Raw genomic sequence first — 118,644 nt, 5'->3', positions numbered from 1 at the left:
AATATGTGTGTCCGACTTTCGCGTTTTTTATTTCACAGCCTGTCTTCTTTTGCTGTCCTTGTACCCGTCATTCCAGTTTGACGGCTACAAAACCCGTGGTGGCGATTGTGTTTTTGGATCAGTGGTCGAAGACTCCTAATATTCTACACGTAGAATTAAAAAAAAAAAAAAAAAAAAAAAAAAAGTATTTTACTTGCCAAAAATGTAAAAAAATATAGTTGTAAAAAAAGTATTTGTCCTTGTTTTCCCCCTCCCCTTTTCCCAAAGAGAGGTGCTTGGACCTGGTTGATCGCGTTGACAGGGAAAGACTAAACCGAGGAACTCGGTCTCTCAGCACTTTATCAGTCGTTGTATTTGACCAGGAGGGGCAGTGGTCTGTTGGTCTTCCTTTGTCTGCTTTGGGCGTTAGTGCCGATCTCGGTTTCCGTGAAGGAACGAAAGAACCTGTAGCGCTGCTTTTCTGGCAAGTGCGAACCGGCACTTAGTGCCTCATCAGCTGTCACTCGTGTAGGCTCAGTGGAGAGGTTCTTGCCATTCAGCTTGTGCCGCCTAAAATGGTGGTACTGGTGTCGTGAACCGCTGAGATGTCGTGGGCTCTGCCACTCGAATCTAATCCATTTACACTTTTAGAAATGGTTCGCATAGTTTAGGGTGTGCAGCTCTACTTGTCTTCGCCTGCTGTCTTACAATATTTTGCTAAAGAGGTGTCCTACCAACATGAACATTCAAGGATTAGGTTAATAATTTATTAAGAAGTTGCAATCTTTGACATCACGATTTATTTGAAACTGAAAGTTCCTTCTGGTCGTTCAAAGACTCTTATTACTTGGATAAATGCAAATGTGTTTCAACTACGCCGCCAAGGCAATACAATTGTCTACAGAACCTGCGCTGTCTCCGAGGGTGTGTTAGTGCCGGTGAACGCGTATCCTGCCTGTGCAGAATGAAATCCTTCACCGTTCTGAACCTCCGTCCTCTTTCTCCTGGGTGTCGCGGTGGTGGGGATGGGAAGTGTTGAGCCATGTGTCCAGGGAGGGAGGAAGGAAGGAACGGGGCGACCCCCTTCCACTCCAGCAGGCAGTAGGCGCTTCGTGGTTCCTCGGCGGTCACAGGTTGAGGTTCAGCTGAGAAGTTCTGACTAGGAAACGTGTGTTGGCTGAACTGCCAGTAACGGTGAGGGCGGATCCTTTCTGTGTACGATGAGACCCGCTAATTCTACACGACGCCGCCGGCAAAACAAGGTTGACGCTCGGTGTCGATGTTTCCTTCCGATGGCTTTTTCCCAAAGCCATAGAATTTATTTGACAGCTGAAGAGAGCCCCGTTGCTTAATGCTGTTTAGTGCTGGACTCCCAAAGGAAACGCGCATGAGGCTCCATGACTGGAGAAGTTACAGCTTGTTCCCCCGACGTGTGCCGTCCCGTCTTTTGGGGACAAGCTGTTGCCAAACGGCAGCACTAGTGGGACGGATTAATTTAGTCCAGACATTATTTCTCTGAGTTCTTTGTGCATCTACTTCTCATGTTTTCTTCCATCCCAGGTGAGGGGAACAGGCTCGTCCTATCTGACATGACATTTCTCGCCATTAGCACTTGGTTATTGCCGTGCGGTAGAAGGAACACAGTGGCGGGCCGCTTTGTGGTCGGGATGTGGGCAAGGATCAGGGAGGAGGTGTCGGGGAGAGCCGGCAGCGCAGGAGCTCCCCGCCGGGCGGGCAGCGATGTCTCGGCAGCGCTCGGTGCCTGCAGTGCCGGGAGGAGGCTGCGGGCGCCGCTGTTGACCGAGGAGGAGCGAGAGGAAGGCCGGAGCGCTGCAGGCAGCCCCGCCCGCTGCGGCCCGGCTCGCTCGCTCGCTCGCTGGCTGGCTCGGCGGCCGGGCGGTCTGCGAGCGTCCCCGCGGTGCGGAGCCGTGCTGCAGCGAGGCGGAGGGGCCGGCGGCAGCGGCCGGGGCCGGCGACAGCGAGCGGGAGCCGAAGCCGGCGCCGAAGCCAGAGTGGGAAGAAGGAGCCGAAACCGGAGCCGTGAACGGGAGCCGGAGCCAGAGCCAGAGCCAGAAGCGCATCGGCGGGCGGCGGCGGGTCGGTGGCGGCGGTGGTGCGGGACCGGCGGGGCCGCGGCGGAGATGTGCGCGGCGGGGAGGCGCCGGGGCCGGCGGGAGCGAGCCCTGCTGTGGTGCGTGCTGGTGGCGGCGTGGGAGGCGGCGTGGGGGCAGCTGCGCTACTCGGTTCCCGAGGAGATGCCCAAGGGCTCGTTCGTGGGCGACGTGGCCAAGGACCTGGGGCTGGAGCTGCCGGCGCTCCGCGACCGCGGCCTCCGCGTTGTCTCCGCAGGGAGGACGCAGTATTTCTCCCTGCACGGGAAGACGGGACATTTGGTGACGGCGGAGAGGATCGACAGAGAGCAGCTGTGCGAGAATGTGCAGCGCTGCGTGCTGCGGTGTGAGGTGATAGTGGAGGGGCAAATGCAGGTTTACGGAATCGAAGTGGAGATCACGGACATTAATGACAACGCTCCCAGCTTCAAGGAAACTGAACTGGAGGAGACAATAAGTGAGACGACATCGCCGGGGTCGCGGTTTCCCCTGGCCGAGGCTCACGACCCGGACTCGGGAGCGAATTCCCTGCAGCGCTACGAGCTGAGCGGCGACGAGCACTTCTCGCTGGCCGTGCAGGCGGGCCCCGGCGGGGACCAGCGTCCCGAGCTGGTGCTGGCGAAGGCGCTGGACCGCGAGGAGGCGGCGTTTCACGAGCTGGTGCTGAGGGCGAGCGACGGCGGCGACCCGGCGCGGACGGGCACGGCGCGCATCCGCGTGGCGGTGCTGGACGCCAACGACAACGCGCCCGTGTTCGGCCAGGCGGAGTACACGGTGCGTGTGCCGGAGGACGTGCCCGTGGGCTCCACCCTCCTCACCGTCACGGCCACCGACGCCGACGAGGGGATGAACGCGCACGTGAAATACTCCCTGAAGAAAATCACAGAGAAAGCTTCGAAGTTATTCAGTCTGGACGCCGAGACAGGAGCGATCACGCTGGTGCGGAGCCTGGACTTCGAGGAAGCGGCTCTCTACGAACTGGAGGTGCAGGCTCGGGACGATGGGCGACTTTTCGACACAGCGAAAGTGGCGATGACGGTGACAGACGTGAACGACAACGTGCCCGAGATTTCGGTGCGGTCGGCGCTGACCGAGATCTCCGAGGACGCCCCGTCGGGGACGGTGGTGGCCCTGCTGCACGTGCAGGACCGCGACTCGGGGGCGAACGGCGAGGTGCGGTGCAGCATCGCAGAGCGGCTGCCGTTCCGTCTGGAGAGGTCGTTCGAGGACTACTACCGCGTGGTGACGTCGAGGGAGCTGGACCGGGAAGAGGTGGCGGAGTACAACGTGACGGTGCGGGCGGCCGACGGCGGGTCGCCGGCGCTGCGGAGCAGCGCGGTGCTGGCGCTGCGGGTGCTGGACGTGAACGACAACGCGCCGGTGTTCGCGGAGGCGCGCTACAGCGCCCGGCTGCCCGAGAACAACGCGGCGGGCGCGCTGGTGCTGACGGTGCGGGCGGCGGACGCGGACTGGGGGCAGAACGCGCGCGTGCGGTACCGGCTGTCGGAGGGGCGGGTGCGGGGCGCGCCGCTGTCGTCCTACGTGTCGGTGCAGGCGGAGACGGGCGCGCTGTACGCGCTGCGCTCCTTCGACTACGAGGAGGTGCGCGAGGTGGGGCTGTGGGTGCGGGCGGAGGACGGCGGCGCGCCGGCGCTGAGCAGCAACGTGTCGGTGCGGCTCGTGATCGTGGACGAGAACGACAACGCGCCGCAGGTGCTGTACCCGCCGCCGGCGCCGGGACCGGGCGCGGGGGCGGGCGCGGGTGCGGGCGCGGGCTGGGCGGGCGTGGAGCTGGCGCCGCGCTCGGCGGAGCCCGGGGCGCTGGTGGCCAAGGTGGTGGCGGTGGACGCGGACGCGGGGCAGAACGCGTGGCTGTCGTACGAGCTGGCCAAGGCGACGGAGCCGGGGCTGTTCCGCGTGGGGCTGCACAGCGGCGAGGTGCGCACGGCGCGCTTCCCGCTGGCCCGCGACGCGGCGCGGCAGAGCCTGGTGGTGGTGGTGAAGGACCACGGGCGGCCGGCGCTGTCGGCCACGGCCACGCTGACGGTGGTGCTGGCCGAGAGCGTGGCCGAGCTGCTGTCGGAGCTGGGCAGCGCGGCGGCGGCGCCGGGCGAGCCGGCCGGCAGCCTGACGCGGTGGCTGGTGGTGGCCGTGGCGGCCGTGTCCTGCCTCTTCCTCGCCTTCCTGCTGCTGCTGCTGGCGCTGCGCCTGCGGCGCTGGCGCCGCTCGCAGCTGCTGGCGGCGGGCAGCGGCGCCTTGCGCGGCGTGCCGGCCTCGCACTTCGTGGGCATCGACGGCGTCCGCGCCTTCCTGCGCTCCTACTCGCACGAGGTGTCGCTCACCGCCGACTCGCGCAAGAGCCAGCTCCGCTTGTCGGGCGGCAGCTGCTGCGACACCCTCCCGGCCCGGCCGCCGCCCGACGAGCCCGCGCCGCTGCTCGGCGAGGACCCCGCCGCTGCCCCGGTGAGTTCCTGTGCCCGCACTTCGCGGCTCCGCGACGCTTCGCTCTGCTGCTGCTGCTCGGGCCTGGCCGCGCCGCGTCCCGGCCGCTGCCGAGGGGGGTTTCGCTCCCAGGCAGGCAGCGCTTCCCGCGGCAACGCGCCGGCTGCTGCTGCCTCTGGCTGGCGGGAGGGGAGCGTGGGACCGGGGCTCAGCGCTACAGCTGCTGCCGGCGGCGGCACAAGGGCCGACTCTGCGGTCCCGCCAGGTCAGGTGCTTCCCCACAGCCCGTGCGCTGGAGCGGGGGGAGATGCTCTTCCGACGGAACCCTCGTGCCCCCACATGTAACTTGGCTGCTCAGCGTTTCTGCTCTTCTCAGCCTCGCTGCTTCTCCATGACGAGCAACGAAATGTCTTTGCGCTTTCACCTTTGTGCAGCGGGCGGAGGAATGGGCTGGGCAACAACTGGTCCCTTGACGATGTCTGTCTGCCTGTTAGGAAGCTGAAAGAGAATAGGGAAAGTTGTGACTCTTTGAGAAAGTCTCTGGGTGCCTGCTGAAGATGGGCTTTGCTGATTGCCCGTCTTTCAAGGCTTATTTACTTGAAACGGAGCTGTATGTGCCTTGGCTTGAACATACAGGCTATGGCCAGAGCCGTAGGAGAGAGTCAAGGGGCAGTGGGAGATGTAAGGAGGGGGATAGTGCCCCTGTGCAGATGTTCCTGATCCTGTGGGCCACTTCTTTTATAGTTTTAGGCCCTTGACGTTTCCTCCTAAAACACCAGTGAGCCCAGGAATGTGTCTTCCTTCTTGTACAGAGATGTCAAGATATCTATGTGGAGTGCGTGGTGTGATGGTGGTGAATGTTGAAAAGTTTTGGGCAACTGTCCCTGTGATGTGATGTGTTTGCAAATTATCTGGTCAAAGAACACCATGCAAGTTGTGATGGGTTGGAGAGGAGAGTGCTGGGAGCTGTGTGTGAGGGGCTGTTGAAGGATCGAAGACAGATGGTTTAGTCTATTCCCTGTTCAGTGCCCAGCTCCAGTGGCATGCAATGAGAATTTCTTCTTGTCAAAGAACTTTGTCCTGAGCCCTTTTATTCCATCTGCATTGGGTGTCCTGGGAAGTCTCTGCTTTGTGTTTGCAATTCTTTGTTGTCAATTCGTAACTAACACCTTCATTATGTACTTATCAGCCTTGTGATCTTGGGGGGTTTGAGGAGAGTCTCGGGGCTGCTGAGTGTGAGGAGGAAGTGGTGGAGACAAGGCATGGGTTTTGGTAATTCCCAGGTTTGTTGCTGGAAAACATAAAGTGAGTCTGAAAGTGTCATATTTTTGGATATCACACTACTGAGTCTCCAAGTGGCTAAGACGTGGGTTCAGCCATTTTCTTTCCTGTTGTATGATATTTTTTGTGAATGACAGGTATTGAGCACAGACGTACACTTTACGTTAAGGTCTGGGAATCACGTATTTTCCAAGTTGCCCATGTGCTGAAGAAGGATGATGGTGTCTTTGAGTGACACTTTGATGAGTGAATCTTTATTGGAGCTGCGTATTGCTTATGCACTGGAGAACATTTGCCATTTCTTTGACTTAGTGTGATGAGCAGAGAAATCTCTTTGCATGTGTCCATGTTGTGATTGTTATTCTTGTGTAAGGAGAACTGTGTGTGCAACGACTCCTTCAGTGGTGTCTGTCTGCAAAGGCAGCTTTCCTGTTGTGTGATGTTTGGGCAGGGTGAGAAATTTGTGTGTGTCCAGAGACAGGGCAGTTGAAAAAGTTTACTGTGGTACAATATAAGATGTCTAAAAGATGTAAAGATGGTGTAAAAGTTCCATTTGTCCTAGTTCTTAGATGAAGCCCACAGTTGTCCTTCTCTGCATTTTTCCCTTTTCCAGTTGTCTGAAGAAAATACATTGAGCACTGCTGGCGCTGGTCTTTGGTGTGAGCTCCTGTGTGAGTGTCCTGTGGGCTTTTTACTAACTTGATACCTTTCCTGTGTGCCTACTAGAGCCGAGATCATCTGAAATGTCCAGCTCTGATTCCTTCACTTCTGCAGGTTTCCCATTCTTGCCTTATTGGTTGTCCAGGTCTAAAGCTGGGCTTCATTGTGCCTGGTCATGCCCCAAAAACATTAAAAGATCTCTTATAACTGTTGGGCTGGGGGAGCAGTTTCCACCCCTCCTGGAAGGTGTTCAGCTGCCAAGGCAAAGACTTTGACAGAGCTCAGTTTCCCTCAGGTGTCACTGAATGAAATGCTCTGTTGCCTGTGGCCGCCATATGGCCACGAGTTGGATATTGTGCGTGGTGCAAGCAAAGGCTGTGACTGCAGAGTGAGGAGGGTGAGGGGCTGGCTTTGGACTAGGAAAACAGGTGGGCCAATGTGGTTTTGGGTGGGCCCTGGTTTGGTTTCATGGCTGGTGCCAAGGCCTGTGCCACTGATCTTGTGATCCTGGTTTCCCTGTCCTGAAAGGCAATTCCAGTCCTCCGGTCATAAAGTGTTTGTACAGTAACTGTGCCTGTAGAACGATGATGTGTGTGTAGAAAGGTTTATAATTCCTGTGTGAAAGCTCCTTGTAAGTTTGCAATGTAGTGTTTCTTCATAGTTTTACTTAGACTTTCTTTCAGGCCTTTGTTTGCTGGAAGGTCATGGTACATTTTCCCCATTTCTGGAGAGTTCTTTATGCTTTTGAAAACATCAGTGTTGTTTTTGCAACAAATACATACTTCAAGCCCCTAAGACAGAATTTTGTTCATGAGAAAAAGGAAGCAGAAGCTGAAAGAGAATGTGTTGTAATTTCTCAGGAGATGTAGCTTGAGAAGGAGGCCCATGAGAAGGTGTTTACTCTTACGACTTCATATCTGTGGGAGATGAGCAGGGCACAGATTAGAAATATTGCCGAGAGCTGACGAGTATTTCTTAAACTGAACCCTCCTGCTGTGTAGTCCAGAGTAAGGCTTTAGGGCAGCACTTGCAGCTTGAGATCTCAGGGACTTCCAAGTGCTCTCCAGGATGAATTCCCACGCCTGCAGTGAAGACTGAGACATCTTCCCGGTGAGTTCCTCTGAATCCACTTTCTCTTTGAATGCTTACTTGCCTTGCTGGTCTGATCTGTGGGGTTTTTTTTCTTTACCTGGTCTCCTCTGTATGTGCGTTTATCTGTAACAATCAGCACAGCTTTGTTCAGCCATGTGTGGTGTGTTAGTGCCTCTTGCTGATGCTCGAGCGGGTGTGCAAGGCAGGAGATGTGGGGGAATGTTTGTGTTCTGTTCTTGTCGGTGGGGAATAGAGGTAAACATGACCTTAGCAGGAGTCGCATCTCTGTGGAACAGTGCGTGTGATAAAAGAGGGGAAAAGATTCCCCTAAGCCATTAGTTTGATGACTCATTCTTTAGCTGTTGGATGACTGCTCCTCTTCCATTTTGGGCATTTATCATTGATGTGGTTTAGAATCCTCGTCATCCTCCTGAGAGTGGTGATGAGAACTCAAATGTACCTCTGTTCTTGGTGCGATCGTGGTGCATTGTCCTCTCATGATCTGTTTTTGCCAATTCTGAGAAGGTCAGAAGCAAACCTGCCAGTTGTGTAGGGTTGGAGAGAAGACAGGGGAGCTCTGGGTGTGAGGCTGCAGAAGAAGAGACGGTCATTTCCGTACCTGTCGTAGTTAACACGAGCGTGTGCCTCATGGAGTACCTAATGGTGTATCATTTCTGTGCTTTGAACCTCACAGAGAAACGCACCTTCCCTTGCTCATACACGTCCATGGCCAGATCTTGGTGCACGTTCTAGATATTGTGTCTTGCCAAGTTGCCTTTTGATTACATGTTCTTGCAAATTATGAGGGTCAAAGCACACCATGCAATGGTGTCAAGGTCCACTCATTGGACTTGTGATGGTTCGTTTAGTACGATCTCAAAAGTGCAAAATTAAGGCGACCAACACCAAATGGGATTGCATCAATCAAACAGTGAAACTTTATTGTGTTGCCCGTGAAGTGGCACATGATAGTTAGAGAGGGGTGAAAGAAAGGGGAAAAGTGAAGTTTAGAAAGAATAGAAGGGGAGGTTATAGCTACCAGTGCTGATCTCAAGACGTCCTAACAGTCCTCTGTCCTGTCAGTGCTCCGTCGTCAGTCATTGTGATTCTTGGTGTGGAAGCTTCAAATATTCATTCCCAAGAAGTCATCTTTTATGCTTAGTAACACATCTTGCTCCTCCTCTGTCTCAGGGATCTCCAACCTTCTCATAATTCAATTATGATATCTCTGCCTTTCTCGAGTGAGGCTCTCACGCATGCACGGGGACAGTGTCCAAGGCGTGGTCAGTGTTAGAGGCAGGTAGCCTTCAACCAGGAGGTGTGTTTTGGGATTATAATGAAGCAAAATTTGTCTAAAGTACATGGTACATGGCCAGTAGTTGGATATTGTCCGTGGTGTGACTAAAGGCCGCGAACGCAGAGCGAGGAGGGGCAAAGGCTGGCGTCACACCAGGAACAAGGTAGGTCTGTGTGTTTTTGGTTGAGCAAAAGTTTGATTTCATGCCTGGGGCCAAGGCCAAGGCCTGAGCCATGTGTGCTGTGATCCCGGTTCCCTATCCTGAAAGGCGATGGTCGTCCTCTGATAATAAAGCATTTGTACAATAACTCTGCAATTAGAAGGATGATGCATGGGGAGAATGGCTGATAATTCCTGTGGGAAACCACTTTTATCCGAATTATATCTCCCTGTTATGTTGCGACATAGTGCTTCTTCATAGTTGCAATTAGACTTTCTTTCAGGCTGGAAGGTCGTGGTTTTGTTTCCCTATTTCTGGATAGTTAATTTTTTGAAAATCTGAGTGACATTTTCCAGAAAAACAAAAGAGGGGAGGAGACTCCTCCTAAGGAGGTAGTTCAATGACTCAGTCTGTGTTGGATTACTGGTGGTCTTTTAATTTGGCCATTTGTAATTTACCTGTTCTTGAATACTTAGGATTCTTCTGAGTATGGTGGTGGGCTGAGAGAAATGTATCTCCTTTCCTGGTATGATCATGACGCATTACCCTCTCGTGATGGTTTTGCTAATTAGGATGTTCAGAAGCAAACCTGCAAGTTGTGTGGGGTTGGAGAAAAATGAGAACCATGATGTATGGGTAGAATGGCTTCTCTTTCCGTTGTGAAACCTTTATCCATCCATATCTCCCTGTAACACTTTGGTGGAGAGTTTCACCAATGCAGTAATTACATTTTCCCATCCTTTGACCTTCCTTCAGCCTTCTTGGAGGTCGTGGTTCATGTTTTCCGCTTGAGGATTGTTCTTTTGCATTTGAAACTGTGAGTGTAGTTTTGCAGCCAAGACTGACTTCCCTGGAGAACCACATGAAGACAGAATGTTATGTGTGAGGAAAATGAAAGAGAAGATAAAAGGGAGTCTCTCCTAAGTCCTTCTAGTCAGATACAGGTCTTTGATCAGTCATTTCCACTTACGGCTTCATATTCATAGGAGATGAACAGGACACACAGTAGAGAAAATCATGAGAACTGTCAAATGTCCTGAAGTGCAGCCCCGCTACTACATAGTCCAAAGGAAGACTTTAGGGGCTCACTTGCAGTTTCAGGCCTCGGTGACTTCCAGGTGCTCTGGGAGATGAATTTTCAAGGCAGAGATGTCACCTGTACATTTACCAATATTTACCTCAGTGAGGCAATCAGAGCTTTAGGTTTTGTTTATTAATGTCGTGGTTTGAACCCAGAGGGCAACTGAGCCACACGCAGCCAATGGTTCACTCCTCTCCCCTCAGGAATGATAAGGAGAAATAAAGACTAAAGGCTCTGGAATGGAGATAAGTGCAGGGAAGGATGAGTCACCCATTATGGTCACAGGCAAAAGAGAGACTCATTAAGGGAAGAAAAAGAACATCAATTTAATTCAAACACCACCACCACTTAACAATCGACCACATCTTACAATGAACCACAATTAAGCACATGTTAAAAACACCTTCCCCAACCCTTCCCTTTTCCTGGGCTCATGTTCGCTCTCAATTTCTCCACCTTCTCCACACCAGCAACACAGGGGAGCAGAGAATGGGGGCTGTGGTCAGTTTGTCACCCGTTGTTTCTGATGCTCCTTCCTCTTCAAGGGGCAAGACTCCTCACACACGTCCCCTCCTCCAGCGTGGGGTCCCTCCCACATGTGACAATCCTCCCAGAGATGAACTGCACCAGGATGGGCTTCCCTCAGAGTCCCGGCCTTCCTCGGGTGCAGCCACCTGCTGCGGCGTGGGGTCCTCCACAGGCTGCAGGTGGCACCTGCTCCACGGGTGACCTCCATGGGTGCAGGGGACAGCCTGCCCTCTCCCCACGGGCTGCAGGGGAGTCTCTGCTCTGGCGCACCTCCCCCTCGCTCTCCTCCTCCTCCCTTCTTCCACTGACCTTGGTGTTTGCATGGGTTTCTCCCTCACAGCTGCTACTCCCAGCTCCAACTCCTCCCGGTTTCCCCTTCTTAAATATGTTATCACAGAGGTGCAACCACTGTTGCTAATTGGCTCGGCCTTGGCCAGAGGTGGGTCAGCTTGGAGCCAGGGGAGCTTTGAGAATCTTCTCACAGACACCACTGATGTAGCTCCTTCCCCAGCTACCAAAACCCCCCTCCCACGCACACAAACCCAAGACAATTAATCCTCAGAAATGACTGAGAGATTTGAGCTTCTGCTTTACAGAAGAAACTTGTGGAGAACACTTGCACACCTCCCTACCCATTGCTTACTCCAAGTGGGTAACAAGCATTAATTGAGATTAAGAAGCATTATTGCCGTTATGTGCTGAGGTATGTGTTTTGGCTTCTTTGGTTTAAATAGGGAGTTTTGTTGTTCTCATAAAGGGAGGTCTGAAGCTTAGTAAAGTCATTCAGTACAGGCAGAAGAGGCCCAATAGCCCTTCTGAATCACTGCAGCTCGCCCAGCTTACATCTGGATGCCTCAGTGACTTTACTGGTGCTCTGGGGATTAATTCCATGACATACATGCATGACATCTATGGGCAGAACGATGAAACCATTTGCAGGTTTGGCATGACAGGAGAGAGTGCCTTTGGAAAAGGAGAAAGAGCAGCACTTGGATCTTCCAGTATTTCCTTCTGCCTCTCTCTTGTCCTTGCGACTGGGCACAGGCCTTACCAAAACTGGCGTGCCTTTACCTCACTGGAAGTGAAACCCTTCTGCATTCTGCTATGACTCTACTCAGTGTTTAGTGTGTGAATTCCCTTTTTCTCCTGGGTGCTGGAGAAACAATATCCTAGCTATGGGGCATACGCACACCCTGTTCAGTCTCTGAGCAGTCGCCCTTTCAAACTGTGTCTTCATTTCTCTGACTGTGCATGAGGGAACCTCGTTATTGCCTCTGGCACACATATTTCCTTCTTAGCTCCCATGCCAGCTCAGGCCACAAGCTGTAAAATCCCTGATGGAGTGCACTGCTGCTTTAACAACCCACGGCAGGTACAAGCCCCTTTTCAGTACAACACAGGAATCAAGAAGGGGGGGGCTCTGCGCTTCCTGCTTGTAACAGGAGAGAGGTGCCGAGACCGGGAGATTTTTGTAGGCCCAGGGTGACAGGACTGCACTGACGTTTGCTTCATCCTGTTTCTGATTATTTATTGGTTATCAATAACTGACCTCAGAGCTGTTGCCAGGGCCTGTGCCGTTTCTGTTACGATGCGAGCTTTGCTGTCCATAACGCAATGGTAACGCTCTGGTAATCAAGTATGTGACCATCAGCGCGTACGTGGAGCAAGGCTGCGTGGGAACGAGCCGTCACAAGTGGCGGGTGCCCCCTCCTTTCCCCTGTGTCCCAGAGCCCCCGGGAGCGCGGGCATCAGCCGGCTGCGGTGGCGTCGCGGCGCCTCCGGGTGCCGCTGTTGGCCGCCGCGGAGCGGCGCTGGAGCCGGAGCCGGAGCCGCCGCCGACACCGGAGCCGCCGCCGCGTCCTGCCCCCGCCGGCTGCTCGCTCGCCCGGCGCCGGCCAGAGCAGCAGCGGCGCGGGCAGCAGAGGCGAGAGGCGGCGCGGCGCGGGGAGCAGCGGCGTCCGAGCCGGCGCCGAGCTCGCTGCCCTCCGGCGGCCCCTGCGCTCGGTGCGGAGAGCGGCTGGAAGGGCGGCAGGGCAGCGGCAGGAGGGAGGAGCGCGGCGAGCGCTGCCGACGATGGCGGGCAGGCAGCGGCAGAGCCGGCGGCGAGCAGCCGGGCGAGTGCTGCTGCCCGCTCTGCTGCTGGGCTTGTGCTGCCGGGCGGCGGCGGAGCGGATCCGCTACGCCATCCCCGAGGAGCTGGGCAGAGGCTCGCTGGTGGGGCCGCTGGCGCGGGACCTGGGGCTGAGCCCGGCGGAGCTGCCGGCACGCAAGCTGCGGGTGGCGACTGCCGCTGAAAGGCAGCTGAAATACTTCTCGGTGAGCGCGGGGAGCGGGGAGCTGTACGTGAGCGAGAGGCTGGACCGGGAGGAGATGTGCGGCGAGGCGGCGTCCTGCTCCGTCAGCTTCGAGGCGCTCGTGCAGAACCCGCTCAACGTTTTCCACGTCGAGGTGGCCATCCAGGACGTCAACGACAACTCCCCGCGTTTTCTTAAGGAAAACATCTACTTTGAAATCATTGAATCTACCCCTCCCGGCGCCCGGTTTTACTTAGGCATGGCCGAGGACCCAGACGTGGGCAGCAACGCGCTGCAGGGCTACGAGCTGGAGGCCAACGGGTACTTCGCGGTGGAGGTGAAGGAGAGCCCGGACGGCAGCAAGTTCGCGGAGCTGGTGCTGCGCCGAGCGCTGGACCGGGAGAGCGAGCAGAACTTGCGGCTGGTGCTGACGGCGGTGGACGGCGGCGACCCGCCGCGGAGCGGCACCGCCCAGCTCTGCATCAACGTGACGGACGCCAACGACAACGCGCCCGTGTTCGCGCAGGACCGGTACCGCGCCAGCCTGCGCGAGAACGCGCCGCCGGGCTCGACGGTGCTGCACGTGTCCGCCTCCGACGCCGACGCCGGCACCAACGCCCGCATCACCTACGGCTTCGGGAAAACGCCGGCCAAGGTGCTTCAGAAGTTCGTGGTGGACGCGGAGAGCGGGACGGTCACGCTGCAGGAGGCGCTGGACTTCGAGGAGACGCGCGCGTTCAGCCTGGCCGTGGAGGCGAAGGACGGGGGGGGTCTGGTGGCCCACTGCAAGGTGGATGTGGAGGTGCTGGACGTGAACGACAACGCGCCCGAGATCACGGTGTTGTCGGTGTCGAGCCCGGTGGCCGAGGACGCGCCGGTGGGCACGGTGGTGGCCCTCCTGAACGTGATCGACCGGGACGCCGGGGAGAACGGTCAGGTGTCGTGCGAGCTGTCGGGCGAGGCGCCGCTGTCGCTGGTGGCGTCGTCGTCGGGCGGCTCGTACAAGGTGGTGACGGCGAGCGCGCTGGACCGGGAGCAGGCGGCCGAGCACCGGGTGACAGTGGTGGCCCGCGACCGGGGCATCCCGGCGCTGTCCGGGCGCGCGGCGCTGGTGCTGGAGGTGTCGGACGTGAACGACAACGCGCCGGTGTTCGAGGAGGCCGCCTACAGCGCCTACGTGGCGGAGAACAACGCGGCGGGCGCGCCGGTGCTGCGCGTGCGCGCGCGGGACGCGGACGCGGGCGCCAACGGGCGCGTGAGCTACTGGCTGGCGGGCGGCAGCGCGGGCGCGGCGCCGTACGTGTCGGTGGAGGCGCGGAGCGGCGCGGTGTACGCGCAGCGCTCCTTCGACTACGAGCAGTGCCGCGAGTTCGCGGTGGCGGTGCGGGCGCAGGACGGCGGGGCGCCGGCGCGGAGCTCGACGGCGACGGTGCGCGTCTTCGTGCTGGACCGCAACGACAACGCGCCGCGGGTGCTGTGGCCGGCGGCGGGCGCGGGCGCGGCGGGGCCGGCGCCGTTCGAGGTGGTGCCGCGGTCGGCCGAGGCCGGGTACCTGGTGGCCAAGGTGGTGGCGGTGGACGCGGACGCGGGGCGCAACGCGTGGCTGTCGTACGAGCTGGTGCAGGCGCCGGAGCCGGCGCTGTTCCGCGTGGGGCTGCACAGCGGCGAGGTGCGGACGGCGCGGGCCGTGTCGGAGCGGGACGCGGCCAAGCAGCGGCTGGTGGCCGTGGTGAAGGACCACGGGCAGCCGGCGCTGTCGGCCACGGCCACGCTGCACGTGGTGCTGGCCGAGAGCTTGCAGGAGGCGCTGCCGGAGCTGAGCGAGCGGGCGGCGGGCGCCGACTCGCCGGCGGAGCTGCAGTTCTACCTGGTGCTGGCGCTGGCGCTCCTCTCCGCCCTGTTCCTGCTGAGCGTGGCGCTGGCCGTGCTGGCGCGGCTGCGCCGGGCCGGGCCGCCCGCCGTCCTGCGCTGCCTGGGCGCGCAGCGCTTCTCCGTGGCCGGCGCCGCCTTCCCGGCCGACTTCTGCGAGGGCACCTTGCCCTACTCCTACAACCTGTGCGTGGCGCCGGGCCGCGCCGTGGCCGAGGCCGCTTGGCTGCCGCCGCCGCCGCCGCTGCCCAGCCTGGCCGCGGAGGAGCTTCTCGGCGGGGAGCCCTGCGGGAAGCGGAGCCCGAGCAGCAGCGCCGGCGCGGGAGAGCCGCCCGCGGAGCCCGACGCACCGCAGGTCTGTGAGCCCGCGCGCTCTCGCTCTTCTCCTTCAGCCGGGCGGAGCCGTCGTGCCTCTCGCCCGGGCTTTTCCGCGGCTGCTGGGCACGGGGAGCGCTCCTCCGGCTGCCCGGGAGGGAAGGAACGAGCGGGGGATCGCCCTTGCTCTGCGAGCAGCCAGGCAGCCGCGGCACTCCCTGCTCTGCCGGCGGCCCCACCCTCAGCCTCACGTCGGGGGTTTTCTCGCCGACCCTCCTTTGAGTAAAGTGAGGATCGTGCGTGACGAAAGATGTGGTGGGCGATTCCTGGTGGAGACTCTTCCTTCCTCGTCGCTCTTTCCCAAACAGATGCACCTGAACCTGGTTGATAGCTGCATGTAAAACCGCTGGTTTCCCATGAATGTTTTCTCCATTAATTCAGAACTCCCAGATTGTTCCCCAGGGAATGTTGCCCTCATCTGCCGTGAGCCCTCCCAGCACTTGGAGGAAGGCTGCTGCAGAAATGGCAGCCTTAACGGGGCGGATACATTTTATCCAGGCATGAATTTTCTGAGTTCTTTGTGCTACTGGTCGTTCCCTTTCTTTTTTTTTACCGTTCCCTATCCCTCTTTCATACACAAGTTACGGTTTGTTCCTCCGTGATGATCGAGGAGAGTGTACCCCATCTTTTGGGGAAACGCTTCTGCAGTGATGGTAGCCCAGATGGGATTGGCTTAACTATTTCAGGCATTGTTCCTCTGTGCAGTTATTTCCCTTTTTTTCTACCCTGGGTGTTACTTCCCCCTTTTTCAACGTTCCTGACCTGGTTTCCATACACAGGTGAAGGTGTAGAATGGGATCTCAAAAGAAAAAAATTAATCGCCTTTTGTATTTCAGAGCCTGTTCTCTTTTCCTCTCCCCTTCTCCCAAAGAGAGGTGCTTGGACCTTGCTGATTGTGTTAACAGGGAAATGCTAAACCGAGGAATTCGGTCTCTCAGCCACTTTATCAATCATTGTGTGTCTGCCTGTTTGAGCAGGAGAGGCTATACACACCCTGAGAACATATCTAAAACAACCTAAAAGGAGATCAATTAGGCACTCGAATCTAGTCCATTTACGCTTTTAGAAATGGTCCGCATAGTTTAGGGTGTGCAGCTCTATTGGTCCTCGCCTGCTGTCCAAGAGTACTTTGTTGAAGAGGTGTCCTACCAACATGAACACTCAAGGGTTAGATTAATGATTTATTAACAAGTTGCAATCTTACACCGCTATTTATGAGAAAATGAAAGTTCTTTCCGCTCGTTCAAGGTATCACATTTCTTGGATAAATGCTAATGTGTATAAACTATACAAACCCTAAATTCACGTGGCGTATTAAAAAGGGAAATCGCTCACTGAAGTCCTTCAACATTTCTTTCTCAGTATTGGCTGCATGCTTAGGCGATCCAGCATTGTAATGATGTAGCCGTTAGCTCCGTGACTTCCCTAAAGCATCGCACTGCTCTCATTCCGTACTGTCCGTCCATACTGTCGAGGACAGACGAATACCATGAAATTAGACGGACAAGAAAAAAATGGAGCAAAGGAAAGCTGTCGTATGGCTGCAATCGATCCCTGTTTTGCTCCTGTGGGCCACCGAATGGGCCGAGGAGCCAAGGCAGCGGTGCCGCTGTTGTTCTTGCCGTGCTCGCCAAGCCATTTTCCCGGCAGCTGGCGGAGGCCGAGCAGATGATTCGGGCCGGGGTCAGTGCAGGTGCCTCCCGCCTCCTGGGGAGCTGTAGTGCAGCCCGGGGTGGGGGCAGAGAATGAGTTGCGAGCAGTAGCGGCGCCTCCTCCTGTGCTGTGCTCCCAGGAAGGTCTTCTAGGGAGAAAGCCCTGAGGCCGTGGCAGGGCCGGAGCAAGCCCAGCTCCTCCGGAGCGGTAGGGGCCGAGGGGGCTTAGATTCTGCGTTGATGGACCCCACCTTCTTCAGCCTTGACGTGTCTCGGCTCGGGCGGCGGCGGTGGGGGAGTTCGTGGGGAGCGTGTTCCGAGGGAGCTGAAGGATTGAAAGCCAAGTTCCTGCCGCTTGGGTTAGGGAGCCCGATACCTCTGGTTCTCCGGGGGGGTGGGTGGGGGTGTGTGTGTGTGTGTCCGAATATCGCGTTTTGCATTTCAGAGCCTGTTTTCTTTTGTTGTCCTTGTACCCGTCATTCCAGCATGCCGGCTACAAAAATCCGTGGTGGGGACTGTGCTTTTGGGCAAATAGTCGAACACTCGTAATATTCTACACGTAAAGATTAAAAAAAAAAAAAAAAATTATCATACCTGCCATATATGGCCATGAGCACGTGTTCTTTCCCGTGCGGTCGGAGTAAGAGGCATCGTTAAAGGACAGAACAGCTCAGAGAAAAGCCCGTGCAGGAAATCCCGGGTGTCGCCAGATACATTTTTCTCCCGTGCGGTAGAAGGAACACAGTGGCGGGCCGCGTGTTGGTCCTTTGTGGTCGGGATGTGGGCGAGGATTACGGAGGAGGTGTCGGGGAGAGCCGGCAGCGCAGGAGCTCCCCGCCGGGCGGGCAGCGATGTCTCGGTGGCGCCGGTGCCGTCCCCGCGAGCTGTCGGTGGGAAGGGCCGGGCGGGCAGCGATGTCTCGGCAGCGCTCGGTGCCTGCAGTGCCGGGAGGAGGCTGCGGGCGCCGCTGTTGACCGAGGAGGAGCGAGAGGAAGGCCGGAGCGCTGCAGGCAGCCCCGCCCGCTGCGGCCCGGCTCGCTCGCTCGCTCGCTGGCTGGCTCGGCGGCCGGGCGGTCTGCGAGCGTCCCCGCGGTGCGGAGCCGTGCTGCAGCGAGGCGGAGGGGCCGGCGGCAGCGGCCGGGGCCGGCGACAGCGAGCGGCAGCCGGAGCCGGAGCCGAAGCCAGAGTGGGAAGAAGGAGCCGAAACCGGAACCGTGAACGTGAGCCGGAGCCAGAGCCAGAAGCGCATCGGCGGGCGGCGGCGGGTCGGTGGCGGCGGTGGTGCGGGACCGGCGGGGCCGCGGCGGAGATGTGCGCGGCGGGGAGGCGCCGGGGCCGGCGGGAGCGAGCCCTGCTGTGGTGCGTGCTGGTGGCGGCGTGGGAGGCGGCGTGGGGGCAGCTGCGCTACTCGGTTCCCGAGGAGATGCCCAAGGGCTCGTTCGTGGGCGACGTGGCCAAGGACCTGGGGCTGGAGCTGCCGGCGCTCCGCGACCGCGGCCTCCGCGTTGTCTCCGCAGCGAGGACGCAGTATTTCTCCCTGCACGGGAAGACGGGACATTTGGTGACGGCGGAGAGGATCGACAGAGAGCAGCTGTGCCGGCTGGTGGAGAAATGCGTGCTGCGATGTGAGGTGATAGTGGAGGGGCAAATGCAGGTTTACGGCATCGAAGTGGAGATCACGGACATTAACGACAACGCACCCGGCTTTCAAGAGGCAGAAACGGAACTGAGAATGAGCGAGACGACATCGCCGGGGTCGCGGTTTCCCCTGCGGGACGCGCACGACCCGGACTCGGGAGCGAATTCCCTGCAGCGCTACGAGCTGAGCGGCGACGAGCACTTCTCGCTGGCCGTGCAGGCGGGCCCCGGCGGGGACCAGCGTCCCGAGCTGGTGCTGGCGAAGGCGCTGGACCGCGAGGAGGCGGCGTTTCACGAGCTGGTGCTGAGGGCGAGCGACGGCGGCGACCCGGCGCGGACGGGCACGGCGCGCATCCGCGTGGCGGTGCTGGACGCCAACGACAACGCGCCCGTGTTCGGCCAGGCGGAGTACACGGTGCGTGTGCCGGAGGACGTGCCCGTGGGCTCCACCCTCCTCACCGTCACGGCCACCGACGCCGACGAGGGGATGAACGGGCACGTGAAATACTCCCTGAAGAAAGCGACGGAATTTGCATCGAAGATTTTCTATCTGGACGCCGAGACGGGAGCGATCACGCTGGTGCAGAACCTGGACTTCGAGGAAGGCGGCTCCTACGAACTGGAGGTGGAGGCACATGATGGTGGAGGCCTTTTCGACACAGCGAAAGTGGCGATCACGGTGACAGACGTGAACGACAACGCGCCCGAGATTTCGGTGCGGTCGGCGTTGAGCGAGATCTCCGAGGACGCCCCGTCGGGGACGGTGGTGGCCCTGCTGCACGTGCAGGACCGCGACTCGGGGGCGAACGGCGAGGTGCGGTGCAGCATCGCAGAGCGGCTGCCGTTCCGTCTGGAGAGGTCGTTCGAGGACTACTACCGCGTGGTGACGTCGAGGGAGCTGGACCGGGAGGAGGTGGCGGAGTACAACGTGACGGTGCGGGCGGCCGACGGCGGGTCGCCGGCGCTGCGGAGCAGCGCGGTGCTGGCGCTGCGGGTGCTGGACGTGAACGACAACGCGCCGGTGTTCGCGGAGGCGCGCTACAGCGCCCGGCTGCCCGAGAACAACGCGGCGGGCGCGCTGGTGCTGACGGTGCGGGCGGCGGACGCGGACTGGGGGCAGAACGCGCGCGTGCGGTACCGGCTGTCGGAGGGGCGGGTGCGGGGCGCGCCGCTGTCGTCCTACGTGTCGGTGCAGGCGGAGACGGGCGCGCTGTACGCGCTGCGCTCCTTCGACTACGAGGAGGTGCGCGAGGTGGGGCTGTGGGTGCGGGCGGAGGACGGCGGCGCGCCGGCGCTGAGCAGCAACGTGTCGGTGCGGCTCGTGATCGTGGACGAGAACGACAACGCGCCGCAGGTGCTGTACCCGCCGCCGGCGCCGGGACCGGGCGCGGGGGCGGGCGCGGGTGCGGGCGCGGGCTGGGCGGGCGTGGAGCTGGCGCCGCGCTCGGCGGAGCCCGGGGCGCTGGTGGCCAAGGTGGTGGCGGTGGACGCGGACGCGGGGCAGAACGCGTGGCTGTCGTACGAGCTGGCCAAGGCGACGGAGCCGGGGCTGTTCCGCGTGGGGCTGCACAGCGGCGAGGTGCGCACGGCGCGCTTCCCGCTGGCCCGCGACGCGGCGCGGCAGAGCCTGGTGGTGGTGGTGAAGGACCACGGGCGGCCGGCGCTGTCGGCCACGGCCACGCTGACGGTGGTGCTGGCCGAGAGCGTGGCCGAGCTGCTGTCGGAGCTGGGCAGCGCGGCGGCGGCGCCGGGCGAGCCGGCCGGCAGCCTGACGCGGTGGCTGGTGGTGGCCGTGGCGGCCGTGTCCTGCCTCTTCCTCGCCTTCCTGCTGCTGCTGCTGGCGCTGCGCCTGCGGCGCTGGCGCCGCTCGCAGCTGCTGGCGGCGGGCAGCGGCGCCTTGCGCGGCGTGCCGGCCTCGCACTTCGTGGGCATCGACGGCGTCCGCGCCTTCCTGCGCTCCTACTCGCACGAGGTGTCGCTCACCGCCGACTCGCGCAAGAGCCAGCTCCGCTTGTCGGGCGGCAGCTGCTGCGACACCCTCCCGGCCCGGCCGCCGCCCGACGAGCCCGCGCCGCTGCTCGGCGAGGACCCCGCCGCTGCCCCGGTGAGTTCCTGTGCCCGCACTTCGCGGCTCCGCGACGCTTCGCTCTGCTGCTGCTGCTCGGGCCTGGCCGCGCCGCGTCCCGGCCGCTGCCGAGGGGGGTTTCGCTCCCAGGCAGGCAGCGCTTCCCGCGGCAACGCGCCGGCTGCTGCTGCCTCTGGCTGGCGGGAGGGGAGCGTGGGACCGGGGCTCAGCGCTACAGCTGCTGCCGGCGGCGGCACAAGGGCCGACTCTGCGGTCCCGCCAGGTCAGGTGCTTCCCCACAGCCCGTGCGCTGGAGCGGGGGGAGATGCTCTTCCGACGGAACCCTCGTGCCCCCACATGTAACTTGGCTGCTCAGCGTTTCTGCTCTTCTCAGCCTCGCTGCTTCTCCATGACGAGCAACGAAATGTCTTTGCGCTTTCACCTTTGTGCAGCGGGCGGAGGAATGGGCTGGGCAACAACTGGTCCCTTGACGATGTCTGTCTGCCTGTTAGGAAGCTGAAAGAGAATAGGGAAAGTTGTGACTCTTTGAGAAAGTCTCTGGGTGCCTGCTGAAGATGGGCTTTGCTGATTGCCCGTCTTTCAAGGCTTATTTACTTGAAACGGAGCTGTATGTGCCTTGGCTTGAACATACAGGCTATGGCCAGAGCCGTAGGAGAGAGTCAAGGGGCAGTGGGAGATGTAAGGAGGGGGATAGTGCCCCTGTGCAGATGTTCCTGATCCTGTGGGCCACTTCTTTTATAGTTTTAGGCCCTTGACGTTTCCTCCTAAAACACCAGTGAGCCCAGGAATGTGTCTTCCTTCTTGTACAGAGATGTCAAGATATCTATGTGGAGTGCGTGGTGTGATGGTGGTGAATGTTGAAAAGTTTTGGGCAACTGTCCCTGTGATGTGATGTGTTTGCAAATTATCTGGTCAAAGAACACCATGCAAGTTGTGATGGGTTGGAGAGGAGAGTGCTGGGAGCTGTGTGTGAGGGGCTGTTGAAGGATCGAAGACAGATGGTTTAGTCTATTCCCTGTTCAGTGCCCAGCTCCAGTGGCATGCAATGAGAATTTCTTCTTGTCAAAGAACTTTGTCCTGAGCCCTTTTATTCCATCTGCATTGGGTGTCCTGGGAAGTCTCTGCTTTGTGTTTGCAATTCTTTGTTGTCAATTCGTAACTAACACCTTCATTATGTACTTATCAGCCTTGTGATCTTGGGGGGTTTGAGGAGAGTCTCGGGGCTGCTGAGTGTGAGGAGGAAGTGGTGGAGACAAGGCATGGGTTTTGGTAATTCCCAGGTTTGTTGCTGGAAAACATAAAGTGAGTCTGAAAGTGTCATATTTTTGGATATCACACTACTGAGTCTCCAAGTGGCTAAGACGTGGGTTCAGCCATTTTCTTTCCTGTTGTATGATATTTTTTGTGAATGACAGGTATTGAGCACAGACGTACACTTTACGTTAAGGTCTGGGAATCACGTATTTTCCAAGTTGCCCATGTGCTGAAGAAGGATGATGGTGTCTTTGAGTGACACTTTGATGAGTGAATCTTTATTGGAGCTGCGTATTGCTTATGCACTGGAGAACATTTGCCATTTCTTTGACTTAGTGTGATGAGCAGAGAAATCTCTTTGCATGTGTCCATGTTGTGATTGTTATTCTTGTGTAAGGAGAACTGTGTGTGCAACGACTCCTTCAGTGGTGTCTGTCTGCAAAGGCAGCTTTCCTGTTGTGTGATGTTTGGGCAGGGTGAGAAATTTGTGTGTGTCCAGAGACAGGGCAGTTGAAAAAGTTTACTGTGGTACAATATAAGATGTCTAAAAGATGTAAAGATGGTGTAAAAGTTCCATTTGTCCTAGTTCTTAGATGAAGCCCACAGTTGTCCTTCTCTGCATTTTTCCCTTTTCCAGTTGTCTGAAGAAGATACATTGAGCACTGCTGGCTCTCGTCTTTGGTGTGAGCTCCTGTGTGAGTGTCCTGTGGGCTTTTTACCTACTAGATACCTTTCCTGTGTACCTACTAGAGCTGACATCTTCTGAAATGTCCAGCTCTGATTCCTTCACTTCTGCAGGTTTCCCATTCTTGCCATGTTTGTTGTCCAGGTCTAAAGCTGGGCCTCATTGTGCCTCGTCATGCCCCAAAAACATTAAAAGATCTCTTATAACTGTTGGGCTGGGGGAGCAGTTTCCACCCCTCCTGGAAGGTGTTCAGCTGCCAAGGCAAAGACTTTGACAGAGCTCAGTTTCCCTCAGGTGTCACTGAATGAAATGCTCTGTTGCCTGTGGCCGCCATATGGCCACGAGTTGGATATTGTGCGTGGTGCAAGCAAAGGCTGTGACTGCAGAGTGAGGAGGGTGAGGGGCTGGCTTTGGACTAGGAAAACAGGTGGGTCAATGTGGTTTTGGGTGGGCCCTGGTTTGGTTTCATGGCTGGTGCCAAGGCCTGTGCCACTGATGTTGTGATCCTGGTTTCCCTGTCCTGAAAGGCAATTCCAGTCCTCCGGTCATAAAGTGTTTGTGCAGTAACTGTGCCTGTAGAACGATGATGTGTGTGTAGAAAGGTTTATAATTCCTGTGTGAAAGCTCCTTGTAAGTTTGCAATGTAGTGTTTCTTCATGGTTGTACTTAGACTTTCTTTCAGGCCTTTGTTTCCTGGAAGGTCATGGTACATTTTCCCCATTTCTGGAGAGTTCTTTATGCTTTTGAAAACGTGAGTGTGGTTTTTGCAGCAAATACTTACTTCAGCCAGCTAAGACAGAATTTTATTTGTGAGGAAAAGGAAGCAGAAGCTGAAAGAGAATGTGTTGTAATTTCTCAGGAGATGTAGCTTGAGAAGGAGGCCCATGAGAAGGTGTTTCCACTTACGGCTTCATATCTGTGGGAGATGAGCAGACCACAACAGATTAGAAATATTGCCAAGAGCTGACGAGTATTTCTTAAACTGAACCCCCCTGCTGTGTAGTCCAGAGTAAGGCTTTAGGGCAGCACTTGCAGCTTGAGATCTCAGGGACTTCCAAGTTCTCTCCAGGATGAATTCCCACGCCTGCAGTGAAGACTGAGACATCTTACCGGTGAGTTCCTCTGAATCCACTTTCTCTTTGAATGCTTACTTGCCTTGCTGGTCTGATTTGTGGGTTTGTTTTCCTTTACCTGGTCTCCTCTGTATGTACGTTTATCTGTAACAATCAGCACAGCTTTGTTCAGCCATGTGTGGTGTGTTAGTGCCTCTTGCTGATGCTCGAGCGGGTGTGCAAGGCAGGAGATGTGGGGGAATGTTTGTGTTCTGTTCTTGTCGGTGGGGAATAGAGGTGAACATGACCTTAGCAGGAGTCGCATCTCTGTGGAACAGTGTGTGTGATAAAAGGGGTGGAGGAGGTTCCCCTTAAGTCATTAATTTGATGACTGTTTAGCTGTTGGATGACTGCTTCTCTTTCATTTTGGGCATTTATCATTCATGTGGTTTAGAATTCTTTTTTTTCTCCTGAGAGTGGTGGTGAGGACTCCGATGTACCTCAGTTCTTGGTGCAATCGTGGTGCATTCTCCTCTCATGATCTGTTTTTGCCAATTCTGAGAATTAAGGCGACCAACACCAAAGGGGATTGCATCAATCAAACAGTGAAACTTTATTGTGTTGCTCATGAAGTGGCATGTGATAGTTAGAGATGGGTGAAAGAAAGGGGAAAAGTAAAGTTAGGTTTACAAAGATGAGAAGGGGAGGTTATAGCTACCAATGCTGATCTCAAGACGTCCTAACAGTCCAGTGTCCAGCCAGTGCTCTGTCGTCAGTCGTTGTGATTCTTGGTGTGGAAGCTTCAAATTTTCATTACCAAGAAGTCATCTTTTATGCTTAGTAACAACGGCCGAGGACGCGCCGGTGGGCACGGTGGTGGCCCTCCTGAACGTGATCGACTGGGACGCCGGGGAGAACGGTCAGGTGTCGTGCGAGCTGTCGGGCGAGGCGCCGCTGTCGCTGGTGGCGTCGTCGTCGGGCGGCTCGTACAAGGTGGTGACGGCGAGCGCGCTGGACCAGGAGCAGGCAGCCGACACAGTTGTGTAGGGTTGGAGAGAAGACAGGGGAGCTCTGGGTGTGAGGCTGCAGAAGAAGAGATGGTCCTTTCCGTACCTGTCATAGTTAACACGAGCGTGTGCCACATGGAGTATCTAATGGTGTATCATTTCTGTGCTTTGAACATCACAGAGAAACGCACCTTCCCTTGCTCATACACGTCCATCGCCAGATCTTGGTGCATGTTCTAGATATTGTGTCCTGGCAAGTGTTCCTTTGATTACATGTTCTTGCAAATTATGAGGGTCAAAGAACACCGTGCAATGGTGTCATGGTCCACTCGTTGGACTCGTGATGGTTCGTTTAGTACGATCTCAAATGTGCAAACTTAAGGCGACCAATACCAAAGGGGATTGCATCAATCAAACAGTGAAACTTTATTGTATTGCTCGTGAAGTGGCGTGTGATAGTTAGAGATGGGTGAAAGAAAGGGGAAAAGTAAAGTTAGGTTTACAAAGAAGAGAAGGGGAGGTTATAGCTACCAATGCTGATCTCAAGACGTCCTAACAGTCCAGTGTCCAGCCAGTGCTCTGTCGTCAGTCGTTGTGATTCTTGGTGTGGAAGCTTCAAATTTTCATTACCAAGAAGTCATCTTTTATGCTTAGTAACACACCTTGCTCCTCCTCTGACTCAGGGATCTCCGCCCTTCTCAGAATTCAGTTATTGTATCTCTGCCTTTCTCGAGCGAGGCTCCCACGCATGCACGGGGACAGTGTCCGAGGCGTGGTCAGTGTTAGAGGCAGGTAGCCTTCAACCAGGAGGTGTGTTTTGGGATTATAATGAAGCAACGTTTGTCTAAATTACATGGTACATGGCCAGTAGTTGGATATTGTCCGTGGTGCGACTAAAGGCCACAAACGCAGAGCAAGGAGGGGTAGAGTCTGGCGTCACACCAGGAACAAGGTAGGTCTGTGTGTTTTTGGTTGAGCAAAAGTTTGATTTCATGATGCCTGGGGCCAAGGCCAAGGCCTGAGCCATGTGTGCTGTGATCCCGGTTCCCTATCCTGAAAGGTGATGGTCATCCTCTGATAATAAAGCATTTGTACAATAACTCTGCAGTTAGAAGGATGATGCATGGGGAGAATGGCTGATAATTCCTGTGGGAAACCGCTTTTATCCGAATTATATCTCCCTGTTATGTTGCGACATAGTGCTTCTTCATAGTTGCAATTAGACTTTCTTTCAGGCTGGAAGGTCGTGGTTTTGTTTCCCCATTTCTGGATAGTTAATTTTTTGAAAATCTGAGTGACATTTTCCAGAAAAACAAAAGAGGGGAGGAGACTCCTCCTAAGGAGGTAGTTCAATGACTCAGTCTGTGTTGGATTACTGGTGGTCTTTTAATTTGGCCATTTGTAATTTACCTGTTCTTGAATACTTAGGATTCTCCTGAGTATGGTGGTGGGCTGAGAGAAATGTATCTCCTTTCCTGGTATGATCATGACGCATTACCCTCTCGTGATGGTTTTGCTAATTAGGATGTTCAGAAGCAAACCTGCAAGTTGTGTAGGGTTGGAGAGAAATGAGAACGATGATGTATGTGTAGAATGGCTTCTCTTTCCGTTGTGAAACCTTTATCCATCCATATCTCCCTGTAACACTTTGGTGGAGAGTTTCACCAATGCAGTAATTACATTTTCCCATCCTTTGACCTTCCTTCAGGCTTCTTGGAGGTCGTGGTTCATGTTTTCCTCTTGAGGGTTGTTCTTTTGCATTTGAAACTGTGAGTGTAGTTTTGCAGCCAAGACTGACTTCCCTGGAGAACCACATGAAGACAGAATGTTATGTGTGAGGAAAATGAAAGAGAAGATAAAAGGGAGTCTCTCCTAAGTCCTTCTAGTCAGATACAGGTCTTTGATCAGTCATTTCCACTTACGGCTTCACATTCATAGGAGACGAACAGGACACAGAGTAGAAAAATTCATGAGAACTGTCAAATGTCCTGAAGTGCAGCCCCGCTACTACATAGTCCAAAGGAAGACTTTAGGGGCTCACTTGCAGTTTCAGGCCTCGGTGACTTCCAGGTGCTCTGGGAGATGAATTTTCAAGGCAGAGATGTCACCTGTACATTTACCAATATTTACCTCAGTGAGGCAACCAGAGCTTTAGGTTTTGTTTATTAATGTCGTGGTTTGAACCCAGAGGGCAACTGAGCCACATGCAGCCAATGGTTCACTCCTCTCCCCTCAGGAATGATAAGGAGAAATAAAGACTAAAATCTCTGGAATGGAGATAAGGGCAGGGAAGGATGAGTCACCCATTATCGTCACAGGCAAAAGAGAGACTCATTAAGGGAAGAAAAAGAACATCAATTTAATTCAAACACCACCACCACTTAACAGTCAACCACATCTTACAATTAACCACAATTAACCACATCTTAAAAACACCTTCCCCAACCCTTCTCTCTTCCTGGGCTCATGTTCGCTCTCGATTTCTCCACCTCCTCCACCCCAGCAGCACAGGGGAGCAGGGGATGGGGGTTGTGGTCAGTTTGTCACCTGTTGTTTCTGATGCTCCTTCCTCTTCAAGGGGCAGGACTCCTCACACACTTCCCCTGCTCCAGCGTGGGGTCCCTCTTATGGGAGACAGTCATCCATGAACTTCCTCTTACCTGAGTCCTTCCCATGTGCTGCAGCTGTTCACAATCTGCTCCAGTGTGGGTCCCTCCCACATGTGACAATCCTCCCAGAGATGAACTGCACCAGCGTGGGCTTTCCTCAGGGTCCCGGCCTTCCTCGGGTGCAGCCACCTGCTGCGGCATGGGGTCCTCCACAGGCTGCAGGTGGTACCTGCTCCACGGGTGACCTCCATGTGTGCAGGGGACAGCCTGCCCTCTCCCCACGGGCTGCAGGGGAGTCTCTGCTCTGGCGCACCTCCCCCTCGCTCTCCTCCTCCTCCCTTCTTCCACTGACCTTGGTGTTTGCATGGGTTTCTCCCTCACAGCTGCTACTCCCAGCTCCAACTCCTCCCGGTTTCCCCTTCTTAAATATGTTATCACAGAGGTGCAACCACTGTTGCTAATTGGCTCGGCCTTGGCCAGAGGTGGGTCAGCTTGGAGCCAGGGGAGCTTTGAGAATCTTCTCACAGACACCACTGATGTAGCTCCTTCCCCAGCTACCAAAACCCCCCTCCCACGCACACAAACCCAAGACAATTAATCCTCAGAAATGACTGAGAGATTTGAGCTTCTGCTTTACAGAACAAACTTGTGGAGAACACTTGCACACCTCCCTACCCATTGCTTACTCCAAGTGGGTAACAAGCATTAATTGAGATTAAGGAGCATTATTGCCATTATGTGCCGAGGTATGTGTTTTGGCTTCTTTGGTTTAAATAGGGAGTTTTGTTGTTCTCATAAAGGGAGGTCTGAAGCTTAGTAAAGTCATTCAGTACAGGCAGAAGAGGCCCAATAGCCCTTCTGAATCACTGCAGCTCGTCCAGCTTACATCTGGATGTCTCAGTGACTTTACTGGTGCTCTGGGGATGAATTCCATGGCATATGTGCATGATATCTATGGGCAGAACGATGAGACATCAGCAAAAGCTGAAACCATTTGTTGGTTTGGCATGACAGGAGAGAGTGGCTTTGGAAAAGGAGAAAGAGCAGCACTTGGATCTTCCAGTATTTCCTTCTGCCTCTCTCTTGTCCTTGCGACTGGGCACAGGCCTTACCAAAACTGGAGTGCCTTAACCTCACTCGAAGTGAAACCCTTCTGCATTCTGCTATGACTCTACTCAGTGTTTAGTGTGTGAATTGCCTTTTTCTCCTGGGTGCTGGAGAAACAATATCCTAGCTATGGGGCATACGCACACTCTGTTCAGTCTCTGAGCAGTCGTCCTTTCAGTTTGTGCCTTCATTTCTCTGACTGTGCATGAGGAAACCTCGTTATTGCCTCTGGCACACATATTTCCTTCTTAGCTTCCATGCCAGCTCAGGCCACAAGCTGTAAAATCCCTGATGGAGTGCACTGCTGCTTTAACAACCCACGGCAGGTACAAGCCCCTTTTCAGTACAACACAGGAATCAAGAAGGGGGGGGGCTCTGCGCTTCCTGCTTGTAACAGGAGAGAGGTGCCGAGACCGGGAGATTTTTGTAGGCCCAGGGTGACAGGACTGCACTGACGTTTGCTTCATCCTGTTTCTGATTATTTATTGGTTATCAATAACTGACCTCAGAGCTGTTGCCAGGGCCTGTGCCGTTTCTGTTACGATCCGAGCTTTGCTGTCCATAACGCAATGGTAACGCTCTGGTAATCAAATATGTGACCATCAGCGCGTACGTGGAGCAAGGCTGCGTGGGAACGAGCCGTCACAAGTGGCGGGTGCCCCCTCCTTTCCCCTGTGTCCCAGAGCCCCCGGGAGCGCGGGCATCAGCCGGCTGCGGTGGCGTCGCGGCGCCTCCGGGTGCCGCTGTTGGCCGCCGCGGAGCGGCGCTGGAGCCGGAGCCGCCGCCGCCGCCGCCGGAGCCGCCGCCGCGTCCTGCCCCCGCCGGCTGCTCGCTCGCCCGGCGCCGGCCAGAGCGGCAGCGGCGCGGGCAGCAGAGGCGAGAGGCGGCGCGGCGCGGGTAGCAGCGGCGTCCGAGCCGGCGCCGAGCTCGCTGCCCTCCGGCGGCCCCTGCGCTCGGTGCGGAGAGCGGCTGGAAGGGCGGCAGGGCAGCGGCAGGAGGGAGGAGCGCGGCGAGCGCTGCCGACGATGGCGGGCAGGCAGCGGCAGAGCCGGCGGCGAGCAGCCGGGCGAGTGCTGCTGCCCGCTCTGCTGCTGGGCTTGTGCTGCCGGGCGGCGGCGGAGCGGATCCGCTACGCCATCCCCGAGGAGCTGGGCAGAGGCTCGCTGGTGGGGCCGCTGGCGCGGGACCTGGGGCTGAGCCCGGCGGAGCTGCCGGCACGCAAGCTGCGGGTGGCGACTGCCGCTGAAAGGCAGCTGAAATACTTCTCGGTGAGCGCGGGGAGCGGGGAGCTGTACGTGAGCGAGAGGCTGGACCGGGAGGAGATGTGCGGCGAGGCGGCGTCCTGCTCCGTCAGCTTCGAGGCGCTCGTGCAGAACCCGCTCAACGTTTTCCACGTCGAGGTGGCCATCCAGGACGTCAACGACAACTCCCCGGTCTTCAGCAAGGCTGCTCTGGACCTCGAGATCGGTGAATGGATCCCTCCCGGGGCGCGTTTCCCGCTCGAGATGGCCGAGGACGCGGACGTGGGCAGCAACTCGCTGCTGACTTACCAGCTCACCAGCCACCCGTCCTTCACCCTGGCCATGATAGAGGGCCCAGATGGAAGCAAGCAGCCGGAATTGGTGCTGGAGAGCGCGCTGGACCGGGAGAAGCAGAGCTCCTTCCAGCTGGTGCTGACGGCGGTGGACGGCGGCGACCCGCCGCGGAGCGGCACCGCCCAGCTCTGCATCAACGTCACCGACGCCAACGACAACGCGCCCGTGTTCGCGCAGGACCGGTACCGCGCCAGCCTGCGCGAGGACGCGCCGCCGGGCTCGACGGTGCTGCACGTGTCCGCCTCCGACGCCGACGCCGGCACCAACGCCCGCATCACCTACGGCTTCGGGAAAACGCCGGCCAAGGTGCTTCAGAAGTTCGTGGTGGACGCGGAGAGCGGGACGGTCACGCTGCAGGAGGCGCTGGACTTCGAGGAGACGCGAGGCTACACGCTGCTGGTGGAGGCGAAGGACGGGGGCGGCCTGGTGGCCCACTGCAAGGTGGAGGTGGAGGTGCTGGACGTGAACGACAACGCGCCCGAGATCACGGTGTTGTCGGTGTCGAGCCCGGTGGCTGAGGACGCGCCGGTGGGCACGGTGGTGGCCCTCCTGAACGTGATCGACCGGGACGCCGGGGAGAACGGTCAGGTGTCGTGCGAGCTGTCGGGCGAGGCGCCGCTGTCGCTGGTGGCGTCGTCGTCGGGCGGCTCGTACAAGGTGGTGACGGCGAGCGCGCTGGACCGGGAGCAGGCGGCCGAGCACCGGGTGACGGTGGTGGCCCGCGACCGGGGCATCCCGGCGCTGTCCGGGCGCGCGGCGCTGGTGCTGGAGGTGTCGGACGTGAACGACAACGCGCCGGTGTTCGAGGAGGCCGCCTACAGCGCCTACGTGGCGGAGAACAACGCGGCGGGCGCGCCAGTGCTGCGCGTGCGCGCGCGGGACGCGGACGCGGGCGCCAACGGGCGCGTGAGCTACTGGCTGGCGGGCGGCAGCGCGGGCGCGGCGCCGTACGTGTCGGTGGAGGCGCGGAGCGGCGCGGTGTACGCGCAGCGCTCCTTCGACTACGAGCAGTGCCGCGAGTTCGCGGTGGCGGTGCGGGCGCAGGACGGCGGGGCGCCGGCGCGGAGCTCGACGGCGACGGTGCGCGTCTTCGTGCTGGACCGCAACGACAACGCGCCGCGGGTGCTGTGGCCGGCGGCGGGCGCGGGCGCGGCGGGGCCGGCGCCGTTCGAGGTGGTGCCGCGGTCGGCCGAGGCCGGGTACCTGGTGGCCAAGGTGGTGGCGGTGGACGCGGACGCGGGGCGCAACGCGTGGCTGTCGTACGAGCTGGTGCAGGCGCCGGAGCCGGCGCTGTTCCGCGTGGGGCTGCACAGCGGCGAGGTGCGGACGGCGCGGGCCGTGTCGGAGCGGGACGCGGCCAAGCAGCGGCTGGTGGCCGTGGTGAAGGACCACGGGCAGCCGGCGCTGTCGGCCACGGCCACGCTGCACGTGGTGCTGGCCGAGAGCTTGCAGGAGGCGCTGCCGGAGCTGAGCGAGCGGGCGGCGGGCGCCGACTCGCCGGCGGAGCTGCAGTTCTACCTGGTGCTGGCGCTGGCGCTCCTCTCCGCCCTGTTCCTGCTGAGCGTGGCGCTGGCCGTGCTGGCGCGGCTGCGCCGGGCCGGGCCGCCCGCCGTCCTGCGCTGCCTGGGCGCGCAGCGCTTCTCCGTGGCCGGCGCCGCCTTCCCGGCCGACTTCTGCGAGGGCACCTTGCCCTACTCCTACAACCTGTGCGTGGCGCCGGGCCGCGCCGTGGCCGAGGCCGCTTGGCTGCCGCCGCCGCCGCCGCTGCCCAGCCTGGCCGCGGAGGAGCTTCTCGGCGGGGAGCCCTGCGGGAAGCGGAGCCCGAGCAGCAGCGCCGGCGCGGGAGAGCCGCCCGCGGAGCCCGACGCACCGCAGGTCTGTGAGCCCGCGCGCTCTCGCTCTTCTCCTTCAGCCGGGCGGAGCCGTCGTGCCTCTCGCCCGGGCTTTTCCGCGGCTGCTGGGCACGGGGAGCGCTCCTCCGGCTGCCCGGGAGGGAAGGAACGAGCGGGGGATCCCCCTTGCTCTGCGAGCAGCCAGGCAGCCGCGGCACTCCCTGCTCTGCCGAAGGCCGCACGCTCAGCTTCACCCCAGGGATTTTCTCGCCGACCCTCCTTCGAGTAAACTGACGATCGTGCGTGACGAAAGATGTGGTGGGCGCTTCTTGGTGGGGAATTTTCCTTCCTTGGCGTTCTTTTCCCCAAACCGGTTTATAGCTGCAGGCAAACCCGTGGGTTAATCCATTTCCCCAAGAAAACGGGCGTATTTTCTCCATTAATGCAGATGTTACAGATTGTTCCTCCGCAGTGAATGTTGCCCTCATATGCCGTGTGTTCTCCCGTCTTCTGGAGGAAGGTTGCAGCAGAAGTGTCAGCATTAAGTGGAGAAATAAATTTTATCCAGGCATGAGTTTTCGCAATTGTTTATACAGTTCTTTCCCATGCTAACTGTGAATGCGGGTCCTTACCGTGTAGAAGGAGATCCACTGATTCTACGTGGCGCAGTCGGGATGATGGGATTGACTCTTGGTGTTGGCGGTTTTTTCTTCCTGAAACATGCGTGTTTTCTCCATGGAAGAAGTTATGGTTTGTTTCTCCGTGATGAAGGAGGAGAGTGTCCCTCGTCTTTTGGGGGAATTCTTTTGCAGTAATAGTAGCCCAGGTGGGATGGCTTAATTATTCCAGGCATTGTTTCTCTGTGCAGTTATTTCACTTTATTTTTTTGCTTCCTGGGTCATAATTTCCCCCTTTTCACCATTCCTGATCTGTCTTTCATACAGTGAAGGTGTAGAATGGGATCTCAACAGAAAAAAGAAATCGCTTTTTGTATTTCAGAGCCTGTTCTCTTTTCCTCTCCCCTTCTCCCAAGGGAAAAGTCCGAATATGTGTGTCCGACTTTCGCGTTTTGTATTTCAGAGCCTGTCTTCTTTTGCTGTCCTTGTACCTGTCATTCCAGTTTGACGGCTACAAAACCCGTGGTGGCGATTGTGCTTTTGGATCAGTGGTCGAAGACTCCTAATATTCTACACGTAGAATTAAAAAAAAAAAAAAAAAAAAAAAAAAAAGGTATTTTACTTGCCAAAAATGTAAAAAAATATAGTTGTAAAAAAAGTATTTGTCCTTGTTTTCCCCCTCCCCTTTTCCCAAAGAGAGGTGCTTGGACCTGGTTGATCGCGTTGACAGGGAAAGACTAAACCGAGGAACTCGGTCTCTCAGCACTTTATCAGTCGTTGTATTTGACCAGGAGGGGCAGTGGTCTGTTGGTCTTCCTTTGTCTGCTTTGGGCGTTAGTGCCGATCTCGGTTTCCGTGAAGGAACGAAAGAACCTGTAGCGCTGCTTTTCTGGCAAGTGCGAACCGGCACTTAGTGCCTCATCAGCTGTCACTCGTGTAGGCTCAGTGGAGAGGTTCTTGCCATTCAGCTTGTGCCGCCTAAAATGGTGGTACTGGTGTCGTGAACCGCTGAGATGTCGTGGGCTCTGCCACTCGAATCTAATCCATTTACACTTTTAGAAATGGTTCGCATAGTTTAAGGTGTGCAACTCTACTTGTCTTCGCCTGCTGTCCTACAGTATTTTGCTGAAGAGGTGTCCTACCAACATGAACATTCGGGGAGTAGATTAATAATTTATTAAGAAGTTGCCATCTTTTACACCACGATTTATGAGAAAATGAATGTTTCTTCTGGTCGTTCAAAGACTCTTATTACTTGGATAAATGCAAATGTGTTTCAACTACGCCGCCAAGGCAATACAATTGTCTACAGAACCTGCGCTGTCTCCGAGGGTGTGTTAGTGCCGGTGAACGCGTATCCTGCCTGTGCAGAATGAAATCCTTCACGGTTCTGAACCTCCGTCCTCTTTCTCCTGGGTGTCGCGGTGGTGGGGATGGGAAGTGTTGAGCCATGTGTCCAGGGAGGGAGGAAGGAAGGAACGGGGCGACCCCCTTCCACTCCAGCAGGCAGTAGGCGCTTCGTGGTTCCTCGGCGGTCACAGGTTGAGGTTCAGCTGAGAAGTTCTGACTAGGAAACGTGTGTTGGCTGAACTGCCAGTAACGGTGAGGGCGGATCCTTTCTGTGTACGATGAGACCCGCTAATTCTACACGACGCCGCCGGCAAAACAAGGTTGACGCTCGGTGTCGATGTTTCCTTCCGATGGCTTTTTCCCAAAGCCATGGACTTTGTTTGACAGCTGAAGAGAGCCCCGTTGCTTAATGCTGTTTAGTGCTGGACTCCCAAAGGAAACGCGCATGAGGCTCCATGACTGGAGAAGTTACAGCTTGTTCCCCCGACGTGTGCCGTCCCGTCTTTTGGGGACAGGCTGCTGCCAAACGGCAGCACTAGTGGGACGGATTAATTTAGTCCAGACACTATATCTCCGAGTTTTTTGTAAATTTACTTCCCATGTTTTCTTCCATCCCAGGTGATGTTTTTAAAGTTCCAGATCTGTCTTTTCAACAGAGGATAAGGTGTAGAATGGGATATCAAAAAAACCAACAAACCGACAAAAAACCCCATACATGTTTTGTATTTCACAGCCTATTTCCCTTTTTCCAGAGAGCTGTACTCAGTCCCGGTTGCTAGCATTTAGCTCTAAAGGTTTGTTTTTTGCCTGAATTTCCTGTTTGTAATGGAGCCCCGAACAGCGAGTGCATGTGCAGCGCTGCCGGCTGCTGAGTTACTCTAGAACGGAGCGTTAAGTCCTACGTGTAAGCCCAGCCTAGAGTGTAAGGGTAGAGGCAAACATCGGGAAGTGCTGTTGGGAGAAGGGGGAGGAGTGGCGGCGGATTCAGAGCAGCCCCCGATGTGCAGGTGAGAAGTACCAAAGAGAAGAGCGAACAGTGAAGTGTCCCCGCACTGCGGGAGAGCGGGACGGACCATTGCGACTGGTGGTGAGATGCGGCGCAGGTCCCCTCCTCCATGACACTGCTTTCCTCAGCAGAAGGGGCGAGGACAAAGTCCTTGGAGGTCGACCGCTGCACAAAGCTGTGCAATTCGCGGTGGAGACTGTGCTTTCGGACCGAGGGGAACAGGGTCGTCGCTGTCCCCACGTCATATTTGACTTGGCATAATATCGCCAGATACATTTTTCTCCCGTGCGGTAGAAGGAACACAGTGGCGGGCCGCGTGTTCTTGCTTTGTGGTCGGGATGTGGGCGAGGATCACGGAGGAGGTGTCGGGGAGAGCCGGCAGCGCAGGAGCTCCCCGCCGGGCGGGCAGCGATGTCTCGGCAGCGCTCGGTGCCTGCAGTGCCGGGAGGAGGCTGCGGGCGCCGCTGTTGACCGAGGAGGAGCGAGAGGAAGGCCGGAGCGCTGCAGGCAGCCCCGCCCGCTGCGGCCCGGCTCGCTCGCTCGCTCGCTGGCTGGCTCGGCGGCCGGGCGGTCTGCGAGCGTCCCCGCGGTGCGGAGCCGTGCTGCAGCGAGGCGGAGGGGCTGGCGGCAGCGGCCGGGGCCGGCGACAGCGAGCGAGAGCGACAGCGGCAGCTGGAGCCGAAGCCAGAGTGGGAAGAAGGAGCCGAAAGCCAGAGCCGTGAACGGGAGCCGGAGCCGGAGCCAGAGCCAGAAGCGCATCGGCGGGCGGCGGCGGGTCGGTGGCGGCGGTGGTGCGGGGCCGGCGGGGCCGCGGCGGAGATGTGCGCGGCGGGGAGGCGCCGGGGCCGGCGGGAGCGAGCCCTGCTGTGGTGCGTGCTGGTGGCGGCGTGGGAGGCGGCGTGGGGGCAGCTGAGCTACTCGGTTCCCGAGGAGATGCCCAAGGGCTCGTTCGTGGGCGACGTGGCCAAGGACCTGGGGCTGGAGCTACCGGCGCTCCGCGACCGCGGCCTCCGCGTTGTCTCCGCAGCGAGGACGCAGTATTTCTCCCTGCACGGGAAGACGGGACATTTGGTGACGGCGGAGAGGATCGACAGAGAGCAGCTGTGCGAGAGTGTGCAGCGATGTGTGCTGCGGTGTGAGGTGATAGTGGAGGGGCAAATGCAGGTTTACGGCATCGAAGTGGAGATCACGGACATTAACGACAACGCGCCCAGCTTCCAAGAGGCAGAAACGGAACTGAGAATGAGTGAAACGACATCGCCGGGGTCGCGGTTTCCCCTGGCCGAGGCTCACGACCCGGACTCGGGAGCGAATTCCCTGCAGCGCTACGAGCTGAGCGGCGACGAGCACTTCTCGCTGGCCGTGCAGGCGGGCCCCGGCGGGGACCAGCGTCCCGAGCTGGTGCTGGCGAAGGCGCTGGACCGCGAGGAGGCGGCGTTTCACGAGCTGGTGCTGAGGGCGAGCGACGGCGGCGACCCGGCGCGGACGGGCACGGCGCGCATCCGCGTGGCGGTGCTGGACGCCAACGACAACGCGCCCGTGTTCGGCCAGGCGGAGTACACGGTGCGTGTGCCGGAGGACGTGCCCGTGGGCTCCACCCTCCTCACCGTCACGGCCACCGACGCCGACGAGGGGATGAACGGGCACGTGAAATATTCGATGAAGAAAACGAAGGGCCTGGCATCGAAGCCATTCCATCTGGACGCCGAGACGGGAGTGATCACGCTGGTGCGGAGCCTGGACTTCGAGGAAGGCGGCTCCTACGAACTGGAGGTGCAGGCACATGATGGTGGAGGCCTTTTCGACACTGCGAAAGTGGCGATGACGGTGACAGACGTGAACGACAACGTGCCCGAGATTTCGGTGCGGTCGGCGCTGACCGAGATCTCCGAGGACGCCCCGTCGGGGACGGTGGTGGCCCTGCTGCACGTGCAGGACCGCGACTCGGGGGCGAACGGCGAGGTGCGGTGCAGCATCGCGGAGCGGCTGCCGTTCCGTCTGGAGAGGTCGTTCGAGGACTACTACCGCGTGGTGACGTCGAGGGAGCTGGACCGGGAGGAGGTGGCGGAGTACAACGTGACGGTGCGGGCGGCCGACGGCGGGTCGCCGGCGCTGCGGAGCAGCGCGGTGCTGGCGCTGCGGGTGCTGGACGTGAACGACAACGCGCCGGTGTTCGCGGAGGCGCGCTACAGCGCCCGGCTGCCCGAGAACAACGCGGCGGGCGCGCTGGTGCTGACGGTGCGGGCGGCGGACGCGGACTGGGGGCAGAACGCGCGCGTGCGGTACCGGCTGTCGGAGGGGCGGGTGCGGGGCGCGCCGCTGTCGTCCTACGTGTCGGTGCAGGCGGAGACGGGCGCGCTGTACGCGCTGCGCTCCTTCGACTACGAGGAGGTGCGCGAGGTGGGGCTGTGGGTGCGGGCGGAGGACGGCGGCGCGCCGGCGCTGAGCAGCAACGTGTCGGTGCGGCTCGTGATCGTGGACGAGAACGACAACGCGCCGCAGGTGCTGTACCCGCCGCCGGCGCCGGGACCGGGCGCGGGGGCGGGCGCGGGTGCGGGCGCGGGCTGGGCGGGCGTGGAGCTGGCGCCGCGCTCGGCGGAGCCCGGGGCGCTGGTGGCCAAGGTGGTGGCGGTGGACGCGGACGCGGGGCAGAACGCGTGGCTGTCGTACGAGCTGGCCAAGGCGACGGAGCCGGGGCTGTTCCGCGTGGGGCTGCACAGCGGCGAGGTGCGCACGGCGCGCTTCCCGCTGGCCCGCGACGCGGCGCGGCAGAGCCTGGTGGTGGTGGTGAAGGACCACGGGCGGCCGGCGCTGTCGGCCACGGCCACGCTGACGGTGGTGCTGGCCGAGAGCGTGGCCGAGCTGCTGTCGGAGCTGGGCAGCGCGGCGGCGGCGCCGGGCGAGCCGGCCGGCAGCCTGACGCGGTGGCTGGTGGTGGCCGTGGCGGCCGTGTCCTGCCTCTTCCTCGCCTTCCTGCTGCTGCTGCTGGCGCTGCGCCTGCGGCGCTGGCGCCGCTCGCAGCTGCTGGCGGCGGGCAGCGGCGCCTTGCGCGGCGTGCCGGCCTCGCACTTCGTGGGCATCGACGGCGTCCGCGCCTTCCTGCGCTCCTACTCGCACGAGGTGTCGCTCACCGCCGACTCGCGCAAGAGCCAGCTCCGCTTGTCGGGCGGCAGCTGCTGCGACACCCTCCCGGCCCGGCCGCCGCCCGACGAGCCCGCGCCGCTGCTCGGCGAGGACCCCGCCGCTGCCCCGGTGAGTTCCTGTGCCCGCACTTCGCGGCTCCGCGACGCTTCGCTCTGCTGCTGCTGCTCGGGCCTGGCCGCGCCGCGTCCCGGCCGCTGCCGAGGGGGGTTTCGCTCCCAGGCAGGCAGCGCTTCCCGCGGCAACGCGCCGGCTGCTGCTGCCTCTGGCTGGCGGGAGGGGAGCGTGGGACCGGGGCTCAGCGCTACAGCTGCTGCCGGCGGCGGCACAAGGGCGTCGCTCTCGGCTGGAGTTTCGTCTCAACGGGGCTTTGTGCTCTTATCGCTCGCCAGGTCCTTTCTCGTTTTGTGCCCTGACACGTGTAATACCCGTTTTCCTGTCGCTATTGGTAGGTGTTGCGGTAATAGCAAATGGAAGTTTGCGTTATTACCAGGGCAGATGTCTTCCCGACAGCACATACTCTTGACTAGGCTGAGATTGTTTCCAAACGGATCGTTAATGGTCCCGTGTATACGTGTTGGGGTCGGTTAATACTTTTCACGCGGGCTTATCCGTTGTTTGGTACCATCACATGCTCGTGTGTAGTGGCACTTCATCTTACATTGTTTATTAGTTACTGTCGTTGAAATCGGGGTGAGGAACAGAGTACTATGTATTCTTTTATTCCTATAGAGAGTTTATTCCTCTTTTTCTGTGCTCCTTACCAGCCCCTGATCAGTTTTACTTGTAGGATTTGAGTGTTACAAATCCTCAGTTATTTTATCGTGAACGGTGTGTTAACTGAGGTGTTGTTCTCAAGTGCATCTTTGGTTCACTTAATTATCGCTCTTCTCTTGCTGCACATCGTTTTCATTTAACATGGTTTGGAATGACTGGAAGCCATTGTTTGAAGTTAAGAGCCGCCTGTGCCTGCTTTGGGACTGGTCTTGTGCTTGTCTCGTACGTGAAAGCTTCTCACACAGTGTGTTCCTCAGCCAGTGGTGAGAGCAGTGTCCATTTTGTGCACCAGAATACAGTGTGTGTTTTCCACATTGGAGGTACCCCTTCCTCAACGGGAAGACCATTCCCAGGCATTCCTGTGAATTCCTTGTTGCTTGCGGGAATTTCCTTGGTTGGGTCAGTAGTGAGCTCCATGCTCCGGATGGAGGACGAGGGTGAAAGAGGAGTGAAATTACTTGTTGGTAAGTATTAAATTCTAAAATACATGTGTGTACCTGAGCACTAGTTGGTCACCTTGGTGGTGAGCCACCGCTGTGCTCTTCAAAGATGTAGCAGAGTTAAGGAACTGGGTGTTCCCAGACTGAATACTGTGCTTATAGACTCTTCTTAGGCCTTCAAACTGTAGGTGAAGTGTTAGAAAGTATTGCTGCGGTTTCTGCTGGGGTGTGTTACGGACGGCATGGCACCTCAAGAAATGTCAAGATACTCTTGCTGTGAAGCATGACTCACTTGTGCTTTTTATGTCACCTTGCAGCTTGTTTCATATTGTTAGCCTTCATGTAGCAGCGCTTGATCTTTCGATGCTAGGTGTTTAAAATTGATGCAAACGGGGTGTGTGTGGAGCCGAGTAGCACACATTTTTAATAGTGCTACTGGTTGGAAAGGTTGTTTCCTCCTTCTGTGCTCCTTACCAGCCGGGGAGCACAGCTGGAATCTTTCTACAGCTGGAATGATTTTGTGAGAATGACCTCGTTGTCCACGAGAAGCTTGTTCATGCAGCAACCTTGTGGCCTTTCTGCCAAATGAGGGTTAATCTCCGAGGGATCGTTACTGTCCCCTCGGCACTTGTAATCTGCTTTGCTGGTTGTCATCGTGTCTTTTACAGAGAGGTGTAGTTAGAGGTAGCGGTGTAGTCGAGGGTGTAGCAACAGTTTGTCCTCTTGTGCCTAATGCCGATATAACGTTCATCTCTTGCTCGGCAGCATTACTCATAGGATTGGGCTATTAGACATACACAGGTATTTTCATCGTGAATGTCTTCTTAGTTGAAGGTTTTTCTAAAACTCTATTGTTCATTGCTTTATTTATCACTATTGTCTTCCAACACAGAGTTTTCACTTAACGTTGATTATTTGACATGCATGTGAGCAGTACCTTAGTAATGCAATGCAACAAGGTCGAGGAAGGGCGAGATTCTGTGTAAATAGCTGCTCAGTATGGGTAGGTGACCCTCTTGTACGTGTCTCTCTACCTGAAGCAGTGTGGCTACTCCTTTGTGAGAATGGTCTTGTTGGCGAGGAAGAGCCTGTTCTCACAGCAATGTTGTGGCCGAGCGATCGTTTGCTAGTAACTGCTACGGTGGAAGAAGCTTGTGAAGGAGAAACGGAGTCCTGTAGTCCATGTCTTTGTGTATATTGAGGGAGTGGCAAGAGTGGCATAACCGGGAGCTGAGTTATCACCAGGACCCTGTGAAGGAGCACAGTAGTCATCCATGGAGTCACCTCTTCTTTGGAGCAATAGGAGTGATAGGAAAATCTGCTGTACCCGTAGTTTCCAAACTCGTGGTCTGTGTGTGATGTGCCTTGGCTAGAACATACAGGCTATGGCAAGAGCTGTTTGAGGGAGGGAGGGAGAGAGTCGAGGGGCAGTGGGAGACAAATGTATCTTCCTTCTTTATATGGAGATGTAAGGATGTGTTGTCCATAGTGTGATGGTGGTGCATGTTAAAGAGAAATGGTCTGGACAAATTATGGGGTCAAAGAACACCATGCAAGTTGTGAAGAGCTGGAGATGAGAGTGCTGGGAGCTGTGTGTGAGGGGCTGTTGAAGGAGACAGGAGAGATGGTTTGCTTCTTTCCCTGTTCAGTGCCCACCTGCAGTGTCATACAATGTGAATCTCTCCTTGGCAGAGAAGTTTGTCCTGAGCAATATTATTCCAGCTGTCTTGCGAGACTTGGGAGGACTCTCCTCTGTGTTTGCAGGTTGTTGTCAATTCTTAACTAAGAACTTAATTACATACTTATAAAAAACGACATAATGAGAGCTTTGGGAAGAGTAAACTGTGTGCATAGTACGTACTAAACACCTTAATTAGGCACCATCATCAAGAATTGTATGTTGTGATCCTTTCCTTTCTGCATGTTTCTTCCCTCCATCATTGTGATGAGCTGAAGACGGGCTGTTGTCCCTGATAGTGTGTGGAAGATCACAGCTGTTACATTTCTCTGACTGTCCCGAACGTGCCTTTCATGTTTGCAGCAGAGAAGAGAAAGACTTTCCAATCTGTGTTTCCTTAAAATGTTACATGAAGAAATGCTCTTGTTTGTCACGTACACACGGGGAGAAATCAAATACTATCCATGGTAAGGAGCAGTTGTCTGTGTGACTTTCTTTAGGTGGAGTGTGTTTGAGGTTATGACAATCAGTGACAGCCTCGTGAGATTGGAGGTTTTGAGGAGAGTCTCGGGGCTGCTGAGTGTGAGGAGGAAGTGGTGGAGACAAGGCATGGGTTTTGGTAATTCCCAGGTTTGTTGCTGGAAAACATAAAGTGAGTCTGAAGGTGTCTTATTTTTGGATATCACACTACTCAGTCTCCAAGTGGCCAAGCTGTGGGTTCATCCATTTTCTTTCCTGCTTTATGACATTTCCTGTGAGTGGCAGGTATTGAGCACAGACGTACACTTTATGTTAAGGTCTGGGAATCATGTATCTTCCAAGTTGCCCATGTGCTGAAGAAGGATGATGGTGTCTTTGAGCTGATACTTTGATGAGTGAGTCTTTATTGGAGTTGCATATTGCTTATGCACTGGAGAATATTTGCCATTTCTTTGAGTTAGTGAGATGAGCAGAGAAATCGCTTTGCATCCATCTGTGTTATGATTGTTATTCTTGTGTAAGGAGAACTGTGTGTGCAACGACTCCTTCAGTGGTGTCTGTCTGCAAAGGCAGCTTTCCTGTTGTGTGATGTTTGGGCAGGGTGAGAAATTTGTGTGTGTCCAGAGACAGGGCATTTGAAAAAATTTGCTGTGGTATAATGTGAGATGTCTGAAAGATGTAAAGACGGTGTAAAAGTTCCATTCGTCCGAGACATTACATGAAGCCCACAGTTGTGGTTCCATGTGTTTACCATTTTTGATTGTCTGAAGAAATTACATTGAGAAACGGTGGCTCTGGTCTTTGGTGTGAGCTCCTGTGTGAGTGTCCTGTGGGCTTTTTACCTACTAGATACCTTTCCTGTGTGCCTATTAGAGCTGACATCTTCTGAAATGTCCAGCTCTGATTCCTTCACTTCTGTAGGTTTCCCATTCTTGCCTTGTTGGTTGTCCAGGTCTAAAGCTGGGCCTCGTTGTGCCTCGTCATGCCCCAAAAACATTAAAAGATCTCTTATAACTGTTGGGCTGGGGGAGCCGTTTCCACCCCTCCTGGAAGGTGTTCAGCTGCCAAGACAAAGACTTTGACAGAGCTCAGTTTCCCTCAGGTGTCACTGAATGAAATGCTCTGTTGCCTGTGGCCGCCATATGGCCACGAGTTGGATATTGTGCGTGGTGCAAGCAAAGGCTGTGACTGCAGAGTGAGGAGGGTGAGGGGCTGGCTTTGGACTAGGAAAACAGGTGGGTCAATGTGGTTTTGGGTGGGCCATGGTTTGGTTTCATGGCTGGTGCCAAGGCCTGTGCCACTGATGTTGTGATCCTGGTTTCCCTGTCCTGAAAGGCAATGCCAGTCCTCCGGTCATAAAGCGTTTGTGCAGTAACTGCGCCTGTAGAACGATGGTGTGTGTGTACAATGGTTTTTAATTGAATTGCGTATGAAAGCTCTTTTAGCCGTCTGTATCTCCCTGTAAAGTTACAATTGAGAGTTTCTTCATAGTCGTACTTAGAATTTTTCAGAACTTTGTTTCCTTAAAGGATATTTCATTTTCCACATTTCTGAATAGTTCTTTACACTGTTGAAAATGTGGGTGTTGTTTTTGCAGCAAATACTTACTCCAACCACCTAAGACAGAATTTTATTTGTGAGGAAAAGGAAGCAGAAGCTGAAAGAGAATGTGTTGTAATTTCTCAGAAGACGTACCTTGAGAAGGAGGCCCATGAGAAGGTGTTTCCACTTACGGCTTCATATCTGTGGGAGATGAGCAGGGCACAGATTAGAAATATTGCCGAGAGCTGACGAGTATTTCTTAAACTGAACCCCCCTGCTGTGTAGTCCAGAGTAAGACTTTAGGGCAGCACTTGCAGCTTGAGATCTCAGGGACTTCCAAGTGCTCTCCAGGATGAATTCCCACGCCTGCAGTGAAGACTGAGACATCTTCCCGGTGAGTTCCTCTGAATCCACTTTCTCTTTGAATGCTTACTTGCCTTGCTGGTCTGATTTGTGGGTTTGTTTTTCTTTACCTGGTCTCCTATGTTTGTCTGTAACAATCAGCACAGCTTTGTTCAGCCATGTGTGGTGTGTTAGTGCCTCTTGCTGATGCTCGAGTGGGTGTGCAAGGCAGGAGATGTGGGGGAATGTTTGTGTTCTGTTCTTGTCGGTGGGGAATAGAGGTAAACATGACCTTAGCAGGAGTCGCATCTCTGTGGAACAGTGTGTGTGATAAAAGAGGGGAGGAGGTTCCCCCTAAGCCATTAGTTTGATGACTCATTCTTTAGCTGTTGGATGACTACTCCTCTTCCATTTTGGGCATTTATCATTCATGTGGTTTAGAATTCTTGTCATGCTCCTGAGAGTGGTGGTGAGGACTCAGATGTACCTCAGTTCTTGGTGCAATCGTGGTGCCTTCTCCTCTCATGATCTGTTTTTGCCAATTCTGAGAAGGTCAGAAACAAATCTGCCAGTTGTGTAGGGTTGGAGAGAAGAGAGGGGAGCTCTGGGTGTGAGGCTGCAGAGGAAGAGACGGTCATTTCCATACCTGTCATATTTAACACGAGCGTGTGCCTCATGGAGTATCTAATGGTGTATCATTTCTGTGCTTTGAACCTCACAGAGAAATGTATCTTCCCTTGCTCATACACATCCATGGCCAGATCTTGATGCATGTTCTAGATATTGTGTCCTGGCAAATGGCCTTTTGATTACATGTTCTTGCAAATTATGAGGGTCAAAGCACACCATGCAATGGTGTCACAGTCCACTCGTTGGACTCGTGATGGTTCGTTTAGTACGATCTCAAAAGTGGAAAATTAAGGCGACCAACACCAAAGGGCATTGCATCAATCAATGAGTGAAACTTTATTGTGTTGCCCGTGACGCAGCACATGACAGTTAGAGAGGGGTGAAAGAAAGGGGAAAATAGAGTTAAGTTTAGAAAGAAGAAAATGGGAGGTTGTAGCTACCAGTGCTGATCTCAAGACGTCCTAACAGTCCAGTGTCCAGCCAGTGCTCTGTCATCAGTCATTGTGATTCTTGGTGTGGAAGCTTCAAATTTTCATTGCCAAGAAGTCATCTTTTATGCTTAGTAACACACCTTGCTCCTCCTCTGCCTCAGGGATCTTCACCTTTCTAAGAATTCAATTATGATACCTCTGCCTCCCACGCATGCACGGGGAGGAGTGTCCGATGCGTGGTCAGTGTTAGAGGCAGGTAGCCTTCAACCAGGAGGTGTGTTTTGGGATTATAATGAAGCAAAGTTTTTCTAAAGCGTATGATTTCTTCATAACAGTTGCGATCAATCTTTTCTGACAGTAGCTATGCAGTTATCTCTAACGGCTCCGGCTAGGCCCTGGTACCGAAGAACAGCACCGCACTCTTGGTAACACACAGTTCTGTATTCAGGAGCCTTTGCACCACATTCCACTCTTGGGATGGGCAACTGTGTTTCAAACAGGCCGTTGTTGGGTACATCACTGTCCATGTCCCTGATGACAATGTTGAGACAAGGCTGATCTGACCAACTTGTTGGAAATGGTGTCAAAGGCCTTACTAAAGTCAAGGTAGACAATGTCCACAGCCTTTCCATCATCCAATAAGCAGGTCACCCTGTCGTAGAAGGAGATCGGGTTTGTCAAGCAGGACCTGCCTTTTGTAAACCCATGCTGACTGGGCCTGATCATCTGGTTGTCCTGCATGTGTTGTGTGATGGTACTCAGGATGAGCTGCTCCATCAGCTTCCTGGGCACCAAAGTCAAGCTGGCAGGCCTGTAATTTCCCAGATCATCCTTCTGACCCTTTTCATATATGGGCATTACATTGACCGATTTCCAATGTGTGGGGCCCTCCCCAGTCAGACAGGACTGCTGGTAAATGCTGGAAAGCGGCTTGGTGATCACCCCAGCCAGCTCCTTCAGCACCCACGGGTGTATCCCATCTGATCCCATTGACTTGTGTATGTCTGTGTGATGCAGTAAATATACTCTGGTTCCCTAAGATGACGCTGAAGGAAATGCTCTTTCACCGGTGGCTGATGCCTGGCCAAGAGCTGGGTATGGCCCATTGTGCGACTAAAGGCTGTGAATGCAGAGCGAGGAGGGTGAGGGGCTGGCTTTGAACTAAGGTGGGTCAGAGTGGTTTTGGCTGGACAAGGCTTTGACCTCAGAGCTGTTGCCAAGTCCTGTGCCGTTTCTGTTACGATGCGAGCTTTGCTGTCCATAACGCAATGGTAACGCTCTGGTAATCAAATATGTGACCATCAGCGCGTACGTGGAGCAAGGCTGCGTGGGAACGAGCCGTCACAAGTGGCGGGTGCCCCCTCCTTTCCCCTGTGTCCCAGAGCCCCCGGGAGCGCGGGCATCAGCCGGCTGCGGTGGCGTCGCGGCGCCTCCGGGTGCCGCTGTTGGCCGCCGCGGAGCGGCGCTGGAGCCGGAGCCGCCGCCGCCGCCGCCGGAGCCGCCGCCGCGTCCTGCCCCCGCCGGCTGCTCGCTCGCCCGGCGCCGGCCAGAGCGGCAGCGGCGCGGGCAGCAGAGGCGAGAGGCGGCGCGGCGCGGGGAGCAGCGGCGTCCGAGCCGGCGCCGAGCTCGCTGCCCTCCGGCGGCCCCTGCGCTCGGTGCGGAGAGCGGCTGGAAGGGCGGCAGGGCAGCGGCAGGAGGGAGGAGCGCGGCGAGCGCTGCCGACGATGGCGGGCAGGCAGCGGCAGAGCCGGCGGCGAGCAGCCGGGCGAGTGCTGCTGCCCGCTCTGCTGCTGGGCTTGTGCTGCCGGGCGGCGGCGGAGCGGATCCGCTACGCCATCCCCGAGGAGCTGGGCAGAGGCTCGCTGGTGGGGCCGCTGGCGCGGGACCTGGGGCTGAGCCCGGCGGAGCTGCCGGCACGCAAGCTGCGGGTGGCGACTGCCGCTGAAAGGCAGCTGAAATACTTCTCGGTGAGCGCGGAGAGCGGGGAGCTGTACGTGAGCGAGAGGCTGGACCGGGAGGAGATGTGCGGCGAGGCGGCGTCCTGCTCCGTCAGCTTCGAGGCGCTCGTGCAGAACCCGCTCAACGTTTTCCACGTCGAGGTGGCCATCCAGGACGTCAACGACAACTCCCCGCGCTTCCTGCGAGACAATTTCCAGCTGGAGATCAACGAATTCACTTCTCCCGGCGCCCGGTTTTCCCTGGGGGTGGCCGAGGACGCGGACGTGGGCAGCAACGCGCTGCAGGGATACGAGCTGGAGGCCAACGGGTACTTCGCGGTGGAGGTGAAGGAGAGCCCGGACGGCAGCAAGTTCGCGGTGCTGGTGCTGCGCCGAGCGCTGGACCGGGAGAGCGAGCAGAGCCTGCGGCTGGTGCTAACTGCAGTGGACGGCGGCGACCCGCCGCGGAGCGGCACCGCCCAGCTCTGCATCAACGTCACCGACGCCAACGACAACGCGCCCGTGTTCGCGCAGGACCGGTACCGCGCCAGCCTGCGCGAGGACGCGCCGCCGGGCTCGACGGTGCTGCACGTGTCTGCCTCCGACGCCGACGCCGGCACCAACGCCCGCATCACCTACGGCTTCGGGGAAACGCCGGCCAAGGTGCTTCAGAAGTTCGCGGTGGACGCGGAGAGCGGGACGGTCACGCTGCAGGAGGCGCTGGACTTCGAGGACACGCGAGGCTACACGCTGCTGGTGGAGGCGAAGGACGGCGGCGGCCTGGTGGCCCACTGCGAGGTGGAGGTGGAGGTGCTGGACGTGAACGACAACGCGCCCGAGATCACTGTGTTGTCGGTGTCGAGCCCGGTGGCCGAGGACGCGCCGGTGGGCACGGTGGTGGCCCTCCTGAACGTGATCGACCGGGACTCCGGGGAGAACGGTCAGGTGTCGTGCGAGCTGTCGGGCGAGGCGCCGCTGTCGCTGGTGGCGTCGTCGTCGGGCGGCTCGTACAAGGTGGTGACGGCGAGCGCGCTGGACCGGGAGCAGGCGGCCGAGCACCGGGTGACGGTGGTGGCCCGCGACCGGGGCATCCCGGCGCTGTCCGGGCGCGCGGCGCTGGTGCTGGAGGTGTCGGACGTGAACGACAACGCGCCGGTGTTCGAGGAGGCCGCCTACAGCGCCTACGTGGCGGAGAACAACGCGGCGGGCGCGCCGGTGCTGCGCGTGCGCGCGCGGGACGCGGACGCGGGCGCCAACGGGCGCGTGAGCTACTGGCTGGCGGGCGGCAGCGCGGGCGCGGCGCCGTACGTGTCGGTGGAGGCGCGGAGCGGCGCGGTGTACGCGCAGCGCTCCTTCGACTACGAGCAGTGCCGCGAGTTCGCGGTGGCGGTGCGGGCGCAGGACGGCGGGGCGCCGGCGCGGAGCTCGACGGCGACGGTGCGCGTCTTCGTGCTGGACCGCAACGACAACGCGCCGCGGGTGCTGTGGCCGGCGGCGGGCGCGGGCGCGGCGGGGCCGGCGCCGTTCGAGGTGGTGCCGCGGTCGGCCGAGGCCGGGTACCTGGTGGCCAAGGTGGTGGCGGTGGACGCGGACGCGGGGCGCAACGCGTGGCTGTCGTACGAGCTGGTGCAGGCGCCGGAGCCGGCGCTGTTCCGCGTGGGGCTGCACAGCGGCGAGGTGCGGACGGCGCGGGCCGTGTCGGAGCGGGACGCGGCCAAGCAGCGGCTGGTGGCCGTGGTGAAGGACCACGGGCAGCCGGCGCTGTCGGCCACGGCCACGCTGCACGTGGTGCTGGCCGAGAGCTTGCAGGAGGCGCTGCCGGAGCTGAGCGAGCGGGCGGCGGGCGCCGACTCGCCGGCGGAGCTGCAGTTCTACCTGGTGCTGGCGCTGGCGCTCCTCTCCGCCCTGTTCCTGCTGAGCGTGGCGCTGGCCGTGCTGGCGCGGCTGCGCCGGGCCGGGCCGCCCGCCGTCCTGCGCTGCCTGGGCGCGCAGCGCTTCTCCGTGGCCGGCGCCGCCTTCCCGGCCGACTTCTGCGAGGGCACCTTGCCCTACTCCTACAACCTGTGCGTGGCGCCGGGCCGCGCCGTGGCCGAGGCCGCTTGGCTGCCGCCGCCGCCGCCGCTGCCCAGCCTGGCCGCGGAGGAGCTTCTCGGCGGGGAGCCCTGCGGGAAGCGGAGCCCGAGCAGCAGCGCCGGCGCGGGAGAGCCGCCCGCGGAGCCCGACGCACCGCAGGTCTGTGAGCCCGCGCGCTCTCGCTCTTCTCCTTCAGCCGGGCGGAGCCGTCGTGCCTCTCGCCCGGGCTTTTCCGCGGCTGCTGGGCACGGGGAGCGCTCCTCCGGCTGCCCGGGAGGGAAGGAACGAGCGGGGGATCGCCCTTGCTCTGCGAGCAGCCAGGCAGCCGCGGCACTCCCTGCTCTGTCGAAGGCCGCACCCTCAGCCTCACCCGAGAATTTCTGATACCAACCCTCCTTTGAGTTCGTATCGGTGATCGCTGTAAATTGAGGATTGTGGGTGAGAGAGATGGGAAAATGTGGTGGGCGCTTCTTGGTGGAACCTCTTCCTTCCTCGTCGCTCGTTGGTTTCCCATGAATGTTTTCTCCATGAACTCAGAACTCCCAGATTGTTCCCCAGTGAATGTTGCCCTCGTCTGCCGTGGGCCCTCCCAGCACTTGGAGGAAGGCTGCTGCAGAAATGGCAGCCTTAACGGGGCGGATAAATTTTATCCAGGCATGCATTTTTTGAGTTCTTTGTGCTACTGGTAGCTCCCTCTCCTTTTACCGCTCCCGATCTGTCTTTCATGCAAACGTGTAGAATGCATCTCAAAAGAAAAAAAAAAATCCGTGTTGAATTTCTGACCCTGCCCTCTTTTTCTGTCTCATTTTTCCGGGACGTGGTACAAGGCGTGACAGGAAAATACTAAAGCGAGGAATTCTGTCTCTCTGCCACTTAATCAGTCGTTGTTGCATTTGCCTCTTTGAGCAGGAGAGGCTATACCCAGAACGTATCTAAAACGAGAAGGAAATTCTTAAGATGAGATCAATTAGGCACTCGAATCTAGTCCATTTTCACTTTTAGAAATGGTTCGCATAGTTTAGGGTGTGCAGCTCTACTTGTCTTCGCCTGCTGTCTTACAATATTTTGCTGAAGAGATGTCCTACCAACATGAACATTCAAGGATTAGATTAATAATTTATTAAGAAGTTGCCATCTTTTACACCACGATTTATGAGAAAATGAATGTTTCTTCTGGTCGTTCAAAGTCTCTTATTACTTGGATAAATCCAAATGTGTTTCAACTACGCCGCCAAGGCAACACAATTGTCTACAGAACCTGCGCTGTCTCCGAGGGTGTGTTAGTGCCGGTGAACGCGTATCCTGCCTGTGCAGAATGAAATCCTTCACCGTTCTGAACCTCCGTCCTCTTTCTCCTGGGTGTCGCGGTGGTGGGGATGGGAAGTGTTGAGCCATGTGTCCAGGGAGGGAGGAAGGAAGGAACGGGGCGACCCCCTTCCACTCCAGCAGGCAGTAGGCGCTTCGTGGTTCCTCGGCGGTCACAGGTTGAGGTTCAGCTGAGAAGTTCTGACTAGGAAACGTGTGTTGGCTGAACTGCCAGTAACGGTGAGGGCGGATCCTTTCTGTGTACGATGAGACCCGCTAATTCTACACGACGCCGCCGGTAAAACAAGGTTGACGCTCGGTGTCGATGTTTCCTTCCGATGGCTTTTTCCCAAAGCCATGGACTTTGTTTGACAGCTGAAGAGAGCCCCGTTGCTTAATGCTGTTTAGTGCTGGACTCCCAAAGGAAACGCGCATGAGGCTCCATGACTGGAGAAGTTACAGCTTGTTCCCCCGACGTGTGCCGTCCCGTCTTTTGGGGACAGGCTGCTGCCAAACGGCAGCACTAGTGGGACGGATTAATTTAGTCCAGGCACTATTTCTCTGACTTCCTTGTGCATCTACTTCTCATGTTTTTTTCCATCCCAGATGATATTTTAAAAGTTCCAGATCTTTCTTCTCTACAGAGGTTAAGCGTTCTCAAAAAAAACCCCAACAAAACAAAAAAAGAATCAGTTTTGTATTTCAGAGACTGTCTTATTTCCTGTTCCCTTTTTCCAAATATTTTTGCTTTGTCCTGGTTGCTAGCATTTAGCTCTAAGGGTTTGTTTTTTGCCTGAATTTCCTGTTTGTAATGGAGCCCCGAACAGCGAGTGCATGTGCAGCGCTGCCGGCTGCTGAGTTACTCTAGAACGGAGCGTTAAGTCCTACGTGTAAGCCCAGCCTAGAGTGTAAGGGTAGAGGCAAACATCGGGAAGTGCTGTTGGGAGAAGGGGGAGGAGTGGCGGCGGATTCAGAGCAGCCCCCGATGTGCAGGTGAGAAGTACCAAAGAGAAGAGCGAACAGTGAAGTGTCCCCGCACTGCGGGAGAGCGGGACGGACCATTGCGACTGGTGGTGAGATGCGGCGCAGGTCCCCTCCTCCATGACACTGCTTTCCTCAGCAGAAGGGGCGAGGACAAAGTCCTTGGAGGTCGAGTGCTGCACAAAGCTGTGCAATTGGCGGTGGAGACTGTGCTTTCGGACCGAGGGGAACAGGGTCGTCCTATCTGACATGACATTTCTCGCCATTAGCACTTGGTTATTGCCGTGCGGTAGAAGGAACACAGTGGCGGGCCGCGTGTTGTTCCTTCGTGGTCGGGATGTGGGCGAGGATCACGGAGGAGGTGTCGGGGAGAGCCGGCAGCGCAGGAGCTCCCCGCCGGGCGGGCAGCGATGTCTCGGTGGCGCCGGTGCCGTCCCCGCGAGCTGTCGGTGGGAAGGGCCGGGCGGGCAGCGATGTCTCGGCAGCGCTCGGTGCCTGCAGTGCCGGGAGGAGGCTGCGGGCGCCGCTGTTGACCGAGGAGGAGCGAGAGGAAGGCCGGAGCGCTGCAGGCAGCCCCGCCCGCTGCGGCCCGGCTCGCTCGCTCGCTCGCTGGCTGGCTCGGCGGCCGGGCGGTCTGCGAGCGTCCCCGCGGTGCGGAGCCGTGCTGCAGCGAGGCGGAGGGGCCGGCGGCAGCGGCCGGGGCCGGCGACAGCGAGCGGCAGCCGGAGCCGGAGCTGGAGTCAGAGCCGCAGTGGGAAGAACGTCACGGGGCCACAGCCGGAGCCGTGAACAGGAGCCGGAGCCGGAGCAAGAGCCAGAACGCATCGGCGGGCGGTGGCGAGTCGGTGGCGGCGGTGGTGCGGGACCGGCGGGGCCGCGGCCGAGATGTGCGCGGCGGGGAGGCGCCGGGGCCGGCGGGAGCGAGCCCTGCTGTGGTGCGTGCTGGTGGCGGCGTGGGAGGCGGCGTGGGGGCAGCTGCGCTACTCGGTTCCCGAGGAGATGCCCAAGGGCTCGTTCGTGGGCGACGTGGCCAAGGACCTGGGGCTGGAGCTGCCGGCGCTCCGCGACCGCGGCCTCCGCCTCTTGGACAGAGGTAGGACGCAGTATTTCTCCCTGCACGGGAAGACGGGACATTTGGTGACGGCGGAGAGGATCGACAGAGAGCAGCTGTGCCGGCTGGTGGAGAAATGCTTGCTGCGGTGTGAGGTGATAGTGGAGGGGGAAATGCAGATTTACGGAATCGAAGTGGAGATCACGGACATTAACGACAACGCGCCCAGCTTCAAGGAAACTGAACTGGAGGAGGCAATAAGCGAGACGACATCGCCGGGGTCGCGGTTTCCTCTTGCCGAGGCTCACGACCCGGACTCGGGAGCGAATTCCCTGCAGCGCTACGAGCTGAGCGGCGACGAGCACTTCTCGCTGGCCGTGCAGGCGGGCCCCGGCGGGGACCAGCGTCCCGAGCTGGTGCTGGCGAAGGCGCTGGACCGCGAGGAGGCGGCGTTTCACGAGCTGGTGCTGAGGGCGAGCGACGGCGGCGACCCGGCGCGGACGGGCACGGCGCGCATCCGCGTGGCGGTGCTGGACGCCAACGACAACGCGCCCGTGTTCGGCCAGGCGGAGTACACGGTGCGTGTGCCGGAGGACGTGCCCGTGGGCTCCACCCTCCTCACCGTCACGGCCACCGACGCCGACGAGGGGATGAACGGGCACGTGAAATACTCGCTAAAGAAAGCGACTGACATCGCATCGGATAGATTTCATCTGGAAGCTGCGTCGGGAGCGATCACGCTATTGCGGAGCCTGGACTTCGAAGAAGCGGCTCTCTACGAACTGGAGGTGCACGCTCGTGACGGCGGGGGACTTTTCGACACAGCGAAAGTGGCGATCACGGTGACAGACGTGAACGACAACGTGCCCGAACTGACAGTGTCGTCGGCGTTGAGCGAGATCTCCGAGGACGCCCCGTCGGGGACGGTGGTGGCCCTGCTGCACGTGCAGGACCGCGACTCGGGGGCGAACGGCGAGGTGCGGTGCAGCATCGCGGAGCGGCTGCCGTTCCGTCTGGAGAGGTCGTTCGAGGACTACTACCGCGTGGTGACGTCGAGGGAGCTGGACCGGGAGGAGGTGGCGGAGTACAACGTGACGGTGCGGGCGGCCGACGGCGGGTCGCCGGCGCTGCGGAGCAGCGCGGTGCTGGCGCTGCGGGTGCTGGACGTGAACGACAACGCGCCGGTGTTCGCGGAGGCGCGCTACAGCGCCCGGCTGCCCGAGAACAACGCGGCGGGCGCGCTGGTGCTGACGGTGCGGGCGGCGGACGCGGACTGGGGGCAGAACGCGCGCGTGCGGTACCGGCTGTCGGAGGGGCGGGTGCGGGGCGCGCCGCTGTCGTCCTACGTGTCGGTGCAGGCGGAGACGGGCGCGCTGTACGCGCTGCGCTCCTTCGACTACGAGGAGGTGCGCGAGGTGGGGCTGTGGGTGCGGGCGGAGGACGGCGGCGCGCCGGCGCTGAGCAGCAACGTGTCGGTGCGGCTCGTGATCGTGGACGAGAACGACAACGCGCCGCAGGTGCTGTACCCGCCGCCGGCGCCGGGACCGGGCGCGGGGGCGGGCGCGGGTGCGGGCGCGGGCTGGGCGGGCGTGGAGCTGGCGCCGCGCTCGGCGGAGCCCGGGGCGCTGGTGGCCAAGGTGGTGGCGGTGGACGCGGACGCGGGGCAGAACGCGTGGCTGTCGTACGAGCTGGCCAAGGCGACGGAGCCGGGGCTGTTCCGCGTGGGGCTGCACAGCGGCGAGGTGCGCACGGCGCGCTTCCCGCTGGCCCGCGACGCGGCGCGGCAGAGCCTGGTGGTGGTGGTGAAGGACCACGGGCGGCCGGCGCTGTCGGCCACGGCCACGCTGACGGTGGTGCTGGCCGAGAGCGTGGCCGAGCTGCTGTCGGAGCTGGGCAGCGCGGCGGCGGCGCCGGGCGAGCCGGCCGGCAGCCTGACGCGGTGGCTGGTGGTGGCCGTGGCGGCCGTGTCCTGCCTCTTCCTCGCCTTCCTGCTGCTGCTGCTGGCGCTGCGCCTGCGGCGCTGGCGCCGCTCGCAGCTGCTGGCGGCGGGCAGCGGCGCCTTGCGCGGCGTGCCGGCCTCGCACTTCGTGGGCATCGACGGCGTCCGCGCCTTCCTGCGCTCCTACTCGCACGAGGTGTCGCTCACCGCCGACTCGCGCAAGAGCCAGCTCCGCTTGTCGGGCGGCAGCTGCTGCGACACCCTCCCGGCCCGGCCGCCGCCCGACGAGCCCGCGCCGCTGCTCGGCGAGGACCCCGCCGCTGCCCCGGTGAGTTCCTGTGCCCGCACTTCGCGGCTCCGCGACGCTTCGCTCTGCTGCTGCTGCTCGGGCCTGGCCGCGCCGCGTCCCGGCCGCTGCCGAGGGGGGTTTCGCTCCCAGGCAGGCAGCGCTTCCCGCGGCAACGCGCCGGCTGCTGCTGCCTCTGGCTGGCGGGAGGGGAGCGTGGGACCGGGGCTCAGCGCTACAGCTGCTGCCGGCGGCGGCACAAGGGCCGACTCTGCGGTCCCGCCAGGTCAGGTGCTTCCCCACAGCCCGTGCGCTGGAGCGGGGGGAGATGCTCTTCCGACGGAACCCTCGTGCCCCCACATGTAACTTGGCTGCTCAGCGTTTCTGCTCTTCTCAGCCTCGCTGCTTCTCCATGACGAGCAACGAAATGTCTTTGCGCTTTCACCTTTGTGCAGCGGGCGGAGGAATGGGCTGGGCAACAACTGGTCCCTTGACGATGTCTGTCTGCCTGTTAGGAAGCTGAAAGAGAATAGGGAAAGTTGTGACTCTTTGAGAAAGTCTCTGGGTGCCTGCTGAAGATGGGCTTTGCTGATTGCCCGTCTTTCAAGGCTTATTTACTTGAAATGGAGCTGTATGTGCCTTGGCTTGAACATACAGGCTATGGCCAGAGCCGTAGGAGAGAGTCAAGGGGCAGTGGGAGATGTAAGGAGGGGGATAGTGCCCCTGTGCAGATGTTCCTGATCCTGTGGGCCACTTCTTTTATAGTTTTAGGCCCTTGACGTTTCCTCCTAAAACACCAGTGAGCCCAGAAATGTGTCTTCCTTCTTGTATGGAGATGTCAAGATATCTATGTGGAGTGCGTGGTGTGATGGTGGTGAATGTTGAAAAGTTTTGGGCAACTGTCCCTGTGATGTGATGTGTTTGCAAATTATCTGGTCAAAGAACACCATGCAAGTTGTGATGGGTTGGAGAGGAGAGTGCTGGGAGCTGTGTGTGAGGGGCTGTTGAAGGATCGAAGACAGATGGTTTAGTCTATTCCCTGTACAGTGCCCAGCTGCAGTGGCATGCAATGGGAATTTCTTCTTGTCAAAGAACTTTGTCCTGAGCCCTTTTATTCAATCTGCATTGGGTGTCCTGGGAAGTCTCTGCTTTGTGTTTGCAATTCTTTGTTGTCAATTCGTAACTAACACCTTCATTATGTACTTATCAGCCTTGTGATCTTGGGGGGTTTGAGGAGAGTCTCGGGGCTGCTGAGTGTGAGGAGGAAGTGGTGGAGACAAGGCATGGGTTTTGGTAATTCCCAGGTTTGTTGCTGGAAAACATAAAGTGAGTCTGAAAGTGTCATATTTTGGGATATCACACTACTGAGTCTCCAAGTGGCTAAGACGTGGGTTCAGCCATTTTCTTTCCTGTTGTATGATATTTTTTGTGAATGACAGGTATTGAGCACAGACGTACACTTTACGTTAAGGTCTGGGAATCACGTATTTTCCAAGTTGCCCATGTGCTGAAGAAGGATGATGGTGTCTTTGAGTGACACTTTGATGAGTGAATCTTTATTGGAGCTGCGTATTGCTTATGCACTGGAGAACATTTGCCATTTCTTTGACTTAGTGTGATGAGCAGAGAAATCTCTTTGCATGTGTCCATGTTGTGATTGTTATTCTTGTGTAAGGAGAACTGTGTGTGCAACGACTCCTTCAGTGGTGTCTGTCTGCAAAGGCAGCTTTCCTGTTGTGTGATGTTTGGGCAGGGTGAGAAATTTGTGTGTGTCCAGAGACAGGGCAGTTGAAAAAGTTTACTGTGGTACAATATAAGATGTCTAAAAGATGTAAAGATGGTGTAAAAGTTCCATTTGTCCTAGTTCTTAGATGAAGCCCACAGTTGTCCTTCTCTGCATTTTTCCCTTTTCCAGTTGTCTGAAGAAAATACATTGAGCACTGCTGGCGCTGGTCTTTGGTGTGAGCTCCTGTGTGAGTGTCCTGTGGGCTTTTTACTAACTTGATACCTTTCCTGTGTGCCTACTAGAGCCGAGATCATCTGAAATGTCCAGCTCTGATTCCTTCACTTCTGCAGGTTTCCCATTCTTGCCTTATTGGTTGTCCAGGTCTAAAGCTGGGCTTCATTGTGCCTGGTCATGCCCCAAAAACATTAAAAGATCTCTTATAACTGTTGGGCTGGGGGAGCAGTTTCCACCCCTCCTGGAAGGTGTTCAGCTGCCAAGGCAAAGACTTTGACAGAGCTCAGTTTCCCTCAGGTGTCACTGAATGAAATGCTCTGTTGCCTGTGGCCGCCATATGGCCACGAGTTGGATATTGTGTGTGGTGCAAGCAAAGGCTGTGACTGCAGAGTGAGGAGGGTGAGGGGCTGGCTTTGGACTAGGAAAACAGGTGGGTCAATGTGGTTTTGGGTGGGCCATGGTTTGGTTTCATGGCTGGTGCCAAGGCCTGTGCCACTGATGTTGTGATCCTGGTTTCCCTGTCCTGAAAGGCAATTCCAGTCCTCCGGTCATAAAGTGTTTGTGCAGTAACTGTGCCTGTAGAACGATGATGTGTGTGTAGAAAGGTTTATAATTCCTGTGTGAAAGCTCCTTGTAAGTTTGCAATGTAGTGTTTCTTCATAGTTTTACTTAGACTTTCTTTCAGGCCTTTGTTTGCTGGAAGGTCATGGTACATTTTCCCCATTTCTGGAGAGTTCTTTATGCTTTTGAAAACATCAGTGTTGTTTTTGCAACAAATACATACTTCAAGCCCCTAAGACAGAATTTTGTTCATGAGAAAAAGGAAGCAGAAGCTGAAAGAGAATGTGTTGTAATTTCTCAGGAGATGTAGCTTGAGAATGAGGCCCATGAGAAGGTGTTTACAGTTAGAGCTTCATATCTGTGGGAGATGAGCAGGGCACAGATTAGAAATATTGCCGAGAGCTGACGAGTATTTCTTAAACTGAACCCCCCTGCTGTGTAGTCCAGAGTAAGGCTTTAGGGCAGCACTTGCAGCTTGAGATCTCAGGGACTTCCAAGTGCTCTCCAGGATGAATTCCCACGCCTGCAGTGAAGACTGAGACATCTTCCCGGTGAGTTCCTCTGAATCCACTTTCTCTTTGAATGCTTACTTGCCTTGCTGGTCTGATCTGTGGGGTTTTTTTTCTTTACCTGGTCTCCTCTGTATGTGCGTTTATCTGTAACAATCAGCACAGCTTTGTTCAGCCATGTGTGGTGTGTTAGTGCCTCTTGCTGATGCTCGAGCGGGTGTGCAAGGCAGGAGATGTGGGGGAATGTTTGTGTTCTGTTCTTGTCGGTGGGGAATAGAGGTAAACATGACCTTAGCAGGAGTCGCATCTCTGTGGAACAGTGCGTGTGATAAAAGAGGGGAAAAGATTCCCCTAAGCCATTAGTTTGATGACTCATTCTTTAGCTGTTGGATGACTGCTCCTCTTCCATTTTGGGCATTTATCATTGATGTGGTTTAGAATCCTCGTCATCCTCCTGAGAGTGGTGATGAGAACTCAAATGTACCTCTGTTCTTGGTGCGATCGTGGTGCATTGTCCTCTCATGATCTGTTTTTGCCAATTCTGAGAAGGTCAGAAGCAAACCTGCCAGTTGTGTAGGGTTGGAGAGAAGACAGGGGAGCTCTGGGTGTGAGGCTACAGAAGAAGAGACGGTCATTTCCGTACCTGTCGTAGTTAACACGAGCGTGTGCCTCATGGAGTACCTAATGGTGTATCATTTCTGTGCTTTGAACCTCACAGAGAAACGCACCTTCCCTTGCTCATACACGTCCATGGCCAGATCTTGGTGCACGTTCTAGATATTGTGTCTTGCCAAGTTGCCTTTTGATTACATGTTCTTGCAAATTATGAGGGTCAAAGCACACCGTGCAATGGTGTCAAGGTCCACTCATTGGACTCATGATGGTTCGTTTAGTACGATCTCGAAAGTGCAAAATTAAGGCGACCAACACCAAATGGGATTGCATCAATCAAACAGTGAAACTTTATTGTGTTGCCCGTGAAGTGGCACATGATAGTTAGAGAGGGGTGAAAGAAAGGGGAAAAGTGAAGTTTAGAAAGAAGAGAAGGGGAGGTTATAGCTACCAGTGCTGATCTCAAGACGTCCTAACAGTCCTCTGTCCTGTCAGTGCTCCGTCGTCAGTCATTGTGATTCTTGGTGTGGAAGCTTCAAATATTCATTCCCAAGAAGTCATCTTTTATGCTTAGTAACACACCTTGCTCCTCCGCTGTCTCAGGGATCTCCAACCTTCTCATAATTCAATTATCGTATCTCTGCCTTTCTCGAGTGAGGCTCTCACGCATGCACGGGGACAGTGTCCAAGGCGTGGTCAGTGTTAGAGGCAGGTAGCCTTCAACCAGGAGGTGTGTTTGGGGATTATAATGAAGCAAAATTTGTCTAAAGTACATGGTACATGGCCAGTAGTTGGATATTGTCCGTGGTGTGACTAAAGGCCGCGAACGCAGAGCGAGGAGGGGCAAAGGCTGGCGTCACACCAGGAACAAGGTAGGTCTGTGTGTTTTTGGTTGAGCAAAAGTTTGATTTCATGCCTGGGGCCAAGGCCAAGGCCTGAGCCATGTGTGCTGTGATCCCGGTTCCCTATCCTGAAAGGCGATGGTCGTCCTGTGATAATAAAGCATTTGTACAATAACTCTGCAATTAGAAGGATGATGCATGGGGAGAATGGCTGATAATTCCTGTGGGAAACCGCTTTTATCCGAATTATATCTCCCTGTTATGTTGCGACATAGGGCTTCTTCATAGTTGCAATTAGACTTTCTTTCAGGCTGGAAGGTCGTGGTTTTGTTTCCCTATTTCTGGATAGTTAATTTTTTGAAAATCTGAGTGACATTTTCCAGGAAAACAAAAGAGGGGAGGAGACTCCTCCTAAGGAGGTAGTTCAATGACTCAGTCTGTGTTGGATTACTGGTGGTCTTTTAATTTGGCCATTTGTAATTTACCTGTTCTTGAATACTTAGGATTCTTCTGAGTATGGTGGTGGGCTGAGAGAAATGTATCTCCTTTCCTGGTATGATCATGATGCATTACCCTCTCGTGATGGTTTTGCTAATTAGGATGTTCAGAAGCAAACCTGCAAGTTGTGTGGGGTTGGAGAAAAATGAGAACCATGATGTATGGGTAGAATGGCTTCTCTTTCCGTTGTGAAACCTTTATCCATCCATATCTCCCTGTAACACTTTGATGGAGAGTTTCACCAATGCAGTAATTACATTTTCCCATCCTTTGACCTTCCTTCAGCCTTCTTGGGAGGTCATGGTTCACATTTTCCGCTTGAGGATTGTTCTTTTGCATTTGAAACTGTGAGTGTAGTTTTGCAGCCAAGACTGACTTCCCTGGAGAACCACATGAAGACAGAATGTTATGTGTGAGGAAAATGAAAGAGAAGATAAAAGGGAGTCTCTCCTAAGTCCTTCTAGTCAGATACAGGTCTTTGATCAGTCATTTCCACTTACGGCTTCACATTCATAGGAGATTAGCAGGACACAGAGTAGAAAAATTCATGAGAACTGTCAAATGTCCTGAAGTGCAGCCCCGCTACTACATAGTCCAAAGGAAGACTTTCGGGGCTCACTTGCAGTTTCAGGCCTCAGTGACTTCCAGGTGCTCTGGGAGATAAATTTTCAAGGCAGAGATGTGGCAAAGCCCCTGTACATTTACCAATATTTACCTCAGTGAGGCAATCAGAGCTTTAGGTTTTGTTTATTAATGTCGTGGTTTGAACCCAGAGGGCAACTGAGCCACACGCAGCCAATGGTTCACTCCTCTCCCCTCAGGAATGATAAGGAGAAATAAAGACTAAAGGCTCTGGAATGGAGATAAGTGCAGGGAAGGATGAGTCACCCATTATGGTCACGGGCAAAAGAGAGACTCATTAAGGGAAGAAAAAGAACATCAATTTAATTCAAACACCACCACCACTTAACAATCAACCACATCTTACAATTAACCACAATTAACCACATCTTAAAAACAACTTCCCCAACCCTTCCCTCTTCCTGGGCTCATGTTCGCTCTCGATTTCTCCACCTCCTCCACCCCAGCAGCACAGGGGAGCAGGGGATGGGGGTTGTGGTCAGTTTGTCACCCATCGTTTGTGATGCTCCTTCCTCTTCAAGGGGCAGGACTCCTCACACACTTCCCCTGCTCCAGCGTGGGGTCCCTCTTATGGGAGACAGTTGTCCATGAACTTTCTCTGACCTGAGTCCTTCCCATGTGCTGCAGCTGTTCACAATCTGCTCCAGTGTGGGTCCCTCCCACATGTGACAATCCTCCCAGAGATGAACTGCACCAGCGTGGGCTTCCCTCAGAGTCCCGGCCTTCCTCGGGTGCAGCCACCTATTGCGGCATGGGGTCCTCCACAGGCTGCAGGTGGCACCTGCTCCACGGGTGACCTCCATGGGTGCAGGGGACAGCCTGCCCTCTCCCCACGGGCTGCAGGGGAGTCTCTGCTGCAGTGAACCTCCCCCTCACCATTCTCCTCCCTTCTTCCACTGTTTTCCCCTCACAACTCCTCCTCCCAGCTCCAACTCCTCCTCCCGGATTCCCCTTCTTAAATATGTTGTCACAGAGGTGCAACCACTGTTGTTAATTGGCTCGGCCTTGGCCAGAGGTGGGTCAGCTTGGAGCCAGGGGAGCTTTGAGAATCTTCTCACAGACACCACTGATGTAGCTCCTTCCCCAGCTACCAAAATGCCCCTCCCACGCACACAAACCCAAGACAATTAATCCTCAGAAATGACTGAGAGATTGGAGCTTGTGCATTGGAAGAAGGAACTTGTGGAGAACACTTGCACACCTCCCTACCCATTGCTTACTCCAAGTGGGTAACAAGCATTAATTGAGATTAAGGAGCATTATTGCTGTTATGTGCCGAGGTATGTGTTTTGGCTTCTTTGGTTTAAACAGGGAGTTTTGTTGTTCTCATAAAGGGAGGTCTGAAGCTTAGTAAAGTCATTCAGTACAGGCAGAAGAGGCCCAATAGCCCTTCTGAATCACTGCAGCTCACCCAGCTTATATCTGGAGGCCTCAGTGACTTTACTGGTGCTCTGGCAAAGAATTCCATGGCATATGTGCATGATATCTATGGGCAGAACGATGAAACCATTTGCAGGTTTGGCATGACAGGAGAGAGTGCCTTTGGAAAAGGAGGAAGAGCAGCACTTGGATCTTCCAGTATTTCCTTCTGCCTCTCTCTTGTCCTTGCGACTGGGCACAGGCCTTACCAAAACTGGTGTGCCTTTACCTCACTGGAAGTGAAACCCTTCTGCATTCTGCTATGACTCTACTCAGTGTTTAGTGTGTGAATTGCCTTTTTCTCCTGGGTGCTGGAGAAACAATATCCTAGCTATGAGGCATACGCACAACCTGTTCAGTCTCTGAGCAGTCGTCCTTTCAGTTTGTGCCTTCATTTCTCTGACTGTGCATGAGGAAACCTCGTTATTGCCTCTGGCACACATATTTCCTTCTTAGCTCCCATGCCAGCTCAGGCCACAAGCTGTAAAATCCCTGATGGAGTGCACTGCTGCTTTAACAACCCACGGCAGGTACAAGTCCCTTTTCAGTACGACACAGGAATCAAGAAGGGGGGGGCTCTGCGCTTCCTGCTTGTAACAGGAGAGAGGTGCCGAGACCGGGAGATTTTTGTAGGCCCAGGGTGACAGGACTGCACTGACGTTTGCTTCATCCTGTTTCTGATTATTTATTGGTTATCAATAACTGACCTCAGAGCTGTTGCCAGGGCCTGTGCCGTTTCTGTTACGATCCGAGCTTTGCTGTCCATAACGCAATGGTAACGCTCTGGTAATCAAGTATGTGACCATCAGCGCGTACGTGGAGCAAGGCTGCGTGGGAACGAGCCGTCACAAGTGGCGGGTGCCCCCTCCTTTCCCCTGTGTCCCAGAGCCCCCGGGAGCGCGGGCATCAGCCGGCTGCGGTGGCGTCGCGGCGCCTCCGGGTGCCGCTGTTGGCCGCCGCGGAGCGGCGCTGGAGCCGGAGCCGCCGCCGCCGCCGCCGGAGCCGCCGCCGCGTCCTGCCCCCGCCGGCTGCTCGCTCGCCCGGCGCCGGCCAGAGCGGCAGCGGCGCGGGCAGCAGAGGCGAGAGGCGGCGCGGCGCGGGGAGCAGCGGCGTCCGAGCCGGCGCCGAGCTCGCTGCCCTCCGGCGGCCCCTGCGCTCGGTGCGGAGAGCGGCTGGAAGGGCGGCAGGGCAGCGGCAGGAGGGAGGAGCGCGGCGAGCGCTGCCGACGATGGCGGGCAGGCAGCGGCAGAGCCGGCGGCGAGCAGCCGGGCGAGTGCTGCTGCCCGCTCTGCTGCTGGGCTTGTGCTGCCGGGCGGCGGCGGAGCGGATCCGCTACGCCATCCCCGAGGAGCTGGGCAGAGGCTCGCTGGTGGGGCCGCTGGCGCGGGACCTGGGGCTGAGCCCGGCGGAGCTGCCGGCACGCAAGCTGCGGGTGGCGACTGCCGCTGAAAGGCAGCTGAAATACTTCTCGGTGAGCGCGGGGAGCGGGGAGCTGTACGTGAGCGAGAGGCTGGACCGGGAGGAGATGTGCGGCGAGGCGGCGTCCTGCTCCGTCAGCTTCGAGGCGCTCGTGCAGAACCCGCTCAACGTTTTCCACGTCGAGGTGGCCATCCAGGACGTCAACGACAACTCCCCGGTCTTCAGCAAGGCTGCTCTGGACCTCGAGATCACAGAGTTGACACTTCCCGGCGCGCGTTTCCCGCTGGAGATCGCCCGGGACGCGGACGTGGGCAGCAACTCGCTGCTGACTTACCAGCTCACCAGTCACCCGTCCTTCACCCTGGCCGTGAAGGAGGGCCCGGGTGGGAAGAAGCAGCCGGAATTGGTGCTGGAGAGCGCGCTGGACCGGGAGAAGCAGAGCTCCTTCCAGCTGGTGCTGACGGCGGTGGACGGCGGCGACCCCGCCAGGTCCGGGACCGTCCAGGTTCGCGTCAACGTGACGGACGCCAACGACAACGCGCCCGTGTTCGGCCAAAGCGTCTACGAGGCGCGAGTGCGGGAGAACGTGCCGGCGGGGTCGCTGGTGCTGCGGGTGCGGGCCACGGATGCGGACGCGGGCTCCAACGGGCGGGTCGCCTACTCCTTCGGCAACGTCCCGGACGGCGTCCGCGCGCTGTTCAGCGTCGACGGCGACAGCGGCGAGGTCAGGACGGCGGGGCCCCTCGATTTCGAGGAGAAGAGCAAGTACAGCTTCGACCTGGAGGCAAGGGACGGCGGCGGGCTCTCTGCTCACTGCGACGTGCAGATCGACATCACAGACGAGAACGACAACGCGCCCGAGATCACGGTGTTGTCGGTGTCGAGCCCGGTGGCCGAGGACGCGCCGGTGGGCACGGTGGTGGCCCTCCTGAACGTGATCGACCGGGACGCCGGGGAGAACGGTCAGGTGTCGTGCGAGCTGTCGGGCGAGGCGCCGCTGTCGCTGGTGGCGTCGTCGTCGGGCGGCTCGTACAAGGTGGTGACGGCGAGCGCGCTGGACCGGGAGCAGGCGGCCGAGCACCGGGTGACGGTGGTGGCCCGCGACCGGGGCATCCCGGCGCTGTCCGGGCGCGCGGCGCTGGTGCTGGAGGTGTCGGACGTGAACGACAACGCGCCGGTGTTCGAGGAGGCCGCCTACAGCGCCTACGTGGCGGAGAACAACGCGGCGGGCGCGCCGGTGCTGCGCGTGCGCGCGCGGGACGCGGACGCGGGCGCCAACGGGCGCGTGAGCTACTGGCTGGCGGGCGGCAGCGCGGGCGCGGCGCCGTACGTGTCGGTGGAGGCGCGGAGCGGCGCGGTGTACGCGCAGCGCTCCTTCGACTACGAGCAGTGCCGCGAGTTCGCGGTGGCGGTGCGGGCGCAGGACGGCGGGGCGCCGGCGCGGAGCTCGACGGCGACGGTGCGCGTCTTCGTGCTGGACCGCAACGACAACGCGCCGCGGGTGCTGTGGCCGGCGGCGGGCGCGGGCGCGGCGGGGCCGGCGCCGTTCGAGGTGGTGCCGCGGTCGGCCGAGGCCGGGTACCTGGTGGCCAAGGTGGTGGCGGTGGACGCGGACGCGGGGCGCAACGCGTGGCTGTCGTACGAGCTGGTGCAGGCGCCGGAGCCGGCGCTGTTCCGCGTGGGGCTGCACAGCGGCGAGGTGCGGACGGCGCGGGCCGTGTCGGAGCGGGACGCGGCCAAGCAGCGGCTGGTGGCCGTGGTGAAGGACCACGGGCAGCCGGCGCTGTCGGCCACGGCCACGCTGCACGTGGTGCTGGCCGAGAGCTTGCAGGAGGCGCTGCCGGAGCTGAGCGAGCGGGCGGCGGGCGCCGACTCGCCGGCGGAGCTGCAGTTCTACCTGGTGCTGGCGCTGGCGCTCCTCTCCGCCCTGTTCCTGCTGAGCGTGGCGCTGGCCGTGCTGGCGCGGCTGCGCCGGGCCGGGCCGCCCGCCGTCCTGCGCTGCCTGGGCGCGCAGCGCTTCTCCGTGGCCGGCGCCGCCTTCCCGGCCGACTTCTGCGAGGGCACCTTGCCCTACTCCTACAACCTGTGCGTGGCGCCGGGCCGCGCCGTGGCCGAGGCCGCTTGGCTGCCGCCGCCGCCGCCGCTGCCCAGCCTGGCCGCGGAGGAGCTTCTCGGCGGGGAGCCCTGCGGGAAGCGGAGCCCGAGCAGCAGCGCCGGCGCGGGAGAGCCGCCCGCGGAGCCCGACGCACCGCAGGTCTGTGAGCCCGCGCGCTCTCGCTCTTCTCCTTCAGCCGGGCGGAGCCGTCGTGCCTCTCGCCCGGGCTTTTCCGCGGCTGCTGGGCACGGGGAGCGCTCCTCCGGCTGCCCGGGAGGGAAGGAACGAGCGGGGGATCCCCCTTGCTCTGCGAGCAGCCAGGCAGCCGCGGCACTCCCTGCTCTGCCGAAGGCCGCACGCTCAGCTTCACCCGAGAATTTCTGATACCAACCCTCCTTTGAGTTCGTATCGGTGATCGCTGTAAATTGAGGATTGTGGGTGAGAGAGACGGGAAAATGTGGTGGGTGCTTCTTGGTGGACCCTCTTCCTTCCTCGTCGCTCTTTGCCCAAACCGATGCACCTGAACCTGGTTGATAGCTGCAGGCAAACCCGTTGGTTTCCCACGAATGCTTTCTCCATGAATTCAGAACTCCCAGATTGTTCCCCAGTGAATGTTGCCCTCATCTGCCGTGGGCCCTCCCAGCACTTGGAGGAAGGCTGCTGCAGAAATGGCAGCCTTAACGGGGCGGATAAATTTTATCCAGGCATGAGTTTCCTGAGTTCTTTGTGCTGCTGGTAGCTCCCTCTCCTTTTACCGCTCCCGATCTGTCTTTCATGCAAACGTGTAGAATGGGATCTCAAAAGAAAAAAAAACATCCGTGTTGTATATCTGACCCTGCCCTCTTTTCTGTCTCATTTTTCCGGGACGTGGTACAAGGCGTGACAGGAAAATACTAAAGCGAGGAATTCTGTCTCTCTGCCACTTAATCAGTCGTTGTTGCATTTGCCTCTTTGAGCAGGAGAGGCTATACCCAGAACGTATCTAAAACGAGAAGGAAATTCTTAAGATGAGATCAATTAGGCACTCGAATCTAGTCCATTTTCACTTTTAGAAATGGTTCGCATAGTTTAGGGTGTGCAGCTCTACTTGTCTTCGCCTGCTGTCTTACAATATTTTGCTGAAGAGATGTCCTACCAACATGAACATTCAAGGATTAGGTTAATATTTTATTAAGAACTTGCCATCTTTTACACCACGATTTATGAGAAAATGAGTGTTTCTTCTGGTCGTTCAAAGTCTCTTATTACTTGGATAAATCCAAATGTGTTTCAACTACGCCGCCAAGGCAACACAATTGTCTGCAGAACCTGCGCTGTCTCCGAGGGTGTGTTAGTGCCGGTGAACGCGTATCCTGCCTGTGCAGAATGAAATCCTTCACCGTTCTGAACCTCCGTCCTCTTTCTCCTGGGTGTCGCGGTGGTGGGGATGGGAAGTGTTGAGCCATGTGTCCAGGGAGGGAGGAAGGAAGGAACGGGGCGACCTCCTTCCACTCCAGCAGGCAGTAGGCGCTTCGTGGTTCCTCGGCGGTCACAGGTTGAGGTTCAGCTGAGAAGTTCTGACTAGGAAACGTGTGTTGGCTGAACTGCCAGTAACGGTGAGGGCGGATCCTTTCTGTGTACGATGAGACCCGCTAATTCTACACGACGCCGCCGGCAAAACAAGGTTGACGCTCGGTGTCGATGTTTCCTTCCGATGGCTTTTTCCCAAAGCCATGGACTTTGTTTGACAGCTGAAGAGAGCCCCGTTGCTTAATGCTGTTTAGTGCTGGACTCCCAAAGGAAACGCGCATGAGGCTCCATGACTGGAGAAGTTACAGCTTGTTCCCCCGACGTGTGCCGTCCCGTCTTTTGGGGACAAGCTGTTGCCAAACGGCAGCACTAGTGGGACGGATTAATTTAGTCCAGACATTATTTCTCTGAGTTCTTTGTGCATCTACTTCTCATGTTTTCTTCCATCCCAGGTGAGGGGAACAGGCTCGTCCTATCTGACATGACATTTCTCGCCATTAGCACTTGGTTATTGCCGTGCGGTAGAAGGAACACAGTGGCGGGCCGCTTTGTGGTCGGGATGTGGGCAAGGATCAGGGAGGAGGTGTCGGGGAGAGCCGGCAGCGCAGGAGCTCCCCGCCGGGCGGGCAGCGATGTCTCGGTGGCGCCGGTGCCGTCCCCGCGAGCTGTCGGTGGGAAGGGCCGGGCGGGCAGCGATGTCTCGGCAGCGCTCGGTGCCTGCAGTGCCGGGAGGAGGCTGCGGGCGCCGCTGTTGACCGAGGAGGAGCGAGAGGAAGGCCGGAGCGCTGCAGGCAGCCCCGCCCGCTGCGGCCCGGCTCGCTCGCTCGCTCGCTGGCTGGCTCGGCGGCCGGGCGGTCTGCGAGCGTCCCCGCGGTGCGGAGCCGTGCTGCAGCGAGGCGGAGGGGCCGGCGGCAGCGGCCGGGGCCGGCGACAGCGAGCGGCAGCCGGAGCCGGAGCTGGAGTCAGAGCCGCAGTGGGAAGAACGTCACTGGGCCGCAGCCGGAGCCGTGAACAGGAGCCGGAGCCGGAGCAAGAGCCAGAACGCATCGGCGGGCGGTGGCGAGTCGGTGGCGGCGGTGGTGCGGGACCGGCGGGGCCGCGGCCGAGATGTGCGCGGCGGAGAGGCGCCGGGGCCGGCGGGAGCGAGCCCTGCTGTGGTGCGTGCTGGTGGCGGCGTGGGAGGCGGCGTGGGGGCAGCTGCGCTACTCGGTTCCCGAGGAGATGCCCAAGGGCTCGTTCGTGGGCGACGTGGCCAAGGACCTGGGGCTGGAGCTGCCGGCGCTCCCCGACCGCGGTCTCCGCATCTTTGACAAGGGTAGGACGCAGTATTTCTCCCTGCACGGGAAGACGGGACATTTGGTGACAGCGGAGAGGATCGACAGAGAGCAACTGTGCGAGAGTGTGCAGCGCTGCGTGCTGCGGTGTGAGGTGATAGTGGAGGGGGAAATGCAGGTTTACGGCATCGAAGTGGAGATCACGGACATTAACGACAACGCGCCCAGCTTCAAGGAAACTGAACTGGAGGAGGCAATAAGCGAGACGACATCGCCGGGGTCGCGTTTTCCCCTGGCCAGAGCTCACGACCCGGACTCGGGAGCGAATTCCCTGCAGCGCTACGAGCTGAGCGGCGACGAGCACTTCTCGCTGGCTGTGCAGGCGGGCCCCGGCGGGGACCAGCGTCCCGAGCTGGTGCTGGCGAAGGCGCTGGACCGCGAGGAGGCGGCGTTTCACGAGCTGGTGCTGAGGGCGAGCGACGGCGGCGACCCGGCGCGGACGGGCACGGCGCGCATCCGCGTGGCGGTGCTGGACGCCAACGACAACGCGCCCGTGTTCGGCCAGGCGGAGTACACGGTGCGTGTGCCGGAGGACGTGCCCGTGGGCTCCACCCTCCTCACCGTCACGGCCACCGACGCCGACGAGGGGATGAACGGGCACGTGAAATATTCCCTGAAGCAAATCACAGAGAAAGTCTCGAAGATTTTCTATCTGGACGCCGAGACGGGAGCGATCACGCTGGTGCGGAGCCTGGACTTCGAGGAAGTGGCTCTCTACGAAATGGAGGTGCACGCTAGGGACGGCGGGGGCCTTTCTGACACGGCGAAAGTGGCGATTACGGTGACAGACGTGAACGACAACGCGCCCGAATTGACATTGTCGTCGGCGTTGAGCGAGATCTCCGAGGACGCCCCGTCGGGGACGGTGGTGGCCCTGCTGCACGTGCAGGACCGCGACTCGGGGGCGAACGGCGAGGTGCGGTGCAGCATCGCGGAGCGGCTGCCGTTCCGTCTGGAGAGGTCGTTCGAGGACTACTACCGCGTGGTGACGTCGAGGGAGCTGGACCGGGAGGAGGTGGCGGAGTACAACGTGACGGTGCGGGCGGCCGACGGCGGGTCGCCGGCGCTGCGGAGCAGCGCGGTGCTGGCGCTGCGGGTGCTGGACGTGAACGACAACGCGCCGGTGTTCGCGGAGGCGCGCTACAGCGCCCGGCTGCCCGAGAACAACGCGGCGGGCGCGCTGGTGCTGACGGTGCGGGCGGCGGACGCGGACTGGGGGCAGAACGCGCGCGTGCGGTACCGGCTGTCGGAGGGGCGGGTGCGGGGCGCGCCGCTGTCGTCCTACGTGTCGGTGCAGGCGGAGACGGGCGCGCTGTACGCGCTGCGCTCCTTCGACTACGAGGAGGTGCGCGAGGTGGGGCTGTGGGTGCGGGCGGAGGACGGCGGCGCGCCGGCGCTGAGCAGCAACGTGTCGGTGCGGCTCGTGATCGTGGACGAGAACGACAACGCGCCGCAGGTGCTGTACCCGCCGCCGGCGCCGGGACCGGGCGCGGGGGCGGGCGCGGGTGCGGGCGCGGGCTGGGCGGGCGTGGAGCTGGCGCCGCGCTCGGCGGAGCCCGGGGCGCTGGTGGCCAAGGTGGTGGCGGTGGACGCGGACGCGGGGCAGAACGCGTGGCTGTCGTACGAGCTGGCCAAGGCGACGGAGCCGGGGCTGTTCCGCGTGGGGCTGCACAGCGGCGAGGTGCGCACGGCGCGCTTCCCGCTGGCCCGCGACGCGGCGCGGCAGAGCCTGGTGGTGGTGGTGAAGGACCACGGGCGGCCGGCGCTGTCGGCCACGGCCACGCTGACGGTGGTGCTGGCCGAGAGCGTGGCCGAGCTGCTGTCGGAGCTGGGCAGCGCGGCGGCGGCGCCGGGCGAGCCGGCCGGCAGCCTGACGCGGTGGCTGGTGGTGGCCGTGGCGGCCGTGTCCTGCCTCTTCCTCGCCTTCCTGCTGCTGCTGCTGGCGCTGCGCCTGCGGCGCTGGCGCCGCTCGCAGCTGCTGGCGGCGGGCAGCGGCGCCTTGCGCGGCGTGCCGGCCTCGCACTTCGTGGGCATCGACGGCGTCCGCGCCTTCCTGCGCTCCTACTCGCACGAGGTGTCGCTCACCGCCGACTCGCGCAAGAGCCAGCTCCGCTTGTCGGGCGGCAGCTGCTGCGACACCCTCCCGGCCCGGCCGCCGCCCGACGAGCCCGCGCCGCTGCTCGGCGAGGACCCCGCCGCTGCCCCGGTGAGTTCCTGTGCCCGCACTTCGCGGCTCCGCGACGCTTCGCTCTGCTGCTGCTGCTCGGGCCTGGCCGCGCCGCGTCCCGGCCGCTGCCGAGGGGGGTTTCGCTCCCAGGCAGGCAGCGCTTCCCGCGGCAACGCGCCGGCTGCTGCTGCCTCTGGCTGGCGGGAGGGGAGCGTGGGACCGGGGCTCAGCGCTACAGCTGCTGCCGGCGGCGGCACAAGGGCGTCGCTCTCGGCTGGAGTTTCGTCTCAACGGGGCTTTGTGCTCTTATCGCTCGCCAGGTCCTTTCTCGTTTTGTGCCCTGACACGTGTAATACCCGTTTTCCTGTCGCTATTGGTAGGTGTTGCGGTAATAGCAAATGGAAGTTTGCGTTATTACCAGGGCAGATGTCTTCCCGACAGCACATACTCTTGACTAGGCTGAGATTGTTTCCAAACGGATCGTTAATGGTCCCGTGTATACGTGTTGGGGTCGGTTAATACTTTTCACGCGGGCTTATCCGTTGTTTGGTACCATCACATGCTCGTGTGTAGTGGCACTTCATCTTACATTGTTTATTAGTTACTGTCGTTGAAATCGGGGTGAGGAACAGAGTACTATGTATTCTTTTATTCCTATAGAGAGTTTATTCCTCTTTTTCTGTGCTCCTTACCAGCCCCTGATCAGTTTTACTTGTAGGATTTGAGTGTTACAAATCCTCAGTTATTTTGTCGTGAACGGTGTGTTAACTGAGGTGTTGTTCTCAAGTGCATCTTTGGTTCACTTAATTATCGCTCTTCTCTTGCTGCACATCGTTTTCATTTAACATGGTTTGGAATGACTGGAAGCCATTGTTTGAAGTTAAGAGCCGCCTGTGCCTGCTTTGGGACCGGTCTTGTGCTTGTCTCGTACGTGAAAGCTTCTCACACAGTGTGTTCCTCAGCCAGTGGTGAGAGCAGTGTCCATTTTGTGCACCAGAATGCAGTGTGTGTTTTCCACATTGGAGGTACCCCTTCCTCAACGGGAAGACCATTCCCAGGCGTTCCTGTGAATTCCTTGTTGCTTGCGGGAATTTCCTTGGTTGGGTCAGTAGTGAGCTCCATGCTCCGGATGGAGGACGAGGGTGAAAGAGGAGTGAAATTACTTGTTGGTAAGTATTAAATTCTAAAATACATGTGTGTACCTGAGCACTAGTTGGTCACCTTGGTGGTGAGCCACCGCTGTGCTCTTCAAAGATGTAGCAGAGTTAAGGAACTGGGTGTTCCCAGACTGAATACTGTGCTTATAGACTCTTCTTAGGCCTTCAAACTGTAGGTGAAGTGTTAGAAAGTATTGCTGCGGTTTCTGCTGGGGTGTGTTACGGACGGCATGGCACCTCAAGAAATGTCAAGATACTCTTGCTGTGAAGCATGACTCACTTGTGCTTTTTATGTCACCTTGCAGCTTGTTTCATATTGTTAGCCCTCATGTAGCAGCGCTTGATCTTTCCATGCTAGGTGTTTAAAATTGATGCAAACGGGGTGTGTGTGGAGCCGAGTAGCACACATTTTTAATAGTGCTACTGGTTGGAAAGGTTGTTTCCTCCTTCTGTGCTCCTTACCAGCCGGGGAGCACAGCTGGAATCTTTCTACAGCTGGAATCTTTCTACAGCTGGAATGATTTTGTGAGAATGACCTCGTTGTCCACGAGAAGCTTGTTCATGCAGCAACCTTGTGGCCTTTCTGCCAAATGAGGGTTAATCTCCGAGGGATCGTTACTGTCCCCTCGGCACTTGTAATCTGCTTTGCTGGTTGTCATCGTGTCTTTTACAGAGAGGTGTAGTTAGAGGTAGCGGTGTAGTCGAGGGTGTAGCAACAGTTTGTCCTCTTGTGCCTAATGCCGATATAACGTTCATCTCTTGCTCGGCAGCATTACTCATAGGATTGGGCTATTAGACATACACAGGTATTTTCATCGTGAATGTCTTCTTAGTTGAAGGTTTTTCTAAAACTCTATTGTTCATTGCTTTATTTATCACTATTGTCTTCCAACACAGTTTTCACTTAACGTTGATTATTTGACATGCATGTGAGCAGTACCTTAGTAATGCAATGCAACAAGGTCGAGGAAGGGCGAGATTCTGTGTAAATAGCTGCTCAGTATGGGTAGGTGACCCTCTTGTACGTGTCTCTCTACCTGAAGCAGTGTGGCTACTCCTTTGTGAGAATGGTCTTGTTGGCGAGGAAGAGCCTGTTCTCACAGCAATGTTGTGGCCGAGCGATCGTTTGCTAGTAACTGCTACGGTGGAAGAAGCTTGTGAAGGAGAAACGGAGTCCTGTAGTCCATGTCTTTGTATATATTGAGGGAGTGGCAAGAGTGGCATAACCGGGAGCTGAGTTATCACCAGGACCCTGTGAAGGAGCACAGTAGTCATCCATGGAGTCACCTCTTCTTTGGAGCAATAGGAGTGATAGGAAAATCTGCTGTACCCGTAGTTTCCAAACTCGTGGTCTGTGTGGCGCTTGAAATGATTCAGCTGGTCATAACGTGCCCTGCTCTCTCCGTGGTCACGAACCAAGATTTGTTGGTTCACAAAGCGTCTTGCATTCCACGATTTCCTTTGATATTCGCTGACATGTGGTGTTACCGTACAAACAGGCACTGAGGAGGATCAAGTACATTTTCATAGGCGTTGCACTCAGGAGGGATTTATCCTTTCCATTTTCAGACCACCCCACGCCTGGAGTGTCCTGTGTACTGTTGGTGCAAAGCACACGTTGCTCTGCTTGTGTCATGGGTACACCGCCTTCTCTGGTGCTGCCCTTCTCACTTTTCTTCCTGCGACATTTTTTGCCGTCTTTTACCTGCCAGTGTCTGACTGTCCCTGGGAAAGGTAGCTGATGTCGCATACACCACGGAGGAGTATACCACTCCTTTTTACAATTCTCGGAATAGCACACTGGTAATTGAAGTATCCTGGGTGCACGGGCACCTTTTTGCTGCCCGTCCATGTTCTTAGATCTATTTACTTACCGTGTTCCCTGAAAGAAGCAATTTTAAAGAAATACTTTAAGAGGTCTGTCTTCCCAGTTCTAGAGCAAGAAGTTGTGATGATCTCCGTGATTTGTAAAAGTGGGAGCATGTACTGATACCGCTTTTGTGGAGAGTAAGGCTTGCCATTTACTCCCAGTCTCAGTTTCTCTGAGAGGTATATAAAGGGATATAAACAAGAATCCTCTCAAAGGAAACGGGAGGTCTGGTGCTTCCTTTCTACAACAGCTTCTCCTCTGAAGTATTTTGTAGCTGTTGCTCATCAGAGCTCATAGAAATGAAACAAAAGAGCTGGGGAAAGACAACCCGCAGCAATAGTAGGAGCCGTTGGAATGTGTCAGACATTCGCTGCACAGTTACCGGCTTGCACTTACCTGTACTCCCGGGTGCTGTACGAAGTCTGCCCGCTCCTCCACCGCTCGGTAACACGTTCCCCAGCCAGACTCTTCATTGCCAGTCCCGGGCACAGCTGCGTGGTTCGTCCTTCCGCGGGCATGAGAAAACTCGCCAAACTGAGAGCGGAATCGAGCTTTTCGGTGGCCGATGGCGCCGACTCCCGGCGGCTGCTGGCAGAGCGGCTCCGAGCGCGGGGGCCGAGGCGCCGCACGGCATCAGCCGGCTGCGGTGGCGTCGCGGCGCCTCCGGGTGCCGCTGTTGGCCGCCGCGGAGCGGCGCTGGAGCCGGAGCCGGAGCCGCCGCCGCCGCCGGAGCCGCCGCCGCGTCCTGCCCCCGCCGGCTGCTCGCTCGCCCGGCGCCGGCCAGAGCAGCAGCGGCGCGGGCAGCAGAGGCGAGAGGCGGCGCGGCGCGGGGAGCAGCGGCGTCCGAGCCGGCGCCGAGCTCGCTGCCCTCCGGCGGCCCCTGCGCTCGGTGCGGAGAGCGGCTGGAAGGGCGGCAGGGCAGCGGCAGGAGGGAGGAGCGCGGCGAGCGCTGCCGACGATGGCGGGCAGGCAGCGGCAGAGCCGGCGGCGAGCAGCCGGGCGAGTGCTGCTGCCCGCTCTGCTGCTGGGCTTGTGCTGCCGGGCGGCGGCGGAGCGGATCCGCTACGCCATCCCCGAGGAGCTGGGCAGAGGCTCGCTGGTGGGGCCGCTGGCGCGGGACCTGGGGCTGAGCCCGGCGGAGCTGCCGGCACGCAAGCTGCGGGTGGCGACTGCCGCTGAAAGGCAGCTGAAATACTTCTCGGTGAGCGCGGAGAGCGGGGAGCTGTACGTGAGCGAGAGGCTGGACCGGGAGGAGATGTGCGGCGAGGCGGCGTCCTGCTCCGTCAGCTTCGAGGCGCTCGTGCAGAACCCGCTCAACGTTTTCCACGTCGAGGTGGCCATCCAGGACGTCAACGACAACTCCCCGCGCTTCCTGCAGGACAGTTTCCAGCTGGAGATCAACGAGTTGACTTCTCCCGGCGCTCGATTTTATTTGGGCATGGCCGAGGACGCGGACGTGGGCAGCAACGCGCTGCAGGGCTACGAGCTGGAGGCCAACGGGTACTTCGAGGTGGAGGTGAAGCAGAGCCAAGACGGCAGCAAGTTCGCTGAGCTGGTGCTGCGCCGAGCGCTGGACCGGGAGAAGCAGAGCTCCTTCCAGCTGGTGCTGACGGCGGTGGACGGCGGCGACCCGCCGCGGAGCGGCACCGCCCAGCTCTGCATCAACGTCACCGACGCCAACGACAACGCGCCCGTGTTCGCGCAGCATCGGTACCGCGCCAGCCTGCGCGAGGACGCGCCGCCGGGCTCGACGGTGCTGCACGTGTCCGCCTCCGACGCCGACGCCGGCACCAACGCCCGCATCACCTACGGCTTCGGGAAAACGCCGGCCAAGGTGCTTCAGAAGTTCGCGGTGGACGCAGAGAGCGGGACGGTCACGCTGCAGGAGGCGCTGGACTTCGAGGAGACACGCGCGTTCAGCCTGGCCGTGGAGGCGAAGGACGGCGGCGGCCTGGTGGCCCACTGCGAGGTGGAGGTGGAGGTGCTGGACATGAACGACAACGCGCCCGAGATCACGGTGTTGTCGGTGTCGAGCCCGGTGGCCGAGGACGCGCCGGTGGGCACGGTGGTGGCCCTCCTGAACGTGATCGACCGGGACGCCGGGGAGAACGGTCAGGTGTCGTGCGAGCTGTCGGGCGAGGCGCCGCTGTCGCTGGTGGCGTCGTCGTCGGGCGGCTCGTACAAGGTGGTGACGGCGAGCGCGCTGGACCGGGAGCAGGCGGCCGAGCACCGGGTGACGGTGGTGGCCCGCGACCGGGGCATCCCGGAGCTGTCCGGGCGCGCGGCGCTGGTGCTGGAGGTGTCGGACGTGAACGACAACGCGCCGGTGTTCGAGGAGGCCGCCTACAGCGCCTACGTGGCGGAGAACAACGCGGCGGGCGCGCCGGTGCTGCGCGTGCGCGCGCGGGACGCGGACGCGGGCGCCAACGGGCGCGTGAGCTACTGGCTGGCGGGCGGCAGCGCGGGCGCGGCGCCGTACGTGTCGGTGGAGGCGCGGAGCGGCGCGGTGTACGCGCAGCGCTCCTTCGACTACGAGCAGTGCCGCGAGTTCGCGGTGGCGGTGCGGGCGCAGGACGGCGGGGCGCCGGCGCGGAGCTCGACGGCGACGGTGCGCGTCTTCGTGCTGGACCGCAACGACAACGCGCCGCGGGTGCTGTGGCCGGCGGCGGGCGCGGGCGCGGCGGGGCCGGCGCCGTTCGAGGTGGTGCCGCGGTCGGCCGAGGCCGGGTACCTGGTGGCCAAGGTGGTGGCGGTGGACGCGGACGCGGGGCGCAACGCGTGGCTGTCGTACGAGCTGGTGCAGGCGCCGGAGCCGGCGCTGTTCCGCGTGGGGCTGCACAGCGGCGAGGTGCGGACGGCGCGGGCCGTGTCGGAGCGGGACGCGGCCAAGCAGCGGCTGGTGGCCGTGGTGAAGGACCACGGGCAGCCGGCGCTGTCGGCCACGGCCACGCTGCACGTGGTGCTGGCCGAGAGCTTGCAGGAGGCGCTGCCGGAGCTGAGCGACAGAGACACTGTGTCCGAGCTGACGTCTGATCTAAACATCATCCTTGTAGTCGCGCTCTCTGTCGTGTCCTTGTTATTCGTTTGCACGGTCATTCTGATACTGTTCTTGAAATGCCGACGGTCAAGGAGCCCCCCCGTCTTTATAACTTCTGATAAGGATCTGTATTCCAGCCTGGGCTCAAAAGCACCGTACAACTACTGTAGCAGCACGCTGCCCTTGCCCTACTCCTATGAGGTGTGTTTAGCCTCCGAGTCGGGCCAGAAGGACTTCACATTTCTGAGACCAGGGGCGGCAGCGCTGCCTGACCGTCTCCTGGCCGGGGAACCGGGCTCAGAGACTCAGTCCGGAAAGGATCCTCCTAGCCCCGGGCGCTCGGCACAGGTGAGCTTCTGCCCTGGGGTCCCTCCTTGAGGGCTTATCCGAATAATCTTCCCCCGTTCTGCGGTCGGGTATCTGTGAGCCACCGGCAGAGCTCAACGTCGCCTCCGGGCGCACTGCTCAATGGCTCGGGGGTGGAGGTGTGTGTGTGATCCTGACTTTTCCTTTTGACCTGCCTGATCTCATCTGCGAATTGTCGGTTGTGCCCCGAAAAGAGACGCAGTGTTGTCAGTACTGCTGTCTGTCTGTCCTACTCCAGATGGGAGTTTCACCGAGCCGGGGTGGTGGCGTGGACACGGGGTGGAGCGGGGCCAAATGTGTCGTGGGGTCCGAAGCTGAGACAACCCTTTCCTCTTGGTGTAGTGACTGCTTCACTCATTGTCTCTGCCACATTTGAGCGTTGCCTGTGATAAAGATGTGTGATCTACCCCGGTCTGTTCACCCAGTGAGGGCAGCAACTCTGTAGTTCTCTGTTTTCCCTTCCAGCCCGGTTCTTTTCGTACTCTGAACCCTTCAAATGGAAGATGTTGTGTACACCCTTGACACCTTCGTCTGGGGAGCTGGGGCTGATGCCTCCGAGCCCAGAGCCAAGCAGAAAATCCTTTGGATCTGCTGCTGTCACCCGCTCCTCTGGAGCCCCGGCAGAGCCGGGAATAGCGCCGAGTGAGCGGCTCTGGCTGGGATTTGTCTTGAATCCGTCCCCGAAGGAATTCCTGGTGCAGTGGAAAGGCGTCTTTCCCCTTACCTGTCTCACGTTTCCACTCCTCACCCTCCAAATGGTGCTTTCAGGGGCTCTGAGGTGTCGCCGTCAGTATTCGGGCTTCCCATCAAAGTGAGGGAGACGTAATGTCTCCAGATCAGTCGAAATAAGGGAGATGGAAATGTTCAGTCTTCCACGCCTTTCCCGAGATCTCTTTGCTGTACTCAGCTCTTCGCTGCTTGGCCCTCCTACTGCTGCTGGGATTAAGTGGACAAGGTACTCTGAATACAGGTCGTGTGTGCGCTCATATGAAGAGAAACTCCTTGAGAAATGTGGTACGCATGGTAGAGAAATTGCTCAGTAAAGCAGAGTTTAAAAAAGACACGAAATGTGCAGTGGTTGGGAAAAAGATTCAGAGCTTATTTCAGAGAAAATAAGTGGTTGGAGACTGTTTCAAGATTTGTTTTGAAGAGAGCTGTGAAGTTTCTTCTTTTCAGATTATATATAAGAAAGTAATTGGTATTTGGTTGCGTAAGGGCCTATGAGAAAAAAAAAAAATCTGCTGTCAGCACTGTGAGCCTGCAGACACGGTTTGTTACAGAAGCGCTCCAGAACGGACAGAAGGTCATAACGTGTATTTATGTGCACGGTGCAGCTGCGGTGGGTAAAGCATATTGTTCTCCTTCTCAAGTCTTTAAATTGCTCCAGAATTAAATTCTATTAAAATACACCGTTAGATGACTGACGTGGGATCTTATGGGTGTGAAGCCTATACTTTTATCACATTGTGTGGACTGGTGATAAGAATGCTCAGTAGCACTGATATGGTTTATCTTTCGGCAACGACTATTCGGTAGGAAAGGAAATAGCTGAGCACGTAAGACTGTGCCGACCCGTTTGATATTGTTGACTCTTCATATAAGCGCAGAAATACTGCGTCTCTGGGTGCATCCCGGGTGCTCACGGCAGTTAACACGACTGCGCGGGGCGAGGACACGTAGGTCCCTGTCGCTCTGGCGGGTGTCGTGTCTCCCACGTTGGTGCGGGTGATTTGCAGCCCTTCCACGACGCGCCCAGCCACGACAAGCAGCGGCGTAACAGACAATTAGCCGCAACGTTTCTGAGCCAGTTCTGCGGAGAGTCTTCTCGTTTCTCTTCATAAGCGAATCCACGCGTGGGCGCTGTTTTCCAGTCCGGTTTCTTCCCCAGTCATCGCCGTTCCTTCCACAGTCTCAGCCACAGGGCTCCTGGAGCTCCCTTCTCAAACTTCCTTGGCCCCTTCCCATCACACCGTGACTGCTGAGCAGTTGTGCGGGTGACAGCCGAAATTGCGGTAGTTTATCCGTATGGGCGCTCGAAACGTCGGAAAAACCGACGCGTCACGAGTTGTTGTTGACAGCAACAACCCCAAACGCGGGCAGACAGCCCGGCAAGTGGCTGTTTCTCGCCCAGACGCTGCCGGTACCGTGGTCCACGCGGTGCCGTGACCTGCCGGGCTGTTGCTGCGCGGGAACGGGAACCGCTGCAGCCCCCGGTGAACCAGCACGTCGCAGACTGGGATTCCCCTGCATCTGGCCGGTGGAAACAGGTACCGGGGAGCAAGCTGGGAGGTGGCGAGAGTAGGAGAGCGTATTAGACCGAGATTTCTACGATTTGTCGGGGAAGATGCCTGCTGGGACAGTGGTGGCGGTGGGGAGCAGGAGGACGATGCTCCTGGGAACCCCGCGGCAGGAGCTGCCCCGCGGGGTGACAGTGCTGCGGCCGGGGCGGCTGCTCGTAACTCGGCAGCACGAAATCCGCGTCGTTTTGCCGGCGACACTGCTTTGGTGGCACACAGAGGCGCGACGCCGTGGGATGTCAGGAAGGGACTCACCAAGCACTGGGGTGGGAGGGGCGGCCTCCCGAAGGTCCCGAGGGACAACTCGGAGCTGGCGCGTCGTGCCGGGGGTGGTTCTCCCCGGCGCCCTGCGCGCCCCCACCGACCCTCCCCATCTCTCATCCCGCCCGCCCCACCTCCCCTTGCTGCTCCCGCTGCCCCTTTCCAACGAGGTTTTCCCGGGGGACACTCTCCCCCGTTTCCATCTCGCCCCTTTTGGCGCCAGCCCCTCCTCCAACTCTTACACCTTCCTGCCCGCACACGTAGTCCCCGTGCCCGACCCACGCAGCCGCTGCCAGCGCTCTCCCAGCCCCGCTGCCCTTTTTAGCTGGGTTTCTCGCAGGGCTGTGCTCTCCCTTCAGGATCGACGGCTTGAGCCCCGCTGCCTTCGGGCCGGGGCGGTCGCGCTCGGTCCCGGCGGGGCTCGGCGGGCGGCGGCCCCGCGGCGGGGGCCCCGGCAGCCCTGCGCTCCGTGCAGTTATTGACCGGGACTCTGTGTGCCGCTGTCGGCCAATGATGGAGCGGGGGGGATCTGCCGGCCCGGCCCCGCTCGGAGCCGGGCTGAGGCGCAGACGGTCTCAGAGCGAGCCTGGGAGCGAGTCGCCGCCGAGCCCGCCGAGCGATGCCCGCCTCCCCGCCGGTCGCCGCTTCCCGGGGCGCGCTGGGCAGCGGCATGACGGGGCGAGCTGAGCATTTCTAGCCGGGGCGGGGGGGCGAAGCGGGGAGCGCGGCCGTCCTGTGCGATGAACGGCGTTGCTGTAAGGAGCCGCGGGGTGACGACGGGGCAGGTACTGAGCCTCTTGCTTTTGTTCGGCGTTTCCGACTGGGTTTCCGCCGCGATTCGCTATGCGATCCCCGAGGAGGCGCGGAGAGGCTCCGCGGTGGGGAACGTGGTAGCCGACCTGGCGCTGGACCTCGGGCGGCTGCCGGGTCGCCGGTTGCGGGTGGTGTCCGGCGGCACCAAGAAGTACTTCGGGGTGGACCTGGCGAGCGGCGCGCTGCTGGTGAGCGAGCGGATAGACCGGGAGGAGCTGTGCGGCGCGCTCTCTCCCTGCTCCCTCAGCTTTGAGATCGTGGTGGAAAACCCGCTGGAGCTGTACAGCGGCACCGTGGAGATCCAGGACATCAACGACAACGACCCGGTTTTTCCCAGCAGCCAGGCGAGGCTGGAAATCAGCGAGTCGGTGGCTGCCGGAGCGCGCTTCCCGCTAGAGAGCGCGCAAGACCCCGATGTGGGGATTAACTCTTTGCAGACCTACCAGCTCAGCGCCAACCCGCACTTCGCACTCGACGTGCAGACGAGGGTGGATGGCAGCAAGTACGCGGAGCTGGTGCTAGAGAAGGAGCTGGACAGGGAGGAGCAACGGGAGCTGCACCTCGTCTTGACTGCACTGGATGGAGGCAGCCCGCCGCGGTCAGCCCACGTGCAGATCCACATTGATGTTGTGGACGCCAACGATAACGCCCCAGTCTTCAACCAGTCCACTTACAAGGCAAGCGTGAGGGAGAACACGCCCAGTGGTACCCTGGTCGCCAGAATCAGTGCGTACGACCTGGATGATGGGCCCAATGGAGACATCATCTATTCCTTCAGCAGCCACACGCCCGCCAAGGTACGAGAACTCTTTGCTCTGGACTCAGCCACAGGGGAGTTGAGGGTCAAAGGACAGCTGGACTATGAGGAAACAAAGCTGTATGAGATTTACTTACAGGCTAAAGACAAGGGCGCTGTTCCTGGCGTAGCTCATTGCAAAGTGCTGGTGGAAGTTGTGGATGTGAACGACAACACTCCAGAGGTGACAGTGACTTCTGTGTACAGCCCTGTGCCTGAAGATGCAGCCCCAGGGACGGTCGTAGCTCTGCTGAGTGTAACGGACTTGGACTCCCATGACAACGGTCTGGTGAACTGCTTCATTTCCCCTGGGATCCCGTTCATGCTCAGCTCCTCCCTCAAAAATTACTACACATTGAAAACAAAAGCAGCTTTGGACCGGGAAAAGGCATCGGAGTATAACATCACTATCACAGCCAGGGACTCGGGCTCACCACCCTTGTCTGCAGTAAAACAGATCCTGGTGCAGGTGTCAGATGTCAACGACAATGCGCCCAAGTCTTCCCAGGACTCCTATGATGTGTATGTGCTGGAGAACAACATGCCTGGCATCCCCGTCCTTAACGTGAGTGCCACAGACCCGGACCTTGGGCGCAACGCCCATCTCTCCTATACCCTCTTGCAGGGTGACACCACTGTAGGCCACCTCTTCTCCATCAACCGGGACAATGGCACCCTCTACCTGCTCACCTCCCTGGACCACGAGGACCAGGTGGAGTTCAACATGATGGTGCAGGTCCAGGATGGCGGCTCTCCGCCTCTGGCCACCAATGTTTCAGTCAGTGTGTTTGTCACTGACCTCAATGACAATGCCCCAACTGTGCTGTACCCTCTCCCTAACACCACCGCCACCTATACTGATGTGGTGGCACCAGGCACTCCTGCCGGGCACATGGTCACCAAGGTGGTGGCGGTGGACGCGGATGCAGGGTACAATGCCTGGATCTCCTATACCCTGTTGCAGGCCACTGACCCCAGCCTCTTCTCAGTTGGGCTGCACAGCGGGGAGGTCTTCACGGCTCGCCAGCTCCGGGAGGATGACGCTCCCCAGCACACGTTAGTCATCCTGCTGAAAGACCATGGGGAGCCTGTGCTGTCCGCCAGTGCCACTGTCTCCATCTCTGTAGCCGAGATGGTCAAGGAGGTGTTCACTGACCTCTCTGATGTGGCACCTGCCAATGACCCCAGGAGGCATGTGACTTTCTATCTCATCCTGGCTGTGATTTTGGTGTCAGCAGCTTTCTTCATCACCATGTTGTCAGTGGGCATCTTCAAGTGCTACAAGTGGAGGCAGTCAAAGGAGCTGTTCAACAGCTCCAGGAACACCCTGTACAGGACACCAGGGCCCTTCCACCACATTGACGCCGTGCGGGGCGGCTTCACGCCACCCAACTTCTACCACCAGGTCTATCTTACCACAGACTCTCGCCAGAGTGATCTCCTGTGTAAAAAGCCCTTCACTTCCAGCCCCCTGGGCAGCCGACAGAGCACCATGAGGAATGGTGAACCAGGGCTGTACCACCAGATTGTGGGCACTGCCAGCCGTCTCCCCACACCTGCCGAGGTAATGTAGCTCCTTCCTTGGCACGTCCCAGTGCCAGGCAGAGCCGTGGTTCATTTGTGCCATACGCATACGGTAGCAGAATGGGGTTGGGGGGAATATCCAGTCGCCTCGTGCCTCTGAAGAGTGGTTAGCTATAGCTGAACAGGTCTTCTTTGGAGTCAAAGGAGCCGTTCTGAGTGTTGATGACGTTTGTACTGTGGTGAGCAGGATCAAGTGAGTCAGTTTGCTCAGGTTATTGAACATATGTCTTTCTGATGCAGTTTTGGATACGCCTTGTGTGAGTAACCGGTGAAGGCTGAGGTCAGCTTGCAAACACTTGCAAATCCTCGGCAGAAAGTTTGCTGCTAATGGTATTTCCTTCCCTTTGCAAAATGAGAGCTGAGGGGAGCACTTGTGGGGTCAGGCACTGGGAGAGGAACGTAGCCTCTCTGCATCATGCGCCGGTGTGGGCTGAGGAGGTGGTCGTAAAAATGGGGCTGGGAGCCACCAGATGCCAGTGGGGGACTGGGGTGTCACTTCCCACAGCGTAGCATGCAAACCTGAAGGATGATGCTGGTTCCTGCATTTGACAGACCGTGGCCACAGAGCAGTCCCTTCCGTCCGTGTCTCACCTCATGTTTGACTCCTGATGGTTCCGTTCCGGTTTTGTTCCTGTGGAAGTTTTGTGACGATGTTCATTTTGGGGTGGGGGGGTGGGATTGCAGACCACCCCAGTTGCTTGCAGAGCTCCACTGAGCTGGACTGTGCTCTAGGCAGGATGGTGAGTTCTCCACCCAGGTGTTGTTTTAACAACCCTGTTACAAGCCCTGCATGATTTGTAATATGCTATCCCCGGGTGTCTAATGTCCTGACTGAACAAACTGCAGTCAGGAAGGCATTTGTGCATGACAGGCAGCTTCTGTGCTTCTTCCCCAGTGAGAATTATGCAGCTTAATTTGAGAGCTTTCAATTACAGGAACGCTTCGATCTTCAGAGCTGAGGCTGGGTAGTGGATCCAGCAGAAGGGGGGTGATCTGATGGGTTTCCAAGGTGGTAGATGCTGGTAATGTGTCCATGGAGGCTGTGAGTAGGAGTGACCAGTTCCTCTGAGCAGAAGGAAGTGAGGTGCAGCGGAAGCTGCGCAGGGGTGTGGGGCTGCGTCTGCCGCCTGCTCACTGTGGCCAAATCACAGATGGAGGCAGAAACCTCTCAGAATTTTTTTCTTTTTTTTTTTTTTTTTCCTCTTGCGTCGCTGCTCAGACTCAGCACTTCTCATTTGTGGCAGGTGGAAATGGCTGCAGCAGCTGCAGAAGCAAGTGTTCCTCTGCATTGTGTGGGCTGTGCTACAGCTGGGGACAAGGATGTCCCCTCCACCAAAGGGTTCTGGCAAGATGCCTCTGGGGGTGGGGGCAGTAAATGATTTGAGAGTGGGAATGGAAGGAGGTGATAATGGGCAGGTGGTAAACCTAAGACCTAGCCATGGCTCCCCCCTACTCCCCAGTATACACTGGAAAGGCACTGGCAGTGAGAAACCAGCTGGGCTGGCACTGGGCCCTGGATTTTCAGTCTTTGTGGTCAAAGAAGATCCAGTCCAATGCCACGGACTGTGTCAAGCCTGCAAAGGCTTTACAACTCTTTGCTCTGCAGGGCAACAGCCAGACCCCAAAACTGATGCAGTAGGGAGGGTGCTGTCCCCATCTGTGGCAGGTGGCATGTCCTGCAGGATCTCCAGTGATCCCTCAGCTCCCTGGGTAGCCTGGGTCAGAGACTTTCTATAGGGTGAGCTCTGGCCCTCTGAAAGGGGGACATCTCCTTCTCTGTCCTAGACACCCCACACCTTTCCTGCCTTGCCACCGTCCCCATCCTGGGCTTTGGCAGACCCAAGCAACAGCAGGATTCCCCGTGTGAAGCCCGTCCCTTGCTCCAACCCCTTGGTGACTGAGCCACATTGGGACACTGAGTGGATTCTCTGAGATCATGTGGGCTTCACAGGGGCCTTCTGCCGAGGCAGCACAGCAGCACCAAACCCATTCCCAAGGGTGCAGCACCCTGTGTTGCCAGTGGCAATGTCTGTCACCCAGCTGTGCTATCCTGGGCCCTGCCTGGGATGGGGACAGGGCACATCCCAGAGTCAAGGTTACTGCGACAGCTTCCTGCTGGTGGCACCGTCGGAAGCCCTCGGGGAATGAGTCCGTCCGAGCAGGTATCGGGCTCTGGACGGTGGGGAATCCACTTGTCCAGCGTTTTGCTGCGTTGGCCCTTTAAGAAAGCCTTCTTCTCTTCCCCGGAGCAGGCAGTAGGTGGGACCCGGGCGATATTCTGCACCAATCGCGACGTTCCTTGCTCCGTCTCTCCCTGACTGGCAGCAGGCTTGTCCCGCCCCGTAGGTCCTGGAATGGTCAGGGAGGGGCTGCACCGGGGAGGGAGGCCCCTCGACGGCAGCACATCCACCGTCACTGTCCTCGCCCAGAAGGATGGTGTCCCTGCCACCGTCCACTGTGCCGGACATGGGTGCCCCCAGCCTCTCTCACCTATTCCCCAGGTCCCCTTGGTGCCCGGGTGGTGGGTACAGGCAGGGTCCCGGGCAGGAGCTGGCTCCCCTGCCTGCCACACCACTGTGAACCCCAGCCCCCGGGGTCTGCATGCACCCAAGGGGGGCCAGGGTGGCTTTTGAGTGCGCCAAGGATGGGACTCCAGGGCATGACTGCACAAGGCTTCTGCAGGGATGTGAACCAAGCTAAGACCCTGCAGCTTGCCACTCTCCTCTGGGACAGGGAGAGGGGGAAACTACTGCCCCACTCCTCTTCAGGGAGGCTGAGACCCCTGCTTTTGCCCTCCAGGAGATTGCTGGGCTGCAAAGCTGTGTCTGCCACAGAATTTCAATATGTGTGTCTGTCACATGGGAGACTCAGGCCTCCTTCCCAATCTAATGTCCCAACCTGATGTTGTGATCTGATGGTGGTCTAGTGGGCTTGTCGGCTGGTTCTGTGTGTTTGCAGTGACTTGGGTCCTGAGAAGGTTGACCCCTTCCTTATCCCAGGGTGAGGAAGGGGCATCCAGCCATGTGTGTGTGTGTGTGTGTAGCAATTGCATTCTAGTTTTGAGTGGCTCACCCATCTCTGCCTTCCCACATTCTGCCTCCAACATCCATGGAGGGCTGGCAGGGGTGGGCATCCCTGTCTTGGTGCGAGCTCTCCTGGCTGATGGTGGTACTGGTGGCAGTGATGCCTCACTTACAGAGGCAATTCTGGGGTCCGGGCAGTAGCCAAAGCATTAGCTGGAGGGGAGAAAAGGGGTGGGAGAAGAGCCCCTGGCACCTCAGGGCTCTAACAAGCACCTTTTCATCAGGCATGAAAAGTCCCTTGGCCCGCGTTCATGACAGCTGCCCTTTGTCTGTGGGCATGATGTGAAGCCACCATTGAGGAAGGGGGAGAGCACAGGGAGGGCTTGTACCTAGCTTCCAGGCTGCCAGGACGTGCAGTTTCCCTGCGAACGGGAAGGGAGCTGTTGGAGCAAGTGACTCAGGCTGGCGGAGGGGAGGCCGGGGGTGGCAGCCCCGCTGATGCCGGCTCGGGCCCCGCTTCCCGCACCTCCGTGAAGCCACCACTGGCCGAGAGGGGACGGAGCTCTCGGCCAATTGGGCGCTGATCTGAAGCGGGGGGGGGGAATCTGCTTCTCCCCCCCCCCCCCTTCCACCTCCGCGCTGGGGCTGTGATTCAGTTCCCCTCCCCCAGCCCACCCCCTCTGCTCGGAGGCTGACAGCCGGAGCCGCAGCTTGCTGGAGCCCAGGAGCTGTTTTCCAAGCCGTGGAAGAGAGACCCAGGGATTTTTTGCAGTTCCCCAGCGCCTGCTGCGTCCCGGGCCGGACGCGCACGGACATGGAGAGAGTCAGCCTCCAGCGACCCGCCTGGAAATGGCAAGTACTGAGTTTGTTTTTGCTCTGCGGCTGGGGCTGGGTCTCCGGGCAGATCCACTACTCGGTGGTCGAGGAGTCGGAGGTGGGAACCGTGGTGGGGAACGTGGCCCGGGACCTGGGCTTGAAGGTGGAGGAGCTGCCGGGTCGCAGGCTGCGCCTGGGCTCAGAGGAGAGCCTGCGCCACTTCGCCGTGCGCCTGGACAGTGGTGCGCTGGTGGTGAGCCAGCAGCTGGACCGGGAGCGTCTGTGCGGAGCAGCTGCCAGCTGCGTGCTGTCGGTGCAGGTGGTGACAGAGAATCCCCTGCAGCTCTTCCGCCTGGAAGTGGAGATCCTGGACCTGAACGACAACTCCCCGAGCTTCCCCACCACTCACCGCACCCTGCGTGTTGCCGAGTCTGCCACAGTGGCTGCACGCTTCCCCCTGGAGAGCGCGCAGGACCCCGATGTGGGCACCAATACCGTGGGGTCCTACTGGCTGAGCCCTAACTCCCACTTTTCCCTGGACGTCAAACAGCAGCAGGATGGCAAACTCTTCCCGGAGCTGGTGCTGGAGCGTGCCCTGGACCGGGAAGAGCAGCCAGAACTGCAGCTGGTGCTGACGGCCGTGGATGGGGGAAGCCCAGCCCGCTCAGGCACAGTGCAGATAACAGTCCTGGTCCTGGATGTCAATGACAATGCACCCACCTTTGACCGTGCCACGTACAAGGTGCAAGTCCCGGAAAACACGCCTGTGGGGGCCCTGCTCCTCCGGCTCAATGCGTCTGACCCTGATGAGGGGCCCAATGGGGAGACGCAGTACTCCTTTGGGGTTCACACCTCCGACTTGGTCCGGAGGCTCTTCACCCTGGATCCCCACAGTGGTGAGGTCCGGGTGAGTGGGGCCCTGGACTTTGAGGAATCACCTTTCTATGAGATCTATGTGCGAGCCCATGATGGAGGGGTCCCGGAGATGGAGGGCCACTGTGTACTGCGGGTGGAAGTGGCAGACACCAATGACAATCCCCCAGAGGTGCTGCTCACCTCCCTGCTGAACCCGGTGCCAGAAGACACCCCACCAGAGACCGTTGTGGGGCTCTTCAACATACGGGACCGAGACTCGGGGGCCAATGGGGATGTGAGCTTGGAGATCTCCCCCGATGTGCCTTTTGCCATCAGGTCCCTTCAGAACCATTTCTCCCTGGTCACACGGGACAGCCTGGACCGAGAGTCCACCTCACAGTACATAGTGGAGCTGATTGCCCAGGATGGTGGATCTCCTGCCCTCACCACGACCCTCACGCTGCTCCTCAACATATCTGATGTGAATGACAACCCACCACACTTCTTGCAGCCCTCCTATGATGCCTTCCTCCTGGAGAACAACCCACCTGGCTCTCTGCTGTGCACTGTCTCTGCCTCAGACCCTGATGATGGGGATAATTCCCGGCTTGTTTACTCCATAGAGAGTGGCCAAGTGCAGGGTGCCCCCATCTCTTCCTTTGTCCATATCAACCCTGACAATGGCAACCTCTATGCTCAGCGCACCTTCGACTTTGAGCTGCTGCAGGTTCTGCCTGTCTCTGTGGCTGTGCGGGACTCGGGGTCCCCCCCGCTCCATGCCAACGTTACTGTCTACATCTTTGTGTTGGACCAGAATGACCACCCCCCCACCATCCTGCACCCTACCAGCGACAGCGACATCCCAGCACCACAGAGGGTCCCGCTGTCTGCTCCAGCAGGCTACCTGGTCACCAAGGTGACAGCAGTGGATGCGGATGCTGGGCACAATGCCTGGCTCTCATACCACCTGCTGCCACAGTCCACCGACCCCTCCTTGTTCCACGTGTCACTGTACACCGGGGAGGTGCGGACGACGCGTGCCCTCCGGGACACTGACATGGCAACACAGCAGCTCATTGTCCAGGTGACGGACAATGGTGACCCCCCACTCTCCACCACTGTCACCATCACCGTGGCCCTGGAGGAGGCAGCCCTGGAGGAGAGCTACAAGCCTCGGGATTTCCTGGCTGGTGCCAAGGAGAAGCCGGACCTGACCCTCTACCTGATCATCGCGCTGGCAGCTGTTAGCACCGTGGCGCTCGCTACCGTCACTGTCCTGGCTGCCCGGTGCCTCCGCCGCAGAGGCCGTGCCGCCGCCTCGCCCTGCTGCTGCTGCTGGCTCAGCGAGTCGCCCTCCCGGGACTTCTTCAAGCACTCCAGCCCCAAGCTCCAGCTCAGCTCCGACGGCACCCTTAAGTACATGGAAGTCACCCTGCGACCCACCGACTCCCAGTCCCAGTGCTACAGCACCTGCTTCTCCCCCGGCTCCGACCGGAGCGACTTCACCTTCCTGCGGCCTTGCCCACCCCCCGCGACCCTACCGAGGGCAACCGGGGCTTTCCTCCCCGCTACCGGTACTCTGCGGGACCCCGGCCAGGTGAGAGCCTAGGAGCAGGGGAAGGCGGTGCCGGTGCGGGGCTCGCCGGGCGGCCGGGCCGCGCCTTCCTTCCCCTCCCCGCCCCCGCCATCCCCGGGGTCGCCCTCGCTGCCCCGGCCCGGCGCGGGGGATGCGCGGGGGATGCGCGGGGGGCGCGGAGCCGCCGCCGCCGCCGCGCGGGGAAGCGCCGCGCAGGTTCGCGCCGCGCGGCAACAGGCGGCGGCTGGCGATTGGCGCCGGTGTTGCTGTCCGGGGGAAGCAGCGCGCCCATTGGAGGAGCCGCGCGGCCTCGCAGCCAATGGCGAGGCGGCTGCGCGGAGCCCCGCGCCCCTCCCGCGCCCGACCGCGTCCGCCCCAAACAATGAATGGGAGCGGCGAGCGCTGAGCGCGGCCCCGCAGCGCGGAGGGCATCGCTCCCCGGCCGCCCACCCGGCAAGGATGCCGAGGGCAGGGAAGGCGGGCCGGGCCCTGGGGCTGCCGCCTGTCTTCTCTTTCTGTTTGTTCTTGCACAGCTCCTCTGCCCAGATCCGGTACAGCATCCCCGAGGAGCTCACCCGGGGCGCCTTCGTGGGCAATATCGCGAAGGACCTGGGCACCGATGTGGCGAAACTGGCGGCAGCTAATCTGCAGGTACTGTCCGATTCGGATTCCCAGTACTTCTCGGTCAATGTGAACACCGGTGTTATCATGGTCAGCGAGCGGATAGACCGGGAGCAGCTCTGCGGGCAGAACCCCCGCTGCTTCCTCCACCTGAAACTTGCCATCGAGAACCCAGTGGAGTTTTACCGCATTGAGGTGGAGATCCTGGATATCAATGACAACCCCCCGGAGTTCCCCAGTGACGAGGTTTCCTTGCGCATCTATGAGCTGGCGTCCCTGGGTGCCCGCTTTCCCATCCAGCCTGCCCAGGACCCCGACGTGGGCACCAACACCTTGCAGACCTATCACCTGAGTGCCAATGAGAACTTCAACCTCAACGTGAAGGCACGCACTGATGGTGGGAAGTTCCCTGAGCTGGTGCTGGAGAGGGCCCTGGACCGGGAACTCAGAGCTTTCCATCACCTGGTGCTGACTGCTGAAGATGGGGGCTCTCCCCCCCAGTCCAGCAAGATACGCATCACTATTCAGGTCCTGGATGCCAATGACAACCACCCAGTCTTTGACAGACCATCGTATGGAGCCCGCTTGGTGGAGAACTCACCACTGGGAACCCTCGTGGTGAAGTTAAACGCCACCGATGTGGATGAAGGGCCCAATGGAGACATCCGCTACTCCCTCAGCAGCCACAACTCAGCTGCCCTGCGCCAGATCTTTGCCATCGATGAGCAAACTGGGGAGATTCGTGTCCAGGGCAACCTGGACTTCGAGGAGGCGACGGTGTATGAGATCGAAGTGGAGGCCAAAGACATGGGGTCACCCACAATGGAGGAGCACTGCAGTGTGGTGGTGGAAATCACTGATGTGAATGACAATGCCCCTGAGGTCATTCTCACCTCCTTCTCCAGCTCCCTGAGCGAGGACGCACCCCCGGGCACAGTGGTGGCCGTGATACACGTCAGAGACAGGGACTCTGGTGAGCAGGGCAGGGTCCAATGTCACGTCTCTCCAGACCTTCCCTTCCAGCTGCGTAAGGACTATGAGCACCAGTATTCGCTGCTAACCAGCACCCGTTTGGACCGGGAGCATGTTGCCTACTACAATGTCACCATCTCTGCCTCAGACCTGGGCAGTCCCCCGCTCTCCCGCCACACCACCTTGCCAATCGCCCTGGCAGATGTCAATGACAACGCGCCCCAGTTTGAGCAAGCATCCTACGAAGTGCTGGTGGCAGAAAACAACCCAGTGGGCAGCGTGCTGGTCACAGTTTCTGCTGCCGACCCTGACTCGGAGCAGAATTCCCGCCTCTCCTATTCCATCCTGCGAGCTGGTGGGACAGATCCAGGCCTGGATCCGACTCGCTACCTCTCCATACATCCCACAAGTGGGCAGATCTCTGCCAAACTCCCCTTTGACTATGAGCAAACCACCTATCTCCAGTTCCATGTGGAGGTCTCTGATGGTGGCTCCCCGGCCCTGAGGAACAGGACGCTGGTTCACGTTTTTATAGTGGACCAGAACGACAATGCCCCACGGGTGCATTTCCCCAGGGCCGGGGAGGACTCCGCTACCCAGTTCCGAATCTCCCCCTCCACCGCCCCTCCTGCTCTCATCACCAAGGTGGTGGCAATAGATGCGGACTCGGGGCGCAATGCCTGGCTCTCCTACCACCTCGTGGAAGCCACAGACCCGGGGCTTTTCAGCGTGGCCCTGCGCTCCGGGGAGATCCGGATCATGCGGGCCCTGCAGGAGACGGATGCCTCTGCGCACGAACTGCTGGTGGTGGTCCGGGATGCCGGGGAGCCCCCACTCTCCACAGCCGTCACACTGGTGGTGCTGGTGGAGGAGAGGGGCCCAGAGGCCTTGCAGGGCTCCGAGGCTCGGGCCACTGACGGTGGGGGCTTGCCCACAGTTACGCTTTATCTGATCGTGTCCCTAGCGCTCATCTCCACCGTCTCACTGGTGGGACTGGCAGTGCTGGGCGTGCGGTGCCTCCGGCGGGGCTCTGCGCCTGCCAACCAGGGCTGCTGCGTGGAGAGCGTCCACACGCTTCAGCCCCCTCCCAGCCACATTTTTGGGCACTTGCACTATGAGCCTAAGCAAGGGGACACGGTGATGGGCGTCCAGGTGACAGCCACGGCACCCCCTGCCCCGCGTTACCGCTCCTGCTTTTCGCCGGTCTCGGATATCAGCGAGTTCATGTTTGTGAAACCCTCGGCGGGTCCAGCCGGGGCCAACCCGCCGGATCCCACCCTGTGCAGCGAGGTGAGCTCGGGAGCGTGTCCCCCAGCCTGGCCGCAGCCCCGGCGTCTGCGGGGCTCGGCACCGGAGCGGCTCGGGGTGCGGCACCCCCAGCCGGCTGTGGGGAGGGGGTGCCGCCGGTGCCGGCTCCCAGCAGCCGGGCGGGGCGGGGAGGGGCGGAGCGGGGGTTCCCGCTGCCGGGAGTCCCCGGCGCCCTCCCGGCGCTGCGGGGGCGGAGTGGCGGCGGCGGGGCGCGGGGGGGGGGCGGTTACGCCGTGCGTATTTTGGGGAAGGCGGCGGCGGAGGGAGAGGAGGAGGAGGAGGGAGAAAAAAGGAGGAGGAGGCGGAGGAGGGAGCTGTGGAGAGACGTAAAACTGTCACTAGGTCCATCCCCTCCGCTCGCCGACTTTGTGTGTCTTTGCGTGCCGAGGAGCGGCTCAGCCGGCCGGGCTGCGATCGCCCTCCCCCCCCCCCCCCCCGCCCCCTCCATCCCTCCCCGCCCGGCTCCGGCGGCTCCGGCGGCGGCTTCCTCCCTGCAAAACCCGCTCGGACCCCCCCGGGGCGCGGGGGTTCCGGCGCGGCGGCGGCTGCCGGGGCCGGCAGCGGGGGCGGGGAGGCGGGGGAGGCTGCGCGGAGCCGCCGCCGCTCCGCTCCGCGCTGCTCCGCTCTCACACCCGGCACGGGATGCTCGGGGGACGGAGTTTGCCATGGCAGCTCCCGCTGCTGCTCGCAGCCCTCTCCTGCTTGCCGGCTCCCAGCAGCTCCCAGCTCCTCTACTCCGTGCCCGAGGACCGAGAGCCGGGCTCCTCGGTGGGCGACCTGGCCAAGGACCTGGGGCTGGAGGTGCGGAGCCTGGCCGCCCGCAACCTGCGCCTGGTGAGCGAGGGTGGGCAGCGGCACTTCCAGGTGGACCTGGCGGCGGGCGTGCTGCTCCTGGACAGCAGGCTGGACCGGGAGGCTCTGTGCGGGCAGAGCCCCACGTGCTCCCTGCACCTCCAACTCGTCATGGAGAATCCCCTCCAGCTCCACCGCGTCGAGGTGGACGTCCTCGACGTGAACGACAACGCGCCCCAGTTCCCCAAGCCGGAGGTGGTCTTGGAGATCACTGAGGTAGCCAACCCTGGGACTCGGCTACCCCTGGAGGTAGCAGAAGACCCGGATATGGGCTCCAATTCCATCTCCACCTATGAGCTGAGCCCCAGCGAGCATTTCGCCCTGAGTATCAACGTGAGAGGAGATGGTGTTAAAATGCCTGAGATTGTACTTGAAAAAGCACTGGATAGAGAGAAAGTGGCTGTTCATCACCTAACACTGACAGCCCTGGATGGAGGGAATCCAGTGAAATCTGGCACTGCCAGGGTTACCATCCATGTCCTGGATGCAAATGACAACCCTCCTGTCTGTGACCCACCCATATCCAAGGTACATTTGGAGGAGAACGTGCCAGTGGGCACTCTGGTCACCAAGCTGAATGTCACTGACCTGGATGAAGGTCCCAACGGGGACGTGGAATATTCTTTCAAAACTAGCAATAATGCACCTGGTAAATTCACCAAGCTGTTCTCCTTAGACCCCCGGACAGGGGAGATCAGAACCAAAGCCCCGCTGGATTATGAGGAATCCAGTGCTTACGAGATTGCGGTTCGAGCCAGGGACAAGGGTTCCCCAGCCATGGAAGGACACTGTCACCTGCGAGTGGAATTAATCGATATCAATGATAACAGCCCAGAGATCATGCTGACCTCTCTCTCCAGCCCAGTGCAGGAGGATGCAACCCCAGGCACTGTGATTGCCCTCATTGGTGTGAAGGACAATGATTCTGGTGACAACGGGCAGGTCCGTCTGCAGATAGCGAAGGAGCTCCCATTTAAATTGGTGTCATCTTTTAAAGAGCACTTCTCGCTGGTCACAAATGGTCCCCTTGATCGGGAGAAGGCCAGTGGATACAACATCACGGTGAAGGCTGTGGATTCAGGGTCCCCACAGAGGGCCACACAAAAAACCTTTTACCTCCGAATTGCTGACGTGAATGATAATGCACCGAATTTCTCCAGCCCTTTTGATACAGCCCATGTTCAGGAAAACTCCTTTCCTGGAACTTCCGTTTTTTCGGTGTCAGCATCTGATCCTGACGAGGGTAGCAACGCCAAGCTGTCTTACTCCATCCTGGACAATGGGATGCAGGATGTACCCATCTCAACCTACTTCAGGATAGACCAGGACAACGGCACCATCTACACCATGCGGGCTCTGGACTACGAGCAAGACAAGGTGTTCCAGGTGCCTGTGGAGGTGAAGGATGCTGGGTCTCCTGCGCTGAGTAGCACTGCTGTGGTCCACGTGTTCGTCCTGGATGAGAACGACAATGCCCCCACCATTGTCTACCCATCCGTCCCCAAGGGCTCTGCCTTCCACCAAACCATCCCGGTCTTGGCAGAACCTGGCTATCTGGTCACCAAAATTGTAGCTGTTGATGCTGATAGTGGCCATAATGCCTGGCTGTCCTACCAGCTGCAGGAGAATGCAGAGGTTTTGCCTTTCCAAGTGGAACGCCGCTCTGGAGAGATAAGGGTTGCACAGGCTCTTAGGGAGTCAGAAGATCCCCACAGGCTGGTGGTTGAAGTGAGGGACAATGGGACACCGTCCCTCTCGGCCTCCGTGGTAATAGTCATTTCTCCAGAGGAAAACAGTGTTCAGGACTTCGCCAAGTCCTTGGACCTCCCCAAATCTTCTCCCCAGGATACCAACCTAACGCTTTACCTCATCATCTCCTTGGTGTCCATTTCTCTTGTGTCCTGCGTGATGTTTGCTGTGGTGGCTGCCCGGTGTCTCAAAGCTGGCACTGCCAGCTGGACCTTTGCGGATTGCTGCCGAGGGACTGGCCGCAAGCCTGCCTCCCATTTCCGTGGGCAGATGAAGCCAGATGGCTTCATCAAGTACCTGGACGTGGGAGGAGCGGGCTTGACCTCCCAGGCACAGAATTACACCTCTTGTTTCTCACCCATGTCTGACCAGAGCGATTTCCTCTTTGTAAAACCTTTCAGCCATTCTAGCACTGCGGAGACCATGGCTGCCTACGAGCAGGTGACCAGCACCTTAGCGAGTCCCTGTGACGGGGTAAGAGGAGGGTGTTTCTTACTGTCCTGTCCGCTAAGCGCAATGGTCCATAATATCTGGGCCAGCTGGCTGTTCTCTGTCTGTCCTTCCACCTAAGAAGGTGGCTTCAGGGCACGTGTGTCACTGTCACCTCCTGGGAGGTGGCAGGTGAAAGCTTTGGCTCGGCTTGATGGAGGTGGGGGAAGGGGCTGGGCGGCACTATAAAGTCAAAGACTGTGTGTTTGTGGAAGTGGAGAGTTTTCCCTTGGCCCCGTTCATATTCTTTTATTTTTTAAAGTGATTCTTAACATGGTCAGGAACATATTTTCTGGGTGTTTAACTTCTTGATTCTGCGTGGCATACGAACTGCGATGTGGGAGGATGTTATCTGAAAGCAAAGTTGTCAGTGTTTCTTTTACTCTATTTTAGAGGTGCTTCGTAGAAATTTCTCATTTCTTAACTCCCGAGTGTTATTAATTACGATTTGCCCTGACAAGGGATCATTTTCCAGCTTGGTCATTTTAAGCCAGGGGCTGAATTCACTATTCATCACTGAACGTAGTGACATTTTTCACAAAGATCCTGGTGACCTTACATGCCCTTGGGCTTGCAGAGACCTAGGCAGCGGCGTGCTTTGAAAACTTTAGCCACTTGTATTCAGATGTCTAAATATGGATGTAGGTGACTGTATTTAGCTGTAGCTTTTATAACTTTGGGATATAAAAAGTAAAGTAATTTTGTGTCATAAATGCCTGTCCTGAATTTGAAAGTGGTAATTACAACAGGAATTCAAAATATAGATTGGGAAGGTCTTATCTAGTGCAGGATTGTGTGTCAGCGTGTGCAAAAATGTGTATCTGAAATCCGCAGGGCAAGTATTTAAACAGCTTAATTTGCATGCAGCATGGGTACCAGTGGGGCCTCTATTTTAGGGGAGTAATTTATTCTAATATATTCTTTCATAAGAATCATCAAAGCTGTGGAGAAATTAGTGAAATCACATTTACTAAATAAAAATCTAGGTCAGCTGTACCCGTCTTCACTTTTCCTTAGTAATTGCATGTACAAGCAGAATAATCCTGTAATATTGATGTTCCACTGTCTGGACTATGAACTGCTCATTCCTAAGGTTGTCCTTTCCAGGTAGCATGTTATCATTCTGGAGTTAATTAAGAAGATTATGATTTTCGGAAGTATGCATCTTGCAGACAGAAAACAGTTCTGCTATTTAGTGCTCTTCACAAAGGCATGATTCAAACAGGAATATGCAAGCCTGCTTCGTGTCCTTCCTTATTTACAAAATCTCTATTGTCTGATAGTAAAATAACACAGGCAGAAAGTGATATGGGGGCTTACTAATGAAGTTACAAAGTGTGCTGCTGTGTCCGAAGTTTATTGTGTCTCCTAAACAAATAATGCTTTTTTCTTTTGCTGTCGGAAGTTCATTCTTTTCTCTGCGGACAGAAAAATATTGTAATGCTCCGAGGCCACAGCATCTAGGAAAAGTCATTCAAATACAATGTGTGAAATCAAGATCTCAGGCAGGCCTTTTTAAGGACAGAAGAAGGACAGATTAGGAAGGTCTGTTATCATTTTACCTTCTGGCATTAAAAACATCTTTCTCGGTATCAATTAACTCTGCCACCCCCACCCTCCTCCAAGCTCATTACTTTGGTACCATTGCTTCTGCTGAATTGATGCCCTTATCAGTTTATTTCATGCTTCATTTCTTTCACAGCCTGGTTTCCTGAGCTGCTTTGGAAGATTATTCACTGAATGGTTTTTCTCATGCTTTTTAGTATTCATGCTGGTTCAGAAATACTCAAGAAAGGGGGAGGGGGAGCTTTCTTTTTGTTCTAATTGATTTGCTTTACTTGGAAAGAACACGCTGATATTCCAGACTGAAATAATCCAGGATCAGTTCGCTTTCATTTTCAAAGGCAAGAATAGAGGTATTAAAACAACTCTTCTATTTTCTCCACAGCAAGCTCAGCCTAACACAGACTGGCGCTTCTCTCAGACCCAGAGACCTGGAACGAGTGGGTAAGTGCCTCTTTCTCCATGTATGTGTCTGGTGAAGGTTTCTTTCCTTTGCATGCCACTTCCAGGGCTGAAAAGTCCTCGACTCACAGCTCTGAGGATGGATGTTCCCTGTCACTGGTAGAATTGTCCAGCCAAAGAGTCAGAAATAGGGCTGCTTCTGTGTCAGCTTGGTTTGGTGGTGGGGTGACAGCTGTTGTGTGTTTTGGTGTCTACAGCTCAAGGAGGACAGTCAGGAATCAGAGGGAATTCCAGGTGAAGTTATGAGATGGTTAAAGGACTGGAAAACATGCTTCACAGAGAAAGGCTTCTTCAAAGCAGATTTTGAGCATTTAGACTAGACTCAGAGTCCAAAATCTTGATTACTCCCCTTGCCACTGGAAATCACTGTGTGAGTCCCTTTACCAGCCATGGAGCCTTGAGCTCTGTGCTGCTGAAGTGTATTGCCTGCTCTGGCTTGAGCATCTTGTGCCAACCCACTTGTGTAAGCCCCCGTGACAGCCAGAAGTTGAGTGAATGAGCCTCAGGTCCCCAAAGGCCCCTCTAGAGGAACGTGTCCCAGCCATATCTAACTCAGCAGGAGCAGGTCCCTCATGCAATGCCACTGTATGTGCTTTCTCCTGTGGGCTAGTCTGGCTGAATTGGGGTTGGGACCCCCAGATCCAGCTCCATTTTTTGGGGAGTTTGGAATCTTTCTTGCGGTCCTTGGGAAGTGCCATCACCAACATGGGGTGGTTCATCGGCTCATCCAGGTGAGGAGCCCTCTGCACGCTTCCCACTGGAGCTGGGCCACTGAGCAGAGGGAGGCTAAAGAAGAAGAAATGAAACCTAATGGGTCAGGAGACTCACAGGAAGGATGTCTCCTAAGGTCTGGTCTTGCTGTCAAAACCATGGCTGAGTTTTTGCCGATTCGCATGTGATGTCAAAAAGATAAGAAAACCTGACAGCAGAGCAGCGACCTTCCTCCCGAGTTAGTGGCCCTCTCTTGATTGTGCACTCTTTCCTCTGGCCCAACAAAGTTTGTTTTTCTTGGTCCACAGTGAGAAAGCGTTGACAAGAAAATGTTGAGCAGATGCCCTTCTCTCACATCTTCCCTCCTGGTCCATAAGCAGGGGCAGGGATCCTTCTCAGAGGGTGAACTTCCTTGAGGTTACTGTCTATGAGGAGACCGGGTCCAGGTTAATTTATATGTGAAAAAATTATATCCTTTGGAGCATACCCAAGAACTATACCCTTGGAGCAATCAGGAGTAAATTCAGACACTGTGCTCTGAGGAAAAGAGAGGAGCTCACACCTCTGTGCTTTGTCATTCTTGGTGACCACTCGGGCAGCTCCCTGGAGGTTTAAAGGGTACCACAGGGAGCATCGGGTTCTGGGTTTTGGTGTTGGAGCTTGCAGTTAAACATCTGCAGCAGCTGGTTGTGTCTGAGTCTTTCTCTGGGTCTGGCTCAGTAATTTAGCTTAATAGAAAATTAGACCGCTAGAGCCAAGTTGTTACAGTGATTAAACTGTGTTACTAGGCTTTTCTAGCTGACAAAGCTAAAATGGAGTGAGGGTCTGATGTAAAGTAGATAAAGCATTCCTACTAGAAACCAGCCATGGACTTTAAAACAAGGCTAGCGCTGGAACAGTTTTCTCAGAGGTCTGTTGAATTCCCCATCACTGACAACATTTTAATCAAGGAAAATCTTTCTAACCATTTATGCCTTAGTTCAAATGACAATTAACAAAGCCCTGTTAATACAGAAGTGTGCCAGAGCTGCTGTAATAGTTTTGTTACGAGAAGCGAGTAAATGAGCCCCATCAGAGCAAGCTCTATTGCTGCCTGTTCTAGCATCATGCTGGAGCTCTTCAAGGCACAGAGCTGATGCAGTCCAGGCCTACTCAACTCAGTGACAGGGACATTTTATCAGGTCATGGGACAGTGACCCTCACCCCAGCCTCCAGCCTCTGCCTGAAGCTCTTTACAATCTCCAGCACTTCCCAGTGTGTAAGTGGGAGCAGCAGCAGCATGTGGGGTGGGAAGAGAGAGGGCAGGAGGAAAGGCAGCCCCAGAGTCAGTTCATGGGGAGCTGGGCTAGCATGACATGTTCGTTCTGGTGCACAAGCCGTGATGTTACCCCCGATGATCTGTGAGTTGGGTGCCCACAGTAGTCCCTGAAACAGCCATCAGTGGCTCCTGTCAGTGCCTGCTGAGGCAGGGGTTCCCGTAGCATGGGCTGCCCAGGCTGGTCCCTGGCTTTGGAGAGGGACTTTGCCTGAGAACAGGCTGGTACTGAAATAAGTCAGTGGATTTTAATTCCTGCTGATTTTCCCCACCTGCCTGTGTGCAGATTCCACATTTGCAATGAAACAGCTCTTGATGATTTTTTTTTCTGTTTCTTTTATCCTGTTTTAAGTTAAATCAAGGGAGCTGTTTTTATTCTAAACCTGTGTTACAATACTAAAGGATGGAAATACAAAGTTCTATGTGTTCAGTGCTCAGCCCTGACATCTCTCTTGTGATCAAACAGGCAAATCCTGAAGAGCAGTCCACTCCCTGTTGTGCTTTTCCCAGCATTTTGCTATCTGGTGTGTGAATTTCCCAGGCACTGGTTGGTAGTGCAGGTATTAAAGAGGGTGCAAGGGCAGCTGCCTGAGCCCTGCCCACTGTTACGCTCTCCGATGTTATCTCAGGTATTACTGTGTCTCCTGCTGACAGGTGAACCTCTCTAGCACCACGAGCTCTCTGAACTGCAGAGCTTGGGGAACACAGACCACCTCTTAGATGAAAAGAAAAAAAAGGGATGTGCTCTTAACTGCATTTGTTTGACCCAAATTAAATAGCAATAAAGACAGGAAAGCTTAGGCTAGTGGTTTGAATGGATCCCAGAGGGCAGTCCAGCACTGACCCTAAGCCAGAAAGCAGGCTTAAACCCATGTTGTGATTTCTCTTTTGCTGTCTTCATGGGAGTTGGAGAAGGAACAATTCGGTCTTCTCTCAGCGTAGCCCTGCCCACCAAAACAAATCCCACATGTCTCTGAACACCTGAAAAACTCAGGGTAAGCTCAATAGGGCAGGAACTGTCTCGTGATCTCATATATTGCTGCATTCAGAGCACTGTTACAGCACAACAAAGAGAATTTGATCTTTGTTCTGAAACACAGGGGAGCTCTGGTGCACATGCTCAGAAAATAAGAGCTCAGACAATATCCTCTGAAAATGTAGGAGGGAGTCAGACTTGAGTAGACCAATTCTCAATTAATCTTGTTTGGGAGAAAGAGGAGGATAGATTAGTTCATTTAATCATGCCTGTATTTTGTTTTCTAAAAAAAAAAAAAAAGCACCCATGCTATCTCTGGGCAAATGTACATGAATACAGAATGATACCGAGCAGCAGATGCCGTTGCCAGACAAATCAGATCAGTGGCTGGGCTGTAGTGGAGATTACAGCAATGAATTGTCCAAAGTGAAGGAGACGTACAGTCCAGCAGCATTGCAGGACATCCCTGTGGGATCAGCAGTGCGGGGTTTCCCTGGCGGGGGGTGGGGGTATGGAGGGAGAACACAGGAGCTGGGACTGGTACTTGTTGCTATTTCACTAGTTGCCAAAGGAACAGAGACCAGGATTGTGCCCCGCGTGTTCACGGTACTGGCCTGACCCCTGTAGCTCCTTGTCTTGATCTCTGTGTGATGGTTTATTCAGGAAAACACCCAGCTCAAGTCAAGATTTCCTTCCTGGAGGAGTGGGGAGGGTTCTGTGTTGCTCACAGGTGGGAATGGGAAGGTGAGACATCCCAGGCTGGGAAGTGCCGATGTGTCCTGGGCAGCTCGTGGAGGAGTGGGGACAATCTCGGGCCGTGTGGGCAGGCTGGACGGAGATCCCAGGCAGGAGACACCGCAGAGACCGTGGCGGGGGACTCACAAGGAGGTGGGAAGCAGTGTGGGAATTCCAAGTCACTCTGGGGGAGGGAGGAGCAAAGCATGCAAAGAAGATACGGAATGTCATTTCACACCTCCTCTCTCCGGCTTGTTTTCTCTAATCCTAAATGTCTCCGTGCTACTGGTTTCCAACACTGTTGCAAGCCAGACTCCCCCTCCCAGGGCCAACACAGTCAATAGTCATTTTGCTTCACGCGTTTGTTAAACCGCAGCCACCTTGTCTGACCCCGGCCATCATCACCCAGGCTGTGCAGAGGGAGGAAGGAGAGCGCAGCAAAAGGGGGTTTGCAGCAGACAGTGGAGGTGCCCGTAGGAGAGCTATGAAGGAAAAGAGGGTTTTTTCATTCTTTTTTTTCATTTTCATGCCTGAGCTCCAAGAGTTGGGCTTGCGGGGCTAATGACAGCCTGCCTGTGCGTGGTGGGGGCCAGGGAGGGGAAAAAAGGTGTTCCAAGGATAGTCCTTAAAGCTCTGAGGAGCATTCATGGCGTGCAGAGCGTGCAGGTACCGCCAAAGGGTGACTGCAGCTCGGGGGGCTTCTAGTGTGTGTTTGGGGTGGTCAGGAGGTCCCGTGTGACAGCAGCACCAGGACACGCTCCCATCAAAGGGACCCCAAACGTGTCTGGGTGGGACATCTCAGAGCACACAGCAGCTGGGGCCAGAGGACAGAGGGACGCACGGACGTTCATGGGCTTATGCGGTGCGGGGGCAGATACACAGCAGAAAGACAACTGGCCACAGATGCAGGCTTTAGCATGTCTTTCCTAAAAAAAATACTTGCTAACCCAGCAGCCACAGGCATGTCTGTCGGTGTTGTAACCCCCTAGGAATTTACGTTGCAAGTTTGTGTAACATTATATAGTGGATACAGTAGCAAGTGCCATAAACCATATGCACACCTGCACTGGTGGGGATGTCTGGGTAAACACTGACAGAATTACCTTCTGTCCACTCTTTGGTTGAAAATGATGTGAAAACTGACATGTGCTGGGCAGAGGCGCTGGCCAAGCTGCAGCCTGAAGCAGTCCTCTCCCTCCCTTCCAGTGCTACATCTGGGCTGCAGAGCCAGGTCCCTGTGACTGTGACCCCTCCGTCCCTCTCATGCCCCACTATGGCTCTTATGGCATCTTTTCATGGAAACACAGAAGGGTTTGCGTTGGAAGGGACCTTCAAAGATCCTTTGCCATGGGCAGGGACACCTTCCACTAGCCCAGGTTGCCCAAAGGCCCATCCAACCTGGCCTTGAACCCTTCCAGGGAAGGGGCAGCCACAGCTTCTCTGGGCAACCTGTGCCAGTGTCTCACCACCCTCGCTGTAAGACATTTCTTCCTTATGTCCAACCCAAACCCTACCCACTTTCAGTTTAAAACTGTTGCCTCTTGTGCTGTCACACCAGGCCCTGGTAGAAAGTCTTTAGCTTTCTTACAAGCCCCCCTTCAATATTGAAAGGCCACAGTAAGGTCTCCCTGGGGCCTTCTCTTCTCAAGGCTGAACAACCCCCCTCTCTCAGCCTCTCCCCACAGCAGAGCTGTCCCAGCCCTTGAACCATTTCAGTGGGCTCCCCTGGACCCGCTCTCACAGGTCCATGTCTGTCTTGTGCTGGGGACCCCAGAGCTGGGTGCAGTGCTCCAGGGGGTCTCAGGAGAGCAGAATGGAGGGGGAGAACCACCTTCCTCGACCTGCTGGCCAGCTGCTGCTGATGCAGCCCAGGATACAGTTGGGCTGTGAGTGCACATTGCCGGCTCGTGTCCCATTTTTCACCCACAAGTACCCCCAGTCCTTCTCCACAGGGCTGTTCTCAATCCCTTCATCCCCCAGCCTGTACTGATATTGGGGATTTCCCTGACCCATGTGCAGGACCTTAAACTCGACCTTTTCAAACCTCATGATGTTCACATGGCCCACTCCTCCAGTCTTTCAAGGTCCCTGGTGTTTTCCACCACAATATCTGCTCTTGCTGCCCTACTGTGCACTATGCAGTGAGGGCCTCCCTATGCTCCTCTTCTCCATTCTCCACCACATCTGCAGCCTCTTGCTTTCTCTGAGCCCATCCCCAGCACCACTGTCATCCCACACAGCATCCCAGGCTGTGCCCAGCTCTGAACCAGCAGCAGAACAAGCAGCTTTTGCAATGTCCAGCCACCCGTGTGATGACAGGCAGTGACAGGCCAGCTAGTGGGCCAAGCATGGCTGGTAACTGAGCCTTTCCCTAGTAGGAAACACCAGTGAGGGGCTTTTGTTGATTTTCATGCAAATGGTGGAAGAGTAGCATATCAGAAACTTCAGATCTGGTTGAAACCACTCAGCAGCTTCCAGAAGCCAGGGCTAATAGAATCAGTGGATGGGCAGCATAGGGGAAATAGGTTGAAAAAGGGAAAAGGAGGCAGTTGTCAGGACAGGTGTCTCCTGGAGAACATGCAGCTAATGGGACATGCACCACAGCTGGTGTCACCATGGTTCCTGGGGAAGGCCAGGAGCCCTGGGAGCAACTGCTGGCCCTTCTGGGCTGCGCAGGTTTCCCACCCTCAGCTCCTCGTTGACAGAGCCAAGAGGAGCAGCAGAAATAACTGCCACCCTGGGAAGTTTAAGAAATAATTGTAATCCTCAGGTTTCCATCCCAAATGCACTCAAGGTTTGCAGTGGTATTTGCTTTGCCAGGTGACGTTCCACATTTTGCAACACTGTGCAACAGTCTTTGGGCTAAAATTACTGCTTCTTCAGGCTGGTTTGTATTCATCTGCCTGTTCAGATGCTTGAGTGATCGCTCTACTGTTCCTGCAGCATGCAGAGTGTGGAGCTGCTCTCAGCTGCCACCCCAGGGCCTCTGGAAGGTGTGAGTGGAGCCCAGCAGTCTGAAAAATCACAGCGCTCTCTGGAAATCCCTTTGAAGTTATCACTTTGCAGGAACAGCCGTAATCTAAGTAACACAGCACTCTCCTAAGATTGAGAGCCTCTGAACTTTATCGTGAGCTGTGGACCCCTGAGTGAAGGAGGAGTTGTGCTAGTAAAGGGGCTCTGCTCCAAAGGAAGGGTTTTCCCCCTGTCAAAGTCGCTGGGGCTGCAGAGCTCAAATCACCAGCTTGTGGCAGGTCCTGGGGAACCTGGGAGAGGAGTTGCCTTTCTGAGTATTTGAGGTGGTTGTTCATGCCTGATGATGCAGCCAATGCCATCCCCCAGCCTGCTTGTGTCTTCTGCCAGTAAACACCTCGGAGGGAACCACAGAAGCCCAGCAAGGGCTGGACGGTTACATCTGTCAGATTTGGTGTTGCCCTGGTGGGTCTTGAAACAGGAAAGGTTGAAGATCACTCAGAGGCTCACAGCTTTGGGGTGCTGGAGTGTGGCCAAAGAAGAGCAATGAAGCTGGTGAAGGGTATGGAGAACAAGTCTTATGAGAAGTGGCTGAGGGAACTGGGGTTGTTTAGTCTGGAGAAAAGGAGGCTGGGGGAGACCTCATTGCCCTCTACAGTTACCTGAAAGGAGGTTGCAGCGAGGAGGGTGTTGGCCTCTTTTCCCAGGTAACAAGTGATGGGATGAGAGAAAACAGCCTCAAGTTGTGTCAGGGCAGGTTTAGATTGGATATTAGGAAAAATATCTTCACTGAAAGGGTTATCAAGCATTGGAACAGGCTGCCCAGGGAAGTGGTTGAGTCACCATCTCTGGAGGTATTTAAAAGACATGTAGATGTGGTGCTTAGGGACATGGTTTAGTGGTGGACCTGGCAGTGTTAGGTTAAGGGTTGGACTCAATGATCTTAAAGGTCTTTTCCAACCTAAATGATTCTATGGTTCTATGAATGTGGTTTCCTATCAAATGCTGCAGAGAAAACACTGCTTTAAGGCATTATGATGCTGCTCAGAGCCTGGATTTCCTCTGAGCATGGGCTACAGCCCCACAATGCAGTTTTGGAGTGGATTTGGGATGCTGCGACAGGCAGGAGCTGTTTTGACGCTGGGAGTAGGAGTTGTCCTTGAATAACTGCTCTCCTTTCCCTGCCTTCCTGCAGAGCTAACCCAATACTGGGATTGGAAACTGAAGGTTTTGTAGCAGTGGTCCTGGTCCCACCCCACCTCCCTTTCCACAGCCAGGAGACCACAGAGCTGCCCCGCCGTGCTGTGCACGATGCCCGTGAGCATCCCTGCTTGCAGGGTTCACTCTTTTGTCTATTAACAGCCCAAATCTCAGTAGATTCCGTACCTGAGCTTCTTTCTAGCTCACGCAGCCTTCTTCAGCTGAATGTTTCCTTCCCTTATTGCCCATCCTGGGCCAATAATCCCTTTATCTGCACTGTGATGGCCCTTGAAGTCTGAGCCATCCAGATCCTGCCAGGCAGGACAAAAGCTGGAGAGTCTTTTATGGAGAAAGAGAAATATTATAATGATGGGACATGTTTCTCATTCTGGAAAGCCCCTAGAATATCAGGAGTTTCATCATCCCAGTGTTATGTATAGAAACGTTATTTTAGGTAATTTAGCAGGTGCTATGTGTATTGGTTTAATTTTTCTGTCTCCATCTGCTTCCTGCGCAGCTGAGCACATGCCATGGCCGGCTGCAGAGGCACAGGGATCTGACAAACAGGCACAATAACCTTTCTAAAGAATTTCTCAAAATATCCTTCCCGGCATGTTTGGGGCATGGATGGCGGCAGGGTGGGCTGGGTGAAATAATACTTGTCTCAGCTCCAGCTCATCCAGGAGGACTGAAGAGTCCCTGGGAGGGGGGACTGCCCCTGGTCCCCGTTTAAAGACATCATGGCCTTTTTTTGTTCTGCCTCTGCCTGACAGAGCAGTATCCCAGCAGCTCTTGCTGGCTGGAAGTAAGGACTTGCTGGTGCTTTGGGAGGCTGCAAATCTTCCCCCTGCTTGCCTGCTAACATTTTCAATCCCATCTTTGCACAGTCATGATCTTAAAGCTGGGTCTCATCCAGATCCTCTCCAGCATTACGGAAGTGGCAGGGAATGTGCAGAGCCGGGGGAGCATGGGGAAAGACCAGCAGCATCCTTTGTTAAGGAAGGGAGAAAAGCAGGGGATTGTGGCAATTTTGGAGCTGGTTCCTTTTTTTCAGAGGCTGGGGGAGGCAGGAGGGTGGTGGGCTGTAGGCTGGGGCTGCAGGAGGCTGGCATGGGTGGTGGGACGGAGGGATACTGACCCTGGGGCTGCATCCCCAGCCATGGGACTGTGTCCCCAGCGCACCTCGAGTGCAGCAGAGACTCAGCACCGGCAGGGATGGATCCGTTCCCTCTTGCTTGTCACTTTGCCAGCCGAGAAACACGAAGGCTGAGATTTTATTTCTGCTGCTGTCTCCGGCTGGAGGTGTGTGTGGGAGGTGGCAGCGGGGGCAGGGAGGGCTTAGAGGAAGCTGGGAGAGAGGGAACAGCAGTGAAGGGGAAGTTAGGCTGGGGGTGCAGCCTGCTGGGAGCAGGAACTGCCCGGGAATGGGACTGGAGGAATGGGCTTGAAGATACCCCCTGAGGCTGGGGAGGGGAAGGCAGAGCCCTGCCCCAGCCAGCCTCCCAGTGATGGGATGGGGGAAGCAGCAGCCAGAGCTGGGGAGCAAATGGGAGCGAAAGGGGAAGAGGCTGGGAGGAGAAACAAACCCTAGCCACAACCCCCTCCTAGGAGTGGGAAAGCCTGGCAGCAGCTGGGGCTGTGGGGTGGGAGAAGTGCTGGCTGGGGGCCACTGCCGTAGGAGCCAGAAAGCCCCAAAGGAGAGAGGAAGGAGGATGCTGAGGGTGTCCCAGGAAAACCTCCAGGCCAAACGCTGCCCACAGTCCTGCCAGGCACCCCTGGGGTGCCAGGATCTTGCTTAGTTGTCCTCTCCAGCCCCTGGGGCTGTGACAGCACCGCTCTGGCATGAATAAACTTCTTCAATTTGTTGTGGCACTGCTACGGCTCATGTTTCCAGCTGCAGAGTGAGAAAAACAATTTTTCAGGAATCCACCGGGCAGTTGTGCAAATAAATGTTTGCGAGGCCTTTGGCTGCCATAGTGACGAGCTCCATAGCAACCCCGCAAGGAAATGAATAATTCTGTGCTCGAAGAGGAAATTAAAAAGAGACGTGGTGACTGGGGGTGCCACAAAATAGCTGGTCAGTAAAGCACCCTCGTCCACCCTACGCTGCTTGGGCAGATGCTTGTGGAAGCCCTCGGCAATGGGGCAGCTTAGTGATGTAGCACGTGGTGGGGCTGTGTCAAGGCTGCAGGGCAAGCCTTTCATTTCAGCATTCCCTGATTTCCATGTAGCCAGGTTTAACGAAGGCTTTTGCAGGTTGTACTCCAGCTGTACCTGCCTCTGCTGGCACAGCCCCAGTCCTGTGCTCCATGTCCACCATGCTCTGAGCCCCCTAAGATGCTGCATTCCTGGGTTTGTCTCAAACGTGGGTTCGCTTCTTCTCTCCAGTCCTAGCTGTGCTGGAAACATTCCCGAAAATGAAAGCCAGCTCTTTGCTGAGCTTTGAAGTGTGGAGTAGAATTGAACAGAGAAAAAAAAAAAATCTAATCTATGGGGGATGGGTTTTTAGAAAAAAACCTATTGAGTCAACGGCATTTGTATTAAAACCAGCAAGTCCTTGGAGTCATTTCCATAGGAACCAGCCCCCCCTGTTCCCAGCAGCCTCCCCACAGCAGTGCCCAAGGCTGTGGCTGAGTGGGGAGCAGTGCTGCAAGGGGGGGCTCTGAGGTCTGCCTGCCCCAGGCAGGGGGAGCAGGGCAGGGCAGGGCAGGCTGCTTGCTATTGAATTGGTGATTCACAGCTCTGATTCACAATTCCATCCTACAGTCATGGAAGATGGCCAGATCTGGTCATCAGCTGTGTGCCTTTTTTCAATACGAGAAGTTATTTTTGGGTGTTTTTAGATTACAGCACTTGTTTTTTTTCTGTGTCTCTGAATTCTGGATGATTGCACTGCAAGTAATTGAGGCACTTGAACTTCCTGCTTAGAGAAGTGAACTCAATACCATTTTTTGCAACGCTAAGGCATTTCTAAAATAGCTTTTCTGCGTGGCATCATGAGGAGCAGGCACCAGCTTTGGGGCTGTTTGTGCAAACTTTGGGAACACTGGATGCAGTAAGTTTGCAGAAAAAGCCATCAGGCTGAACATGAGTCACCAGTGCACCATTTCTGTGGTGGAGACTGTCTGGGTTTTGGTGGTAAGATGGTAGCCAGCAGGTCAAGAGAAGAGATGGTTGCCCTCAGTTCAGCACTTATGGGATCACGTCTGGAGCACTGTGCCACTGGGCTCCCCACTGCAACAAAGACATGGCCATATGGGAGCCATGCAAATGCTCAGAGGTCTGGAGTCCGAGGCAGGGGAGGAGGTGTGAGAGCTGGGAGAAGGGTCTCATTGCTGTCTTCAGAGGTGCACAGTGAAAGGACGAGGGGCAATAGGCACACATTGCAACAAGACAGATTTGGAGTAGATGTTAGGAAACATTTTTTACCCAAGGGTGGTCAAACACTGGAACAGGAAGCCAGAGAGATGGAGAAATCTCATACTCAGAATGTGGCTGCTCAGGCCCAGAACATCTAATATCAAGTTGGGTCCAGCTGAAAGCTTGGCCCTCTTTTGAGTGGGGTGTTGGACCAGAGACCTTTCCACCTTTGTTAGGCTGGGTGCTTCATGTCCCTGTCCATCTGAATCGGTCTGTGGTTTTGTGATCCCACAGGGCATTAAGGGGATGTAGGGCTTTGGCTGTCCCCCTGACACTGGAGTATAGCCATAACTCAGCGGCCGGAGAGGCCCACCACGTGAGTTCACATGTATTCACTCCCTCTCTAAGACCAGAAGAAGGGAAAAGGCTCTGAAATGCTGCCTGTCTCACCCTCCTTCAGGGATAAACTTCCCTCTGCTCATTGGTGCTGCGTGGTCACCCTTTCCTGGGGGCACACAACTCTAAAACAAGAGCTCAAACCAACCTGAACAATATCCACAGGTTTCTTGGCACAGCTGCCTCTCTTGTACTGTGCACCAGAGGGACTGTCACTCAACCCCCTCCCAGGCTGCAGGGACTAACCACTGCCTTTCTTCCCCCTCTTTCCAATCCAGCCCTGGGCAAGTCTGGTGCTCAGTGGTGGCCAGCTTTCCTGTCTGTGCCTGCATGTAGCCCTGGGGCCAGGTGTCGTTGGGGTGGAGAGTGAGGAGCACCTGGTTAGGGAGCTCAGTGAAGTTGGGGGTCCTGGTGCTACTTCCCAGGTGAATGCCCTGACCACAGGGGGAGCCTTTCCTTCCCTGCATTCCTGCTGGCCTAGGGCACAGAGGCATGGCTTTGACAGGAGGCAGGAACTTCTGTCCAGTTGCCCAAAGGAGAGGTGGGAAGGGAGGAAAGAGTCTTTCGGGAGGTGAAAAATGTGATGCCAGCACTGCCGCATCAAAGAGGAAGTTGAATCCGGGCCTCTGATTTCCAAACAGAGTTCAAACCACTGGCATATTGCAATTAAAAAAAAAAAAAAAAAAAAAAAAAGGATTTGGCACTTCCCCATGTTTTGCCTTTCCCCACACCCGGATCCCATTAGCATGCCGGGGCAGACCCCAGAGCTAGGAGCAGTGGCTGGGAGGCACCAGGATATTTCTGGGCAGCTTTCCTGCAGCCCTGAAAAACCTGGGAGCCTCAGCTGCCAGCCGGTGGGGCAGCTGGTGGGGCAGGAGCTGCTGGAGTTAACTGGTGGCTGAATGGGTTGTGGTTTGCAATGAGGTTTAGGTTCTTAAGTCCTTTATTGGATCTAGCCCAGGGCTCTATTCCCAGCCCTGCTTGTGACATTAACAGGTCACTGCAGCCCCAGGGCTGTCCCCTCCTTGCCCTCGCTGCCTGGGCTCTATGCACAGCACCGAGTGCAGGGCGATAGCACCCACGTCCGTGGATCAGCACAACCATCACGCAAGTGCTGAAATCAATTTACGAGGTGAGCAAGTCTCACTGCTGGCCTTCTTGAAACTGTGCCACCGCACGTGTCGCAGAGGAAGGATATAAATAGTTTGTGGGATGCCCGGGGTTGCAGCAGACGGCAGGTATGTCAGAAGCGGTGCTGTCGGCAGTGTCGTGCCAGGGCAGCCTCTGCCACATTAGGGATTGTTTGCATCCTCCACAGATAAGCCGGTATGAGAGCAGAGCCCTGTGCCTGGCCGGAGATGGATCACGCAGGCAGTGCAGAAGGGGAGGGGATGGATGGTTGTGTGGTCCTGGCACAGGTCTTGCTTGTCTTTGGACATGTTACTTAAGACCAGACTTTCCGCAGAGTACCTGAAAGTGTCCATACACTCATCCTTACACTCAGATCTTGTGTTTCAAAGGGAGTTTGCCCATATATACCCCTCACTGGGTTCATACCAAGCTGTGTGACCAAGCAGGGCCATGTGGGGTCTGAGCAGAGCTCACAGCCACCCTTATCCATCCCATTCATCTGCAGTTTTTTTTCCTGTGTGCAGGATATTGCACGGGGAAAAGAGAGAAAGCTTTTGTGCATTCAGGGCTTCCCTCCTTGCAGAGCTTTGATGCAGCTGAGGCAGCATCCTAGACACGGGAGCTGCTCATGCTACAAGGTCGCTATGGCAGATACAACCTTCACGGATGGGTTTTTCTCAGTTCCAAAATGACCATATTGAGACTGTCCTGTGCGTGAGGGCTGCAGCGGGTGCAACCAGTGGGGGGACTCAGGCAGTGGGATGCTCGGCATGGTGGCAAAGAGCCCATCTGCCACCCAGCATGTGGTGTTGAGTTGGCACTGGTAGTGCCTGCGCTGGCATTTGCAGTGTGCGGGGTGCCAAGTGCTCAAACATGGACTTGCCTGCAGGAGACCCCAGAGCTGGGGGAGATCTTGGCTGCTTGAGCATGTCTGAGCAGGGCTTTGGGGGCTGAGCAGGGCTTTGGGGCCTGGCAGCTCCTGGGACTAAGGGCTGGGACTATAGTGGTGAGGAGGAGGAGGCCACCTCCGTGCCTTGCAGCCTGATGGCTTGAACGCTTGCCTGGGAAACAGGCTCAGCTCTCTCCAAGGGCTTTCAAACCCCGCTTCTGCAGAGCTCCCAGCTGCAGGACTGGGGCAGCCCTCCTCGCAGGAGAGCCAGCACACAGCCAAGGGGCAGATCCTGGCATCCCAGTGGGCAGGAGAGGAGAGACTGGTGGTCTGAGTGATGTGGTCACTTAGGGTCAGAGCAGAGGAGGACCCAGGAAGCTGGTGAGATGTTTAGGTCTCTCGGCTGGAAGCGGGGAGGCTCTGGAGAGGCTCTGGAAGCACAGTCCTGACCTCTCCAGAGGGGAAGTGCCACCAGCAGTGAATGGTGGCCAAGCACAGCTGGCACCTGGCAAACATGAAAGCGGGGTTTGTTAAACTGTGCACAGACTGCTGATTGTAACCTCGGTCACAAAACCTCCTTAGTGGAAGTCTGATAGCATTCCCAGAGGTTTCCCAGGCGGATCTGCAGTGCTCAGCCCCACCATCAGCCAGTCCCAGGCAGGTGCCCACCTCCCTTCTCTCCTCTTGCTGTTGCTCCAGCCTCCCCAGGACTGTTTGCTGTTGGCTCTGCAGAGCTGGCAGCTGCTCTTGGACTCCATTTGGAGCAAGTTTTGTGGTGCCGAGCAGCTGGCTCCATGCTGATCCTAAAGCCCACCATGCCGTGGGGTTTTCTCACCCTCTGTCTTCCAGATGAAGCTGCAGAGTGGGGTTGTAGCCTGAAATAGCTTGAAAGGTGCATCCACACATGTGACCTGCAGAAGGAACACAGGACCTGGTTGTACATGGGTGCATGCACCTCTGGGACTTTAGGACCAGCATTTTTTGTAGTGGTACATTATATTGGTGGGATTTTGAGGTGATGAGGTGCTGGCTATCTCTGAAGTTGACAGAAGTTAGGTAGGTGTTGCTGGGAGCACCACTGAGCCCCCAAGTGCTTTTGGTATTGGTGGTTATTCTTCAAAAGCCTGGTGAGGGATGGAGACCTCTGAAAGTGTCTTGACTCTTGAGCGTTATTTAACAGAAGGATTTAAAGCCGAGCTGTAGTAACTTGCTGTTTCTTTTCCCGTAGCTCCCAGAATGGAGAGGAAGGTGGAGCCTGGCCGAACAACCAGTTTGACACGGAGATGCTCCAAGCCATGATCCTGGCTTCAGCAAATGGTTGGTCTCCATCGCACGTGGGAAAACCATGGCACTTGCTCTCTCACGGACATCTCAGATGCATGCTGTTAGATAAGATGCTGATGGGCTTGATATATCTGGGTTAACTGGGGTGGCTTCAAAAACCCTTTAACAGATGCTGGTGGAAAAGCACTGCTGTCTGTGTTACCCTGCAGAAGAGAGGGGTTGGGAAGGATTCAGGCAGAGGCGACACCAGATAGCCATCAGCATCAGGCATGCCAAAGACAGGGGTGCCTCTTCCACCCAAACTATGTTATCTATGTACTGGACGGAACGTTATCTGGCTCGTGATGTGGTTGTGTTACATGAAAAAGCCAGTCTTGAGATGATGCTTTATAAACTACTTGGTTCCATAAGGTTCCAGTAAATGAAACGTCTGCTATGTTGCAACTTGCTGTAAGGTGGAAAGCCTGAAAGATTTGCTTGTGGCTAGAGGCTGGGCCAGGAATGCAGTAAATGCCTGACTCAGTATCCCCAACAAACCTTATGTCCAGAGACGTGGGTGCATGCTCCCTGCTTGTGCTGCGTCCCTCCGCTGAGCCATGGGTTCACCAGGGTTTGCCCCACTGGCTGCTGCTGTCTCTGCAGTTGTAGTTACAGGGGTTTGTTTGGTTTGGGGTCATTTGGGGTTGGTTTGTTCTGGTTTACGGCTGTGCCATATGGAAGCAGTGGGCAGGGAGGGGTGTTCCCATGCATTCACGGTCTCCGTGGCTTTATATAAAAGAAGTGCAATTATCACTCTGCACAGCACTATGGATAAAGAGGCGGGGTTTCATACAGCCTTTATTTATAAATACCTCCAAGTCTTTTCCCCCTTGATTTAAAAATAGAAGCAACAGCACAGCCATAAAACCCTGTGCAAAATGCTTAGGATATTTCCTTTGAGCTGTTGGGAGAGAAGGAATCTGGGGGAGGAGGGATGGCTTTGGTGTTGCTTTCTTGGAAAGCTGCTGCAGCTGAACTTCACTGCTGCAGACACCAGCCTGGAGACACAGCTGCGGTGGCAGGGGAAGGGGACGAAGGTCTTGGGCAAGGGAGTTGTTTACACTCAAGGGAAAGAAACGATGCGAAAATGTGTCTCTGCTCTGAAAAACGACCATGGAAAAATAGCCTCCCGGGTTGCATGTGGTTATCATCACCCAGTGCCTCCAGATCCGCTTTCCTTGCCTGAAAATAAAGCTGTTTTTCTTACTGCTGCTCCAGCAGTCCCTGGGATCTGAGAGCTGAGCAGGTCTCTTCCAGGTTAAGCACTGACTTCCATGTAGCCCCAGGCCCTATTGCAGCAAATCTCCCCCAATCCACAAGTCTCAAACAGTCCTAACCTCTCCCACGGCTTCAGTCTGCTCAGGGGGTTAATTTAAATCAGATCCATCTGCTAGATAAGAGCTTTCCCTTCTGCAGCCCCAGGGAGAGGATGGCTCTATGCACTCCATCCTTTTCTTGCCCACGCTGGTCCCTTGCTGTGGTGGGTGGGTGGGTGGGCGAGCGGATGGATGGGTGGATGGATGGATGGATGGATGGATGGATGGATGGATGGATGGAGTCAGGTGGGGACAGAGCACAAGCTTTTTCCACCAGCACTGTGTTTTCATGTCTCCCCTGCTCTCTGTCTCCCCCTTTTCTGCTTTCACCCATTAAGCTAACCCAGTAGGGTTGATTGGAGCAGGACTTTGATTAGGGGCAGTGCTAACTGCCAATTAAGCTTTGTGCTGCCCATCCTTAGGTAATGTTTCCTGGTTATTTAAGAGGTCCTTATCTGTCACCTGCTGAGCTCTGCCTGAGCTCTGGGGTGACAGGTGGGACACAGTGACGCGGGTGATGGCACTGTGCCTTTTGCTCACCCTCTCCTCCAAGTGTGAGCTGATCCTGCCCAGAGCAGACAATGCTGACTTGCACTGCACCATGTCAAGCCCTGCTTGAGTCTGTCAAGCAGAGACCATCCTGGAGACAGAAGATCCTTTAACCCTGCCCTGCTCCACAAGCATCTGGAAGGGGCTGGTGATGCCCTGCCTGCATCCTTACCCTGTGCCATGGGTTATCCTTTCAGCAAGAGGCAGAGCTTGCCCTGCCATGCCGAGCTGAGGATTAAATCATTTGCCCAGTGGTTAAATCACTGTCCCAAGCCAGAGTGCCTGGAGAGCTGGTTCTCCCCAAAGTCTGTGACCCTGCTGATGGTTGGGCTTCTGCCTCCTTTCCTGGGTTCCCTTCCTCTGGCTTCTCCACCCTTGGAGCTGGGAGCTTGGGAACATCAAAAGCCAATGTTTTGAGCCATCTGAAGAGACAGAGACAGCTGCTGAGACAGACAGAGGAGCACATATGCTCCAGGACACCAGACACTAAAGGGCAGGCATAGGAGGCACCCTGTCCTTAAAATACTCTGGCTTCTAGTGAGAATTTCTAGAGGTGCTGCGAGACAGCAGGAGAGCAGATGGAAAGGCAGCCTGAGGAGGTCCTTCTCCCCAGCTCCACTGCCTCCAGGCAGGGGCAAACATGCTATACTGGGGTCTCCTGAAATCCCCACCAGCAGCTGCAGCAGCACGGGCTCCAGGACTGCTCCTGATGGCAGCCCAGCCCCTCTGCAATGGCCTCTCCTCCCCTCTGCTTACCAGGGTGATGGAGCCACTAGCTGGTTATTTTTGCTGAAGTCCAAATTTATGTTTTTCTCCTCCAGACCATTGGGATAATGGCTGGCTGCTGGTAAAGGCTGAGTGTAACCTTTCCAGTAACAAGAGCTGAAGTGCCCTGCTTGGCAAGAGCAGCTCCGTGCCCATTTATAAACCTCTATTGTCCCTGTTCTCTCTTCTTTTCAGCCTTAATGTCAATGTTACCTAGAAACAGCTCTTTGCTCTTACCCTCGACCAACTGACAGGCTGGGAACTTCATGGGCTGCTTTTTCTCCCACGCAAAAACTGTGCTGTGACTGCAAACTAGTTCAAGGGGACCCAGTTGTCCTGGATGGCACTGGGAGCCCCCAGCTCCCTTGCTGCTCAGAGCCCTGGTGCATCTGGGATGGTCCAGGGGGGAAGTGGAGCAGCGGCACCCAGGGCACAGGAGATATCCAAGCCCACCAAACCCTAAACTGGGCTGTCTCCAGCTGGGGGAGCCCAGAAAAAAAAATCTACCACACTGCCAGAGACCATGGCCCACCTGCGAGCCAGTCCCTGGCTGCAGCCTGGCCTGACAGCACATCTCCAGCCATCCTGTCCCCGTTCATAACCCCCCAGCGGGTGTGGGGTTGAGTTGGTTGTTAATGAAACAAACTGCTGCTGAGGAGAGCGAGGATTAGTGATAAATATCACTGACTGTACATGCACATCTCCTCCAGCCCTCTTCCAGCCCAAGGTCTTCAAAGCCCGACCAGGTCTGGGAAACATTTAATGGGGACTGTAGAAAAATTGTCCTGCTGGTGAATGCTTCCACAGCGGAAAGGAAAATGGCATTTCCCTACACTGGATTATTGTGTTTATACACTGTCCTGTGGGTCCCTGGCCTCAGCGCACAATACCCTGTCTGTTTTTGGACTTGCTGTGCGTTTTCCTCTGCCTGCTGCAGCAGAGCAGCTGTAACTTGTCAAACTGCACTTGCTTCATACTGCCGACCTCTGTGAGGGGATGAGCAATATTTCAGGGGTTTGGTGAGATGTGGCCCAGTTTTTTGTCTAGCTTTCTGGCTGGCTTAGCCACCTCCATCTGCTCAGGGGAAAGCTAAGGCAGCACAGAGGCGTGTACAGATCAGGTCTGGAGAGAGGAAAAACAGAAGGGGACCAGCCCACATTCTCTGCTCATTGTTTTTCTTTATTCTCTCAGTCTCTCTGCCTGCGAAAGGAGGGAGCAACAGCCCCAGACTCTGCTTTGGGTCCTTCGGGTGCCCTTGCTGGCTCTCTCCAGCCTCCCAGGAGAGCGTGTCCGTAGCCTCAAGCACGAAGCAGTTAAAAGGCTGAGATTGGATCCACAGTATCCAACACAGAAGCAGGGTTTTAGCAAACCATTGCTGAGCTGGGCTGTGCAAGGATCCCACCTTGAGTCATGCATTGGCAGTGATGCTGGAGCAGGTCATGCAGTGGCTCATGGCAACAGCATCGCTTGTGCCCTGTCACCCCTCTGTGCTCATTTCTCCCCCTGCCTCTGTGTATCCCTTTTCTCTCCATCTGGTCTTTGTCTTCCAGCAGTGTCCCAGCATCCCGGGGGGGGCCCTGTGCCCTTCCCCCCTCTCTGCGCTTGCTCTCTCCATGCTGGAGCTTTGCAGCACGACAGGAATGAATTTGCCTTCCCCTCCCCCTGCTCCCAGATTTGGACCATTGGACGTGCTTCAGCATTGATTTGCTTCGTGCTCGGCTTCCTAGAGCCATTTTGTGGTACTGCAGGGGAGGGATTTTCTTTCTCATCTCATGTGCTCTGCTCCCTGAATAAGCCTGGCTGGAGAAATACTGGGGGCAGGGTTTTAAATGCAGTGGAAAAAAAAAATAATATTGGATTTCCCTTAATGCATTACTAATGGTTATGGCTGTACAGTATGTTTGTAATGGGCTGCTTTCGGAGGCGGTGTGTGTTTTGCTGTGGAGGCAGCAGCTGGGGAGGGGAGCAGAGCAGGCAGCATCAGGCAGGGAGGCAGAGACAGGCAGCCCCATCACTGCCGAGGGCAGAGGAGAGGTGGCCCTACCCTGGCCAGCCTCCAGCCCCAGATCCCAAACGTTTAGCAATGACGTGAGATGGAAACAAGGGATTTTGGTGCAGCACCATGCTCCCCAGCACACACGTTGCAGCCGTCCTGTGGAGCGACAGCGCTGAGGGGTAGGGAGGGGTGGGGGTGAAGGTTGGTGGCACCGAGGTCGGGGTTTGACACCCCATGAGAGCCTTTCAGGGCTGCGGGGCCTTGGGGTGGGCTCTGGCTGGCACTAACAACCTGCCCTTCTCTTTTGCCCCCCTCCACTGGCATCCCCCACAGAAGCTGCTGACGGCAACTCGACCCTGGGCGGCGGGACGGGCACCATGGGGCTGAGCGCCCGCTACGGCCCCCAGTTCACCCTGCAGCACGTCCCCGATTACCGGCAGAACGTCTACATCCCGGGCAGCACCGCCACCCTCACCAACGCCGCTGGCAAGCGCGACGCCAAGAATTCTGGCTCCTCGGGAGGCAACAAGAAGAAATCCGGGAAGAAGGAAAAGAAATAGAGAAGAAAAAGGAGACCTTAGAGCTACAGGGCAGCCGGCTCCAGCACTCCCCCAAACCACAGCCCAGGCCGGAGGACGAATGTGAATTATTTGTGATACAAAAAGTAGGAAATGCTGCGAATGTATCTCATCATCATCAGAGCTAGGAGCAGGGTCTCGCTGCTGTTAGATCTCATGATGAAAACGAATCCGGAAGCTAAACCGAATGCAAACAAGTGCCCTGTGAATACTTGCTAATGTTTTATACAATCCCTCGGGTATTAGAATATGCAAGGGCAGAAGGTCTTCTGCCAAGTCTTTGGATCTGATTTTCTCCCAGATAGTCTGAGAAAGGCACAAGGCTTGTGCTCGGCTTTGCCCTGTGTAAATAATTTTAATGTGGGTCTTTTAATTTATAGACCTTTGATCATTTTTTTGAAAGGAAAAGGAAGTTCCTAGCTTAGAGCCCATGCTCCAAATCTTTGCTCTTAAACTTTCCATTAGTAAAATTCACCCCCAGTTAACGATAGCGATGGATTTGTTGCTGAGAAGTTGGTAGGGAGTGCTTCAGTTCCTGCTTACCTGTTACCTGGAAGAAAAATACCTAAGTGTTTATATTGCATGAGTCGAAGGGAATATGGCAAAGCTGCATCCTAAACATTTTTTTTTTTTTAAAGTGCAACCACTGATGGCCTGAAATATGAGACAAAAAAAGCACCAACCTCCTGATGTCTGAGAGATAGGGAATTCAATGAGGAGCATGCCGAGGCGTGCGGCAGCTGCCCCAGCAGTTCTAGGGGTCTCCGAAGAGCAGACACATCTCATTCCTTCTTTGCAGTAAATATTTATATGTACAGTCAATGTTCTTCTGGAATTAAAGCTAAGAGAGTCTCGCTCCCCTGCGTCCAGGCAGCTGTCTGGCCAAGTCCCCTCCAAGGGGACCAGGGGATGATGCTTCACGTTTCTGCACACCGTGTCTGCATGCACGTCCTTCACCTCACACCTGCACTAGCGCAGTTAGCTCCACGGACCCAGAGAAGTCCTCACATGCCCACACAGCGTGGTGGGAACGCGCCGGCAGCTGCCCGAGCCTCTGTGCTGGGGCTGCCTTTGGCAGGGGGGGAGGGATTGGTCAAGCAGGATGGGGAAACTCATCACTTCTTATTTGTGGTGTAGACCCAAATAAGACCCGAAAGGGTGAGATTTGCGGAGCTGCCGGAGCATGGCTTTGGTGCAGAGTTGGTGACTGAGTAAGTGACAGTTGGGTTGGTGGTGTTTGGGGACCAGACCTGGAGAAGGGACCTGAGAGCTGGGAGTGAGCGCGGGGTGATGCTGCAAAGCCGGTGAGCCCGGGCAGCAAAGAGAGGCCCTTGTATGGGACCACACCGGGCCTGGAGGAAGTGATGCTCCCGTTGGCTTTGGGCTTTCCACCCCGCAGAGGGAATCAAAGGATGAGGAATAGAGTTTCTCCATGTGCCCATCACCCTTGCACCGGGCCGGCTTCCCATACCAAAGCAGCTCTGAGCCCCACCGGGGAGGCAGAGGGGCGCTTTGTGTAGCCAGAGTGAGGAGAGGGGCTGCGGGGTGGCCAAGAAGGGGCCACACCAGGTTTCCCAGGGAGTGTGTGTTGTTTTTTCCCTTTTTAATCACTAACACGTAACTCACCCGAGCAGATCCAGCCCTCTCAGCCAGGCTCCGGCAGGGCAACGGTCACCCCCCCCCCCCCCCCCCCCCCCAACCCCAGGGCAGCAGGAGCATCCGCCATGTTTCATCTGGATCTGGCCACCTCTGGCGCTGGCTGTGCTGGGAGCAGTTCCCACCCTGTCCCCCGCAGCTGCCACCTGCCCCCCTCTAGAAATGCTGTAGCTGAATCGTAGTCTTTATATTTCTTTTTAATCTGCAATCTGAGGTAGCATAGTGAGTGTTGTGTATTTAGTGGCGTGTTATTTTTAATCTCGGTAACTAACTTGTGAACACCAGTATTTTCAATTTTCTCTGTATCTTATTTCCATGTGGTCTGTGCTCCGAGTGTACGTGAAATGAAACACGTTTGCCCTTTCAATGTGTCTAATATTGAATTATACTTATATATTATATATATGCTTATATCCTTCTTATACCCATATAGACCAATGTCAATGTGTTACACGCAAGTTTTATACTCTAATATTTATATTGCTTTTTTTCTTTGGGAAAAAAAAAATAATAAAATGGTTTCTTCTGAATAAATTGTATTTATTCTGATGGGAAGAGAGGGGCACAGATGGGGCCAAGGCTGCCGGTAGGGTGGTGGTTCTGCCCCAGCCTGGCTCTGGCAGTGGGCATGGTCTTGGGGCACCCTCAGGCCTTTGGGCAGAGGGTGACATCACTGTGAGTGGCACCGTTGTGCTCCCCGCTGGCATTTTTGGGGAAAGCCAGGGCACACCCGGGCACACCCCACCAAGGAGACCATGTTTTTTCCAGCCCCTTCCCTATCCCCAAGGGATCCAGTTGCCCTTCCCCATCACTGGCAGGGATCTGGGCACTCTTCCCCAGTCCTGGAGGGATCAGGTCACCCTTCCCCAGACCCAGGGGGATCTGGTCACCCAACCCCATCACTGGCAGGGATCTACTCTCTCTTTTCCAACCCCGAGGTGAGCCACTTTTTGTGGTGCCCAGGCTGTCCACTCTGCACTTAAGGGGGGGCAGAAAAAAGGGGGTGTCAAACCCTATGTCCAGGACCCCCTGGCCAGGACAAGCCCCCCCAC

The 118,644-nt window shown here is 57.0% G+C and overlaps 10 protein-coding genes across 21 annotated transcripts in view; all 10 read left to right on the top strand.

The window, feature by feature from the left end:
- The window catches only part of LOC141929183 (protocadherin gamma-B5-like), a 3,752-nt gene extending 3,613 nt beyond the window's left edge, over positions 1-139 (top strand). Inside the window, exon 4 of the mRNA XM_074838363.1 lies at positions 39-139. Within this exon, the coding sequence (XP_074694464.1) occupies positions 39-139 (101 nt within the window). The remainder of the gene's footprint in view (positions 1-38) is intronic.
- A 1,581-nt stretch (positions 140-1,720) lies between these two features.
- On the top strand, positions 1,721-5,290 carry LOC141929182 (protocadherin gamma-A10-like). Its single transcript, XM_074838362.1, has 3 exons — positions 1,721-4,797; positions 4,909-5,009; positions 5,120-5,290. The coding sequence occupies exons 1-3, from the start codon at positions 2,121-2,123 to the stop codon at positions 5,288-5,290; spliced, it is 2,949 nt and encodes a 982-aa protein (XP_074694463.1). The 5' UTR covers positions 1,721-2,120.
- A 7,248-nt stretch (positions 5,291-12,538) lies between these two features.
- LOC141929376 (protocadherin gamma-B5-like) lies at positions 12,539-15,714 on the top strand. Its single transcript, XM_074838724.1, has one exon. It carries the CDS (start codon positions 12,705-12,707, stop codon positions 15,393-15,395), a length of 2,691 nt encoding a protein of 896 aa, XP_074694825.1. The 5' UTR covers positions 12,539-12,704; the 3' UTR covers positions 15,396-15,714.
- A 2,022-nt stretch (positions 15,715-17,736) lies between these two features.
- Positions 17,737-23,352, top strand: LOC141929181 (protocadherin gamma-A10-like). Its single transcript, XM_074838361.1, has 7 exons — positions 17,737-20,807; positions 20,919-21,019; positions 21,130-21,266; positions 21,732-21,825; positions 22,197-22,275; positions 22,526-22,597; positions 23,255-23,352. The coding sequence occupies exons 1-7, from the start codon at positions 18,131-18,133 to the stop codon at positions 23,350-23,352; spliced, it is 3,258 nt and encodes a 1,085-aa protein (XP_074694462.1). The 5' UTR covers positions 17,737-18,130.
- A 5,815-nt stretch (positions 23,353-29,167) lies between these two features.
- Positions 29,168-32,239, top strand: LOC141929470 (protocadherin gamma-B5-like). Its single transcript, XM_074838959.1, has one exon. It carries the CDS (start codon positions 29,285-29,287, stop codon positions 31,973-31,975), a length of 2,691 nt encoding a protein of 896 aa, XP_074695060.1. The 5' UTR covers positions 29,168-29,284; the 3' UTR covers positions 31,976-32,239.
- Positions 32,240-35,478: 3,239 nt separating this feature from the next.
- Positions 35,479-38,753, top strand: LOC141929468 (protocadherin gamma-A10-like). The gene has a single exon (XM_074838945.1). The coding sequence runs from the start codon at positions 35,479-35,481 to the stop codon at positions 38,389-38,391; it is 2,913 nt and encodes a 970-aa protein (XP_074695046.1). The 3' UTR covers positions 38,392-38,753.
- Positions 38,754-45,673: 6,920 nt separating this feature from the next.
- On the top strand, positions 45,674-48,668 carry LOC141929473 (protocadherin gamma-B5-like). Its single transcript, XM_074838962.1, has one exon. It carries the CDS (start codon positions 45,845-45,847, stop codon positions 48,512-48,514), a length of 2,670 nt encoding a protein of 889 aa, XP_074695063.1. The 5' UTR covers positions 45,674-45,844; the 3' UTR covers positions 48,515-48,668.
- Positions 48,669-50,883: 2,215 nt separating this feature from the next.
- On the top strand, positions 50,884-54,471 carry LOC141929180 (protocadherin gamma-A2-like). Its single transcript, XM_074838360.1, has 3 exons — positions 50,884-53,978; positions 54,090-54,190; positions 54,301-54,471. The coding sequence occupies exons 1-3, from the start codon at positions 51,302-51,304 to the stop codon at positions 54,469-54,471; spliced, it is 2,949 nt and encodes a 982-aa protein (XP_074694461.1). The 5' UTR covers positions 50,884-51,301.
- A 7,321-nt stretch (positions 54,472-61,792) lies between these two features.
- LOC141929469 (protocadherin gamma-A4-like) lies at positions 61,793-118,126 on the top strand. 12 transcript variants are annotated; one of them, XM_074838947.1, is made up of 4 exons: positions 61,793-64,408; positions 95,650-95,708; positions 110,638-110,726; positions 115,695-118,126. In XM_074838947.1, exons 1-4 carry the CDS (start codon positions 61,964-61,966, stop codon positions 115,916-115,918), a joined length of 2,817 nt encoding a protein of 938 aa, XP_074695048.1. In that variant the 5' UTR covers positions 61,793-61,963; the 3' UTR covers positions 115,919-118,126. The 12 variants fall into 12 exon arrangements, with proteins under 12 accessions (XP_074695048.1, XP_074695047.1, XP_074695053.1 ...); XM_074838946.1 differs by having other exon boundaries at positions 115,692-118,126; XM_074838952.1 differs by lacking the exon at positions 61,793-64,408 and adding an exon at positions 66,851-68,284 and having other exon boundaries at positions 115,692-118,126.
- Positions 74,277-76,540, top strand: LOC141929357 (protocadherin gamma-B5-like). Its single transcript, XM_074838690.1, has 2 exons — positions 74,277-75,671; positions 76,155-76,540. Exons 1-2 carry the CDS (start codon positions 74,277-74,279, stop codon positions 76,209-76,211), a joined length of 1,452 nt encoding a protein of 483 aa, XP_074694791.1. The 3' UTR covers positions 76,212-76,540.
- Positions 118,127-118,644: the final 518 nt, after the last annotated feature.

Source organism: Strix aluco, chromosome 13 (genome assembly GCF_031877795.1).
Source record: "Strix aluco isolate bStrAlu1 chromosome 13, bStrAlu1.hap1, whole genome shotgun sequence".
In the NCBI taxonomy this organism is placed as follows: Eukaryota; Metazoa; Chordata; class Aves; order Strigiformes; family Strigidae; genus Strix; species Strix aluco.
Note: the sequence above shows the minus strand (reverse complement) of the source record. Positions and strands in the feature narration are given on the sequence as shown.

Coding starts and splice junctions, on each gene's coding strand:
- LOC141929182 (XM_074838362.1), top strand. CDS start 2,121: ATGTGCGCGGCGGGGAGGCGCCGGGGCCGGCGGGAGCGAGCCCTGCTG. Junction 4,798..4,908: donor CGACTCTGCGGTCCCGCCAG/GTCAGGTGCTTC, acceptor TGCTCTTCTCAG/CCTCGCTGCTTCTCCATGAC. Junction 5,010..5,119: donor ACAACTGGTCCCTTGACGAT/GTCTGTCTGCCT, acceptor CCGTCTTTCAAG/GCTTATTTACTTGAAACGGA.
- LOC141929376 (XM_074838724.1), top strand. CDS start 12,705: ATGGCGGGCAGGCAGCGGCAGAGCCGGCGGCGAGCAGCCGGGCGAGTG.
- LOC141929181 (XM_074838361.1), top strand. CDS start 18,131: ATGTGCGCGGCGGGGAGGCGCCGGGGCCGGCGGGAGCGAGCCCTGCTG. Junction 20,808..20,918: donor CGACTCTGCGGTCCCGCCAG/GTCAGGTGCTTC, acceptor TGCTCTTCTCAG/CCTCGCTGCTTCTCCATGAC. Junction 21,267..21,731: donor GTGCAGATGTTCCTGATCCT/GTGGGCCACTTC, acceptor TGTACTTATCAG/CCTTGTGATCTTGGGGGGTT.
- LOC141929470 (XM_074838959.1), top strand. CDS start 29,285: ATGGCGGGCAGGCAGCGGCAGAGCCGGCGGCGAGCAGCCGGGCGAGTG.
- LOC141929468 (XM_074838945.1), top strand. CDS start 35,479: ATGTGCGCGGCGGGGAGGCGCCGGGGCCGGCGGGAGCGAGCCCTGCTG.
- LOC141929473 (XM_074838962.1), top strand. CDS start 45,845: ATGGCGGGCAGGCAGCGGCAGAGCCGGCGGCGAGCAGCCGGGCGAGTG.
- LOC141929180 (XM_074838360.1), top strand. CDS start 51,302: ATGTGCGCGGCGGGGAGGCGCCGGGGCCGGCGGGAGCGAGCCCTGCTG. Junction 53,979..54,089: donor CGACTCTGCGGTCCCGCCAG/GTCAGGTGCTTC, acceptor TGCTCTTCTCAG/CCTCGCTGCTTCTCCATGAC. Junction 54,191..54,300: donor ACAACTGGTCCCTTGACGAT/GTCTGTCTGCCT, acceptor CCGTCTTTCAAG/GCTTATTTACTTGAAATGGA.
- LOC141929469 (XM_074838946.1), top strand. CDS start 61,964: ATGGCGGGCAGGCAGCGGCAGAGCCGGCGGCGAGCAGCCGGGCGAGTG. Junction 64,409..95,649: donor CGGAGCCCGACGCACCGCAG/GTCTGTGAGCCC, acceptor TTTTCTCCACAG/CAAGCTCAGCCTAACACAGA. Junction 110,727..115,691: donor GATCCTGGCTTCAGCAAATG/GTTGGTCTCCAT, acceptor CATCCCCCACAG/AAGCTGCTGACGGCAACTCG.
- LOC141929357 (XM_074838690.1), top strand. CDS start 74,277: ATGAACGACAACGCGCCCGAGATCACGGTGTTGTCGGTGTCGAGCCCG. Junction 75,672..76,154: donor GCCCCGGGCGCTCGGCACAG/GTGAGCTTCTGC, acceptor TTTCCCTTCCAG/CCCGGTTCTTTTCGTACTCT.